This window comes from Chanos chanos, chromosome 12 (genome assembly GCF_902362185.1).
Source record: "Chanos chanos chromosome 12, fChaCha1.1, whole genome shotgun sequence".
Lineage (NCBI taxonomy): Eukaryota > Metazoa > Chordata > Actinopteri > Gonorynchiformes > Chanidae > Chanos > Chanos chanos.
In genome coordinates this window covers 8,664,822-8,806,124 of record NC_044506.1, presented here as the reverse complement: position 1 = coordinate 8,806,124, position 141,303 = coordinate 8,664,822, and the positions used below count along the sequence as shown (strand labels likewise).

General features: G+C 42.2%; 10 protein-coding genes, 2 non-coding genes and 1 pseudogene across 15 annotated transcripts in view; 4 read left to right on the top strand and 9 right to left on the bottom strand.

Annotated features, from left to right (window-relative positions):
• rnf19a (ring finger protein 19A, RBR E3 ubiquitin protein ligase) overlaps positions 1-25,108 on the bottom strand; it is a 26,141-nt gene extending 1,033 nt beyond the window's left edge. Inside the window, exons 1-10 of one of the 2 annotated variants that reach the window (XM_030788726.1) lie at positions 24,957-25,108; positions 11,252-12,080; positions 5,363-5,571; positions 5,004-5,148; positions 4,597-4,759; positions 3,771-3,885; positions 3,377-3,538; positions 1,523-1,736; positions 869-1,012; positions 1-614 (exon numbers count right to left, since the gene is read on the bottom strand). The exon at positions 1-614 is cut by the window's left edge and continues 1,033 nt beyond it. In XM_030788726.1, the coding sequence (XP_030644586.1) occupies positions 1-614; positions 869-1,012; positions 1,523-1,736; positions 3,377-3,538; positions 3,771-3,885; positions 4,597-4,759; positions 5,004-5,148; positions 5,363-5,571; positions 11,252-12,080; positions 24,957-24,987 (2,626 nt within the window). In that variant the 5' untranslated portion in view covers positions 24,988-25,108. The remainder of the gene's footprint in view (positions 615-868; positions 1,013-1,522; positions 1,737-3,376; positions 3,539-3,770; positions 3,886-4,596; positions 4,760-5,003; positions 5,149-5,362; positions 5,572-11,251; positions 12,081-24,956) is intronic. The other variant, XM_030788727.1, reaches the window with a different exon arrangement.
• Positions 25,109-34,228: 9,120 nt separating this feature from the next.
• On the bottom strand, positions 34,229-36,710 carry LOC115824708 (polyadenylate-binding protein 1-like; annotated as a pseudogene).
• Positions 35,650-35,788, bottom strand: LOC115825835 (small nucleolar RNA SNORA5). Its single transcript, XR_004025790.1, has one exon. It is a non-coding gene; the product is annotated as a small nucleolar RNA SNORA5 (small nucleolar RNA).
• A 1,620-nt stretch (positions 36,711-38,330) lies between the features above and the next one.
• On the bottom strand, positions 38,331-44,007 carry pabpc1b (poly A binding protein, cytoplasmic 1 b). The gene is made up of 15 exons (XM_030789117.1): positions 43,274-44,007; positions 42,154-42,347; positions 41,872-41,987; positions 41,463-41,602; positions 41,262-41,356; positions 41,030-41,167; positions 40,627-40,722; positions 40,255-40,527; positions 39,977-40,067; positions 39,748-39,858; positions 39,504-39,649; positions 39,314-39,398; positions 39,080-39,210; positions 38,876-38,974; positions 38,331-38,770 (listed from the first exon to the last, which is right to left on the bottom strand). The coding sequence occupies exons 1-14, from the start codon at positions 43,464-43,466 to the stop codon at positions 38,882-38,884; spliced, it is 1,902 nt and encodes a 633-aa protein (XP_030644977.1). The 5' UTR covers positions 43,467-44,007; the 3' UTR covers positions 38,331-38,770; positions 38,876-38,881.
• On the bottom strand, positions 40,828-40,963 carry LOC115825834 (small nucleolar RNA SNORA5). Its single transcript, XR_004025789.1, has one exon. It is a non-coding gene; the product is annotated as a small nucleolar RNA SNORA5 (small nucleolar RNA).
• A 3,907-nt stretch (positions 44,008-47,914) lies between the features above and the next one.
• ywhaz (tyrosine 3-monooxygenase/tryptophan 5-monooxygenase activation protein, zeta polypeptide) lies at positions 47,915-56,565 on the bottom strand. The gene is made up of 6 exons (XM_030788662.1): positions 56,504-56,565; positions 54,584-54,886; positions 51,755-51,878; positions 48,371-48,534; positions 48,178-48,273; positions 47,915-48,010 (listed from the first exon to the last, which is right to left on the bottom strand). The coding sequence occupies exons 2-6, from the start codon at positions 54,872-54,874 to the stop codon at positions 47,951-47,953; spliced, it is 735 nt and encodes a 244-aa protein (XP_030644522.1). The 5' UTR covers positions 54,875-54,886; positions 56,504-56,565; the 3' UTR covers positions 47,915-47,950.
• Positions 56,566-62,068: 5,503 nt separating this feature from the next.
• On the bottom strand, positions 62,069-64,579 carry znf706 (zinc finger protein 706). Its single transcript, XM_030788993.1, has 3 exons — positions 64,494-64,579; positions 63,305-63,460; positions 62,069-62,845 (listed from the first exon to the last, which is right to left on the bottom strand). The coding sequence occupies exons 2-3, from the start codon at positions 63,437-63,439 to the stop codon at positions 62,750-62,752; spliced, it is 231 nt and encodes a 76-aa protein (XP_030644853.1). The 5' UTR covers positions 63,440-63,460; positions 64,494-64,579; the 3' UTR covers positions 62,069-62,749.
• A 7,408-nt stretch (positions 64,580-71,987) lies between these two features.
• On the top strand, positions 71,988-85,103 carry grhl2b (grainyhead-like transcription factor 2b). The gene is made up of 17 exons (XM_030788465.1): positions 71,988-72,007; positions 73,713-73,715; positions 74,149-74,335; positions 74,957-75,024; positions 75,226-75,592; positions 75,730-75,785; positions 75,946-76,102; positions 76,499-76,610; positions 79,351-79,445; positions 82,270-82,428; positions 82,869-82,954; positions 83,068-83,233; positions 83,787-83,824; positions 84,111-84,202; positions 84,447-84,532; positions 84,775-84,839; positions 84,989-85,103. The coding sequence occupies exons 1-17, from the start codon at positions 71,988-71,990 to the stop codon at positions 85,101-85,103; spliced, it is 1,872 nt and encodes a 623-aa protein (XP_030644325.1).
• Positions 85,104-89,623: 4,520 nt separating this feature from the next.
• On the bottom strand, positions 89,624-102,754 carry ncaldb (neurocalcin delta b). The gene is made up of 4 exons (XM_030788733.1): positions 102,663-102,754; positions 91,597-91,994; positions 90,076-90,181; positions 89,624-89,718 (listed from the first exon to the last, which is right to left on the bottom strand). The coding sequence occupies exons 2-4, from the start codon at positions 91,972-91,974 to the stop codon at positions 89,624-89,626; spliced, it is 579 nt and encodes a 192-aa protein (XP_030644593.1). The 5' UTR covers positions 91,975-91,994; positions 102,663-102,754.
• A 9,148-nt stretch (positions 102,755-111,902) lies between these two features.
• Positions 111,903-114,732, top strand: LOC115825699 (glyoxylate/hydroxypyruvate reductase B-like). Its single transcript, XM_030789487.1, has 5 exons — positions 111,903-112,281; positions 112,651-112,822; positions 113,685-113,863; positions 114,169-114,265; positions 114,576-114,732. The coding sequence occupies exons 1-5, from the start codon at positions 111,903-111,905 to the stop codon at positions 114,730-114,732; spliced, it is 984 nt and encodes a 327-aa protein (XP_030645347.1).
• An 828-nt stretch (positions 114,733-115,560) lies between these two features.
• On the top strand, positions 115,561-118,222 carry psmg2 (proteasome (prosome, macropain) assembly chaperone 2). 3 transcript variants are annotated; one of them, XM_030789251.1, is made up of 7 exons: positions 115,561-115,685; positions 115,806-115,977; positions 116,092-116,150; positions 116,298-116,416; positions 116,554-116,727; positions 117,030-117,150; positions 117,864-118,222. In XM_030789251.1, exons 1-7 carry the CDS (start codon positions 115,629-115,631, stop codon positions 117,942-117,944), a joined length of 783 nt encoding a protein of 260 aa, XP_030645111.1. In that variant the 5' UTR covers positions 115,561-115,628; the 3' UTR covers positions 117,945-118,222. The 3 variants fall into 3 exon arrangements, with proteins under 3 accessions (XP_030645111.1, XP_030645113.1, XP_030645112.1); XM_030789253.1 differs by having other exon boundaries at positions 117,030-117,154; positions 117,877-118,222; XM_030789252.1 differs by having other exon boundaries at positions 117,030-117,154; positions 117,868-118,222.
• A 752-nt stretch (positions 118,223-118,974) lies between these two features.
• On the bottom strand, positions 118,975-128,142 carry ptpn2b (protein tyrosine phosphatase non-receptor type 2b). Its single transcript, XM_030789250.1, has 10 exons — positions 127,959-128,142; positions 126,890-126,980; positions 126,663-126,763; positions 125,562-125,660; positions 123,882-124,019; positions 123,327-123,536; positions 122,936-123,097; positions 122,371-122,576; positions 121,670-121,774; positions 118,975-119,535 (listed from the first exon to the last, which is right to left on the bottom strand). Exons 1-10 carry the CDS (start codon positions 128,013-128,015, stop codon positions 119,514-119,516), a joined length of 1,191 nt encoding a protein of 396 aa, XP_030645110.1. The 5' UTR covers positions 128,016-128,142; the 3' UTR covers positions 118,975-119,513.
• Positions 128,143-128,723: 581 nt separating this feature from the next.
• On the top strand, positions 128,724-133,894 carry seh1l (SEH1-like (S. cerevisiae)). Its single transcript, XM_030789058.1, is given in 10 exon segments — positions 128,724-128,945; positions 129,192-129,242; positions 129,386-129,532; positions 129,927-130,138; positions 130,642-130,740; positions 130,876-131,016; positions 131,344-131,501; positions 132,002-132,117; positions 132,119-132,159; positions 132,668-133,894. Coding segments are annotated over 10 exon segments (1,104 nt in total). The 5' UTR covers positions 128,724-128,834; the 3' UTR covers positions 132,696-133,894.
• Positions 133,895-141,303: the final 7,409 nt, after the last annotated feature.

Here is a 141,303-nt window from a genome sequence, read left to right as displayed (position 1 = left end):
CTGCCACGCCGCACACCAAGCCCACGCTCTCGTCGCCCACGTAGTGTAGCAAGCCTCTGCCTTCCGGCGTGAGCGGGGCCGCGGGGGGCCCGAGGGCCGGGCAGTTCTCCAGCCGGTCGTTCTCCACCTCCGGGAGGGGGCTGACGGCCGCGCCGCCGTTGTGGGGCCTGGGGTGACCGTCGTGGCCGCAGCAGATGGGTCTGCAGCCCTCCAGGTCGGAGCAGCTGAACTCGGAAAAGTGGCTGGAGTGGGAGTCGGCCACGGAGGGCAGGCTGCCGCTGAGGGAGGGCGAGTCGAACTCGCTGGAGTTGGTGCTGCGCTGCTCCAGGAGCTGAGCGTCCATGTCTTCCCGCGTCTCGTTGATTTTGGTGCCCCCGCCCTTCTTGCGCAGCTTGCCTTTGCTCTTCTTCCCCGAGGAAGAGGAGGAGGAGGAGGGCTCCTTGGCCCATCGGGACGAGCCGCACTTGCCCTCGTGGGGGCAGCCGGAGGGGCACGCGTTTCCCCCGCGCCCGCCCGTGCTTCCGTCATCCATGCTGCTGCTCCCGCTGTGATGGCGTAGCTTTCCCAGTTTGGACTCCACGTCAACCTGCACCTCCATACTGGCACCATCTCTGCTACACATGAACACAGAAAAGGCGTGAGGAGAGCAAAACGAGTTCACAGTTTGTACTCTTTTAAAAGGGATGCTTCGTTCAGATCAGTAGAGGTCTACCTTAAAAATCTGCCTTAGCATGCATGCTAACATGCTAGACCTTGACCAATCAATGGCCAAGTTCAGCATTTCGCACGTGACAGAGGCCAGAGTAAATCAAGATAGTAACATTCATCCGTTTGTCTTTACGTGGACCTCATAAGAGGCTTTACTCACCTGTCCAGAGGCATGTAGGCATTCAGAATGGATCCAGCCATTGCTTTGGTACTAGCGTTGTCACTGATTGTCCCCAGACTGACTGTGCCCGACTCCCCGCTCAGACTGCAGCGCTCCTTCTGCACATCTGCCTGGACCTCCAGCCTGGAGAGACACACAGACAGGTCAGCCACAGAGTCCAGTATACAGCCAGACAGAAACATGTACAAAGATACATGCGCATGCGCGTGCGCGTGCGCGCGCACACACACACACACACACACACACACACACACACACACACACACACACACACACACACACACACACACACACACACAGGGGCACACTAGATATACCCAGACATGCATGCACCAGTAAACCAGAGGGGCACACTAGATATACCCAGACATGCATGCACCAGTAAACCAGAGGGGACTGGCTTAGATATTAATAATATAAAGCTGCAGTGGATAAGAGCATTGGTAATATGAACCAGACTGCAAATTCGCTTCTTAGCCATAAGGTCATTCCACGTTACAAACAATGGAGAAAAAAAAAACCTACAGTGCGGCAAAAATGGCCTTCTGAGTGGCGTGTAGAACGCTGGCTCTGTGTGAACGACCTCAGAGAGAAGGGAAACCGCAGAGCCGGCTGCGGGTCGTGAACTCTGACCTGTTAAAGCAGTTGACCATGGCGCTTCCTGACAGGCTGCCCGTGATGCTGGCTCCGGCGAGCGCCATGGTGCTGGCGTTCTCACTCAGGTTGTCACGCATGGTGCCAATCCGCTCCATGTGGCTGCCACTGGCGCTCAGGCTCCCAGTCAGCCCACCCACACTCCCCTCACCAATACTGGGGTTATGTCGCGTCTCTGCCACCGAAGTGGTGTCTGTGGAGAGAGAGAGAGAGAGAGAGAGACAGAGAGAGAGAGAGAGAGAGAGACAGAGAGAGAGAGAGAGAGAGAGAGAGAGAGAGACAGAGAGAGAGACAGAGAGAGAGAGAGAGAGAGAGAGAGAGAGACAGAGAGAGAGACAGAGAGAGAGACAGAGACAGAGAGAGAGACAGAGACAGAGAGAGAGACAGAGAGAGAGAGAGAGAGAGAGAGAATGAGAGAGAGAGGGAGAGGGAGAGGGAGAGGGAGAGAGAGAGAGAGAGAGAGAGAGAGAATGAGAGAGAGAGAGAAACAGAGAGAGAGAGAGAGAGAGAGACAGAGAGAGAGAGAGAGAGAGAGACAGAGAGAGAGAGAGAGAGAATGAGAGAGAGACAGAGAGAGAGAGAGAGAGAGAGAGAGAGAGACAGAGAGAGACAGAGAGAGAGAGAGAGAGAGAGAGAGAGAATGAGAGAGAGAGAGAGACAGAGAGAGACAGAGAGAGAGAGAGAGAGAGAGGGAGACACTTACCATCAAAAAGAAGTTCAGCTTGTAACTGAAATATTCTTTTATTCTTTTTATTCAACAACACTAAATCTGAGGGGGAAAAATGCTCTGGCCCCCGATTACTAAACACAACCAGACGAGTGTCTGTTCACTGGGATAATAATGCAGGAGTTATCAGTCTCTAGACGTAATGGTACCTCTGGACTGGTTCCTGGAATCATTTATTTATTTATTTTCTCTCTAAGAACTGCCATTATTTGTTCCATCAATCAAAATTTATGATTGCTGTTAAAATGGGAGTTGGCGATATAAGAGCGAAACCCAATAACACATGGCAAGATAGGATAATCATGATTTTACTCTGTCCTACCACACATGTAGAGCCACAATTTAAAAACAGATTCAGGGTTAGGTTAACATGCTAAAATGCACCAGCAGTTCTACCGATGACAGCAGGGCTAGCTACACCAGCAGTCACTCACGCCTCTTCTTAACCCAGTCATTCATTTATCGCTGGAGTTATGGTAGAGATATACGATTTAAACACACTTGAGATAAACAGAGAGTGCATAGAGACCAACCCTGTTACTGTGGAACCCTGTGATAGCGCCAAACTGTTTATCTCACTATGACATTGCAACCAAGGGCCATTAACATCACAGGCTGATAGACCAAGGGCCCTGGTCACAGCACTTAGTGACAGAGAGAGACAGAACGAGAAAGGCAGACAGAGAAAGAGAGAGAGAGAGAGAGAGAAAGGCAGAGAGAGAAAGGCAGACAGAGAAAGAGAGAGAGACAGATAGAAAGACAGAGAGAGAGAGAGATTGAGAACAAGAACAGGAGACAGAGAAAGAGAGAGAGATGGATAGAAAGACAGAGAGAGAGAGATTGAGAACGAGAACAGGAGACAGAGAAAGAGAGAGAGACAGATAGAAAGACAGAGAGAGAGAGAGAGATTGAGAACGAGAACAGCAGACAGAGAAAGAGAGAGACATGGATAGAAAGACAGAGAGAGAGAGATTGAGAACGAGAACAGGATACAGAGAAAGAGAGAGAGACAAATAGAAAGACAGAGAGAGAGAGACAGAAAGAGAAAGAGAAAGAGAGACAGAGACAGAGAAAGAGAGTGCTTGATCTCAGTGAAGGTCACTCACCGGTGGCCGCTGCCCCGCTGCCCACGTTCATGTCGTTCTCGTCGTCAAACTCGATGCGGACGCCCTTCCCGTTTCCCGCTGAAACGCCGCACCCGCCGCTGCGGCACAGGGAGATGGGCACCACACCGTAAACGTAAGCCAGCATGATGGGCACGCCGATCCCTTTGGATAAAGACAACGTGTCAGCAGCGTTTGTGACTGTGGGCAACGTCAGAGACGACCCGAGATTGAAAGGAGAAGTAGAAACGCAGCCAGTAAAACAACCTGTGCAGCAGAGAGCCAGAGATAAAGCTGAACCGAGAGCACGTGGAAGCCCCCCCCCCCCCCCCCCCCCCCCCCCCACCAATTCACTAAAACACCCTGGGACTGTTCAGCACGCTTAGAGCATACTTACCAACAGTTACCGCGGCTACCACAGGAGACACGATCACAGACAAGGTCACACCGCCGGCAATAACCAGGTTCCTCTTGTGCTTCGATATGTCCTTTCCTTCATAGCGGTTGTGAATCTGACGAGTGGGAGGAATTTTTTTTTTTTTTAAATACCCTCATTTAGAAACAGAATACAAACTTGTTTGCCAACAGATTCTTGGTTTTGTTTTGGTTTGGTTTTGTCACTTCCCCTGACTCTACAGTTTTGCATTCTGCATTACGTGGATCACACTGGGCTGTTTCTCAGTCAATTCTCCCAAAGTAAATTTTGTGAAACAGAATTTAAGTTTGCGTTCCAACTCAACTCGCATAGTTCACTTTGAAGAATTCTAGTTTTCCTCCTCCAAAAAAAAAAAAAAGAGAACCCACAAAAAACAAAGTAACATCAACTGGATAGAATTCACTGTTTTGTTTTTGTTCTGGCCCCAACACACTGACATTTACTGAGCATGTATCTCTAGGTATGGAATCTAATCTCCAGGCACAGAATTACAAGGTCTTATCAATCTGACAATAGCACTCCTGCCTTCAGACCAGACCAGACCTGGAGGAGTTTTTAATGAGTCAGAGGTGTTATCTGGACTAACTGTCCTCGCACAATGCCTCATTATCCATCTGCCAAGAATGGGCCAGAAACGCTTGGGGATGGGCTGGTTCACAGAAAATCACTGAGCAGTGACCCGCGCAAAACCAAACCTTGAAAATCCCGTGTATAATGTAGAACAGAGTGTGACTTTTTTTTGTTTTTCTTTATCTGAAATTTCGGCTATTCGCGAGGCACCCCTTACCTTTCTCCCCACGTAGACGGGGATCCCGATGATCATGGCAGGGATGGCAATGCCGGCGACCAGCGCGATGCCCACTGGAGCACCGACCAGGGTGCCCAGCTGCCAAAGAATCTTCTTCTTACGACTCCATGGCTTCTTACCCCAGAAGGTGCATCCCGACGGGCTAGAGGTGGAGAGAGTGTCAAAGGTCAGCCTCTTTCGTTTTACGGAGGATCATCAATAACAACACGCATCCACGAAAAGCAAAGACATATGATCTAGTAAGTGATTTCAAAGTAACTTTTGTTATGTTCTTTAATATAGACAAACTGTTTTGTTGTGCAGGGTTAAGACTTGATGTTATGGGAGGGGGGGGGGGGGGTGTCCTTGATGATAAATGTGTGTATTTTCTGGTTGTCCAGACTGACCTTAAGTAATGCAGATCAGAGATCTCCTTCATACAAAGCCAGCAGAATTCACAGCCACATACAGCGCAGGTCATGTGATTACAGCTGCCGTCGTTCATCTTGATGATGTAAGCGGCACAGCGTGGACACGGCTTGATGTCATCGGCTGAAAGAGGAAGTAGTTCATTTTATAACGTTTTCTCTCTCTCTCTCTTGGCAGAAAGAAGGGGATGAGGAATTGGTCGGTTTTGCTGCAAGTGTCTTCCCCCACAAAACTGACCACTAAACCAATTTCAGAACATTATGTTACCATTTTCAGGAGGAAAAAAAAAAAAAAAAAAAAATACACAACTCGACCCAGACAGGAGGGACGTGGTTACCTGCGGCGCCGCTTTCCTGGCTGTAGCTGAGCGAGGAGGAGCGGAAAGGCCTCAGCCGGAGGCTCTGGGCCCTCTGTTGGCGGGCGGCGTCGCAGGTCTGGTTGGGATGCCACAGCTGTTTGCAGTGGTAACAGAACTCCGTCCCGCAGCCCTCTCTCCCACAGGTGATCTTTGGACAGCTGGCACAGCCAAAGGCAATGACTGCATACCTGCATCATTAAAACATCAAACCGCGCTATTAAACAAACACAGAATGAAATGTCATCTAAACAGACATTTAAGAGAGGAGCGTCAGGCCAGGACGGTGTCGTGTGGAATGCACCGACTCCTCGCCGCGGAGTCTCGGACAGAGTCATTAGGACTTCGTTTGTAAACTCCGAAATGAAGGATGAGGCCCCCGGCGTCTCGGCGCGGCCATCCGTCTTCGGGGGCGCGCGGCAGGTACTTCACGGGGAACGATCGTGATAAATGCCTCGACTAACTCTCCACGATGTGATCATTACTTACAGTGGGGAGAGAGGGCCGAGCCACCTAGCTCAGTAAACTCTGACAAAGGCATGTGCCCTCCCTCTGCAAGTCTTCCAATCTACAAGGCTAATCGAGGGCAGAGTGGAGTACTGAAGATGGATGGAGCAGTCAGAGAGCGCGTCCCTGTCAGTGGGGCGATACTGAGCAGCTTCATTTGCTTGTCTGCATAAACCTGAGCTCATCACGCCTGTGTGACAAATGGTATTGAAAGCAGAAGTGCTTCACACAACAGACCGAAACAACTACTACTGCCACTACAACTACTACAACTACCACTACAACTACTACTGCTACTACTATTACTACTACTACTACTAGTACTGCTACTACTATTGCCCTGTGATGCTGAACAATATGTCAGACTCGAGCTATGTTAACTAGCTGAGAAAACAGGGAGAGAGACTGATTTCCAAAGGAAAAGCTAGAGGTCGTGTGCTACCTCAGTGCTTCCCAGCAGCAAAGTTAATCAAACATATTAAATGAAATGAATAACATGGCATTATGAATCATTCAGTATGAATGAACATAAACAGAAACTGCTTCTTTGCACAACAAGGTACCATAAATCCTTTTAAGTGTTCATTGTTAAGGCATCTTAAACGGCGATTTTCAATCACTGACACATGTTCGTATGTAATGCGTTAGCAATATATATATACTGACATAGTTACATCACGATTAGTTCAACCAGAACTTGGTTTAAACTTGAGGTACAAATTTATCTAAAATGCTTGTTTGCAATACACAAAAGATTGAGAACATGAGGAAAAAGCACTGCAAAGATAGTTTTACAATTTGTAGTTTAACAAAGAAAGTTACAAACTGGAAGCTGAAAGTGTAATCGTTATGGTTGTTGTTGGGAGGAAGATGGTGGCTGGGACATATGGACAATACTGGAAACAGTAAAAAAAAGTGCAAGGCTTGTCATTTAAGTGTCATACGATTTCATTTGGTTGTAAGCGTTGAAGGTTGTCTTGTTCTAGCTCAAGAAATCTTGCTGGTGCAGAGACTTTATACAAGTGTGTTGCGTTTTGTTTTCGTTGTTCAGTCATCTTAAACAGCGTTTTCCAAAGAAGCACGTACGTAGGTAATGCATTATTTTGACACTGACAGTCACGTCACAATTACTTGAAATAAAGCTTAGTTTTTAAATGATGCATAAGATAACAAGATACAATAATTCCACTGTTGCTTTCATTGTTAAGGCATCTTAATCGGTGAGCACGCAACGCGATACCACATAACTCACTACACGACGTGTATTCAGGGGGAGGAATGTACTCGTTTATAAAATCCAAGCACATTAATTAAATAAGAGTCTCACTTGCAGACTGAAGTTGAGAGTCGTAGCCAAAGAAATTTTAATTTGTAGAGGTGGTCGGGTATTCTGCCATGTTTCGCTGTACACTTCTGGATGTTTGTCTGTTCCACACGGGGTATGGCATTCCTCGCGTGGCAGATTTCCAGTACTACAGTACTTTGATATCATGTTATACTGAATCTTTTCATGGACGGGGGCTTCGCCCCCCCCCATATCTGCAAACTTTGACAATCGCTTACACGAGGCATAAACCTACCAAATTTGGCATAGATAGCGGTTACCATTTTGGAGTTATAGCCGTGGAAACTGTACGAATATTATGATTTTATGGTACAGGTGAGCTTTTGTTCCAGGTAATTCCCAAATTATAGCAGATATCCATAAACCCCGTGCAATTTGATTAACAGACCCATTGCATGCTGGGGAACTAAACGAGCTCAGTGCATGTTTGATAAACGACTGCCGGGGCCTGGGGCATTCAGCCAGGTCAGAGAGAGTGCGGCTGATGAGAGACGGCGTCGTTTTCAGTAGTCTGGTTAGAAATGTGTGCTGTCTGCAGAGTGTGAAAGCACGGCTTGATCTGAGACGTGATGGAGGGCACGACAACGCAGAGGGAATGTCCTGTGGACTGAACCCAAGAGGACGAGGACAAGACGCTGACGGGTAAAACCACTGCGTCGTTGACTGCGTACAAAGCAGAAAGACGTGACCGGAATCACTACACTGTTGACACACGCTGAAACAAAATAGCAACTGGTACGCAAAAAGAAAAAAAAAATTTAATCAACACACACACACACACACACACACACGGAAACTAAATAGCAACTGGTACGCAAAAAGAGAAAAAAAATTTAATCAACACACACACACACACATACATACATACACACACACACACACACACACCAATGAATTTGTGTGAGCCAATAATTAAATTTGAAATATCAACATCCACATAACATCAGGCTATAGATATGTGAAGGCCTGGGGCAGGTCTCCGTGCCCTGAGAATACCTCGGGGAACAGAGTGCTGGATGAGTCTAATCAACTGAACTGTGCATCAAAACACTGCAGCTCTATTAGTTTACAGTCCCCATGATTCTAACTTGGCCTGCGTGTCTCGAGGGAGAGAGAGAGCGCGGATTCAGCTTGTGTTAATGCGGTCCCACCCAAAACAAACAGCTACCCCCATCACAAGTATGTGAGAGATGAGGCCCGGGATGGAAAGTACCGGAGTCACACTCGGGCTGGAAAAACGGGGTGGAGGCAACAACTGGATAATATGAACTGAGCACAAATCTTGAAAAACAGAGAGATTTGCCCTGCACTCTCTCAATACTCTTGAGAATGTCTGAGGCATTGAGTTAAACCTTAAGGATCATCTGTTCATATTAAACTTGAGTGGACAGCTATGTGACAAAGCCTAATAAGTTCATGTTACATTAAGTGTGCTTAATAAGTACATTAGGGTGTGACATCCTATAATATAAAACAGACACACGCAGTACGATGTCTTCATCGGTCAAAAAGTGTTCACGCACTGCTAGTCACCAGTCTGGGAACGCCTGGCTATCAGTCAACAGGAACAACGTTCACCTCCTTAAAAAAAAAAAAAACATATCAGTCTGAAGTTTTCAACCGAAGGCTGTTTAGTTCTTGCTATTTCACTTTTCAAAAAAAAAGAAAAAAAAGAAAAAAGCAACAACAAAACTGAAGGAAAAACGGTCAGAAGTCCTTCCCTGGATATAATGATATACCCCACCCACTTTAGACTCACGTCCTTATTCGTGCATTCATCGGTGGACCTTTGGTGTTCAAACCACTTCTGGAGCAAAGCACTTTCATTATGTGCTTTTAAAACTCTTAGTTGTTGGCTTGGTGTCCCCAAACTTTTGATGGGCAGTGCATGTGCTATCATTTAACTATGCCACATCCAGAGGAGCCTAACACAACCAAATTAAAATGAAATGAATTTAACTTAGTTCTTATATTAATCCACATACATACTGTAAACCGTTCCCTGTGACAACATGTAGTCACTCTGCTCTGTCATCTAAGTCTGAGTTTATACTTGATTATAAAATGGTTCTGCATGTGTGGTTATTTTATAATCACTAATCTTCCTTGATGAAAAGTATGATCATAATCAGTGTCTCTTCAGAACGTCAACAGGAGTTTGCTTTACCTTATACCTGGCCAGAGCATCTCATTACGTCAATAACAGCAATAACATTAATCTTCTCCCATAATCCTGCTTCGGGACATTTCTGAATGTCTGCTGCCAGTTGTGTGACGTGTGTAACCCTGCCTAAACAAACAGCACTGAAAGTGAGAACTAACTGGGCATTAACTGGTCACTAAGACAAAGAGCTCGGTCACATCCTCATGGCAGGATGGCGAGGAGAAGAGGAACTATTTGCCAAACGCATAAGGGGAAGAGAGGAGGCTGCCAAGCAGTTAGTTCAGAAAGAAAAAAGAAAGTGTGTGTGTGTGTGTGTGTGTGTGTGTGTGTATGTGTGAGGGGCCGGCAGAGACAGGCTGATGGCCTGATGAAAGAGACACTATTCAAGCTGACAGTGTCACTAGTGTCAGGCCTGAGAAACGCTGATGGAGGCACATTGGGCCTTTTTTGTTTTTATGGCTGGTTGCTTAGTCTGAATGTCAAGCTCAGCGTCATTCTCTTCAAAGTCGATATACGAAAATAAATAAATAAATAAATAATAATAATAATAAAAAATTATATATAGGCTTGCAGAACAAAGTAACATGTTTTAGGTGATTCAGCATGAACTCTTACACACATAGGGAGGAGCATAATTGGCTAAACCAGGGATGGGAAAAAAAAAAAAAAAGAGCATTAATGTGTGACGTAAGCCATTAGCTGACGGCAGGCGACTAAATAAAAAAACTGAAGATGCCCAAAGCCTGCTACTGAGTCACAGGCACTATAAACTCCGTTAGACACTCCCTCCTTCACAAGCTGCAGCTGTCCTTTTCCATCTCACTCATGCTTTCAGCACTGTTTAGAACATGTTTTCTGCTCTTCACATCTGATGTACAGGCCTATTTATAAACACAAAACACAAATACAGACAGGTGGCTAAAAACAATGCAGTCGCACTGCTAGTCTGTGTGGGGTCCTGTCACAAAGAACCCGGCACACTCCCCGTGGTGCACGTGCTACAGCAGGGGGTGAGGAGGGAGCTAGGAGGAAGCCCCAGCCCACTCTCTCTCACACACACACACACACACACGCACATACACACACACACAGACACACACACACACAGACACACACACACACATACAGATGGAGAGAGAGAGACAACAGCTGCACCAACACTCCTGAACCTAGCGGTACAGAGCCACACTCGCCACACTGAAAACAAACAATGAAAGAGCTCCTCGTGTGTAATGGAACACACTGTCTGCCCGCACGTTTCCGTGGTAACAGAAAGCTTCAGTTAACAGTAGAATTTCTTAGTTTCGTCACTGCCCGACATCAGTAGCTTTGGCAAATCTCATGCAGGGGCTTGGACAGAACTGTCAATAATCCTGCCACCATCACCACCCCCCCCCCAAAAAAAGAGAGAGATTCTTTTAACCTGACTAAGGAGACATTTTTTAACGAGATATGTCATATTCTCCCAGAGAACCACATTTTGGTCCAAAAATCACATTGAGATTAACAGGAAAGTGGGGGAATGTCACTGCGGTCTATATGTTTACAGGCGCGTTTTGTGTGTTTGAATGTAGGTCTTAAAGTGGGTCACATGCCTTGGAGCGTGTTCAGCAAAACATAACAATGTAGCAATTACTCTACATCTAAAAAAGAGCCAACCAATGCTAAGCCATGATGGCCCTCCGAAACACAGCGGGCTATGTATTTGTGGGGAGTGTTGAATATATGTTGGTCTCCCTAAAACATGGCATGTTGCTTGATGGTGCTACTGGCAAAAGAACCACGTTATGTTTCAGCACAAACACGGGGAAACATTTTCTCAATGTTGTGTGTGGGTTGGAGGCGTCTCTCTTACCCGCAGTCAGGGGCAGGGCACCAGCGGCAGTCGGGGTCGGCTACGAGCCAACGACGCAGCATAAACTCCTCGTACTTCTCCATGAGGGCGCGGTCTCCCAGGATCATGCGGATGTCATGGGGGTTGAAGCGTTCGGAGCACTCCGGGCAGCTGATGTTAACGCGGCTCTCCGAGATCTCGATGCGCAGGTACTGACGCAGGCAGTCTGCACAGGAGCGGTGGTGACACGTCATGATGTCGGGGAAACGCTCGCGGCTGTGCCGCAGCAGGCAGAGGGGGCACTCCAGCAGGTCGGCCGAGGAAGAGGTGGACGAGGAGGAGGAGGATGTGGAGGCCACGCCGGGGGCCGACAGGGCGGAGGAGCGCTCCTGCTGGCACATCTCCGAGTGCACGCTCTCCACGCTCGCGATGCCTTCCACGCCGCCCGTCAGCGTCCGGGACTTGCGCTTGGGGTCGCCGCGGCGACGGCGGAAGAGCGAGCGCAGGGAGAGCCGGCGCTTCTTGGGCGTCTTCCTGACGGAGGGCAGGCTGACGGAGGAGGCGGCGGAGTGGAGGTCGCGCTCCGAGCCGGCGTGAGACTGCTGGAGGCTCATCTCTCCGGTGGGGGCGTCACGGTGAGACTGGGGCACATCGACCGGATGGGAGGGGGAGGGGGAGGAGGAGGGTGAAGGGGAGGGAGGGGGCAAGGGGGTTTTCAAAGGAGAGGGCAGGGTGTTAAGACATGGCGTCGAGCCCTGCGGGAGCCGGTCACCCGAGCCGGTCTGCTCTGCTTGGGCCCCTGGCGACGGCGCAGAGTCTGCTGGTGGGGGCTGCTGGCAGTCACTGGGATCTGTGGGAGACACACACACACACACACACACTCATGAGTACTGGAAACACTGGTCACTGAGTCACAGACAAACCATTCATCATGCCCAGGTAGGCCAAGGAGGTGTGAAACAAGAGCACTTGAGTTTGTATGGTAAAATGTTTTATAACGTAATAAAAAAACTTCCAAAACCATCTAATGCTGCGAGCCATCGAGAGTCGGAACAAACAGAGCTTAGAAAAAAAAAGAAAAAAAAGAGGTGAAATAAACCGAGTTCATCAGAAAGTAACAGTCAGCACTGGAAAAAAAAAAAAAGGGACCGAAATGGGTAAATGTGAAGAAATTTAAAGTGAAAAACAGTTTGAAGTGACAATCTCAGTCTCAGAGGGTGTGGGAAACAGCGTCCTGTGTGTCTGTTTGCGTGCCTGTCAAAACCACAGAAACTGCAATCATAATTATGTAGTTGACAGCTGAGAGGCGTGTGACGGAGGGAGAGAAGAATGAAGAAATGATCAGGGTTTGGTTCTCTCTGGTTTCCAGGCATGCATCTTCAAACTAATTGAACACCGTGCCTGAAATGTCTCTTCCAAATTACCATGACAACCAAACTCTTCAGAAGACACAACATGGCCTCAAATGAGATCTTAAAGATAATGTACAAAACCAAGAACAGAAGTGCTTTAGGACAGGGCGGGTTTGGGATTATCTAGACACCTCCACTGGAGGAAACTGTCCGTGACAGGCCCTGTGACGGGAACAGTTTAAAAAAAAAAAGAAAGAAAGTAGATTGAAATTGACTCTTTCTACAACATGGAGGTCAATGCGTCCAAAGAGCAGACAGTGACGTGGGTTGCACTACAAACACTTCATTTGCACAGCTTATCTGTTGGGCACATGGGTCTGACACTGACAAACACACTGGATAGAGGAGCCCTTCGGTCCAGCAGCACACACAGCCCTGACCATGAGACACTCACTGTATACGAGTGCACAAAAAGTGGAGGTGAGGGGAGAAAGGGGGAGCGAGGCAGAGTGCAGTGAGTGTGTTCTGGTGAATATCAGGAGAACGGGCGATGCGAGATTCTTTCAAAGTGCTTAAAAAAAAAAAAAAACTTTACTGTGGCAGCGGTGTGGATGTCTGGAGCGGCTGATTCGTGTATCACCATTGCGGTTTTTTTTTTTGTCGTTGTTGTATTTTCATTTATCTGCCGTAGGCTCGACTCTCCCACGACCTCGCTGCGTTTGTCTGGCCCAGCTCCGGCGGCAGGCGAGATATCCGCGGACCGGAGGAACGGTTCTTGTGTTTACTCACGTACCCAAAAAACGACCGAGGAATCTCACACCGCGGTGCTCGCTACATCTCCGAAGGGGTGAGGCAAAGGTGGGGAAAGAATTCGGCTTGTTTGAGGGGCGGAGGGGTGGGAAGAGAGAGCAAGAATTCAGGAGCTCAAAAAAAAAAAAAAAAAAAAAAAAAAAGGAACAATCACGGAAGGCTTGAGAAAGATCTAAAGTCCAGAAAAAAAAAAAAAAGGATCTCTGGGAATCTAGAGTCATGACGTCGGTGCCAAAACTCAAGTAAAAGTGCATGTTTTCAGTTACATTGAGTATCTGTAGGGACATGATCCAGGAAAAATCCAACGACTGGGAACAGGCTGCCAGAAATTAACGCAATAACTCTTGCACTGAACACCCACAGACACGCACACAGACATACGCGCACACACCAGACATACACACAGCCAACTAAAAGACCAATAGCTGAAGAATATCAGACTTAACCAGGAGTGAAAAAAAGCGGGGGGGGCAAGGTCACACTGTACATTGTATTCATTATTCATGTATACATTGCAGTCCGACTTGCATTGGCTAAGTTGGGTAAAGGTGTGAGGCCTACCGAAGCAAATGTGAGACATGAGTATTTAAGAGTAATGGTATGTAATGGCGGTATTTCGCCTCAGAGGAGAGCTTGTGTGGCTCCTTTACGTTCATCCTCCTGTAATAAAAATATGCAGTGAACTGGAAAACACAGAGTCATACTCTTTTTCAGCCCACCTAAAGCCGCCAAGAGGAAACACTGTATACACTACTGCGAGAGGTGGGTTCCCTCATCACTGTCTCACTGCTGTATGCTTGCTAGCACACACACACACACAAACACACACAAACACACACTCCAGCTGAGTTTCTTCCACACATGCCAGACAAAACACACAGAGACATTTGCTCATTCAAACAACAGAAACAGACAACAAAGCCAAAGACCGAATTTCACTTGAAAATCGTCTGTTATGAGGTTTCTGGGAAATCTGGACTGTTGGTGGTGATGCACTTCCTTTTCACAGCACAAGCAAGACATTATTCAAATGAAATTCAGAACAGACGTGTGTAAACTCAATATGGCCAGAGATTATTAGGAACTGTTGAGTCTGGAAAAGCTCTTGAACAAAAGGCTGCGAGGAGCTATTAGCTTGAGGTTTCATTACACGCTGTGTTGCCCAGTTAAAAAACAGAAAGCAACTTGTTACCAGATTTGTTTTCAGTTTATCTGCATCAGTTTTTTGGGATAATCACGGACAGCAGTGACCGAGCGACCGTCAGCCATGTTTTCAAGTTTGTCTACAGGCAGTACTGCTGCTAGAGCACGGGACTCTTCTGGGGGGGGGGGTCCAGATAAAGACAGCAACGTGGGGGGGGGGGGGGGGGGGGGTCTGCAGATACAGCAGGTTTGGGAAAGGTAAAGAGTGATTAAACGAGGAGAAAGCGAGAAAAAGAGAACAAGATGGCTTGCGGGGAAGATATTGCGCAGATGTGCCTGAGATTCTGTAATCAGTCTGGATTGTTCCGGCATGTTTCCCATTGACTTCTTGACAGAGCCCGCAAAAAAAAAGGATGACTGATGAGAGAAGCCGTCTTGGCCTTCTTTAAAATCAACACTTGGACACTACAGCTGTGGAAACACATGACGTGGGGGTGGGGTGGAGGGGGGGGTGCCATGGCGGGAGTCAGACTGGACGCCGCAGATAAATCTGGAATCAGTCTAAAACAAGCACTAGATAATACATGAGGGCAATCAGGAGAACAAAAGCACAGTAAAATGCCAAGCCCTTGAAACAAATGCCAAAGAACTCAGATAGCATTGGAAAAGGTTAGCTCATGTTTCAAAACAGAGCTGAAGACAGTTCTACCATCATGTTTGACAACCTTGTAGCGAAGATATATGGCATATTCTCAAATAGCATTCCACACTGGTATTTGCTGGTATTCACAACGCAAACCCTCTAAAGCCCACTAGCACTGAAACCAGGAAATTAAGAGTCCACAGAAACTTACTGCTCCCTTCTGCTCTCCACAAGCCCAGATCAACGAGAGTTTGAAACAACCTACTGAAACCTCTCAAAGAGCTGCACAATCATCAGAGGAAGATGAGATTTCAGTAAATGTACCCTGTTTAGACTCCATTTTGGAGTAACAGGTCATTTGTATGTTGTAGTTAGGGGTGTGCGATACCTCGATATTTTCTGGGATTTTGTCGATAACAATACATAGACGATATTTTGCCTCCTTCGAAAATGTGTTTGTAAAAGTCTTATATTGTACTAGCTTGCTCTTGTTAATAGACTATTAATTGTTGCTTACTAATGATATTAATGCAAACAATATATTTAAGGAAAACGGGCCTGTGTTTACTTAAAACCGAAACATTCAAGTAAAAACAATACAAAAAACATTGAAATCACCAGTGCGGGTATTACTAAGATCAAACAGTTTGCAGACGGTGCAACAGGTTAGTTGTCAAGCTGTCTTTAATAGCAACCAATCTCCGACATAGCTTGCAGATTGCTGTCTTTTGAGCAACGTCCGTCTTTTCAAAGCCAAACCATCTCCATGTGAGGGAGGATGATCCACGTCTAGCAACTAAATCTAAAAACGTAGATTGTGAGGCTGGTGGTGTCTCTATTTTGTCTCCTGGCGCTGTTAAAAACAAGTGAACAAACTTCAGTCATGCATTTTTAGGCAGCTATGCTATCTTAAGTTGTGGTGCAGTGACCACGTACACCTGTACTCGCACACTGCATGCGCTTTCAATGCGTGCGCACAGTAGTCTATGCTACTATGCTAAATGACGCAGTGAGTCCGTGGACTCTCGAGGTGTGTTTTTGATTGGTTTTTGCAAAGTGAGTGACATACTCGATAAGGTCAGCTCGTACATCGTTAAAACAACAATTAAGATAACATCGCAGACCATACATATCGCACACCCCGAGTTGGTGCAAGGTGTTCACTAATCGTTTAGCACTCAACTTAAGGCTGTGAGAGCCGCCTTAAAAACAACAGCATTAGAGCAAAAACAAACAGAAGGAGCCAGATAAAAGATTCAGTCTGACAGGGGAAAAAAGGGCCTGGAGAGGCACCCATGGGTTTCACAGTTAAGTAGGGAATAGGTCTTAGTGAATCACCAGTAGAGGTTAATATCCACGCTGGTGCTATTTACAACCATACAAACCTCAACCAGCTTCATTTCATGGCAGTAAATGCTTTTACAGCAAACACACACACACACATACATGCACACACAAACTCCAGGGGAACAGAGGACAACAGGCAAACAGTACTAATGCAAACCCATGGGACTAAAAACAGGGACTCTGGATACAGGACCACTATCTACCTCTGCACATGCCTCCTAACACCTTTGAAATGAGCCCTTCAGATTCCCCTTTGGCCACTAAGCAAGGCCCCACAGCTAATAAATGACTAAAGAACAACTACAACCACCTTCCGTTCAAAACACAAACATGCGACAGTTCTTTAAGCTCTCCTGCAAAGCACCTCAATTACCTTTTTGTTCACAAACTCTGTGTTTGTTTGTGGTTTTTGTTTGTTGTTTAAGGTCAGTCATAGAGCTATTGATTTGTTAGGTGTCTTGGTTGTGCTGTCCTCAACCACAAAAAAAAAAAAAAAAAAAAAAGCCCGCCCTACACAAAGGCCACCTGTGGAAGACAATGAACTGAGAGAGTCAATATGTGAACAGTACACAGAGAAGGACATTTTACCTCTGAGTGCCTTCTTTGGTTACTGGGTTGTGGTTAAGAAAACAGCCTACGAGCTACATTTGCTGCCTTGCTGCCAGTGCATGCACGGCCTGTACACTCTGCTTCGTCACCGAGGAGAAACTATGATTATGCTAGTTAAATAAAAAGGGAAACCGCACAAGGTGGGTGAAGAGCAACTGAAACGATTGAACATGTTTCATTTATGCTCCTATTTAAGCTTTTATCTTTAAAAAGCCGTTCAACTGCACTTCTGCTGTAAGTTTGTAAAGACGGCAACCTCGATGCTGGAAACTAAGACTGACGCAACACACCCTGTTGTTGCATGTTCATTATTCCTGAGCATAAATCTGTCACCTGCTTGGAAGCCAGTGTATGGTGAGGATTCACAGTGTATGCAACAGAAAGAGTGGGAAAGGAACCATCCATTAACTCACTAAACATCTGCTGCTGTGTGTGTATACATATATATGTATGTATGAGCAAATACAAGACAAGAACAGTGTAAGAACTCAAAAGATGTAACACATAAATCCTGTATGCTGACATTCTCAATGGTAAAATCACAAAGCACCTTGGCATAAATTTTGATAAATGATTACCAGGAAAATTGTCGTGTAAACCACATTACTTCAAGAGAACACAGACAATTCCTGGCTATGTTTTGTGTAGTTTTATCCTGTGAGGGTTTAAGACAATCTGTTGCTTAGTAACAATTTTTGTTTCCATTGTACACACATGAAAGTGATTTACTATGACCAGCCCGAGATGAGAATTCATGAACATCCAATTGGAGCAACTGCTGCAATGTTTGTGCTGCATCTCTTTTAGGTACAACCATCTCCCTTAACTACTGGTGGCCTAAATGCTATATAAAACTACTGACATTCTGGCTTTCATAAACAGCTCACAAATATTACGTACAAAACTTCCGCTGAGTTAGGTGTCAAAATTCTGATGCCGCTTACCGTGAGAATATTGCTTGCAAGCACTTATGTGAAAGCAGAAAAATAGAAAGAAAAAACCCCATGAATGTCTAGCCTTCATTGCAACAGCAGCCTTTGCATCTTCATCTCATGCGATCTCACAAAGAAAATTATACCAGCTCTGTGTGGCCGTAATCACAGATGCGAAACATGTTATGGTTGTGGTTAAGTTTGGTGCTGGTAGCTAGACCTGATAAGAAAGCCCAAAATAGTAGCACAACCACAGCAGTCTTCTCATTCTAAAAAAAAAAAAATGAAGTACCTCTGTCTAACATGAACATTGTGCCAGATTCAGTGTGCATGTAGCTATAGTGCGTGAAGCAGTTGCAATTTTGTGCAGCGAGTTAGTTGCTATTGACTCCATCACATGCGGTGAGTTGAAAAGTCCTTATGTTTCCCATATGGAAACTGTTGCAGCTGGAAAGTAACACCACATAGCAGAAACATAAACAGCACTGGCTCTCCTCACGTGAGCGAGGGGAAACTTTTACAGGGTCTGGGGAGCCGTTTCCAACCGAGTAAAGCCATGCGAAAGTACAGTATGGGCTGTAATTAAACGAGAAAAACGGTGAGGTGAGGCCTGGCTTGGAAAGTGTGAGTGAATTTATGAGCATGTGGTCAGGGAAGCTGCACAACTAAGATGGGAACTAAAAAGACAGCGGGCGCTGTATTAGAGCCACAGAAGCGCAGATCACGCTTTGGGCAGCGAGCCCAGACTAATGCCAGTCTCGCACTTACTGAACAGGCACCGTGACACTGACGGCGCAGTACTCAAGGGCTTCTGGAAGACAACTGAGGCCCTCTTCCAAATTCCATACTCCACGCTCCGAAGGAGTCAGAATTCAAAGTCCATCCTGTAAGTTAAGTCAGTACTGAGCAAAGAGGAGCAGTGTCTCTAACCAGATATAGCAAAGTTCGTTTTGAAGTGTCGACCATAACTGCAGGTTTGTGACATGGAGTCAGGTTACAGTTTGAGTTGGGCTTTGAAATGCCCTCTTTTCATCAATGTCTGCTTATGAACCTGATGACTTAATTGGAGGGCAAGTGACCCAAACAGGTGCACAAACCCATTCATCATGTCAGTGGACACAGTTACTATCTCATACGCAGCAACGCAGACAAACTGCTAAAAGGAGCCTCAAGAATTTGAGGGTCGCATTTCATCTACGTGGACCAAGCAACAGGGCTAGTCCACGTGAGTGAAGCCAAAAAAAAAGCTGCATTGTGATGAGAACCAATGGGTAACCCAGACCACGGCAACTGAGGTAGGGTTACCAGCTCACTTCAGCTCTGTAACAGGCTCCGCCCACTCTCAGTCAGCTGAGCCAAGGAGGAAATGTCATCATCAGTCAGGCATCCAGCAGCTCCACGGTCATGTGTGTGGTGCACAGTACACAGTCTGAGCCCACTATGTAACTTCATTCAGGGATTGTAAATGCTTTGCCCAGTTAGTGGCATCCCTGATTGAGCTTGGGGTGAGGGCTTCCCTCTCTTGAGAACGCTGCCAGTGCAACCAGAGTTGACGAAACAATGGATACAAAGCAGCTGAGGCTAACATCTGGGCACAGCTCAAGAAAAACTGGCATATGTATGTGTATATATATATAACAGCAGGATTTGTGTAATGAGCTTAATAGTGGAATTTCCTGTGACATTCCTGCATAAGGACATACTTCCTCATCGTGACAATGCATATCTGCCCTTGCAGGACTGGAGTCCCCAGATTGGACACGGCATTCCCCACACAGGGCCAGCCACTCCCTGTTCCTGAGTACCTCAAGGCTCTTGCCCCTCTGGGGGTCATTGTTGATGTTTGTATTGTACAAGCATCTTTGACCTAACTTAACGTTGACTGCTTGAGCCAAATGGAAAATACAAACCGTTTCTAACTGGTCTACATCCATAACCCAAGTCCTGTCATCTCTACAACAAAATAACATGTTACCATACAAGTCCACAAACCAGCAAAGACTGCCACACAGTTGTAGACAGGGTCCAAAATCAACAACCGTCGAGCTCCAGATGTAGTTTAATTTTCCATTTGGAGAGTTAATCTTGCCGGGCCATGTGCCACGCTGGTGGGTAAATGTTTGGAACTCTGAACTACCACAAATAACCAACATAGCAGCTCGAGGGCTAAACCCTTTCAATCCAAAGAACAATTTGATTGTTTTACATAAAATCAAATTAGATAGCATCTTGATAGGCTGCCTTAACATGTCTACATGCATTCCATTCAGTTAATTTTCCTCAAAAACAATACTTTTGTGTAAAATTACTGTCAGTACTTGAAGATATCTAGTCAGAACTTGTTACAGAAACTTTTTGTTTGTTTGCTGATTTTACCCCAAAAGTTAGCAAGCTAGCATAAAGAATGCAGAGAGGAATCAAGAGACTAAAACAACCACTGAAAGGAGAACCCAGTAAGGAGGACGGGTATAAGTGAAGTAGTAGGAGGTACAGGAAAAAGCTTTGTGTTTTCACTCCAAAAGTGGTGTTTTGATGGAAAGAAAGACAGAAGAAACTGGATGGGGTATGATCTGGTGCAAGATTACGTCCTGCCATAATGGGACACATGCATGCCAGGAAAACACAGTTCATCCCAAAACAATTAGTAATTCATAATTCATGAATAATCCATAATTCAAAAGGATTCATTTGTAAAAAGAAAAGAGACAAAGAAGTTGGAAACCATATGTACATTCACTCCATGGTTCTACTATGATGACTCTTGGTTAGAATGTCTGCCGAATAATCTGTCTGGTGAGGTCATTTTTCCTGCTACCAGTGCTCCTTGCTAGAGTTGTGGGTATAGGTGAACTCTGGAACACAAAATCTGTTTTCTGTAGATGTATGCAGCCTATGTGGACTTTCTAACAACGATATGCTAAAAAGAAAAAAAAAAATACACACAACTCACGCGCAAATGGCACACCACTGGTAAACTGCCAAAGGGAATGAAATGTCTTCAGTGCGTACGTTTTGGAAACACGGAAATACTCTTTCACAAGTGTGACTGTTACAAAACGATTCTGTAGCTGGAAATAAAGACTTGACTAGTGCAATATGCGCCAGGCTCTCTGTGTTCTATCTTGCCAGACCTTAATCTCAGCAGAGATCCATTCACACGCCAAAATGTGGAGAGGATTAGAGCCTCCATGTGCCCAGTTGACCCAGACTGCCAGTTCACCTGGAATCTCAGGGCCACTCCGCATTTAGATTGAGCAGACAACCCTGGAGTTTCTATATGGAGTTTTTGTTTAATCTCAATCCAGGATGCGTGAAATGGAGGTTCACAAGAGAGATCGCAAACCGTTCTCTTTACTGTGGCGGTAGAACTTACATAATGTTTTGGTTTATCTCGTGAGTTATGAGTTACGATTTATGAGTTACTACGAGGTAAACATTAAGCGAAACCTTTGGAAGTCTTTGGAACGGAGTCATTTCCTGTTCCAAATAAACAAGAGTTACTGAATGATCGACAGTCAGATGCATATGACTTGCTTCAAGACGAATTCAGAAAAATTTCATTCAACAATCTCCATGATTAAAAGTCAGTTGCAAACTACTGCTCCTTTTCATTGCATGAGATGTCTGTTTAACCTCTAACTAAAATACAGGGGTTATAGTTCACCGATAGAAAGAAGTTCTTCCTTAGAAACACCAATATGCAAAGAGCAGAGCATGATTTCCTTTTACTGTTGTGTGCTTATACTTGTGTGTCTGGTTGGGCTTCCTGAACACTGTGTTTCATATACAGCTTTAATTGTATCAGAGTTTAACAGCAGGTTAATAACACCAGCCTCTATGGAAACAAAACTACTGAGTGCCTTTTAAAATGAACAGAACACTCCATTACGGTAATATAAGGAAGCCGCACTCCGGCTTCTGGGTGTATTTTGAGAAACTCCACACACTGCTGTTACAAATGAACCAATATCAAAAGAATAAAAAGAGAAAAATCAGTCTAATCAACTAAAACTTCACAAACACTTTGAATGGGTCGTGTTTTAGCATTCACCAGCCTACACTCCTTTTGAGCAGAGCTGTCTTTTTAAAAGACTGCCAAACATATAGCAGTCTACTCCGGAGTGACTGGGCTCTAACAGAAATAGAAGAGCCAGGCTGAGATTGGTTCAGGTTAAAGTGTAACCAGTCTTTAGATAAGTGGCCACACCACGGATCACTGCTAATGAACTCTTACAATGTTCTATTGAGAAGATTAGACTCACTGTGTGCATTTAAGCAGCACCCACACTAATGAGGACTTGACCCCAACACACAAGGTCTTATATCTGAGTCCCAAAGACGTCGCGCTGAATGTTTTCACCGCCGAAACAAACAACGTGTGAATTACATTATAGAAACAAGAATTGCATCAGAATTTGTTTCAAGAGTTGAACATGTGTTCCATTCGCTGTACTGGCTGCTAGTTGATTGCGACAATGACCTATACTGAATGACACCACTTGGCTACTATGACAGTTGGTCGGTAGTCAAGTTGAGTCCCCTGGGAAAATAGAAGACAACTGACCACGTAGCACACAGCTGCTGCTCACGCTCACCAAGATCCAGTACCAAAGGCAGGAGAGACAACACACACACACACTACTAGCTAGTACCGTTGTTTTAAGGATGGATGAAAGACTAAGGCACTACAGAGTCTGAAGACGGCTATAACTTTTATACAAGGTAACCATAATACCGTATAATAAACAATGAGATTCCATATATTTGAGTATAAAGTGGGATGAGGTTTACTGTCCCTGCAGACACAAGCAAACCTGTGATATTACAGAGCCTCTACAAAGGTGACTCCTGCATGAGAAAGGGGATGTGGGTAAACATCACCTCCAATATATGCATGAAGTCCCGAAAGTTTTTGGTCCACATGATTAGAAAAATCCAAGTCTTCAATTAAGGCCAAGAGCTAGACTGAATGTAGGAAAATAAACAGTGTAAATCCACAAGGCTCTTAGGCCTGTGGCTGGTTTACTCTGGTTCTGATACTAGACAGAACACTGAGTATTTACTTCAAAACAAAGCTACTCCAAGAGCACTCTGAGCTACCAAAAACAATTTTGTCAGCCAAAGATGACCTTCTAAACATCTTTATAAAACACGGAGATTCAGTCACACTCGAAAAGGTTTACTTTTACCTCGGCTAGCCCAAAATAAATAACATAAATAAAACGTTTCCAACTATTTAATCAACAGAAAGCTCAAGCTATCAAAACACACAGAGCCTAATCCAATGCTGACTTGAGCTCAGCTCCTCTTTGTGCCACAATAGCTTGCATATTTGAATCGTTAAATTGTGTGTGTCAGCTCCTGACACTGTATTCTCGGAGAGGGAAATGTCAGCAGCCACAGCTCACTGCTCACGCGCTCCGATCTGCTCACTGCCAGCCATTGAGAATAAGCCGCTTCCCAACTGGCCTTAGAACAAATGCTGATCCTCTCGTTTACCACCGTGTCAAAGTAGCGAGAAAATAGCATCAAGTCAACATGTTTGAGATCGCCCCGATTTAACAGCACAGAGACATTGTCAACTGTTACTAAAGACCGAACGAATTTCGCCAAGTTGTTGAGAAACAGTTTGGGTGGGTATAAAAATGTTAATTTTTTGGGCAAAAAATCTGTTTATGAAGACGTGCAACAAAGCTCAAACCTGAACTAACAATAACAAAAGTCCAATCCTTCCCACGTGCAAAAAAGTACCAAGGACTACTTTACATCAGCAAGTATGGATGGAAAAAGTCCAAGCTTGTTGCCTGGAACTGACGCATGCTTTCGATATTACAACACTAATCCCTGGAGGAAGTTGTGGACCAACTTTGACCGAACAAAACCCGTATGACACTCATGATCACACTCGAAAGGTTAAACAGCTGTGTTAAAAAACGTTTTTATGAAACGTTACGTTGTGTCCTCAGACAATCATATTCATTTCAGTTACCAAGAACTTGCCAGTTAATTGGTAACATGTGTGAACATGTAAATCTTGTTTGGCCAGCTTTTTTCCCCACAAGAACAGAGAGAATACCTAAACAGGTATAGTTGGTTGGCAGCATAAATAGACTTCAACGAGTTTGAGGCCGAAGAAATTGAGTATATCACTAGTACCATAATAGCATTCCTGTGCTGTGATGCATTTAGGCGTTTTAACTGGGTTATTTCTCTGTATAACAGCCAAATTAAACATATCCAATACAGTACTCTTACTTGAAGCTGAAAGGCACTGCTGTCAAGTTGTACCCAACTATTAGACTCCACTTCTTTGGTAAGAAAAGCTAGTTATGATCATCACTGCTAATTTAGCAAATGAAAGAAGACTTGAATCTGGCTTTGCTAACCGAGACCGGTGACTTAACGACAAGTCAACATTTGCTGAGTGATGACGACTGATTACACAAATCATTAGCAGACGTCGTATTTCAAGTCGGAACATAGCGAATTAAACTTAACAAAACGGCTGAACATCTAAATCGACATATGGTTATAAAACGATAGGTATCCAGCTTGTTCGCTCAACAGAGCCAGTACACCAGGCCTTCGACGCTATTTTGTTTTGTATGCACCGAGCAAGCAATATCATCTAGTACCTTAAGAAATATGGTCTGGCAGGTAAACGAAAAAAATGTGAGTAACATGAAAAAAAGAACATACAAGCTACGCATCGTCTGCGTTACTGCTAGTTAGTTAAAACGAGACACTTTTTGGATGGTGAGCTGGATAGTTCCGCTAGCTGTGTTTATGGTATGCTAAGCTATCTTTATAGTTAACCTACGATAGCATAAATACCCCCGAGTTGCTAGCATAGCAAGCTAATCCGAAACAAAAAAATAAAACACACTTACCTTTCAAGTCGTCCACGTAACAGCATTTCATTCCAAGTAAAAAAAGAAGAGCCACAAAGTCCGAAAGGCAAAGAACAAGGAAACAGTTTCACAGTTGTTTCTTTCTGTCGTAACTTCGGCCGTTTCGGCAACTCCCAGTTCTGGAGTCCGTTTGTTCTGACTCACTAGTATAGCCTCTCCTCTTCGATTCTCTATCACAAACTGGTTTCAAATTCTCTCGCGAGAGCAGCAGTTGGAAACAGTTGAGAATAACAAACTCTCGCGAAAGCGCAATGCCCTGAACTATTTGGGCTTTGGTTGCTAATTTATTAGCAAATGTTTTGCCTTTGCATTTCTTGCATATCGTTTCTTCTAAGTATATAAAACTGCTTGCCAACGAGAAAGGCTCAGTGTTAACGGAAAGAACAACTGAGATTTTCATCTTATCGGAGAAGTTCATCTAATTTTATGGATTATGGAAGTTACAAAAGTTTATATATATATATATATGTGTGTGTGTGTGTGTGTGTGAACTGAACAGTTACCAATTACGAGTATTTAAAACTTTGAATAATTATTTGTTTAATTTACAAGTATTTCATGTAGCTCTTCAAATGTTCCTGCTTTTCATAAATGCAAGCCACATTGGCAACTCATTCTGTTTTCATTACAGGAAAGACTGCTTTGGAAATCCTAGTCAGGTTTCCTGTAGTCCACTGAAGTATAATTATGATTTGTATCAGTCATTGTTTTTGTCATAAACCATCACTTTATAACAGAACTGAGTGACAGTCTCCTGAATGGAAAGCCATGGAGTATAATTAGCTTATTTTCAGCAGATGGCATCTGTGAATATTTTTCCTGTGTATTGATCTTTCTCATCCTCTGATCGCTGTGGTCAGGCAAAGTTCACACAATGTTAAACAATGATAGAATGCTAAATGTTTTTTCCACATGCGGCCTTCCTGGCCTTTGGTGTAAATCAATGAAATTTTCCAAATGGGTGACAAGGTGTGTGGGTGATTTCACCACACAAATGGCACAGAATAACACATTATGAAAAATCTGGGCAAATACTATGAAGCCTTTTTTGTTTTCTGTTTTGTTTTTTTTTTTTCTTCCCGGGACAGTCAGGTCATGCAATGAGTAACTTCCCTGATAATATCCTGGGAAACCTTATAAAGTCATTTTCAATAAGTTATGTGATTTATCTACAGGAATAATGATTACAGCCTCGCCTACAGAGTGAAGCTATTCTTCTTAATGCAGTCTATACTATCAGACCTACTCACTGTTCAGACACTACATGGTGTGGCATGTCTATGTTCACATGGTCCTTTTTTTTTTTTTACACCTTTTTAATCTTTAGCTCCATCATCCATTTTATGTTATCAGTTGTTACAGTGGAGCATTGGTGTTTCAACCAGTAGGTTGAAGAGTTTACTGTAAAATATGTGTTTGGTATTTGGCACATACACAAATACCAGTTAGAGACACCATGTCTTACTGTGTATAGTCCATAATAAAAGGGTTACAGCATAAGATCTAGAAAAGTATGTGAAAATACAGGGACTAGAAACAATACGTTTTGATATAATGACCATGATGTTCATCTTATTGTCTTTTTTTGGTACCATTTTGGTGAATTGCTCAGATTTTCACGTATTGGATCTTCCTTTATAATGCATGGCAAAAAATTTAGGGATTGTTCAGTCTCACATTTTAAGATTGTCACATGGATGCAAAATCGTCTCCTTATTTACAAAACTTTACAAATGCAAATACATATTTACGTGCACATACACATGCTATATCTACCTGGAGCTCTAGACATTCCACTCAGCTACAGAGAAAACAAGGCATACGACAGGCGCACAGTCATCTTTCTCACAGACAAAAAGACAACACAAGTAACATTTGCAATTCAATTCAGAGGAAAATACTAACTGAATGTACAGAATGTTACAACGATCTCACACCTCTCTTTCAGATGCAAAAGGACTGACTGGCAAAACAGGCTGCTCTCCATAACAGAAGGGCTACCTATGACGTGACATAACACACATGCCTCCCATAGTTGGACAGAGGACTGCTGGAGACATTGACGTCTTGAAAAATTCCACCAGCCAGGTCCAAAATCAGCATAGAATGCCCAGGCCTGCTTTTACAGGGCTCGAAAATAGACATGAATAATGTTGTGAAATCCTTCTATGTGATCCAGAGAGAAAACAAAATACAAACTAGAGGACAGTGTATTTTGGTAGGGCTTACAGAACATAGTACAGGACTGAATGGATGCTCTTTTTTTTATGGCATAGCCTCAAAATGGTTCATTTCCATAAGAGAAAGTGGACATTGTTGGTTGAGGCCATCTGGAGGAAAAGAAGATTCAGGGTGCGGGGCTTCAAGCAGCTGTGACTGAGCTGGGATTTGCATGAGTCAAATTCAGTCTGCCTGACCGGGGCCGTCCAGCTCCCTCATCTGGGAAAATAAAACTACAGGCTCTTCTCTAATTACCAGTTAACTCACAACCACACCAAATGAGATTTCAACCCCACGTGAGGAGCTGCATGTTCATCTCTCCACAAAGGACAAACAAACCAGTGCATGGTCAACAGTCTCCCATCCAGATGGAGCTGCTTTACACATAAGCAAAGACTATCTGATGTTTACAGTAATGTATACGGGCATTTTCCTTAAGCTTTGGAAGCAAATTATTGGAATATATATATTTTTTTAGTACAAACTGATCTCCTTTGGAACTGTTGTGCATATCAGTGTACATGGAAAGATATACAAACACAGGCTAAAGCAGCACAAATAAACAGTTAAGCATGATATTTTTTTTTTTTTAAGAATGAAGCTGTTTTCATTTGAAATTTGCAGAAATAGGAAGCAGTGCGACTTGACCTGCAATGAGGCACAACAACAGCACTCATGTCTCTTTGGAGAGCACGGCTGAATTAGTTTTATGGAGCTGATGTCGACTGAGAGTTAGAGTGTCTCTGTAGAGCCAGCTCAGAGGTTCATACATCACAAATTCATAATTTATTTAAATTTCCTAAATGACTTGTCTGGACTACTAAACACTGCAATCCTATTTAGCTAAAAACATATTTCAATGTAGTCCTCTCTTTTATTCTTTTTCTTAAAGTAAAGTGTTCCAAGCTGCTATAAGAGCGGCCAAAAGATTATTTTGTTTCCATGGGTCCATCTGGATACACTAAACAAGGATATATGGATGGGTTATTTGAGAATCATTGTCTTATCTGTTCTGTATCCTGCATGAGAAAAGCCAGTTGCCTCACAAATCAGGTCTGAGGGGGTCTGCTATCAACGTTATCTGGACATTTGACTAATCACACAACTGATAGGGACAATTACTCTGGAAGTATTTATACATAAGTGTATGTAATTAACTGTGTCAATGTTTTCTCTGTATTTATGCAAAAAAAGTTCTCTATTGCATTATTTTGTTTGGTTAGTTTATGTAATCCTTTAACAATAAAAGAGAGAGAGAGAGAGAGAGCACTGACAAATGCTTTATTCTGTCCGAACCTGCAGTCATTAAGTCAGCAAGTTTCAGTTATTTCTGTCTTGTTGTGCAACTCCCTGGGCAAGCACGGACTTACAGTCTATGAAACAGACAGCATTTCAGCACAAAAACAGAGGTTACTGCTTTCTTGGAATGTTTACCTCCTCAATTTGGTTGAGACACAAACATCAACCTGAGTTTAACATATAAATACTGGAGATTAGAAAGAAATGCTGGTCTTTCCATTGTAATAGCCATTTAGAAAGCACTGTGTACGGAATTCACTCAAAACCTTGAAGCGATAGTGAATGTGATCACACCAGTTTATGCCCTACCTCATTGTGTTTACATTCATGGGATTACACCATGACTGTCCTTGTGCCAGGCCTCCTCAGGCATGCCCAGTCATGTATGTGACTTTAACTGCTTCACTAACTCCCCTTGTTGCCGAGCTCCTTATTCCATAGCAACAAGGCTGAGAGTAGCTCAGTAGTATGGTGATGTAGTGTCGCTCCACTGAAGCCTGCTCCGGTAATACAAAGCCATCCATTGTTTCATGTTCTCCATGCATATCTGTGTCAGATGCATTGGAAACCAAGATGATGATGTGGCAAACATGAAACCGCTTCCCAAAGCTCTACTGCTGTAGGTACGCAGCCTGGGTATTGACGAGAGCCTCTGTGTATGACACAGCAACAGCAAAACCCTTTAGGACAATCACCTGTGAAAGCCATTTACACCATCTGATAGTGAAAACAGCGCTCATAGTTCCGTTGGCAGAGGGTTAAGCACCAAAGCATAATCACTGAGCAGTTCTGGCAATCAATAACCCACGAGTGTGAATTAGCAAGGACGTAACTGAACTGAGAGACAGACAGATGCTTTCGTAAAAATCACCGGATGAGTGGCAATTCTGACTTTGCAACGAGTATGGGGAAACATCTCCATCCTCCCCAAAGAAAAAATGAAGTAATTTCCTTTGTGATTATAGAGTAAGGCTATGTTACTGTGTAAAAATGCTTCAGTGTGGAACCCAAAAAGCAAATAATATTTTAGCAAATAATATAATGCAGTTTGTCATGTGATCTATATGAACTGTCATATAGTACGCACATTTCAAAGGTTTGTATCACAACGAGAACTATTTCACACCAAGTGTTTATGAGTTTGGTTCCTCTTGCCAAAATATACTGTTAATCACAGTCTCTCTTTGAGGTTCAGAAAAAAATGGACAAAAATGACAAAATGATATTAATAGAATCCCATTACTAGAGTAGTTTGAGATGGATGAAATTTTTTTGTGTGTGTGTGCATCGCTGATTCAGACGAAGGAATATTTCATAGAACTGGAAGCCCCAGTATTTTCTGAATTTACTTTATATACGTGTAATCAGGAGAGGGAACAACAGCAACAACAAAAATGTTCATGTTTTTTTTTTTGTTGTTTTTTTTTTCACATGGAGAAACATCATGAGCAGTCTCTCTGAAAATAACACATTACAAGCACAGGAAGGAACTGAAACATTACTGCACATTGTGTATTCCTCAGTGTCTGTGGCAGGTTGTGCGCTTTGAAAGTCTCAAGGGCCCTTTGTGTTTGAACAGTATATTCTTCACAGGAAATGGCGTAATGAAATAAAGTACAACTACTGGCAGCTTTTCAAAGGGAGTGTGCATATTTGGGATGTGTAAATAGGCATGTCAATTATTCAGTTTCAAAGGAAAGAAACTTTATGCTCTAAAATCCCCTGTGAAAGACTGATAAAATTCCAACTAGGTCATATAGAATATTTGTGGCCTGGCAAATCGGCTGAATCATCGACAATGGTATGAACTATTTAAACAAACAAACAAAAAAATGTATGTGATGTTTTGAGCATGGAGCATTCCCACCGATGATCGGGTCAAATTGCATTTCCAAATACATTAAGACAGTCTATTCACTGGTGCCTGAAGTGAGGATACTGAACATTTACTTGGTGAGTAATTGTCAGATATGACAGCGCTGCTCAGGTAATTAATTTGAGGTAATTCTGAAGTCATTTTAATTGTGTTGCGACAGCTGGTGAGTCACTGGGAGTTGGTGTGTGAAGAAATAGCTTACTCGAGCTTTAAAATTGATCTGGGAGGAATGATAAACTATGGCAAAACCTCCTAAATTATCTGCGACACACTAAGCAACCCCCAAAGAGAGGATGGGTTTGCACTAAGTAGCACAAATTATTCCTTTGGATTAATGCTTCGTCCAGTTTTTCTGTGTCACCAAATAAGCAATTTCCCACAAAACCCATTAGGCCTCATCTGGAGAAACAATCAACAGTAATTTCTCTTACTTTAGGGTGATTTTTTTAAAGGGACAACGAGTAACAGATGTTATTATGTGCTCATGAAAAAAATGACCTCATGTGTTCACAGAAATCTCCATGACAACCATCTCTATGTTGGGTTCTTCAGCCCAGATCACTTCAAGACTGAAGTCATACAAGCAAACATGAAAGTGCTAAACAAACAGCGAAGAAGAAACTGAAGCATGAAATATTTTCATCAATACCAATCCATTCAGTTCATTCTTCACAACCGAAATCACCAGGTTCCTCCATTGCTTTCTCCATTACGATTAGAGAAACCAAGCAACTGTGAAAGTTCCCAATTTTCTTTCTCATTTTTTTTTTTTCCTGTTTCACTGCCATTAAGAACTTCAATTCAGAAAGCCCAAAAGAGTGAGACACAGCAAGAGAAAGTATGAGGAGGAAACAATGGAGAGCATGACTCAGACATGTTAGCCACCTGTTTCCCATTACAGCAGAACAGGGGTTATGTGAACAAAGGGGTCTGCAGATGTGCTAGTGTTTTTCTCTGTCCTCCAGTTACTTCTAGCGCTGCACTATCATTCCGCTCAAGGCTGCTGTCCTTGGGACAAACAGGTCTGTGTCCCTGACCTGTCTTAAACCTACTCCCCGTTACCAAAAACTTTCAGCATATGTGTGTGTGTATGAGTGCGTGTGTGTGTGTGTGTGTGTGTGTGTGTGTACGCAGAACAAAAAACAAGACTGACTGCTTCAGTCTGACGGAATGTTCCCAAAAACTGTTCAAAACGTATTATCCGTTTTACAAGGCAGGCTCAGGGTTTTACACAGCAAGCGGTCTTCCTCATCCAGCACATATGAAACTCTGTTTGTTCAAGGGTGTTCAAGACTTTGACCAAGGATATTTGCTTCTATCAAAACTGGGATATTTGTATTCGCAGACAATATTTTTGTTTTTATAAAATATTACCCTCATAATCATTTGTTCCCATTTATTTACAGTGATAAACAGAAGAAACTGTTGCGCTACCAACCTGTCAAAAGTTTGATAACATGAGTTGGTGACCTTGGTGACAGGAGAACGCCGACAGCAAAACAAGCACAGTTGCTCTCCTGCAGTATCTCCGGGTGGCGTGGTTTCTAAGAACTCAACAGCGGGTGCAGAGAACAGCACTCTCATCTCCACACAAACGATTCAAGTTGATAATGGAAAACGAAAGCATTTCCGTTACAGAAAGATAAAGTAAAAACACTCCAAGCCCACACTTCGCGACAACAGTTGAAGAGACTTTTGGTTTCTGTTTAAGCTGGCATTTCGTGTCAGACTTAAAGCATTGAACTGAACGCTAATCTTCTTAAACTGATCCTAACAAAACTGTACGTTTTGCACTGCAGAGAAGAATGGGACCCATTGTTTTATCAATTTATTGAAATATTTTTATTATAGTGTTGTAACTACAGTTACAACCAAAATTTCTTCTTTTTCCCCCTCTGAGTTGTGTGACCAGTCATGAAATAATTGCATCATACTGGTTCACCAAATGTCTCAGACTATCACAGGTCGGTAATAACAATTAATGGCAACTGCTACATGAGTCATTTACGCCACTGTGGGAAATTTATCCGCTTAAAGAGAAGGGATGAAGAGGTTGCCGTTAGCAACCAAAAGCCAGGGTTTTTTGTTGTTGTTGTTCCCTCTATTATAATCATTACTGTGACTCTTGATAAAGAAAGGCCCCAGTGTTCTCCAGCCCCCTGGTCAGGTCATCGTGTCTTACGGCAAGTGTCGCATCTTATGTGTGTCGGTTTCTCTTTCTCACTGCATAGTCCTTGACACTCACACAGAATACGGAAAGTCACGTGGGAAGACCTTACGTCCCAGTGGTAAAAATTTTATGAACTGTAGTGACCCTTTCACTCGTCAGACTTCACAGCTCGTCTTCTCAAAGTTTAACTTTGCGTTACGTCCTGCATCTTCAAGTTAACCGTGAGAGGCCATCCTTCACCCAAAATGTAACAGTCATCTCATGCACACCCAGAATGTTTTTTGATGTACAAAAACAAGAAAGCTGCCCGTGCTTTTCTTAATTCTACCAGGGTCATCTTCATTAACCAGCTCTTTCAAGTACGGTGAAAAACCTTCGAATTATGTTTAAGTGTCTACTGAATACACTGAAAATTGGTTCGTATCTAAATGGAATCCGGTGCATATCTCTGTAGGTCTCAATCACAAGTAACAAAACATACATTTCAGAAACGCTAGTTTACTAGTTTATAAAGTAAAACTAAAAGTACATAGTCGTCATCGATAAAGAGAAACGCAACTAAACGTATCAAAACGAAACTAATTACAACTAGTTTTCGTTTTGGGTAACAAAACACTACTTAAAACAGTTTCTGTTGTTCAGAATAGGAAAAACCCTGATGTGCGTTGGCACACTTTCAGAATAAAGTTTTCTATTCTGAAAGAAGGAAGAACCCACATTTAATTTTTCGCATTTCCTGATTTGCATGTTGGCACCTTCGCGAGTTTCATAAAAGGTTTGACGGTAATTTATATTCTTAGCTGGTTGTTTTGTGCCCCCTATTGATGATTGCGCAACGCTGCATTTAAAATCATTATTGTAATGATTATATTGGAAGACGTTTTTAGGTAGCGGGTATACAGAAATTATGCTTCTTATGCTTCTCCGTGACTGTTAAAAAAAGTAAGCATCTTCGTGTTGTTTACTATCTGGTGCTCATTCAGACTACTCAAATGAGCGCATTAATGCGAAGAAAGCCATCAGTCCCATAACCTTGTTCAATTCCCAGCATACCAGTTGAGCAGGATCCAGGCGAGTTGTCGCTAATGGGTAAGAGTGTAAGTATCTCAGCCAGAGACACTGAGTACAGCACCACCACAGAATCAGTTATTTAAGCAGTAAGGGTTACATTCAGTTAGATTTTTTAAAATGTTTTTTTTTTTATTTGAGCAAGCAAATTTTCAATTCAAGATAAATTTCACAATCCCAAGTTCATCAGTCCTCAACCTCTACTCCACTAGGACATGTACCAGGCTTACACAAAAAGTAAAAGGAATAAAACAAGGAAGGAGGAAGGAATGCTTTAGGGTTATTTTCCCCTATTTTGTGGAACATTTTTTTTTAAAACCCCAGATTTTCCATTTTTTTAAATTTTCCATTTTTTAAATTGATTTTTAAAAATAGTTCTAGCATTTTCTACTCTGGACCGGGCAGCAACAAATGTCCTTTTTTGTGATGTTTTGTGTGTTTTCATTCATTTCTTTGCTTTGATTTTTTTCTTCCTCTGTGTAGCGAGTTTTTCAAGATTCCCCATCACTGCACAGGAAAAAATGACACTCATTATTGTCCCATAAAACCAGAATGAAACAGTCAAACTCAAGAGAACACTAAAACTGATGATGGGATTCAGAAAGAGACCTACCTTGGCTTAGACACTTGGCACACCAGCAGAGTTGGTCACAGTCTTCTGTGCTGCCTCTTTAGCCTAGTGAGCCTGGAGCACAGCAACAGCTTCATCAACCTGAAAACAGAAAAAACAACAATGGTTTCATACACGGTCCAACCTCCACACACACACTCTAAAACCTGCGGTGCTTGATGACCAATAAAAGATGACAGAACTGACCTTGGAGCGGAGGGACTCTGGAGATTCGAGCATATGCAGCAGCTCGGAGTTGTCGATCTCCAACAGCATTCCGGTGATCTTTCCTGCCAAGCTGGGATGCATATTCTGGATGAGTGGGAAGAGGCGCTCACCTGAAGACAGGAGGAGACATTTACGTTATTCAGAAGCTTCAGACAGGAGACAACTCAACATCTCTATTAAGAAACTACAGTGTTCCTTTACACAAGCACTCACCCAGCATCTGCTTCTGCTCCTGTGGAGGAGCTGCAGCCAGCATGGAGGCAGTCAGAGGGAAGTCTGTGGGAGGGTAAGCAAGAGATTTCGATATGGTTACGAGGCTACCCAGAATATGCTACATACAGGGAGATACTACAAGTTCAGACTACTGAGAGGTACCAGGTTTGTAAAGACTTACGCTGAGGCCTGACTCCCTGGGTAGCCCAACGGGGTCCAGGCTGGAGCTGAGCCAGCTGGCTGGTAGGATAGTACGCAGCCCTGTTCTGGGCCTAAAACATGAGAATATGACAATTCAACCCTCAAATTCCTTTTTACACATGGTGCGTAATACACACAAAACCGACATCATTTTAGTCCCACAATACACATGGCATTGAAGGAAAGATCAGACTAGCTGAAAGTCAGCTCACGGCTCTTGCAGACATCTGAACGCAACGGACTTGCTTATGGACAAACCTGAGGAATGGCAGCCATATAGAATCCAGAGGGGGGTGCTGGTTGGTAGGGGTTGATGACAGGATTTGGCACAACCCTGACACTGGCCATCCTCTGCATGTACTGGTTGATGAGTTGAGCCTGGCGTTCTTCCTTGCGTTGGGCCAGGGCTACATACAAGGGCTTAGTGGCCATGATGTGACCGTTCATTTCCGTCACTGCCTTGGTGGCCTCCTCCAGAGACGAAAAGCAAACAAAACCAAAGCCCTTGCTGCGACCGCCCTCCATCATAACCTACAAGAGGAAAAGAGAGAAGATTAAAAAGGTCTCAACTCCTTTGTTCCGACTGAAACTGCAGTATGTCATCTGGGTGTTCTAGACTGAGTCAAGATTTTACCTTAGCACTGGTGATGGTACCGAACGGGGAGAACTCCTTACGCAGCCGTTCGTCATCTATGCCATCATCCAGGTTCTTCACGTACAGATTGACACCCTATCAATACACACACAAAAACATGTAAAACAAGTTAAAACTGTATGGAGCAGAAGAAACCCTCTGTAATGACTCTTCTCATCCCCTGTGTCCACATACACAGGACGTGGGGCCCATGAACTACCTAGTCACTGTGGCAGCCATTTAGGCCAGTGCAGTCCACCAGGGAGGATGCACTGAATTTGACATGGCTGCAACGGCCAGATGATGTGTACCTGGTGATGAGCCACACGGGCTGTGAGAGACAAAGAAGTATGCTTACCTGGTAACGGGTCATGCGGTCCTGCTTCATCTGCTCAAACTTGCGTTTGAGCTCGGTCTGGCGCTCGACCTTCTTCTGCGCACGACCGACATAGATCAGCTTCCCATTCAGCGCTTTCCCATTCATCTCATCGACTGCCTAAAGGGAGGGGGAGACATTATCTCAGCTTTAGCCTGCCATTTAGATCATAGGACCAATGTACTAGTCTGCTAATATAGGATTCAAAGCTGACCTTTTGCGCATCTTCGTGCCTCTCAAAGCTGACAAAACCAAAGCCTCTGGATTTGCTGCTATGAACAGTCACCACACGGACTGTCCTAACATTTCCTGAAGAGACAGAACAAAGAGAAAAACATGGAATGCAAGAAAACTGGTAGATTCTCAGAACAGCGTTGACTTCAAATCAAATCTCGGCATAGCGTTACTTACCGTACGTGCTGAAGATCTCCCTGAGTTCCTCCTCATCCATATCCTCACCAAAGATTTTGATGAAGACATTTGTAAACTCACTGGCTTTGGTTCCATGCTTTGACTCACCTTTTTCATCCAATTGGAAGCAGTCAACACGACTGTCATCTCCACACAACTGATTCGATTTTTTAATTGAAATAGAAGACATCTCCAGAACAGAAAGATAAAATAAGCACACTCCCACAGCACACTCAGTGATAAAAGCTTGCACTGAATTTGACAAGGCTGCAACGGCCAGATGATGTGTACCTGGTGATGAGCCACACAGGCTGTGAAAGACAAGGAAGTATTTCTGTTATTAAAAATATCACTGTAGTTCTTGATAAAGAAAGGCTCCGGTGTTCTCCCGCACCTGGTCAGGTCACTGTGCCTTACCGGGAATCATCCTAGGTTTCTCGGTTTCTCTTTCCCACTGCCGAGCTCTTGACACTCAAACGAAACACACAGAGTCACGTGGGAGAACCCAACGTCTCGGTGGTATCGTTTACCAATAGTAAGAGGAATCTCATGTAAACCGTACATTTTTTTAATGCACGAAAAACACAGAAACCGCTGAAATTTCTTACAAAGCTAAAACAACTAGTCATTTCTTCACATCTTTGAACCAGTTCCTTGTAATTTCTGTGTCTAACACGGCTATCTTCATCAACCACCTGTTCCGGATACGGTGAAATACCTTCGGTTTACATTGAAGTGTCCTCTGGACACCTTGGAAATTGTCTCACATCTATGTATGAAATCCACTGGATATCTTTCTGTGTATAATTCACATGTAAGATAACACGCATTTCAGAAAGTTAATGTAATTACGTTGAGATCGTTTTATATCAGCCTAGGTGCATATACTTTCCGTAGAAATTGTTTCAATGTGGGAAAATGTGAGAGTTCTATTTGTACAATAAGCCTGTGTCAATAATGTTCATTCAAGAAACGATATTTCGTCTATGTTCCTTAGAAGTTTGAAATAAACCGCTCATGCCCTGCCCAAAGCAAAACATGTACACATTTCCAATTAAAGATACGTACTCATAATCGATTTAACACAAACGTGACTCAACTTATCAAAACGAAACAAATTACACCTAGTTCTCGTTTTCTGGCGACAAGACACCTCAAAAAGTTTCTGTTGTTCAGATTTGGAAAAACCATATTATGCTCTGCGCACATTTGTAGAACATAGTTTTCTAAACTATTTAATTTGATATTTTCGCAAATATTTACCCTTACGAGTTTCATATGAAACTTTATATTAAATTATGTCCCTTTTTGTGCCCCCTAGTGATCATTGTACAATACTGCTTTTCTGATCATTACTGCAATGTTTATATCGGAACAAGTTTCAAATAACCTGCGTTCTCATCTAATACCTCTTGAGAACCTTAAGAATAATTTCAAAGTATTTCATGATGAAATCTCACTGCTAACAGGGTAGACCAGATATGATCCTAAAAATGATATACTTCATGTTTACAACTAGGTGTGGAAAAAGTCGAGGTACTCTTGCTATAAAAAACAAACAAAAAGCACTATAAACAGAGTTAAACTGACCACTATTTGTGTACATTGTAAATGAGTGACTAAGTATTTTTCAGGAGGGAAACTTTCTCTCTACTTAGAGTACTTTTTTTTTCAAACCAAGAGTATTTCTTCGCCCGTTTACAACCCTGAACTACGTTCATGCTGCATCGTTGTTTAGCTTATTAAGATACACATTCAGACGACTCGAACAGAGCTCTTCTCAAAGCGAAGAAAGTCATCAGTCGTGGAGAAGAAGCCCTGTTCAATTCCAGTCATACCAGCTGAGTTGGATCAGGGTCAATCTTGGCTTATGAGTAAGAATGTAAGCATCTCAGCCATGTTATGACTGAGGCTCAGCCTACAACACTCTGAGGACAGCAGCTGAGTCTATTTAACCATGCAGCAGTAATATGCAGATGGGTATGGTGCTTCATGGCCAGCACCACCACACAACAGATCATGTAAGCAGTAAGGCATACATTCAGTATGGTGTTTTAATGAATTTTTTATTTGAGCAAGCAAGTTTTCAATTCAAGATAAATTTCACAATGCCGGTTTCATCGGTCCTCAACCTCTACTCCACTAGGACATGTACCAGGCTTACACAAAAAGTAAAAGGAATAAAACAAGGAAGGAGGAAGGAATGCTTTAGGGTTATTTTGCCCTATTTTGTGGAACATTTTTTTAAAACCCCAGATTTTCCATTTTTTATTTTTTTGTTTTCCTTTTTTTTTTTATTGATTTTTAAAAATAATTTGACTAGGCCTAGCATTTGCTTCTCTAGACCTGGCAGCAACAAGTTTCCTTTTCCTTTTTTTTTTTTAAATATTGTTTTAGATCTTTTTGCGATGTTTTGTGTGTTTTCATTTTTTCATTGTTTAGATTTTTTTTTCCTCGGTGAAGCAAGTTTTTCAAGGTTCCCCATCCCTGCACAAGAAAAATGACACTGATTATTGTCCCATAAAACCAGAATGAAACAGTCAAACTCAAGAGAACACTAAAACTGATGATGGGATTCAGAAAGCGACCTACCTTGGCTTAGACACTTGGCACACCAGCAGAGTTGGTCACAGTCTTCTGTGCTGCCTCTTTAGCCTGGTGAGCCTGGAGCACAGCAACAGCTTCATCAACCTGAAAACAGAAAAAACAACAATGGTTTCATACACGGTCCAACCTCCACACACACACTCTAAAACCTGCGGTGCTTGATGACCAATAAAAGATGACAGAACTGACCTTGGAGCGGAGGGACTCTGGAGATTCGAGCATATGCAGCAGCTCGGAGTTGTCGATCTCCAACAGCATTCCGGTGATCTTTCCTGCCAAGCTGGGATGCATATTCTGGATGAGTGGGAAGAGGCGCTCACCTGAAGACAGGAGGAGACATTTACGTTATTCAGAAGCTTCAGACAGGAGACAACTCAACATCTCTATTAAGAAACTACAGTGTTCCTTTACACAAGCACTCACCCAGCATCTGCTTCTGCTCCTGTGGAGGAGCTGCAGCCAGCATGGAGGCAGTCAGAGGTTCCTGGCCTTGTACATGCACAGCAGGCTGCAATACCAGCAATTGATTAGCAGAACATACCAAAATGACATTTTAGATCAGTTCCTTCATTACTATGGTTACCAGTCCACATGTAGAAGGTGGGGGGCATACCTGTTGCATGGTGACCTGTGGCTGTGTGTTCATGTGCTGCTGTGGATTGCGCACTCCAGCAGCGTACTTGTACTGGGGCACGCTGCGTACTGGAGCAGCCGCTGCAGCAGCCGCAGTGGTTGGACGAGGGCCCATGGTCTGTGCTGCTCAGGCAAAAGAGAAGACAGGGGTTGGTCTTACTATGAAGGTTTGGAGAACAGCAGTTAAGGAGGTCTGAGAGATACAGATGAGCAAAGTTACTCACGGACACGCTGGGTGGACATCACACGTGGCACCTGGGAAGTGGGTCTCATGGCACCGAAGGTCTGAGGTCTGGGAGCAGAAGCTCTCATGGTGCCCGGCATGTTCTGGAAGTCTGTGGGAGGGTAAGCAAGAGATTTCAATATGGTTACGAGGCTACCCAGAATATGCTACATACTGAGAGATACTACAAGTTCAGACTACTGAGAGGTACCAGATTTGTAAAGACTTACGCTGAGGCCTGACTCCCTGGGTAGCCCAACGGGGTCCAGGTCGGAGCTGAGCCAGCTGGCTGGTAGGATAGTACGCAGCCCTGTTCTGGGCCTAAAACATGAGAATATGACAATTCAAACCTCAAATTCCTTTTTACACATGGTGCGTAATACACACAAAACCGACGTCATTTTAGTCCCACAATACACATGGCATTGAAGGAAAGATCAGACTAGCTGAAAGTCAGCTCACGGCTCATGCAGACATCTGAACGCAACGGACTTGCTTATGGACAAACCTGAGGAATGGCAGCCATATAGAATCCAGAGGGGGGTGCTGGTTGGTAGGGGTTGATGACAGGATTTGGCACAGCCCTGACACTGGCCATCCTCTGCATGTACTGGTTGGTGAGGTGAGCCTGGCGTTCTTCCTTGCGTTGGGCCAGGGCTACATACAAGGGTTTAGTGGCCACGATGCGACCGTTCATCTCCGTCACTGCCTTGGTGGCCTCCTCCGGAGACGAAAAGCAAACAAAACCAAAGCCCTTGCTGCGACCGCCCTCCATCATAACCTACAAGAGGAAAAGAGAAGATTAAAAAGGTCTCAACTCCTTTGTTCCGACTGAAACTGGAGTGTCATCTGGGTGTTCTAGACTGAGTCAAGATTTTACCTTAGCACTGGTGATGGTACCGAACGGGGAGAACTCCTTACGCAGCCGTTCGTCATCTATGCCGTCATCCAGGTTCTTCACGTACAGATTGACACCCTATCAATACACACACAAAAAAATGTCAAAACAATTAACTCTGTGGAGCAGAAGAAACCATTTTTATTGACAGTCCCTGGAAAGCAGGCACTCAAGCTTCAGAGCAATTGTTTGTAACTCTTTTTATCCCCTGTGTCCACATACACAGGACGTGGGGCCCATGAACTACCTAGTCACTGTGGCAGCCATTTAGGCCAGTGCAGTCCACCAGGGAGGATGCACTGAATTTGACAAGGCTGCAACGGCCAGATGATGTGTACCTGGTGAGGAGCCACACAGGCTGTGAGAGACAAAGAAGTATGCTTACCTGGTAACGGGTCATGCGGTCCTGCTTCATCTGCTCAAACTTGCGTTTGAGCTCGGTCTGGCGCTCGACCTTCTTCTGCGCACGACCGACATAGATCAGCTTCCCATTCAGCTCTTTCCCATTCATCTCATCGACTGCCTAAAGGGAGGGGGAGACATCATCTCAGCTTTAGCCTGCCATTTAGATCGTAGGACCAATGTACTAGTCTGCTAATATAGGATTCAAAGCTGACCTTTTGGGCATCTTCGTGCCTCTCAAAGCTGACAAAACCAAAGCCTCTGGATTTGCCGCTATCATCAGTCATCACACGGATACTCATAGCATTGCCTGAGCAGAAAGATCACAAACAGAGAAAAACCATCAATCACCACAGCACTGACTGACTCAGTGTAAACTTCAAATCAAAACAAAATCTCTCCAGAGTCTAACTTACCATACTTGCTGAAGATCTCCTTCAGTTTCTCATCGTCCATATCCTCGCCAAAGTTCTTGATGTAGACGTTTGTGAACTCTTTGGCTCTGGCTCCAAGCTCTGCCTCGCGCTCTTTGCGAGACTTGAAGCGGCCCACAAACCTGTAAGAAATGCAGCAGGGGGCTCCAGTGTGAGAAAAATCAAGCCAAGCCTTTTTCCTCACCAGAGTTACTACATTACAAAATTAAAATTACAAAAAAAAAAAAGAGCTGGAAAAAAATTCATTCAGCACTCAACATCCCTCACACAAAATCCAGCACATGTCCAATGTCTGTTAGTCTTTTTAATAGACAAATCGGTTTGCAAGATAATTAGTAACTGTCTGAGCCTGCGACACAAAATGTAACATCTAAACAAAGAGCTCACTTACACTTTTCTGTCATTCAGCAACATGCCATTCATTTTCTCAATGGCCCTTTCTGCTGCTTCCTGGGTTTCAAAGTGCACAAAGCCGTAACCCTTTGAACCATTCTCATCACAAACCACCTTGGAGAGAGGACATTGGAAGCATAAGCAAATCACCTCAGGTAGCAAGAAGTCTGACAACATTTAATGGCATTCATGCAGAGTGCTCCCAACACTATGCAAGGTCACCTAACCGCCTCCACTATCAACCATCTACAAGCATGGGGTAGGCCAGATGTTTCGTTACCTTGCATGACAGGATGTTGCCAAAAGCAGAAAAGGTATCGTAAAGGGCCTTGTTGTCAATGGACTTGTCCAAGTTCTTGATGAAGATGTTGCCAACTCCGCTCTTCCTCAAGGATGGATCACGTTGAGACCACATAATGCGGACAGGTCTGCCCTTGATCACATCGAAGTTCATGGTGTCCAAAGCTCGCTCAGCTAAAGGAAATAAAAAAAAATTAAAAAAAAATTTTTTTTTAAAGGTATTCACAAGGCTGTCTAAATCTACCCATCATTTTACTCCCTTATATATGAACATGAAAATGAAAAATCTGAAAAATCGCCATATACAGCCCTTACTAGAAACAGGAGGTAGTTCATTTCCATGGCTTTTTAGAGGAAATGAACCACGAAGGGAAACTAACGAATCTTGGTCATTATCAGAACTACTGAGAATGTGTAACACTACCAACATACATGGCTTCTTAGTCAAAACTATTTCAAACATCATTTTAGAAGTGACTATCGTGTTCTCTGGGTCAAATGAAATTTCCCACTATCGACCGGCTGTTACAAACAAGAGGATTATCTTTTGCTGACAGTCACTCCACCCATGACGAATTATAAGAGTATGAAAAAACACATTAGCCTGCTACTGTTAGCGTGGTACACCATGCGGCATCCATGCGGTGAAAGCAGGTAGCAAGCTAACCCTGAAGCCACTACCAGATCAACACAGCATGTACTACATGTTGCTAGCTAAACGTGTCACGTTTCTGTCGGCTACAGAAAGGTCACGACAGACAAACAAACATATTACAACAAAATTCGTTCACTAATCATTGGTTTAAATATTCTATACGACTGTTATGTTAAACTGGCGACTATTACAGCCATTTAAGATAAATGCGTAGGAGTTGGCTAACACACAAATTAGCTTCCTCTAGGCCCCAACGAGGAAAAACTGCGACTTTTAGCTCGGCTAGCTAAAAAGCTTGCTAACAAGCTAAATGACTAGCTATGGGGCAAAGTCCATTTTGCTGTCGTACTTCACTCACATTATCAAACTAAGTTCTACATACAGCAAGTAGAGTTTTTAGAACCATTACAAGTTGGTTATTTCAGACATATAACTCCAAATTTACCGTCGGCCGGTTGTTGGAAGTTGACGTAGGCATAGCCGAGGGAGCGTCGAGTGATCATGTCCCTGCAGACACGGATAGACAGGATGGCTCCGGCGGGGCTGAATTTTTCATACAGCATGGCCTCGGTCACATCTTGATGAAGATCCCCGACGTACAGTGAGGCCATCGGGTAACTAGGAGCACTAGGATTCATTTTTTCTACTGGTCACAAGCGGAGGTCGTAAAGTTGACTGGTGTTACGCGAATTATCTCGCAGTTCTTAGCTAAATACTCTGGACTTTGCCGGGTTCTATTAGCCTCACGTTTAAGTGGACTAATTTTAAATTTGTCCGAAAAAAAATAAACGACGAAAATTTAAAATACTCGAATGTTTTAAAAATCCCCTAGGAAAGGACAGAGACGCTTTTCCGCATAAAATAGCAAAGTAAGACCCTACAATTTGTGTTTATTAAACGAGACGCAATCGAAAAACCAACAAATTAAGCTTGCTAACTTTAGGCCTCGCTCGTGAGCAATACGTCGGTTCAAAATGTCGTTAGTTTTCCTCCTGTGATGTACCGAGTCGAATCCGTCTGGTCGATCCTGCTTCACCGATTTTATTACAAAAAAAAGAAAAATGATTTTTTAGAGTTTTTAAGTTTTTTAAATTTTTTTTTGTTTTTTATATTTTTTATATAATGTGTGCCGAGGCAAGCTCAGGAGCACACACGCACTCACACAGCACTAACAGCCGGGGTTTTGGGGAGGGACGATATGCGAAGGCTGTGAAATATATACCCTCGTATACGTCATCAGGGCGGACGAAACCCGTTGAAGCGGTTGAAAAAAAATAATGTGGCAAAACGTTGATTCAACATTTTTAATGCTGATTGGATGTAAACCCCAAAGACTTTCCGATAATTCAATATTGTTGCAACGATGGAAGAAAGCTGAATTAAACAGATTTTTTTAATCTTGGAAAAAGTTGCAGTAGAAACAAACGAATAGGTGCCAACTGTGATATAGAAAAATTGTGCTTTGTTAAATTTTATTAAAGATTTTAGAATACTATGAATTCGATCAAGAATAATTATTTGTGCTCTTGAATAATTTTCAACAATTTGGCATGTGTGACAGCTATACAAGGCAGACATTGAAAATAATCCAGTTCAAATGATAATAAATTTTTGTTTATATACACTATCTATCTATCTATCTATCTATCTATCTATCTATCTATCTATCTATCTATCTATCTATCTATACACACACACACACACACACACATATATATATACTTGCATAACTCAGCAACATATACTGTGTTGAATGCGTCATCAACCAGATGATTGTTAACTGATCAGTGGAGAATATGACTTGAATTAAACTGAGTCTTACTTCTGATCAAAGGAAATAATACATCTGTGATACCAGTAAGAAGGATCAAAGTACGTCTTGGCCCCCTTATCTTGTCTGTACGCAAATTTAAGTTGGCAAACTGGATTTACTCAAAGTAACACATGATCCTGGCTAAGTGGTCTTCAGTCTGATGAATTCAAACACGACTGGGAAGATCTTGAGCTCACTACTCAATGAGTAATAGTGGTGTCTGGAAGTTCAGCCATTGTTTCCCAAAGCGAAATCCATTTGAGAACAAGATAAACGTGTTATTTAGGTTACGTGTTATCTTTCGTGAACTCAAGGTCATCTTTCATTCATTTTATATGACAAATGCTCTCCCGCCATTAGGGGGAGTCACAGACTTTACAATAATAGAAGGAGCATTAACAAACATGATGAACTCAATTATAGGTTCCATGTACAGACTCAAGGAAACCAGTTTTACTATGGATGGGGTCACTTTTTAATAGATATGCCATATATACTTGTGGTCCTTCTCTCGGTCCACGTTTTTTTTTTTTGCTTCACATAGTTACTGACCACGCGTTGAAAGCTGATTCTGAAAGTACACCACACAAGTGTCATGACTGTGCGAATCTTTTAATGAACAGACCGCACAGAATGTGTCAGACAACTTGTAGCCAAGCGGTTAAAAAACAAAAACAAAATGAAAAAAACAAAAAAACAAAAACAAAACACAGTAACAACCTCAAAACCAGTCTCACAGTCATTGTGGCTCCTGCTCATCTGAAGTTCCTGAAGACTGTGGGTACTGCGCTAACTGGCAGTTATCTGCTGAACCATGTATGTTATTGCTTTTGAGGTGTGTTGCTTAGGTCAAGAAAGTCAGATTAGTTGGCCTGCTTAACACACAAGTGAAGGAGGCCTGAGATCAGTTGATTACCTTTGTCTTGAACCCAAATAATTCATTAAGCGTTTGGACCCTGTCTAGATGATCATGTTTTAAATACAGGTTCAATGCTGGGACAACAAAGCATGATGTATGCACGTTTAGAATTGCAAGGGGTTCTGACTGGGGCATATTCGTGAACTGCCCTGTCCAGGTGTGTATTGTTATTCCTTTGTATAAAGACTCTCACTGTTCCTAAAGCTTTTGTGAGTGACTCCAGGTATCACAAAAGGTGTCTCTGCCCGTCTGACGACTCACCCCCCCCCCCCACATTAAAGCGTCCCTGGGTTGTTAGAAGTCATCTTGTCTCTATGGCAACCTATGACTGTTCCACGAATTGTCGTCAGGGGCTAAGGCACTTCACAGACACACTCGAACTCAGCAGGAGCGGTGTAATAGAACATTCCCGAGAGTTCCTGGCACACAGTGCTTTTGGATCAAGGTGCCAGGATTCAAGGGTGAAATGACTGAAAGTAGCACAGCAGGCCATAAAAAAAGGGAAAAGCTTGTTCAACTCAAGCTTATAATAAGTACTAGTGGTACTGCATGAGAAGGCTTGATCAATGTTGAGTCATTATCTTCATTGCGATTTCAAGGGACTTTTTTGTTAACCTCAAGTACAGAAGAGTACGCATATGACATACTGGCATGACATGAACTGAGAACACACGTCATTTACACATCGAGGTCTAGTGTAAACTCCGTATTTTACATACATTCCTGTTATTGTGCGACATGGTATCCCTAAATAAACCTACAGCTATTGTATCTACAAAAAAACAACAACAAAAAAAAGACAGCTATTGTAAAAAATGATAGCATCTAAAGTTACTAAAGGAACCACTATTACGTGAAGCACAAATTCTTTGTCTGAAGGAAAAACGCTTATACTTTGGTATCTAGTACATGGTCTTAAGCGTCTGCACATGCTCAATAAATGACTGCAGTTTTTTCTCCCTCTGAGATTAAATGACCCATTTCCTGCTCTGCTTGTTAAATCGGAGAGAGATACCGACATTCAGCAAACACTAGGAATACCACCACACCTGACTGAGGCCGTGGCCATTCCCAGCTCCACGCTCATACTGGTTGAGGGCACATACCTACAGGACCCGAACGTGTCAAATAAAAATAAGATGAAAATCAAAGACAAGACAATGATCATTATTATTATTATTATTATTATCATTTTAATTCCAATTACATGAAATTATACCATCCCTCCCCCCCACCCACCCCATAACAATTACGTAACAAGTATGCTGGGTGTTCTGTATGAAAATTCCAAAGGCATGAAGTCTATCCAGCCCAAATAGCAACATCCATCTCCCTTTGCTATCTATTTTAGCCACATGCAATTTTTTAGGCAAATATCAAAAAGAGAAAACAAACAGGAAAAAAAAATCCATAAAATAAAAACCCTAATAAGAAACAGTACTAACTAGATAAGCTTATGGAAAAGTATTACAGGTCAAAAGAGTTTCTTTTTTTTATCAAAGTATTACAGTATAAGCCATATGTCAAGTCTTTGATTTGTTCTTAGGTTTTCTATACCTCGTACAATATGGTCAACAGAGATGAAATTGGCGAACATCATCCACTGTGAAAAATGAACTTAAGCAGATGACAATGCAAAATGGAATGTAATTCTCTGTCACACTGTGATTTGGTTTATTATTCCATGATTCTTCCGGAAAGTTCTAGGCCCCTGAAATCCTCACCCAATATGTATATTAATGCATACACAGTCCCACACACTCTCTCATTCGCTTACACACACACACACACACACACATACACTCTCTCATTCATACACACAAAGATTCATGACAGTTTTATGTTGGCTTCTTGGTGAACCCCAGACATGTAAAATAAGATTCCAAAAGACTCACTGATGTTTCATATATGTTTAAACGGTCACACAGTAAATAACTGATGTACTCAAAGTCATGATTCTCCCATCCTCCTTTCAGTTGTGCTTGATGATGAAGTCCAAGGTCAGCAGAAACTATCCCTCCCTGGCCATGATTTTCGTCCATCCCAAACTGAGCCGTGCGCGTGTGTGCATACACACACACACACACACACACACACACACACACACTAACACACACACTCACATACAATCACAATCTCTCTCTCTCTCTCTCTCTCTCTCTTCTGTGCACATACACACAAGTATATACACAAAGACAGAATCAAACACTCAAAGCACTTGAACACGCATACACACATAACGTGACAGAGGCTGGTGAGAGAAGTAAAAGAGAAAGAATCTGGAACCACAATGGTTTCAGTGTTGTTGTTTTTTGTTTGTTTTTTTCTTTCTTTTTTTTTTTTGTTTTTTTTTATCTTGATGGATCGACTGGAACGAGTGATTGACGAGTTCAGTTTTCTCGACCCTCCTCCGTGTCCTCGCCGTCACCTTGATTGTCTGAGGTCCACAGCTACAGGGAATCATAGGATAAAGAGTCACAAGCTGGTCTCTCACAAGATTAACTCACTCAAAAGCAAACTCCCCCCCCCCCCCAAAAAAAAATTAGATAAGAGATTTTGAATAGTTCGAATCCTGAGCTAAAACCGTAACCCCTTTGAAACATGGAATCAAACTCACTGTCAAATTGTCTCTCAGCAGCTGCATGATCAGAGTGCTGTCTTTGTAAGAGTCTTCGTTTAGCGAGTCCAATTCGGCGATTGCCTCGTCGAAAGCCTGGAAACCATGAGACAACAAAATAGGACGGATCATTTAAGAACTATTTAATGAAATCGTCCATCCAACCATTTGTGTGTGTGTGTGTGAACTTTACCGTCTTGGCCAGTTTGCAGGCCTGCTCAGGAGAGTTGAGGATCTCGTAGTAGAAGACAGAGAAATTCAGGGCTAAGCCCAGGCGGATGGGATGAGTGGGTTGCATGTCATTTTTGCTGATTTCAAAGGCCGCCTGGTATGCTTCCTGCGATTGCTTGATGGTGGCTTTGGAAGGCAGAGAGAGAGAGAGAGAGAGAGACAGAGAGAGAGAGAGAGAGAGAGAGAGAGAGAGAGAGAGAGAGAGAGAGAGAGAGAGAGATAAGTACCTGAACATTCAAGTGAATTTTCCCTCCTTTACTACCATCAGTCGAATCAATGCCATTTTTCGACGCGACCCAGAGCTTGGTTTGGGCTTTTTAGGCTGCGCCTCTGTCTGTTTTCACACATATTGTGAGTCAGTGGAATGCAGCAGCTTGTGCTGATCCCAGCTTAGGCAGAAACACATGAATGTTTCAAAAGGCCGGGGGCGTGGGGGCATGCTGAGGGAGGGCCCTTTTCTGTAAAGACCATTTCACACTTAGCGTCTGAAGAGGGCTACGCCTGGAATTTCTGATGAACGAGCACCATTGTTTCAGTCGGTCGCCCGGGATGAAAGTGATGACCAGTGAATATGACTCATTTGTGCGGCTGGCTTCAAGCTCGTATCCTTGCAAAGAAACCGTAATGCCTCCGACCGGCGCGCCGCGCATGCTAGTTGTCCCCTCTCAGCCCTCATCCTACTCGTGCTGGCGTTTCCATGACGACAATTCGAAGGACTATCTCCCTCTCTGACAGTAGTAGGTCACCGGCCGGACTGAGTCAACTACGCCATTGGAAATCCAGACCACTTGCTCAATGGGGAGGATTTGAGGGAAGCGATACGCTTGGGTACCAGAGCCTTGGGTTATTATCTCACAGATCAGCCCCGCGTATGCGCGTATGTCGCCATGGAAACGTAGCGGGGGGGTTAAATCCTTCGAGCCCCGTAGGGTGCATCTCAGCCCAAGTGGATGAGGCGGCTGATAACCCAAAGCATCCATTAGGACTTGCGGGTAACAGCTTTTACAGATGGACTCAGGTCGACCTACAAAGAGCTCCGCGCAATGAAGCTAAACTGGGATGAAACTTATCTCTCCCGCTAAAGCGATGAGCTCAGATGTATCAATAAAAGCATGGATATTAAATATCACTCTTTAAACTCTTTATTACCCTATCTACTATTCCCAGCCTCAATCACTTCTCAGCCCTACGCACATTCTCCTCAGACTGCTCCAGTGTGTACGGTGAAGTCTTTCTAGTTTAGCTCCAAAGAAACACATCTACTCTGCTATGTTCAGTACTACGATAATTTGTATTTTTCATAAGAAGACCTAAACAGGCAGGGACCGTTTGAAAAGAGGTACAAAAAATCCGAGAACACAATTACATTTTCCCACATTGGGAGTGACATAAGGCTGTGTATACTGTTCCGATACAGTAGTAGCAGAGAGACAAACATAGGGCCAGCTGATTAATACAGTGGTTAGTTTGTCATATTAATCTCCACAGCAATCAGCTTAGCAGGCTCTTCGCTACAGAAGTAGGTCAGAGTCCGGGGTTACAGAATCACCCCTTCTCCTACAAGCCCCCCGGCTTCCTTGCATTCGAAGCAGGAATCTCCCCAAGGTAAAAATTCATATGATATAGCTTACATACAATATTCACATATGCTTATAATGACCCGTTAGTACTAACCCAAGAGCATAATCTGGTTTAGTGATTCAAGAAAAAAAATACAAGACAAGCACTTCGACTTGGGACATTGAAACCTTGCCATTAGAAACTTATCAGGTGACCTCAGTTAAAAAAAAAAAAAATCTAATAAGTTAATCATGTTGTTCGCTGGAAAGGGCTATGTATCTGGTAGGATGGTAAACAGCCATGAGAACATAGACTGTCTATCCTTACAAAAGACATTGTGAAGTGCTGGCTCCCTAAGAAGAGTGCATGCAATCACATCAATAATAATTGTTTACGGTTAACCAAAAATAAACAATAATTTTTTTTGTACTGAGATTCTCGTTTTTTTTGGTATCATCACTATAGTGTGTGTGTGTGTGGTCTGACGAAAAAAAAAAAAAGAAAAAAACTCTGCCTGTTGCCAGGTCACTGATGTACACTATTATTGAGAAGATGTGACTATGGGAAGCCTCATAATTACAATCAGGTCTGTTTAGCAGACACTCAAATCCAGAGGCCCTCACAGGAACTGGAACGTATTCATGAGTTTATCTACCAAAAACAACATTAACATTTTACAACTTTAACATTCACAAAACACAAATCCCACCTTTTGTCTTGAACCTTTCTTTGCCTGATATTTCAAAAAAAAAAAAAAAGACATGCAAATTCCCGCCCTGTCCCATTCATACATTCATCAGCGGGTGGGGAGAGCACATGCTAGGACCTGTCTCCCTGACTCTGTCGGAAGCACGCGACTCTCGGTTTTGAGGGGAGTGTGACTGTGCGTGCGTGTGTGTGTGTGTGTTTCTATACGTGTGTGTGTCATGGTCAGCAGCGTAGACAGAGGGAAGCTGCGCCTTTACTCTCAGTTTCACAGCATGCTTAAAGTGACAAACCACAAGCTGGCCTACGACGAGGAGAGCTGCTATTTTAAGTGACAAAGCCAGAGGTTGTTGGTGCTCTTGTTCACATGCTACTGAGCATAACGTAACATGTACCGTGGCGACCACGGCAGACGTTAAGGTAGTGTGTGTGCGCAGTTATAGAAAGCATTATGAGAATGTGGCGACCATGGCAGATATTAAGGTAGTGTGTGTGCGCAGTTATAGAAAGCATTATGAGAATGCGGCGACCATGGCAGATATTAAGGTAGTGTGTGTGTGTGTAGTGATAGAAAGCATTATGAGAACGGAGCCATTTTTGTTTTGCTTTGTCCTGTCAACCGTTCATCTGTTTTGTAATTAATAATCAGTACATTCCGACACTCTAACAGAATGGGACTGGTCATACTTCATAAGCCAGGGCAAAACTTCTCTGCTGTGCATGAGCAGAAGCTAAGTGGCAAGCTCAGACAGCAGAACGAAACTTGCCTGACATAATAGTTTCATATGCAATGCTCCAAGGGCAAAAAAAACCCCCCAAAAAAACGCTGCACTGCTTATGCACCCTCTCAAACCTGGAACCGTCTCAGTCGAGTATAAAAAAAAAAAAAAAAAATTTAGAGCATTGCATCCTTCTGTTTGCGTGCACTCTTACATACTGCGTGCCTAACCGCATGCGAGAGATGCGTGTTTGTAGCGTTAAGGTGGCTAATAAAACAGGGTTTATGGAACTAAGAATGGGAGTCCTGGGGTGCGTTTACTTGGTGCTGAGAGGGGGGGGGGGGGTGGACTGGAGTTCTTACCGGTTTTGTCGTCTCCTGTGGCCACTTCTGCCAGGTAACGGTAATAATCTCCTTTCATTTTCAGATAGAACACCTTGCTCTCAGCAGGAGTGGAACTAGGGATGAGATATTTGTCTAGGAGACCCTGTAGACCAAAAAAAAAAAAAAAAACCCAAAACAAAACAAACAAAAAAGGACAATCACAGATATTTAGTTCGAGGTCCTCTCACAGACTCACAAAATAAAACTTGCCAAATGTTCCTCAAAAAAATCTCCGTTTTATGTAAAACTGCACGACCTCCGCTCAGAGGAAAGAAGATGCAGTAGTGCAAGTTCAACTTTAAGTTAAGTTCAAGTTTATTTAGAGCCCAATATCACTGTTTAAAGTCTCAAAGGGCTTTACGTGCCCAGAACAAACAGAACAGGACGGCATCCCCTGACTTAATCCATACAGCGGGTAATATGCGTAGTAGCTGTCTGTTCCATACACTCAAAGCTTACTGACAGCATAAAAGGGTACTGTTTTGCAGTAGTTTGTACACACACACACACACACACACAGAAATGGAGGCAAGCAGAGGCATAATCTCACGTTGACTCCATCACAGACATGGACGGTATAGTACATCAGATAAACTGATCAGCTCATCTGTGGCAAAAAGAGAGCCTACAGTCTTCTCTCAATTTGCTTCCTTCTCCTGTCACACAGATGATGTAACTGTCTTCCACTGGAAACAGCGTATAACACAGGCTGGGGGTTCTGTTTCCATTTCCATAAACTAAACAATGAAGGCCTCACATATTCAAATAAGATATCAGGACATCTCTAGGCCAGAGATAAAAGTTATAACAATGTCAAATCGCACACTCTTGACCAGAACCAACGCGCCCCTCTAAATGTGTGAGTGTGTGTGTGTGTGTGTATGTTTAGGGAAGGATGAATGTATTAACTGTCACCACGAAATGAAAAGTTCATTATTTGTTGGGTTCTGGGGCCTCTTGTCAATTGCAGAACTAAAATAAAGTCGGTCAATGAAGCTGGGGACGTTTGTTTAGAAGGAAAAGCAAAAGTCACCGTACAACATCTGCCCTTTGTCCTTAGTTGATCTGCATTTGAATACTTATGTAATGGCAAAACTGAGGGCTGACATAAAGTGCAGGGGAAGCTCTAGTCAAAAGGCCATGCCAGCAGCTAAACCGACTGCCTTGTGACTCTCCCACCCCAACAAGACTTCTCTCTAATGTTCTGGAACTCCTAATCAGCTGGGGCAAGCACCTTCTCACACTTTCGTACACTCTTTAATAAGAAGATGGCTAACGGTATCTTTTGGCACGGCACCAACAGGCGTGAAAAAATATCGGTGGGAAAAAAAAAAAAAAAGGGGGGGCAGGCATCCTATGTCTTGGCATGGCTAGCCTGGGCATGGCTGGGCACAGGAACATGCCAAGTATGCTGCCCCACAACTCCTTCCAATATTGTTTAATGGCACTCGCAACAGCCTCTACCTGTTCGGGCTCCATCGTCATCGTCATGAGCGCCATGCAAATGACCGGTGTCCAAAATGGGACATGATGTGTTTATGTGCACTTTGTTAGGGGGAAGCGGCAGAGTAGGCCTGCTCGCAAAGAAAGCAGGAAGAGGAGGGGGCCCCGGTTCAACAGAGCATGGGCGGTGAGAATGGAGTGACCTCCGCTAACACAGCGAATGACCTTTAGCTCTACTGCAGGGTTTCTGAAGGTCAGAGGCCCAGAACAGTGGCTCAGCCTGGAGGACTAAAGGATTAGAGCTTGGGTGACTCACTCTAGCAGATAATAAACCTGCACCTCTCTCCTCATTAAAGCCATTTAACACTACGTACAGATATGATACCTGAACAGAGGCATTTGTAAGACGAATCATTTTCAGACTGTACAGAAAATGGTTGAGGCTGAAGATGAAATAGATGTGCTTGATTTTGTGTTTCTGGATGAAACATCCTTTGATTGGCAATGAAAATTAAATACTGCATGGGTTAGAGAAGAAACCATTTTTGACAGTGTATTTATTCCAACTTCTATGACTTATTACTAAGACTACATAGTCTTACTAATTACATAATGAAGAGGCACAGTCAAGATCCTGGGATGAAAAACACACATGCCACATCTCCATTAGACCATGTCCTACACAGGCAAAATTAAAAAAAAAAACCCTCAGGAGAGGAGAGGGATCTGTGTTCTGAACTACACTCTGACAAGGGGGGGGGGGGGGGGGGGGGGGGGTGTCACTTTTCAATTTCTGTTTCGGAACGAACCCACTTGACCCACTGCTGTGTCTCTCTAAGTCCAATCAGATCAACAAGGGGAGAGCCACACTGGCAGCTCAGCTCATCAATGGGCCCTTTTGTTGACTGGCTTTGGCACCAGGGATGTGACCGTAGATGATGGCAAACGCCTTGAGATACCAACAAACAACTTCAGACAAATAAAGAGCATAATATCTTCTATACAAATAAGAGAAAAATATGCTCCGTTGGCACCTTCTCTTAACCATCCCTAAATTGCAAACCCTAAACGATCGGCTACAGAAAATGTGAATCATCGGTAAGCTTTCTATTGTAGGAGGCCTAGGGAAGTAATCATAAACTGACACCTTGGAGGAATTTCACAAACTCAACGAGAATCGGTAAGATCCTAGTATCTCCACATTTCCATGTCTGGCTGGTCTCACGGTGAGTCCACCATGTATTTAACCCTACGTCAACTCATTACAATCTCTTCCACCTTTATTTTCCACATTGTCTGAAGTCTAAATCTGAACTGGGCCACAATGACTATGAAAGCATAGCGAACGATCCCTTCAGACCTTACCAGCACATCGTTGCAAATCTCTTTCAGTTCTTTCTCAATCTTTTCCCGGTACTCCTTGGCCATCTGTTGCTTGTCGCTCCCTTCGGTTTTCTGCTCGATACTGGAGACGACCCTCCAGGAAGAACGCCGGGCGCCCACCACGTTCTTGTAGGCGACAGACAGGAGGTTACGTTCCTCATTGGACAACTCCTCTCCCAGCTCTGTCACGGCCTTCATGGACGCCGCCATATCATCATACCGCTCAGCCTGCTCTGCGAGCTTGGCCTTCTGCACCATCTCACTCTTATCCATTGTTGCTCAAATCTGAAAGCGCAACAAAAGATCAGACGGCGATAGTCACATTTAAAATAACATTTCCGTTCTGAATTGTATGAAGCCTTTGAGTGTGAATTTTGAGAAGTTCTATTTAATGGTGCTTAATTTTCAAACCGGGCGTGACACACCCTGTGGGTAGTTCTGACATGTCAGCATCATCCGTCAGAGCAGTTGTGGGAGAGCTCAAACCGGGTAATGCTGTCAACCAAAAGGGTGAAACAGAAAACTAGCCTACGTCCGCTCCAGAGGAAAATCAATACTCTGGACCCAACTTAGAGAAACCCATGGGCTTTGTCACCTTCTCGCACATAGAATCAATAGCTGTTTTTCCACGGTTTGCTGGCAAGAGCTATAAACAATTTCAAAGAGACTTCAATCAACGAGACACAGATGATTGTCCTTAATAAGCAACTTTTAATACATTTACTCATTGGTAGAAGGGGGGTAAAATCGGTGTTGGTTTGCAAACGATGATCTGGGAATGCGGCTCAGTTGTAGCGTTCAAATGAAATATGCGGATATGACTAGTCTACCACACCCTACCTCCACCTGCGTGTGCACCATGCGATTCGTCTGGTATGCTACGACTTGCACCTGAAGTTTTATGATTAACGGTTACGTCTAACCAAGCACAATCTTTGTAAAAGACGGCAAACCAGGGAAATTAAAGGCTTTAACTATTCTAACAAATGTAATTTGTCACGTTAATTCGGTTCTGTTGCTGTACTCCTCGTGACTTGCAGCGCGGGTGCTACTTGGCAGGTACTAGTCTACTGACCAGCGAACCGTGTCGTTTATAATCCCGGGCACCATGGTCCTTATATCACCCTTATTGTTAAAGTCAGCAAGCAGACAGGGAAAACGAACAAAACCTTCGGCAAGAGCCAACCAACTCGTATTTATTGATCGCGCTTCTGAACGTAGTAAACGGTAACTTGGTATCCACCGTTGTCGCTAGGTTACAACAGTGCACGCCCTAATTTTTGATCAATTAAAAAAGTATTGTGTAGTTTGTGTAATATTCAAGAGGAGAATACACAATGCGGGAAAAAGTATTCAAAACCGCGTTTCATTCAAAGACAAATGTTTCTCATTCAGAAAGTATTTCATACTCGAAAAGATCTGACTTTTCCGGAAAAGGGACATTCCGTCAATTTACCACTGGTGGTATGGGTGAAGCTAACCATCTTATCGACTATTGTCTCATACAATAACCAAAGGTGACTGCCAAGTTGCAGTTGAAAGATGTTAACTAACATCATACAAAATAAAGTATTCATCATGACAAAAATGACTGAGAGAACAACCCATTCAAAAAATATTCCGGACATGACGTGCAGTAACAGACTCCGTTTGTCAGTCGGTTTCAACTAATTTCAGTTTGCTTGATTGTGTTACACTGTCTTGTTTGCTGTCTACACACACAAAAGCCCAGAAGCATCACACACATGCAGAACAGAAATGGATACTGTCCAAGTGTATATCAAAGCAATTAATGTAAAATTATATTAATTTCTGATGACAGAGAAAAACTCGACAGTTTTGCTGACTAACGAATTACCATGTCGACGGTTGTTAAAATTAATATAATTTTAACTGACCAACCTGAGTCTGGAATTTGAGTTCTTGCGCCTGCACAGCTGACTTTCACACTGCCTGTTTCACTGAGATCGACGGGGTTTCCCCCCCGCTCACAGGCTCATGGAGCAGGGACTGGGTTGGGAGCCATGACGTAAAATGCTACCAAGGCAACCAGTGATTGACGTACTCTGTGATTGCTCGAAAAATGACCTGCGGCGCCCTTCTCTTCTTGGCAACCCAGTTCTGTATCATGAAAGATGCTGTCCTTCACGCCTCTCGGTAGCTACTGTACTCTTCTAGTCGTGTGTTGTTTAAATAATTTAAATAAATAACTTCATTTAAATAAGACAACGGTCTGTGGGCTCATAACTCCTCCAGAACTGTTCCTCTCCTACTTCAAATACTTGACTTATTCATGCCGTAAAAACAGCCATTGCTTCCCATTCTCTTTGTGTGTGTGTGTGTGTGTGTGTGTGTGTGTGTGTGAGAGAGAGAGAGAGAGAGAGAGAGAGATTTGATACACAACAGCTGGACAGTAAGTGAAAAATTAAGAATGAAAAATACAAATGTACAAACACTGAGAGGAAATATGAGAGAGAGAGAGAGAGAGAGAGAGAGAGAGAGAGAGAACAAATGATCTTATTGTAACAAATACAACGGAATTAGCGTTTTCTTTCAGCTGAGTGGGCTGCAGGAAGGAAGCAGTAGGATTGTGTTGTGTGTGGAAGAGACAGACAGAAGACAAATAACACAGTGTCTGATTCATCACCTGTGACACACAGGGTCTCTTTTGTTTTCTGCAGAAGGGGATGTACACACTCTGCACATCTGAATGTACACAAAGCCATATCCTAAAAATATCAAAGATTGTTTTTGCTTTCAAAATATCAGAACCAACAAGGCCCGTGTCTTAGACATGCCCCTTTTCTAGTTGTACTTTTGAGTCATCTTGGTCAACAAAAGGGTCGAGTAGAACAACTGCTGAAAAGCATGGAAATTCAAAAGGCAGAAAAGCAGATGGTGTAATTCATGGTGGCTATGCCGCCAAATACAGGTGTGAAACATTGCCATACTCTTGTGTGGAAAAAATCTGATTCTGAAATCATGTGTGTGTGTGTGTGTGTGTGTATAGTCACACAGTCATATATAGCCATATATCTGAATGTCAAATTAGTAGGGAATTATTTCCCTCAAGCAAATGCCCCCGATGAAACAAAGTTGGTTATTTATTGTTCATTCTACTGTTTTTACTATACACATTTTTATGGCTAGCCAGAGAGTCCCAGCTTTCCAGAAAATCTACTGTTTTGATTAGGTTTGGCCTGCTGGCTGCTTCTGTTCACAGCCGGTAGACTCTCTAAAGCAGTCACATGGGAAGACTGAAATCATTGGAATGGACAATGAACATAATTACTATACACATCATCATAATAACTACAACATTATCATATTATATCATACCTCTTTCTGCATTACCTCTGGGATACCAACACATAATGACACTGAAAACACTCACGCAGTTTCTCTACATGTACACCATCGATTTGCAGTATTTCAAGTCACATCTAATTACCAAAATGAGGAAAGGGAGAGGAGTAATTCTTCATTAGGATTCCAAGGTGGATTGTGGTGCTGTGATCACGTAAGGCAAGCAGCGCGAGCAAACTGGAGCATAGGACACGGAGACTGTCTAATAAAAGCACTATTTCTATTATCTTTCCCGCAATTTCCATGGGGAAAAAAGTGCTCTATTTTTCACGTGGTCACATGTTCTCTCCTTGGACCATGGTGTTAATGTGATATAACCCATTTCACATAGATGACGCTAGAAATGCCATTTATAATTTTATCCTTATGAGATCGAGTGTAAATTTTGCCTCAGAAATGTTTTGCTTTACTTAAAATGCACAGACAGCAGCACATCCATTAGAAACTACTGAACCCTGAAACACGCAACCTTTCTTCTCGGGTAAGAGATATGACTCACAAAGGTGTTTTTTGTCAAGAGACACACCCAGTGACACTTTGAGCAGTGGTGAGGCGTCAATGAGAGTAAATGTCAAAAGACTTAAAATATTGTTGAAATGCACTTTCTTGAGTCTTTTCCGATTGTGAAATTTACAGTCTCGCCCGAAAGCCAATTTTCCTGATAGAGGGAGAAACCCATACATGTTTAACACTTAAAACTTGGCTAGACTTGCCTTGGTCATGTCATGCATGAGTATGATAGACATTACATAATTTCATCACCTCTTAATCTTTATCAGAGTACATATAATTATTTGTGCTACTATAGCTACCAAAAGGATCAACCAAACTAAATCCAACTTAGAAAAGTGTGGAGCAGCAGTATAATTAAATACACAAATACCTCAACCATAGAGGCCACTGACTTTTGTTAAGTGTTAACGAACACACATATACTGAATTCACTTTGACAAGTGTTAATGAACACACAGACACTAAAGTCACTGGTCTTTTCACCAGTGACTAAAAAAAAAAGACACAGATCTTTCATTCATAAATAGTTTAGTTTCACTTGTGTTTAGCGTTATCTCTGGGCTCTTCATGCTCTCATCCCTGCCTGACAGGTCTTTCCACACCCAGATCCTTTCAGGGCGTGGCAGCCTGACTAGTCAACCAGTCTCGTCTTAACCTGTGAGATGTCTCAACTCAGCTCGGCGTCACTTATGAATCATTGTCCACATGTACTCCTCAGGGAAAGTACTGAGTCATAAGACATGTAGATTCTGGTATTGTTATACTTCTGCATAAGTCTATCCATAGAAAAATATGTGTTGAGTATTGGTTGTCTAGCAAAAAAATTACTAGTGGTGATGCTATTTGTGTTGAAATTTTTCACCTTGAAATGTTGATGTGTCAGTAATGGCCTGCCATGATGCAAGCATGTCTGTTCCTGTCTTCCTTTCCTTTTTCCTTTTTTGCTTTCTTTCTTTTTTTTCTTTTTAATAGAACCCATAGATAGTCCACTTATAAACAAGGCTTTGAACCGGTTCAAGGAACGAAAACGAAAAGCAAAAACAAGCGATATTTCGCTAGGAACACAAACGAAATCAGAAATTTAAGATTTTTTTAATCTTCTGGACAGAAACATTTATTTGAAATAATGGAAACCGGTTAATAGCGTTAATTTCTCGTTAAAATATTTTCTGCATACAATAACTTTGGTGCTACTCGCAACTAGAGGAGGTAAATATTATGCTATGCACCGTATAAAATGTTGGTCTCAGACATCAACTTCATCAATGTTTGACAGGTAGGCTACCATGTAAAGAGAACTAATGTTGGAAATAGCTAGCTAGCTCCAGTTAGGCTAAACATAATGTGCCCCACGTAGCCACGGTGGATTTCCGACTGAGGACAGATTAGACTACAGCGCTCCTAGTTAGTGATGCATTGCGTTTTGTAATGTTTTATGACATTAGCGATAGACACCATAGGTTAAAAGATCCATCAATAGACATTTTTATACTGTCCGAAAGGTACATATTGTCAGGCCACACAGTGCTACATGGAACGTTATCAACCGGTAATTCATTCGGCTCTAACCGGTTCGGGAACGATAATTTTAAGGCGAACGCAAAACCGGAAGCATTAAAATACCACCTCTGCTTGAAACGAACCTATTCCAAAAAAAAAAAAAAAACCTGGTTTGAAGGCCTGCTCATAATATTATGAGTATTTACAGATCATTGTAAATGTTAACCGTATTAGGAGTGGTTAACACAAGGGTTTGTTTGTTTATTGGTTATGGTTACTTTACTGACCCTTAAAAAAAAGGAAATACAGATTGTCATTTTGGTCAGGGCACTGACCAACAAGGCATAAACATACAGATATACTGTAGTGTAATGTGATTATATGGACAAAAAAATAAATAAATAAAATAAAAACAAAACAAAACAAAAACATAAACTATACATGTAATATATATTGGACTATTGCTTCAGTTTTCCTCTCAACTTAAAAACATCAGTTTATTCATTAACCAGGACCACCACATCCATCTACTCTGCCGTTTTTAAGTGAAAGACGGTTATGATGGAAGAATAACTTGGAATTCAGCGTTTGGATCGTTCAGCTGTATTTCTTTGTAATGCGGGTAAACAGTGAAAAAGTACTTTACATGGAACTTGTAATATCAATAGAGATTACCATACAAGGAAATGTACCCTGAGCAACCTAATGTGGGGGAATTTCTGAGTCAAACCTATTTACTGTACACTCAAGGATCTAAGGACTGTCTGTCAGTCTCTCTCTCTTTCTCTCTCTCTCTCTCTCGCTCTCTCTCTTTCTCTCTGTCTTGGGAATTTGAATTTGTGAAATTACTCCAGAATATTTGTGATTTTGACTGTGCAAACAATTGAAATTGATGGCTGAACATGAAAGGCAGAATGTTGAATATGATCAAATTATTTTAAATAGACAAACCGTGTATACGCTGAACGGGAATAAACCTGAATGTCTTCCGTTTTCAGGTCTTCTTCACCTCCTCTTGACTCTGATATGTGATAGTTTCTCTTTTCCTTCCTGGCACAGTCCCTTCTTTTCAGCTATCAATGCTGCCCCCCGATGGGTCAAAAAATTACAGCTTGTCAATGCAACTATGAATAAGAGTCCAAAAATTTAATTCTAGAAGCTAGAGCTTCTAGAGTTAAGACCCCAGAATCAAACCTCACGTGTTGCAACGGTTTATTTGGGGGGACCACTTTACTTAACGGTTTGGAGGACACTTGCCTCTTACTGATATGCATAAAAAGGAGCTTCTTTAACTGGTGGCCCTTAAGAAATCAATGAGGAAAATGACAATTTTTGGCAGTGATGTCATAAAAGGATTAGCAGGAGAAGGAACTGTTTCAATTCATTTCACCCAAATGGGGCTTTGGTTTCCTTTGAAGTGGTTACCTACCTGAGGACTGTAGAACCTCGAACAGTCTTTTCTCCATGTTTCGTACGACTAGTGAACAGATTGCTTGTGAAACTGAGACGCTCTAACATTTTAAAAGGAAATTACAACTGCGGTCATATCCACAACTTGTATTGTTTTCAGAGAAGCATTTCATTGGCCAAAACATAAGGTTTCACCGTTTCCTACGACACTATTGTTCTCCCTCTCTCTCTTAGATTACTCTAGCAGGGCCCTCCTGCACAGCAACTAGGCCATGCTAGAGCAAGCCAAGGATTTGAAGTCCTCAGATGAGAACACTGGCGTGTTAGAGTGATACCAGAGTAATGAGGCATGAAAACACTGCCCTAGAAACACAACTACATCCTGCCTCCCTTTCCCTCCCTCACAATATGTGCCACCTTCTGTTGTTCTGCTACACTTAGAACAGGTCACACCTACTGCATCTGTAAAGATGACATGAAACAAATGCTGACAGACCCTCTAGGCGTCTTCCCTCCCCAGCACAAATGTTACAGTCCTCAAAACACAGATAAACAGGACTCCTCAATACATAAATGCCTAACTGGCTTAAGAGTTAGAATTTCTTTTTTTCAGTGTAACAGATGAAAAGGAATAACCGCTTGAGCGACTGATACGACCAAGGCACGCAAGACAACAAATTAAACAAAGCTAAACTTTATTAAAATGTTATATTACATTGATGTTCATATCAGGTCAAGCAGGAGCATTTTATGCAATGAGATGTTTCACATTTCAATTAATTTTCTTTAAGCGAAATTAAGAGAAACTGAAGACTACATTCACTTAAATCCAGTGAGCCCAAAGAAATACATGAAAATATCCAATTTTTTTCTCATCTAACAACAGATTAATAAAATAAAATCCACAGGAGACTCTTAACATATCTTTCACAAGTACATCATTCAAATTTTTTTATAGAAAATTTCAATTCTCCCCATGATTGCTTATTTTAGCTACCTTCAGAATAAACATGTGCTCAATCATAATTCAGTGATTGTATATTCGTTTAATGGATTCTGCTTGAACTGCTCCTATTTCTTAATTAGTAATACCAGAGAGCTCATGATCACATAAAGACAGCATGTGAGTGTAGATTGAGGTAAAAACATTTTGCTGATTTTCATCAAGGCCGTGGGTTTGTCCTGAACCAAAACAGTGTGTGTGTGTGTGTGTGTGAGAGAGAGAGAGAGAGAGGGAGAGAGAGGGAGAGAGAGAGAGAGAGAGAGAGAGAGAGAGAGAGAGAGGCATGTCCAGTGTTTACAGTCTTTTATCCAAGGGCAGCTTGGTCGTCGTGCTGGTATCGGGTCTGGTGGTCTTCCTCACGCCTCCACCCCTTCCAGCTCTGGGGGAAGGGGAGACTTAGGGTGTTTGCTCTCAAAATGTTGCTTAAAGGTTTTCGGATCGGGCATTTGCGACTGTAAAGAGATGTCAGACAAGAGATCCGGTTACTACGTTGTGAAACTACTGAAGACTGATTCTGAAAACCTCACAATCAGTCTGGATTCTAAGAACCTCATTTTTATTACCATTACAATACCACCATTTTCATAGCCAAATGTGAGAAGTAAAAGATGAAGGGTTCTGACAGTGTGATTTAAGACTTGGAATTCATTACGTGCTTTATGAGCATGTTCATGCATGAATCCAGATATTCTGAGATTCTTTTTATCCTGATGTAACCCATTTGGGCTAGTGTTGGTTAGTGTTTAAAGTGTGATTTTGAAGCCTGTTTTCTATATAAGGCTTTATTCTATCTGATTATATTTTTTTAGAAAGTTACATCTCCCAACATGAATCAATATCCAAGCTGGTAGCCTCAACTGACTCTTCCAGGCAGGATAAAAAATAAATACGACTCTATATTTGGAACTGACCCTGCATACGCCACAGGTGAACACTAGTGCTGCCTTTGCTGCCGTCTTTTGATCGTGTCCCTTCGACTTTTTGAGTTCAGCTTGTTTCTTGGCATTTTTTTGCTGGGACTGGATCTTCTGGTGTCCACGGGCCATACTGTTTGTCAGACCGGGCACCTACGAGGAGAAGAGTTTGGATTTGAGTTAAACATCCCTTCTGGTCACCTTCGCAGGTTTAAGAAATCTCCATAAGACAGTTTATTTCCATATCGATAAGAGAACACACATTGAACGCGATAAGATATTTAAAAAAAAAAAAAAAACAGAACTGTTCAAACTTTGACTTCTTTTGGTGTCGCCACAAGAGTGCGGTTTTCCATATGGCACCTCACGCACGCCGCCGTATTGCGCCTTATCTTAGCAAACACTCTTTGTCTGCGTAATAGCGAAACACAAACAATCTAGTAAAACAACCATTTCTTGGCTGGTTTGACCGTACAACGCGTCTGCTCTTCCTGTCACACCACTATTTCGGCTCAGAGACAGATAGTATGCCCATATACATGAGAGCATTTGGCTGGCCGCCGGACCGTGGTTTGATAGAGCATTCGCAACAGTCTCCATGTTGCTTCAACATAGCATTTGCGTAACAGTTCCTTAGCAAAAAAGCAGGATTTGAAGGTACAGTAACACTTTAGGATATGAAAATGGAACGTGAAAATAGCTTTACTTTAGACTGGCGAATAGCACTGCATGGTGAACAAGACGCCCACATGCCAAGTCGATTAGCTTTCGCTTCAAACCAGCTACGTTACACTGCCTCCCAAGCTGTCAAAATCACACCAACAACCATGGAGGGAACGAGCTAGCCATGTCTAAGAAGCAAACACATGTTGACGCGTATTACACTTAATACTTAAAAATTTGGAATAAATTCCAGGAGTTCAAGGCAGGAATCATACGCCGATATTAGTTAGTTAGGTTGTTATCTTAGAAAGCTGAACGAAACAAACTTAAGTTGTAAAGCCAGTTAAATGTTAGCTTGTTAACCCAGAACACCATATGGTTAACGTTAGCTAATGCCTACTGGATGTCTGATTAGTTTTACTCTGTATTAAATCAGGCTACACATGTCGTTCGCTCTTTGCAGTATATCATGTAAACGGCGAAAATACAGGAAAATTAAAACTTCTACTGCATCTGTACGTACTTGACGGCAGGAAGAGCAAAAATATTTAGCTCGAAAGCTTCAGACTTGAAGTCCTCAACCTCTTGGACGAATATGACAGCTGCGTGGAACGGTCCTCTGTAGTTCTCTTCAAACCATAGGTGGCGGTATTCTGCGCCCACACTCATGATTGCTCTTGGTAGGAAAAGAAATCTCAGTCCAAATAAAGTGTACAGTGCATTCACTTATAACAGTCGTGTATTTATTTTTACTTGCCAAGTAAATAATATAAGTATATAAAAACATATAAGTATATACAAACGCATCCATTGTGTAATAACTATACTGCCATATTTTGCCTTATGCCAATTCAGCTGTCACCTGCTGAGAAGAAAAGTCATTGTAGTTCTCAATTTTCAAAGTCTTAAATATATTTAAGTGCAGTGATAATGTTCCCCAAATATCCAACCAGTACATCACCGAATTGTAACTGCACGGAGTACTCGCATTCTGTGTATGCTCAAGGCACAACATAAAAACTGCTTTGACACTGCCTAGAGACATGTGCACACATGAATTCATTAAAACAGTTTTTCCAACATGCATCCGTGTGCCTGCACATGTAAGCACAACGTACCGTGGTTGAGAACGTGCCTTGAAATGAGGACTGCCTTTTGTCAAGTTAGAATTACCTGTCGGTTTGTCATTCGATTAGGTATTACCATTGATTGAAAGAATTACTTAGAACACCCAAAGAAACAGTGAACTTTAAACTCGTGTGACCAAAACCAAGCTTTTGTTATTCTTCAAGAGAGGTATTTCAAAATGACTGCATCCCACGTTTTGTTGTTTTGTTGTTTTCATAAATTCACAAGTTTACGCTAACTCTCAAAATTTCCAGCAGAGGGCAATGAAACTAAATAAATCTTTTCGTCCGGTCTCATATATGAAAGGCCGAAGAAGAAGTAACTGTAAAGGATGTGCATGTTGAGTGCTGTTTTTTCAATTCGCCACAGAGGGGCGCCATTACGTCAGATTAAAACAATTTTTCTCAGCTGCCGCGATCAGTTTTCAAAACAGTTCATGCACCACGCTAAACAATCAGTATAAACACTTCTGAGGTGGACAAAACCTTTTATTTCAAGCTTAGCTCATTTATCTTGAAAATCATCATGAATGGACCAATACCAAAATATTAGAGGAGTATTGTTTTAGTATATGAAATAAAACATGTTTCATTGTTATTTCATCGCTCAGCCAATCTTGACATTAAAGCATATAGTTTATATTTTTTAAAAATATGTAAATATTTGAAAATCTTACTGACTGGAAGTAAGTACATTTGTTCTTATCAGAACAAGTTTACAGTTATATATTATGTCATCGTGTGTGAGTGTTTAATACAAATCGATCAGGGAAATAAGACACCTGTTTTTAAAATATTCTGGAAAGAGATGAAATCATTGGCACTGCTCAAAACAAGTCAGCCAGGCCGTATCTGCAAACAAAGATGACGGTACGTTTAAGGAAATGCTTTTGCTGTATGCTTTTTCTTCATAGCAACATCAAGGACACATAACATGTGAGTTCACAAGGAAAGTTTTTTAGGTTTACATTTGTGAGAAGCCATTAAGATCCTGTTTGACAGGTAATGTTTATGTGGTTGGCCTAGCGTAGCCTGGGGCATTTTTCAGTGTTACGCTCTGTGAAGATTAACAGTTTGAGATATTGAAATACTTTCTTTTATTTAATTTTGCTCCAAATAGCTCTGTGTGTGTGTGTGTGTGTGTTTATGTATTAGGAGGTTTGGAGTGGTAGCTTAGGCTATATGGCTGTTCACAAATACTCAGCCAATCATGATTTACAGGAAGGAAAAAATTCTTAACATTTTTAATAGTGTTAATAAAAATTGCTAATATCAATATATGTACAGACACCTATACACTATTTATATTTTATATTGTTCACAGTTTCATCAGGCCATACAATACTGATGTTCAGTTTGACAGGTAATGTTTATGTGGTTGGACTAGCGTAGCCTGGGGCATTTTTCAGTGTTACGCTCTGTGAAGATTAACAGTTTGAGATATTGAAATACTTTCTTTTATTTAATTAATTTTGTTCCAAATAGCTGTGTGTGTGTGTGTTTATGTATTAGGAGCATTGGCATGATTTACAAGAAGGAAAAAATTTAACATTCTTAATAATATTAATAAAAATGATTAGTATCAATATATGTACAGACACCTATACACTATTTATATTGTTCACACTTTCATCAGGCCATACAATACTGAGATTCTTTATTTCATTGTAAGATTTGATAAAATCATGACATATATTTATTAAGCTGTATATGGAATGAAACACACTGTTTACGGCAATTAGATTTGGTAGAGGATAGAAATATCATGAAAGAGGGTCTGACTTGTCATTTCGATTGAGAGGCACGTCATATGTTTGTGTGTGTGTGAGTGTGAGTGTGAGTGTGTGTGTGTGTGTGTTGAGGGATAGTGATCTGAGCAGTAACCCAGCAGGAAATGATTCCTCCTCTCCATGTTGTGACACGCCTCTGCATGCAAACACACCCTCAGCTCAACTGTCTCCACACACCATGCACAGACTCTGCCTGTGTAATATGGAGTATCAGCAGGCAATGTCTACAAACCAATGTGTTAATTAAGAAGCACGGTGATACAGAATTAAGGGGAAATTGCATAAATTCTAATGCATCGTTTCCAGTAACACTTTACCTATTTCTTTATTACCACAGTATATGTTCAGGCAAGACAGGCAAGCACTGGTTTTGGAGCCTAATTTAAATTTTACTTGGGAATGAGTCATTTTGATGACGTGGTGTTACATGTTTAAAATCAACATCATAATTTTTGCCAGATATATGCATGTATGTATTTTATGTAATTTATTTTATTTAAATTTATTTTAGTTTATCAGTACGTTACTTGATAAATAAATAAATAAATAAATCTTCCAAATTGCAAAGCCAAAAATGTACTCGGATAACCCCAGCCACCCTGCAGTCACATCATGTAAGAAGGGTATCTGTAGTTTAAGCTAATGTTGTAGTCTTTCACTGAAGGAAATTTTATCATTGTGAGAAAAGTTCTTTACCAGTGTCTGGTGTTATATTTCCATTCTATTCACATCATAAGAAAGAAAAAGAATCCTTACAATCCATTGTGTGAGGGGTTCATTTCTCTCAAGAGAAAAGGAGTCTTGATTGTCTAGTGGAGAAGAAGAGAGGAAAAAAAAACACTTCCTCACTGAAGGGATTCTCTCATAACCTCAATACATTAAAAAAAACATCTTCAGTGTATTGAACAGACTGAAAGATGTTTTTTTTTTAATATGCATGCTGAATTACCCATCTCTGAAATGTACTATGACATCAGCTATAGTCATTTTTTTGAATTTGTACAACAGGTTAGAAATGAGAGTTTCATCACCTGCTTGGGTGGAGATGCCCTGCCCCAGGGTCTGAGAAAGGAAATCTGTCCAGGTGTCAGCCACTCAATAAAGGGCTGTGAATTTTACCTCACTGTCTATTGTCCCTTTAAAAAGTGGGATTTGGCTAAAACAGCCAGAGATTTTCCTATTTGGGATATGTGGTGGTCTTCTTAATGTGCCCTGATTAATGTGCACTTTCACTTAACTCACTTTTCACATTTTTTAACTGGCATTAGAACCTCTTCAATTCTAAAGAACTTCTTCAGCAAAAGTAATTAAGAAGAATGATTTCAAAATAAGAATGGATAACGATAAAATTGAAAAAAAGGTCATTAAATAAAAAGAAGGCTACCATCTCGTTCTGAATTTCAGTGATGAAACATTTCGATTTTGTTTCGGTCTCTGTTACGATGCGCAATTATTTTAGCTTTCATGGCTGAACTTACAACGGAGCTCAAAAGTTTTCAGACAAACGAAAACAGGTCGCAAGCACAAAATGTACCGGATCCTGATATCACAAGGAAGTTGCTCTGATCTTCCTGGTCTTTCTCTTCCTCTGTTTGCACAGATTCCGACTCTTAATAAGCAAAATAAAACTTCTCGCCGTGCTAGTTCCTAGTACAGCCCGGTTCCCCGTATTCCAACAACATAAACCTCATGTTGTCAAACCTGTTTGCTAATCTAAACTGTCAAGCAGAAGCAGTGTGGTAATAATAATTATTTTGCAGTTATCTGGCAACCTTAAGAGAGACGCACACGGACAGACAGGGCATTACCAACTGATAATGCAAATATGAGACAGGGCTCTGCTATGGAGATGGAGAGATTCACCGCTGACAGCAGAAATACAGAGACACATTGATGTTGCTGATGCAAACAGACACTCGTCCTTTCACCTAACCCGTTCTGCAGCTCCTGCCATTCTGAAAATGCTTCTTTCTGTGGCAAAGAGATGTCTGGTGAGTGTGTAGTCAGAGGCGTACATATAGGTCGCTGTTCCTTTAAGAGGGGCTGGAATGTGCTCAACCCCCCCCACCCCTGTCTGACTCCCCAACCCTTTCCCAAAACCCCACCTTCAATCAAGTCTTGTTCTGAGTCCCACACCTGTACAGGGGCCAGGCTCAGCTCCGTCTCTCCAGAGGGCCTCTAAGCCGCATTCCTCCCCACTGTTCTCCCTTAGCTTAAACGCTGAGACTTACCTGCCAAACAGGTACAGAGAAGCAAGCCAGACAGGTCTGGACAGGCATCCCTTTCCCAGCTAAGACATCCCAGGCATGCGCTGCACACCCTTCCCCTTTTCCCACGTCGTTAGAAAGGAATTTCTGCAAGACAAGGAGGGAAAACCGTGACCGGGCCTCGCGCCTTCATGCCCGTGCCTGCCCGTTACCTGTCACACCGCGGCCGCTGCTGTCACAAGCCCTTTAGAACGAATTCCAGACAGAAAGACGACTGAGTTCTCAGCTGAGAGGGACGCGAGGAACAATAGCCGCCGAGGAACTCGACTTGTGCCTTCTCGTTTTGGCACGCAAAAAAAAAATAGATTTACTCCCTCCCAACTGACAACACTGCAAAATTCCACTCAGATGGTAACATCTAAGGGAATTAGAGGCAGCAGGATCTGGTTGCAAGTGTGCATGACTTCATCACCAAAAACCCCCAAAATGCACCCTGCCCATTTTCCTTTGGCCAGTCAGGCCCTTAGTCAAAGAGACTCTTTCTCAATGTTTGGGGTTTGGTCACATTAACTATAATCCTCCAGGAAGGACTGAGTGAATGCTATACCGACACATAGCTCCCAGACCCCACCTCTATTTATCTAGCCGCCTCGTTTACACACAGGTCTGAATAGAACAGGTGCTCAGTCCAGGATCATTAGAAAATGGGGGAGAGTAATCATTACCACAATACAAACACACATGCCAACACAAAAGGGAGACTTGGCTATTGTGGCCCAGACATTACAGAGTAATATTTGTCAGGTTTTATTTATTTATTCGGTTATTTATTTATTTATTTATTTATGTGCAGAGAGCATGTGGACAGCGTCTCTTCCACAACTCCACTAAATTAATTTCCTTATTTCTCATAGCTTCCTTTAAGTCTGTGCATGTGCTTATGATGTTGATGAAAGTTAAAAAAAAAAAAAAAAAACCTCAAGGAAGAATATTCTCTGTGTTCTAGAGCTGCTCCCAAAATCTTCTAGAACCCTGATCTTTTACCGGTCATTCTGAGAAAGACAAGGATCCCTAAGTCAATAAAGATGAGGTCAGCGCGCTGGTCACTTTAAATACAGACAGACTATGGAGATTTTATCAGGCTACGCTGGCCCAGATGCTCCGCTAACCCTTTACTATCTGACCCTCTCTCCTCAAAGCAGGGGGGGCATTGTCTCTGACCTGAGTTTTTTTTTTTTTTGTATTGCAGCTCCTGAATGGCTGTGCTATGTGTGAACACAAAGGCTTGTGTTTGCTTGCCCAGGGTGTCAGTCGCCAAAGTCACTTACAATAGACTCACTGTGTTTATACCCTAATGAAGTAGTATCACAGAGGAGCCAGGGATTGGTTTGTTTTAAAAGACAGGTAATCACAAACAGTGAATTCCCATACAAAGCATTCATTAAGACAACAATGCCACTGTGTAAACAAGCTGTTAAAACTGCTGCCTTTTCTGTTCTAACTTCAGAAAAAATACTGTAATAAATATGAATTTACTTCTCAGGACTAATTCAGTTGGCTGACTTAAAAATAACACTCCCAAAAAAGTTTTCCCAGCATTTCCTTAATAATGCTTCATTCAATTTGATATAATAATAATAAAAAAAGCAAAATTGCTTCTGAACCTCACTACTGATCAAAGCATATGATTAAGACCATTCAGATTTCATCAAATAGACCTCAGTTGCACATGTTTTTGTAAAGTTTCTTTCTTTCTTTCTTTCTTTCTTTCTTTCTTTCTTTCTTTCTTTCTTTCTTTCTATCTTTCTTTCTTTCTTTCTTTCTTAAATGACTTGAGAGAGGCCCATACTATACATGCCCACGCTTGACACTTGGAACAAATGAAAAGTTCTCACAATTTGGGATCATGGGAGGATGACATTCATTTGAATTTGTCACTCAGCACGCTTCATTGACATGTCTGGGAACTAATATTGACAGTTTACTGTTTAATTTGAGGGCATGTTATAGCTTGATCAAGTCAGTGCCTAAGCACATAAAAAATAACCAAACGTGTAATGTGCTGTAAATGGTGTTGCACAATGATGTAAGTGAAACTGGCCAGAGTTTATTCTCTCTTTCTCTCTTTTTTGTGTACCATGAAGTTTAAACATTACACTAATACCTTGGCATAACTTGTGCATTTCATAGAGGGCACTGAGCCTTTGATGTCTGTTATTTGTAGGCCAGTGTGAGAACATTTAAATAGCTGTGCAACTATGCAGTTCCGCTCAAACAATTAACCCCTCCCCACTCTTTAGTGTGGCTCCAGTTACAGATTACTACATGTACCGCTAAGCAATATGAATTTTCACGTGTTAATGAAGAAAAATGAAAAAAAGTTGTTTCAATGGCAACAAAACACAGCACCTCTGCCTGCCCGCGATTTCAGCGTATGCCCACAGGTAAGGTGGGTCTTACCTGTTTTTCCGACGCGACAACCTATCGCTTGGGTGAGCCTTCGTACTTCAGCCAATCAGAGCCTTGGCTCGTCCCTCCTTAAACCCAAATACTTTACACTGAAAAAATTCCATCAAAGTTTACGTACAACGCTTACGAAAGCGGTGCATATTCAGACAACTACTTAAAACTTTTATCATATTTCTGTTTACATTTTTTATTCATCTGCCAGAGAATACTGAAATACAGACTTACAGAGATTCAAGGTGGGCTACACGGGCTGAGGTGTTGCCTACCTGCCAGGTTTATCGGGGCTGTGGAAGAAGCAGGGCAAAAAAAGCAGATTTACCTGTAGCCCGGGTTTTGGCATCTCTCTCTCTCCGTTGAGTCTTCTATTACCTGCACCGACTTGAAAGTCCAGTTTCACAAGGAAGAATCGTGGAGGAGGCTAAATATGTCACAGGAGTCAGACAAGTAAGTGATTATAGCAGTGCAACGTATCTTCGAATACATGAACGCACATCGGAATTTTATTGTTTGCGCGTTCTATTTTTATTTGGCAGATGTGAAGTTTTTTTTAATTAAGCAGGGCTCTTGATTTTTTATTACATGTGGATTTTTTTTTTTTAAAAAACTGTGGTAATACCATATGGCAGTGGTTGATATTTCAGGTGACTTGTAACGAGCTGTTTAAATCAAAGGGAAGGTCTGAGTCCGCTGAGTCACTTTGTTGAAATCGCCATTTTCGATGAAGGAGAAATTGGATCACAGTTTTGAAATCACTTCTGTAGAAGTATTTGTTTTGTTTTGCTTTCGTAGAGTACAGAATCTGACGTTGTTGCAGAATATTTGTAATGTGGTTTCAATAGAACTTTTGATACAATTTTGTTCAACGAAAATGTTTACTTTTTTTTTTTTTAAATAACGCTTGATTGTAATTATGCAAACAACACCTGAGTGAAATGCTTGTCCTAACCCATTTTGTTGAGGGTAAATAGTGCTCGTGCATGCTCTACCACTCGTGTAAACGAAAAGTACAGTACTGAAGTGTTTTCCATTGTAACCGAAAACTGGGTGCAAGAAATATTATTTGTGGTTTTCTTTTAAATTAATTTGTGTGTGTGTGAATTAATGTAAAGAAAATAATCATTAAAGAATAATTATTTGAAATTTACTTTTAGTTTTCTAAACTGAAATTTTGAAGCATAATCAGTTTCTCTCCTTTTTTACTGTCACAAGGGCAAAAACACAGCACATAACAAAATACTGCTTAATATGCCAAAAAAAAGAAATATGCTGAAATGGTTTATTTTTTTAAAAATAATAATAATTTTTTTCATTGCAACTACAGCTTTTTTTTAATGTAAATGATGCACTCACATGATCCCCAGTGTGGACTTGTATGCTGATAGTGCTTTGGGCTAAAGCCTACAGTAACTGCTTGTCTGGATATCGTATGTGTTATTTTTTGTGAGCAAATGATGTGGAAATAGAGGGAGTGCAGAGAGGATTAAAGAGAAAGTAAAAATTGTTTGTGGCATTAGTGATCAAAAAAGAAGTTTGTTTTACCTCATTGTCAGTTATAACAACATCTATAAGAGATGATTTTTTTTTTTTTAATTTTATTTATTTATTTTTTTTAGGTCTGGTTACCCCTTAAAATGAATTTGTTCTCAACAGACCTTACCCCTTTTCAAACAACCTGCTGGATTCATAAATAGAACTTGGGGGATTACTGAAATAAAGGAGATCTGACACATGGGCGCTGTATAGCGTTCTTCCAGAGTGACACAAAAATAGGAAGCAGTTAGCAGTAGTTGTTGTCATTGTTCAAGACCCCTGAATCAAAACACTTGAAACAAAGTCATGAACAGCATCCTCTTTTGTAACTGCTGGATTCCAGAATTCAACTACTCACAGTGGGTTCCATCTTTGTGTTCCAGAACTTTCCCTACGACCTTCTTAAGCATGAAACACACATATGTTTTTGCCATGACAACTGAAGTGCTGTCAGAGTAGTATGTGGTGTGTGTCAGAAAAAAAGACAACGACAACATTCTAGCGTTCAGTCTGTTGCTTTACGTACCTGCATATATTTTCACTCAGGTATTTGATCAGTTGAAATCCAAACCACAACATGCTGCCATTTAGATAAGATGAAGTTAAATGAGATGTCAAGCAAGTTTGTGCTGGCATTAATAGATCAGACTTCTCGCCTGCAGCGATAACTGTGGCAGTTTCTTTTCAATAGTGTACCGACGAGTCAATTTACATAATTTTTATCACATATTTGAACTGTAGCTCATTTGTGTGTGAGAGAATGGGTTTGCCTAACCATATAAGTGGGGCCCAGAAGGTCAATTGAAGGTCCCCGTAAGAATAGCACAATTAGACAAATTCTTTACTTTTGAGGTCTGGCCACTGGGTCCACAAAAGTTTGGGACTTCTTAATAAAATATAATATACAAGTTCGTATCTGGGTTCGTTTCTTGTTCTATACTTTTGGTAAAATGGAAGTCAAGGGTCTGTCCCCAGTTTTAGAGGAAGACAAGTGTGTGTGTGTGTGTGTGTTTGTTGGTGCATCCATACATTTATCTGTGTTTGTGTGTTTCCAGTAAACGACTGGTGGTAGTGGTACCCAATGAAACCTCGTTTCACTCTCGGCGGGCTTACACCAGTGAAGATGAAGCGTGGAGGTCATACCTGGAGAACCCCCTCACAGCTGCCACCAAAGCCATGATGAGCATCAATGGTGATGAGGACAGTGCTGCGGCGCTGGGCTTGCTTTATGAATACTACAAGGTCAGTCACAGCGTTTTCTACATTCTCACAGATACTCACAGTTTTCGCCACTCACAGATCCTCATATCCCACGCGCTTACCTCTTACTAAAGTCATTCAAATATCTGTGTGAGTGATTCAAATGTTAAGGAAAAGCCTTTATTTCTGTCTGTTACACCCCAAAACAAAAAACAAACAAAACAAAAACAAAACAAAAACCTACACTAAACAAACAAACAAACAAACAAACAAAGACCCAAGCAAACAAACCGAACCATAAAGCAGTGGATGATGGGAGGCGAAGTAGGTGGAGGGGATACATTTTGGGAATTTTTTTTCTTCATCACAGTCCTCTCTTCCCCATTCGTACTTCCTTTACAGGACCTCTCCCACACAGAACCTAAATGTCACTACAATATACAAAATAAAGAATCAGTCAGGACAGAGAAATACACACCACAGTATTCAAAACCAGGGGGAAACGGCAGGCTCTGTGGTTTGTTATACTCTCTGAGTACTTGCTGTTTATAACTATGTTATTCTCTGTTAGAGTTGTAGGTGATAGTCTGTGTATTAAATCCCCTCAGACATGCCAATGCCTGTAGTATGGTTCTTAGCCTGTTCTGTTCTTCTCAATTTCAGGTTCCCAAAGACAAACGCGTCCTTCCTATCACCAAAGTGGTTGAAATTTCAGAGGAGCAAGAAAAGAGGTCAGTTTATTCATTTCCGTGTGAATTACTTACTTATGTTACTATGTAATATTTGTTAGAAATGCTCTGACAGCGTTTTAAACAAACCAAGTCGATACTTGCAGTTGTTAAGTGTTTTATCTTATCACACAGATCTTGCGAATGGATTCTTCCCAAATAAAATGAAATAATATAGTGTGTCTTTGTCCATGTGTTCTCCAGGAATGCTCTAGTTGGCAGTAGCAGTAGCAGTAGCCAGACGGAGACAGAAGCCGTCGATAACCGTGTCCAGGTCCTGAAGTCGGTGCCGGTCAACCTGTCAATCAACACAGAACACCAGGAAACTAAACGAGACCAGTACGTTACAGGGGAGCCAGCACCTGTTGCCATGGTGAAGGCAGAAGTGTACGCACCTGTTTTCATGAGCTCCGGTGTTCACTACAAGTCGGAAGGGGAGGAGCCTCCACGTGTCATCTTCGAGCAAGGTCACCTATACGACAGCTCAGCCATCAATCATAGCAGCTATGTTAAAGATGACCAGCGTAGCAGTCCAGACAGCACCTACGAAGAGGAGACCAGTGCGGTGAGAGCCCTGTGGTTACTTTAAACTTAACAAGTCATTTTTAATCATATATTTAAATGTAGCAAAGCTGTAGTTATGTTGTAATAGGTAGCTTGAGCAGTCCATAATTGTGATTGGCTGATGCTATTCTCTCTTTAAAACAGAAGTACCGCCCACAATCTTTGGAAGCTGATGAATACGTCTTTGACCAGACAAACATGTAAGGCTGCTTCCACCGCTCATACTGTAAACGATGGATAATTCAGACTGTTGATGCATAATTTGTATTCTACACACTATAGCAAAACAAAACCATGACAAAATACGGTGACATCAAACACTCCACGTATCTTAATGATGATAGTGATTTTCCTCCACAGTGACACATTCCAGTACACACTTGAAGCCACAAGGTCGTTGCGTCAGAAGCAAGGTGAGGGGCCCATGACCTACCTGAATAAGGGCCAGTACTACGCCGTGACCTTGAACGAAACAGGAGCCAATAAACGCCTCAGGCACCCTATCAGCAAAGTGAGGGTGAGTGGAACATCACCGCAGCAAAATGACAAATCAGGCTGGCTGGAAACTTTGGCATCAAAGTTCTGCTTTCTTTCATTATCTAACCAGATCTAGCTCATACGTGGTCTATAAATCTGGCTTATTTTCCTGAAACACTGACCATTAGCTGTGCATCACAAAAAGCATGGTCATCATACTATTAAGGAGTCTTTAGACGGAGGTGACCACAGAGTACACCTCTGAGCTGAGAACAAGTTTAAATACACTTGTACAGTAGCGGGCCATCACTTCTCCGCAGGTGGTGTTCAACACCTCCACTACACTCCTCTCCACTACCAAATAATTGAACAAAGTAGTGACCCCCGGAGGAACCACCCCTCTCTCTCACTTCACTTCTCTTTTCCATGTACCCAGAGCGTTATTATGGTGGTGTTCAGCGAAGACAAGAACCGGGACGAGCAGCTCAAGTACTGGAGGTACTGGCACTCTCGCCAGCACACCGCAAAACAAAGGGTCCTGGACATTGGTAAGAACAACAAGCTTCATAAAACCATAAAGCATGAAGGTCAGGTCCTTTACTAGTAGCATCACTGGGCACACCAATGTCCTTCCCCTTTTGTTCAAACATGGCTGCTCTGTAATTAGTCGGCGATGGAGTGATGGTTCCTCCCGGGCCTCTCTGACCCTTCCCCAATGGCCTGAAGCCCCTCAGGCTGTCGAGGAGATTGGTTCCTTGTGGTTTCCTTCTCAGTCTTTGAAGAGGGTGCAGAGATTGGATAAATTACTGTGTTGTTCAGATTGGATGCACACAAGTTAACTCCTGACAATTTCCTTTGAACGCTGCTTTGGAAGAACGGCATTCTAAAAGACCGAATCTGATGAAAAAGGTCGAAACCGATACCGTTCATCCGTCGCTGAGTCATTTCTCCTGAAGTATAGATATTTGTACCGTTGTTTGAATGTTTTTTTTTTTTCCTTATCTACACTTCAAGTCAAAGGATAACGTTTCGGATATATTGATTTGTATAGCAGTGCGAATGTATGCGATGAGAATGAACTGGGTTTTATCATAATAATAATATATTTTTTGTGTAGGCGATGGGAAAAACACCTTATGTTGAATTTTTGTTGTCTTTGAATGAGGCATTGAAATGTGTTGTATGGCAAGCTGTAACCTGTGAGAGTAATACAGCAGTGATAGTGGTATGTGGGAGATGGTTTGAATGGTAAAAATGTTCATGACTTGTTCGGACAGAGACAGGAATGTCTCAGGGTTCCTTGTCATTTCTCTGGCCACTGGGCAATTGAAGGACCCAAGAGACTAGTTAGAACTAAAGTACTGGCCAACTGGACAGTTATATTTGCTAGAATGCTGTCTCACTGATAGTTTCTTCATAGGCATACTATTTACTAAGGGCTGTTCAAATGATAAAAGCAAAAATGAATGGCCAAACCACAGTCAAAATACTCAATTACTGCGCAAGAACAAAAACAACTATATAAATGCCCCACCAAAACAATCAATTTACACTACTCCTGGAATGTTGTTCCACTTAAGCTGTGTTCATTAGAATCAAGGGTATCCTCTGATGGGTTAGGTATGTAACAAACTTGCAACATAAATTCTTAACAAGTTTGAACACAAAGCTGTTAGTATTTTTTATTTTTAAAACAAATTGCCCTGCTTTTTCTTCTGTTGTCTGTGTCCGCGTGGTTGCATAGCTTATTTCCTTAATGGTGATGACTTGTCATAAAACAAAGCAGAAAGGAAAATGACCACGATTGACAACAGGATTGGCTTTGTCCTTATGGATGATGAGACTACACGACATGACAATGCATTGAATCTTACATTCTTTATGAGAGATACTCATAACATGTCAGTTCACACATCAGGAAGTAAACTGTTTATTTTTCACTGAGACTGTGGTTTCATTTGCCAGTATAATGAGACAGGGGTAGAATTGTGCAGAGTTGAGTCTACTTTAAAAAGGGTAATGTACACAATTGGTTTTGTGACATCTCTCTATCTTTTCAACTCCTAGTAATCTATCGTATTCCTGTCTTTGACATATTTATTCTTAGTCTTCATAGGTTTTTGGCACTGGTGCTATTTGTCAAGCCTGGGTCACAGAACATTTAAGTTGTGGGAACCCCTTCAAGGGGTCTTTGCTGGATGGTTGCCATCTTTATCCTAATCCTACAGATGGTGGCGGTTTTGGGGGGCAATATGGCCACCACGAAAGGGTGTGGAGATAAATGAGTGCTGAAGGTGCGTTTCCATGACGGTGACCAGCTTGGGCATATGGCGAAGAGCAAAACCTGTAGCATTTGGATGGCCGAGGCAGACAGTCGGTGCAACCTGACACCTGTGCTGGGATTTGAATAGCAGTTGAGGTGGGATTGTTCTCCCGGCCTGAGGCCGTGTCACAGGATCTGGGGTTTGAATGGGCTATTGAACAGGAGAGGTCTAACGGACATAGATTGAGCCAACGCGTGTTTGCTTTATGAAACCAGCTGCTGCCTGTGATTTCAAGCAGTGAAACTGACCACTCACTCCTGTGCTGAAACTGTAGAATTAGCATTGCCTGTAGGTTAGTCAAGTTTCAGCAGGGAGGTTAAACTTGTTAAACTAGGTGTTAACCGTAAGCCAAAAAAGCTAAGTCGGTCCCGATGGGAAAACTCCAGTGTTTCGGTGTTAGCAAACAAACTACTAAGCTAAGTTAAGGTAAAGAAGGGACATCTGTGTTTTGGTGCTAGCATGAGGTAAAAAGCTAACTTGACCCAATAGAAGCAGATCCACCTCGTTAGCACATCCATAAAGAAAGAAACAAAAAGTTGTCCCAGTCACAGTCTTGTTTGTTTACTGCAAATAAATATGAGATAGCCTTTGTCTTCCCCCAGCGCTAGCTTTGAAGGGAAAGTGTTTGTTTGCCAAACGAGATAAGCTTTATCAGGAATGGAAGTGTGCTGTTTTAATGTATGAGATCTCTTATCTTACCTGGGCAATCGTTTTCTACAATAGCAAACAATTTCAGACCTTCTGAGGTGGTGATAGTGGTTTTTGAGGAGACAGTTTATCAGAGATGATTTAGACTAGCACAAGTAAATACCTTGAGCTTTCTTGACTGAATTTACTTCATTAGAAATGGTGTGCACGCTGTATAACAATGGGTATCTCACATATCAATTCTCAGTTGTCAGTTTAGAGTATTTATGCATCCTACCAAAACAAAACTAATGAATCTTATTTTGTCTCTGAACAGCTGATTACAAAGAGAGCTTCAACACGATTGGGAACATTGAGGAAATAGCCTACAACGCCGTGTCTTTTACATGGGACGTGAATGAAGAAGCCAAGGTAATTATGTCTGTCTATCCATATCCCCTGGTCTTTTTGTCCTGTGACTCAAGGGAGCAGCTTAGCAAACCACATGTCTCCTCAAATGTGTATTTTGGATTTGTGGACATCCTGCTCTTACCAATACACACCTTCCCTTGCAAGAGCAAACAGTATTTCATAGAATTTATGGTCCACATACCATGTGAATTCTGCCCTTATTATTACCATAAAAATCAGTAAGTCTCACACATCATCGTGGTGCACACATCATAAACATCACATGATTGTTTGCTAATTTGCATGAAAATGGACCTTTTTTTTTTTCCTTTTTAGCCGCCATTATTGTCTGTGTAGTCAAAAAGTTATTAATGCCTAAGCTGTTGCGAGATTTGACGTGCATGTTTTTCCTTGGTTTATTTCCTCTCTCTCTCTCTCTCTCTCTCTCTCTCTCTCCCTCCCCCCCCCCCCCCCCAACACGTGTCTGTTTATGGACACTCCTTCACTCCCTCCCTATGTAAAGTATGACGTTGCAGACACAATGCCTCTATCTTCCCCACCCATATGTGTTTGCTCAGTGCTGTTCTTTTCCTTAGCCGCTCTATGCAGGGGTCAGGTTGCACCTGCGTGTCACACACTATGGGAAACGGACCGGGTCTGTGTAAACGGGGCCCCGGGCCCACATAAATGAAACGGCCCCACCCATGCGGGCAGGGTCCTGTCCACCCATTGTGGTTCTTATTTGGCTCCTCAGTTACAATAAAGCTCATAACAAACAGTCCATTCTCTGGAGTATATTAAGCTCCCAACTCTCTGGGTAAATATTTGCCGCTCATAGGTTCTCCTCCATACCTTTTCACGGTCAACCCCGTTAGCGCATTGCCTGTCATCGGATCCCCTTGCGTAGGCCAGGCACGTATGGCCACGCTGATTTTGAATGAATGCACTTTCTGAGCGTTTGAAGCCTATGTCAGCTCGTGGCTCCCGCTAGATTTTTTTTGTACATGGTGTTTTAGTGCAGGAGAGGTACGTTATTTTTTCATCTTCGTGTGTGATGAGAGGTGTGTCTTCAAAGCCTCAATTCATTCATCCACTGTTGTTTTTTTTTCCCCCGTGGTTTTTTAATTGACGGCGTCAGGAGTCAGAGTGAGGGGGTGTGTAAGAATGCTCTTGCCATCACGGATCTGAAGAGCTGGCCTAAACTCTCTGGCATGCTGTGGTGCTTTTTAGTTAGAGGGCTGTAGGTTCTTTAATGTTGACTTTCATTAATGAACGTATAACAAAGCTCTACCTACATTTGTCATAGAATATGCGAACGCACAACTTTTAATGCTGATCTGGGATCCTCGTCTGTTTGTCATGAATCATACGTATCCTTCAGTGCGTGATTTGATCCAATATTGTGCTAAGTAGAGATTGTCATTCATTTTGTGTGTGTGTGTGTGTGTGTGTGTGTGTGTGTGTGTGTGTAAAATGAGATCTCATAGTGTCTGAGCCTCACAAGGGCTGCTTTCCCCTCCTATGGGTTCTGTAATGGTTATGTATAAAAGGGACTTAGTGACCAACCAAATACAAACAAATTCCTTTAGCTGTATGGTGGAGATGACGTCACTTTGTAACGACACCCTACTTGGTCTGCACCATTTTTAAATGAGCAGCAACTTTACAAAGCTAAAAACAAAGTCCTTTATCGGTTTGCAACAACACCTCATTTTTGGAGGGGGGGAAGATGAAGAATTTGTACCATAAGAAAAGAACACGAATCAGTGAAGTTGCAGGTGCTTATTTTCTGTCTTTCTTTTTTCATATTTATTTGTTACATTCATGATTTTGTCCTTGTTTTTTTTTTATTCAGTTGATGCATAGGAAAGTCCTCTCTTTCTTTCTTTCTTTCTTTCTTTCTTTCTTTCTTTCTTTCTTTCTTTCTTTCTTTCTTCACACCCAAAAGAATACAGTACAACTCCATTCATTTTCTTGCATCGCCATTCTCACACACCCCCATATTATCTGCAGATAAAGTCGTTTAGATGAAAAATGTTCAGATCTGTTTTAATGACTTCTGGTCCAGTCTTTTGTAAAAAAATCTGTGAATATGAATGTTGCTCTTGCTTAGCAGCCCAGTCCGTGGGGAAGTGACCCAGACCTTACAGAGTTTCGCACTAAGAGAACACTGTAAACAAACTTTGCATATGTGTTGCTGCTGTTTCCCCCCCTGGGCAGAGTGATGGTGGAGAAAGCAAGACATGGACGTGTCAGGGCAGGCACCTGCTTTGCCTTTTTTTTTCAGCGCTCGCTGAGAGGAAAAACAAGAAGCTCTCTCTCTCTCTCTCTCTCAACTGCCAAGCAAAAGAAACGATAAATCGGACGAACCTCGTAAGAAAAAGCTGTGGATATCGCTCTTTCTTACGTAACAGGCTTTAATGTGCAAAAAGCCGTTCCCACGCTCGCGGCGAATGAAACCTGTCCGGCAGGCTTTTTGCCCGCTGTGCGTTCTGTTCTTCTACATCCAAATCCATAGATTTTTTTTTTTTAATCCACCAGATTACAGACTGCTGGATTTCCATCTGTTTTAATGCTCCCCCGCCCCCCCTTCCTGATTTTGTAAATAAAGTTGTATATCTGCCAGCGATGGATTGGCGACATGTCCAGGGTTTTTACCCGCCTTTCGCCCAATGAGTGCTGGGATAGGCTCCAGCACCCCCAGCGACCCTAATTAGGACAAGCAGTTTAGAAAATGAATGAATGAATGAATGAAAAGTTGTATATCTGGCCATGTTTTTGATTGGTCAATAAGACGATCTATTTTTTGTCTTTCTCTTTCCGTCTCTCTCTCTCTGTTTGGTAGATTTTCATCACGGTAAACTGTCTGAGCACGGACTTCTCCTCTCAGAAAGGGGTGAAAGGACTGCCTCTCATGATCCAGATCGACACCTACAGCTACAACAACCGCAGTAACAAGCCCCTCCACCGAGCTTACTGCCAGATCAAAGTCTTCTGTGATAAGGTGATCCTCATGACCCCCCTTACCTTTGACCTGGATGAACCCTAAGGTCACAGTGAGAACCTTTTTGTCTGTCTCCATTGCGTTATTTTCCCTTTTCATCAGCTCCTGCCAAGATGACTTCATTATTTCACGCTCTCTTCTGTAACCACAACATGACTACGCTTACCCAGCTTACAGCACTCTCCCTGAAACGGTTCCTTAAAATTTAGCGCCTGAATGGAAGGAACTTAAGAGAAAGGAGTATTGTTTTTGTTGCACTGGGGACAGAGCCAAAGGACTTTTCTGTTGGCTGCCGTATGCTGTCTGAGCTCTGCTGTTTGTTACAGCTCCTAGTGGTCGCGTTAAGAACTGTCAGCGTTCGTGACGTCTCTGTCCAGCAGGTGGCGTAATTGTCACGAGCGTTCTCAAGCGGTCTCACAATCTCTCGCTATCTTTTTCAGGGAGCGGAACGGAAGATTAGAGATGAAGAAAGGAAACAAAACCGTAAGAAGTCAAAGGGTGAGATACTGAAACCCGTCAGCAACAGGCTGCTGCAGAAATAACTCGATTACTGCAGTGGAACAGCATTTCTAAATGACTGTGCTCTCATATCTTTCTTACTGTTATTAGTTTATGGTGTGCTGGTATTAGTTTGTATAGCAACAGTATTGTTATGGATATAACAGGAAAGGATGGGGGTGCAGGGCTTGTAAACCTGCCGAAAAAGAGCGACACCACCTTCTTCAAAACAATGTCCGACCTGGATGCACAACCAGTGCTCTTTATACCAGATGTGCACTTTGGCAATCTGCAGAGAGCTGGACAGGTGAGCTTTCCCTTGAAAACACAGACACACACACACAGAGAGAGAGAGACAGACACACACACACACACACAGAGAGAGAGAGACACACACACACACACACACACATATTGATGAAATGAGTTTGTCCATTTTTATCTATGACCTCACTGGCATTAACAGAGACCACATCCCAATCAGTGACATCAGTCACTGTGTTTCACTGGATTCTTTGAGGTGCTTTTAGGACCCTATTTGGGCCCTGTCAATGGAGACCTTAGCAATGCATTGTGGGACTGATGGAAACAGGGCTTGTTAGAAGATAACTGACCTTTTCAGGCCTAATGGTAAATGTCACTGTCCGGTGTCTGATATTGAAAATGGAGTTTGTGTCATATGGTCAGACAGGAGACTCGTGGTCATTAGGAGATCGGTCAGCTGTATAAGGACACATTGCAAAGGGCTTACGTTGCCTAAGGAACTAGCTCAGTAATGTATGAGAATGACTTAGACAAGACTAAAAAGCTTGTATGAAAAGTTAACTCTGATTTAATCCAGTGTTAAACATTATCTGCAGGTATATACCTTCAATGCAGAAGAGATTGAAAGAGAAGGGTAAGCACACACACGTACACACACACACACTCACGGACGCACACACACACACAAACACAAACCCAGAAACACACACATGTGCACAAACACCCATACACACACACATATGTGAACACAAACGTGCACATGCACACATGCAACAGAACTACATGTATCATGCTTTGGTGCTGAAAACTAAACTTAAATCAGTATCAGAAAACTCGGATTGAGCACACGGCTGACGATCGTCTTGGGTTTGACGACGTTTCGCCCGTGATTGACAGATGCTATTTTGCTGTTCTCTCAGGAGCGTGCTGGTGAAAAGGATGTTCAGGTCATCTGACGATGACTTTTGCCCTCCCCCTCACAAACAGATCAAAGAGGAGACACAGAGAAAAGGTTCCAGTCACGTCATGTACTCATCATCTCCCAAGAAGCATCAAATACACTTTCTTAATAGACTAGAACATAGCAGTCCGCTCAGCTCAAGCTATTTGAATCACATTTCAGCTCTGATATAGTTGAGGAAAAAGAGATATGATTAAGTTTAATACATGTTCAGTCGCCCGTCACAAAAAGTTTAGACGTGACCAGGAATACACTGGGGGTTTGACCTCATACCTCTGCGAATGTCTCCTTGCAGTGTTGCTGTACGTGAGGAAGGAGTCGGACGAGGTGTTTGACGCTTTGATGCTCAGGTCTCCAACCCTGAGGGGTTTAATGGACGCTGTGAGTACTCACCCGCTTTAAGGGCAGCATTGCATCTTGGGAACAGTAGTTTAATTCGTTTGTTTTTAGTTTACCAGAACCATTACAGTGAATGATTGGCTGCTGTACCTCTTGCATCCTGATGCATTTGAGCATGTGGTTACTGAACTTCCATAAAGCTACTGAGATCATACTGAGTATTGATTGGATGTTTTATACAGAGTTCTGTCAGATATCTGTACTGACTGTCATATTTTCTTCAGATTTCAGAGAAATACTGCGTTCCTATCGAGCGAATGGCAAAGATCTACAAGAAAAGCAAAAAAGGGTGAGTGAAAGGGTGACAGAAAGAGAGAGAGAGAGAGAGAGAGAGAGAGAGAGAGATTGACTAGGTGTGTTTATAAACATAACTACTGTTGGCTGGATAACAGCAATTTAAAGTGCTGTTTTATGTTTTGGTTTTTTTTTAACCCTCAGGATTCTAGTGAATATGGATGACAACATCATTGAGCACTACTCTAATGAGGACACGTTTATCCTGGTCATTGAGCCCTATGCCGACGCCTACAAGATCACACTTATGGAGATTTGAATGACGACAGCCAGCCAGGTTAAGACTCATCCACATTTCACCGACATTCTCAGAGTTGGACAAATACACTTGGTCCAGGTGCAAGTTCTCATCTTTTGTCTAACAGCAGAGACTCTGCTGATTATGGAACCCGACTACTTTTTACACATTACCTTTTCCTGGAATTTTTCCCACTTTTTTTTTTAATTATTATTCTTGAACTAAACTACACAACTCTGTGGAAGACTCTGAACTGGGCAGTAAGATTGTGTGTGTTTTTTTTGTTCTTTTTTTTTTTTTTTTATGGTATGTGACTGGTTCGAGTCGGCACTTCATCTAAGCGTTTCCTGGCCAAGCCTTTCAAGATTTTTTTATTCTCTAAGCAGGAAGCTTTTCCAGTTTTTTTTGTTGGGTTTTTTTTTTCGGAAAAAGAGGAGGTTCAGAGTATGTAAATAGATACTGTAAATAGATAACCTCATAAACGTCTCAGTAAAATAAAGATGTAGTACACTTATAGATAATATATACACTTAGACCTCCTTCATCTTGCATTGTACTGTGAACTGTGAGGAGGACGTCCTACACTGTTACAGCTTGAGCTGATGTATAGATTCAGTTTTGATGATGTCATCAACCATCCTGCTAACCAACCTCATTTCATTTTGTTTTGTTTTTTTTACCAGAAGTTTTCACTGTCTCTTCAAATATGATATATGGTAATTCATGTGTCATACATTTCTATTTGTTTATTTCAAAAGGTCATAAACATATCAGTAGGGTGAAAAGAGCCAAATTTCTAATGAATATTGCGTGTCCTTTGTACAGTTCGCATGTGTTCAGCTAAAGGGGCAAAATGGATCTGAACACTCCTCCATATGTGTATGTATATACGTACATCTCTCTCTGTCTCTCTCTCTCTCTCTCTCTCTCTCTCTCTCTGTATATATATGCTCACACACGCATGCACATATATATATATACACACACACACACGTATATATATATATTCACCCACCATTCAAAGGACCCAAGACACAGGGTGTTTTGGTAAATGTACTTCTGACACACTGCAATAGAGAAATGTGAACCCCTTTTATATTAGTGTTGCACTCTGATGTTTATGTGAAACAGTATGCAAAAGGTCCATTGTTTTCAAATGTGATTGTGGGTCATTCTAATAGCTGGGGAGCTTCACAGTGAGTATGAGTGAAGCATAAGTGTGTAAGATTAAACCGGCTGTGAAGAGAGTCCATCTCCTCAAATGGATACACTGAGATCAGTCAGAGCGGAGACCAATGTGTCTTACCATGGAAATGAAATTGAAATGTAAATCTCCTGCCATAGACCTCACGGCATAAATGTGTTTTATTTGTTTTTGACTTTTTGTTTGTTTGTTTGTTTGTTTTAACTGTCAGGAGTCTCCAGTGTGACGTGAACTTATATATACAATCGCCATTTTGTGTGCAAAGTCATTTTGCCCTGTATGGTAGCTATCTTTCAAATGTCTGTAATTTTTGTGTCTTGCAAAGTTGGGCACTTGTTACAGTTGGTTGTTTTAATTAAATGCTTTATTTTGTGTAAATATATATTTTTTTTTTCAACTAAAGTTTTATAAAGAATATTCCTAAACATATGACTCAGTGTTCGTTTTGTGAAACACAAAGGGAGAAAACACAAGAATCATTTAGATGCAAGATGTTCCTTTTTTGAGACTTTTAATTTTTATAATATAATCAAAACAGATGCCTGTGTTTATAAACTAGACTGACACAAAATACAATTTACCATACAAAATCTACAAAATGGAAATGACAAACATTTTGTTCGACAGATAGTAGTTTGTACAGTATAAATTGATACAATACTGTTTTATCGAATATACTGTATTTGGCACTCGACCACATGTTGCTATCATAGGAGATACAGTCATGAAATGCCAGGTGCTGTGTTTGAAGACAATGAAATCCCAGATGGAAAAGATACTCAAGATTAAAATAAAAATCTTTAAAAGTCGTGTATCCTCAGGATAAAACCCATTAACCCTCGTCTCCCTCCGACGAACCAGCAGAGGATTTTAATGTCTGTGAGAAAGCCAATGTTGATTGTTGTGCCTGTAAAATACCACACTTCTAAGCCTCCTACAGGGGTCTCACCTGATGTCTCCTCTGTGTGCGCGTGAGTGTGTGTGTGTGTGTGTGTGTGTGTATGTGTGCATGCACGTCCAATTTTGTTTTACATGTGTGCATATTCACTGAAATGAGCAGGTGCGAGTTGAAGTGCTCTGCTCTTAGGCATTCACCCCCCCCCCCCCCCTCCAGAACATTGTGCGCTTGTTTAAAGAGTGTGTGTGTGTGTGTGTGTGCGTGTGTGTGTGTGTGTGAGAGAGTTGATACAAATTGGTTCAAAGCCACAACAATGAACACAGCTCTTTGTCTCTCATCTAAAAGGTTGCATTCAAACCTGAGAGTTGACCACATAGCCACTGATGTCTGAGCTATAACTACAGAATTTTCACAGCTTACGCACAACGGACACATACCGCACGCACACGCAAAGCGTCTTAAAACAAAGCAGAACCGGCAAATACGTGACCGACTGAGAGCGTCTGGTTTGATCTGTCAATTCAAACATGTGCAAAAACGGGTAACGCTTCTCATGTCTCTGTGTGAATAAAGGAGGCTTATCAAGCTCAAATATTGTTTCCACCCCCCCACCCCCCATCAATGACCAGCAACAACAACATAGATTAAATGAATCTAGGCCTTCACAGAACAGAACATCAAAAGTACGCGGACACATACTTCACCACGTGAGGGATTCAGCCATTTACAGTATACACATTATTCACACGTAATGTAAAGACCCGTCGGGTTTTGGAGTTAAACTTCTGAGTGAAATGACAGTTTTTTTCTTGATGTGAATATCTGAGTGTTTTTTCTTTTTTATATTCTGTTTGTGAAAATGAGAGTTTCAGAGCTAAAGATGGTGAGAGCCTACAAAAGCATATGCATAGCAAAACCTGTGGTCCTTGCGTTTTTTTATCTTTTTTTCTTTTGGTCCTCAAAGTCCTACATAAATATGAACATACTGTACATATGAATATAATGTTTGCATTGAAATGAAGCAAGAAATATCAAGAATTACATTTTTTTTTGTCTTTAAACCTTACAGTAAATCTCTTGAAATGTGACAAAAAAACACTTTTGTGTTACTGCCACGTAGAAGAAAATACACGATCTATATTTTATTTCATAGCGTTTCACGCTCCGTTCTCGAGGGACTCGACTGGATTTCACTTGAAACGTGACAGTTTTGAAGGTTACAGGATCCTTTTACGGAAACTCAAGTAAATGCGGTGACGAGACCTTTCGTTTGGACTTCGTTTAAGATTTTTTCCAAACACGTGCTTTCGTCACTCTGTATATCACTATGGTATGTCATTTGCATAGTATGGGGAGGACATGCTAAAACTGTATCAGTGCAGTTGTTGTATAATGTTCTGTGACTGGTATTTTAGTTCTTATTTCATTGGTTCTCCATGAGGGAACACTGAATAATTGACCAATCACAACGAGTCTCTTAAAGTACAGTAGTAGCTAGCACAGGCTCTGTCGTAACATTGTATAATCAATGAAGTTCAAGTAAAAAAAAAAAAAAACTTAACATTTTTAGTCAAGGGCATCTCTGCTCACTCTCTATTCGTAACAGTTCTGGGGAACTTTTTTTTAAAGGAGAGTGGACAGGGCTGCCATCATTTCTTCAAGAGAACTTATACAGATTGAAAATATTTCTAAAATCTGCACCAGAACTGGGTGCTTCAGTAGCATATGTAGCCCAGGAGGTGAACAGAAGCTGAATAATTTCACATTCTCCCTTTCTTTCCCATACTCTCTGTGACTCAGAAAAAAATGCACCTCTTTTCTGAGCCTCCCTGGTGCAGAGTCTAAAAACTCAGTCAGTGAGGAGACCAATCTCTCCTTCCTCCCCTCTGCTCCATCCTGGACCTCTCACCTCCTTAATCTCTGCTTATCTTTTTTGACTGTTTCACATATTCACAGGTCTACAATGGAGCTGGGGTTTTTTGATAGTTCAAGAAGAGGAGCAGGCAGAGGGAGACATATACAAAAAAATAGGCATATCTGTTTGAGCAGGTTGTGTGTGAGTGTGTGTGTGTGTGTGTGTGTGTGTGTGTGTGTATGAGTGTGTGTGAGAGAGAGAGGGAGAGAGAGAGAGAGAGAGTGTGTGTGTGTGTATGTTGCAGAGGAAGCTACTGGGTTTTAAAATTTGAATGTGTGTTACACCTAATGGTTCCTAATGGACATAACACCCATGTGTCAGTGTGTGTATGTTTGACTGTGAGTGTGTGTATAAAGTACATGTCTCCCTCAGCACAGAGATTCGTCTCTGGTCTAGACTGAGAGCCCACAGTCCCCTGCTGTTTGCCTGTCTAATGGGAATCAGGGGTGGGTTATGTAGAGGAGCATGTTTAGTGGAGGACCTGCATAAATAAAGGTGGGACAGTGGGGACAGCAGCCTGGCCTTTACTGCCCTGCGCTGCTGGGGTCACACTGCAAGAGCCGCACGATGGACGGGTCATTCTTCGCTCCCTCCACAAACTCCTCCAGAGACAATTTACCTACGGAGGGAGGTGCAGAGGTCAGACCAGAGTGTAGGAGAAGAGACAGACAGATACAGACAAATAGACAGACAGACAGACAGACACAGACAAATAGACAGACAGACACACAGACACAAACAAACAGACCGACAGACACAGACAGACAAACAGACAGACAGACAAACAAATAGATAGATAGATAGATAGATAGATAGATAGATAGATAGATAGATAGATAGATAGATAGATAGATAGACAGACACAGACAGACAGACAGACAGACAGGTAGATAGATGGACAGACAGATGGAGAGATAGACAGACTGATGGAAACAGAGAGAGATGGGTGTGTTATTTTGAAAGTAGCAGGACATACCATCACGATTTGTGTCCATCTGACGGAAGATCTTATCTGTGCGTTTCTCGGGTGTGGACTCATCCTCTGGCATCTTCATCACCGAAGAAACCATTTTATAGATGGCCTGTGAATTATGGAGAACAGGACAGCGTGGGGGAGAGAGAAAGAGAGAGAGAGAGAGAGAGAGAGAGAGAGAGGGAGTAGAGGTAGAGTTAGAGAGTGAGAAAATGAACTAAGTCTGACTTGATATGGAAGATAATACACTCATGGAATTAGAATAATGTATTCTGGATGACTCATACTAGTTCATCTTCAAGGGAATTTTTTTTTTTTTTTTTAGTAACTTGGCTGCCATCATTGATGTCATGCTTTCAGACTTAGAGGGAAAAACGTAAGCATGCTTCTGATTCTAAAAAGACTAATGGAACAGAGTGGTTCAAAAAGGACTTTACTATTACTGCAGTGGTCATTGCAGCGGTAGAGATATTACTTCTGGTGAAGTGAATTATATGTTGCTTCTTGAAGGATAAATTACAGGTTGTTTTTTTTTTAAGTCTCTTCAAGTTACTGTAATCAGAAAGCATGCAGAGGAAGTGAGGCTGAGTGTCAACCATCGCATTCTTCACAATGTACTTCAGACGCTAACATGCAGCCAACAGGAACGCCTTCTTCTTAAGAGTGTAAAATCAAACATTAGAACAGTGTTAAAAAAAGACTGCATTATGAAACGACTCAGTTACACCTAGTCTTCAAAAAAACACGTAATAATAATCATTTCCTTCTGCAAAACCATCAGAAAGAGCAGTGACCTAACAGGATGGGACTGAAAAACTCAGGGTTTTCTGTAAGTTTATTTTAAGCCGTGCGATGCAGTGATTCCTCTGTGAGATAGTGAAGATGTATGTCTTTTGTATGTCAGATACAGGACCACAGCACAAAAATCAAGTCCGATAAAATTGTATTCATCAGAAAGACTGGTTACTTTAAACATATGATTGGACATGACAATGTTTTTTTGTCATTTAGAGAGGGAAAAAGGAGAAGAAAGAGAGAAAGAAAAAAAAACTGTATTGATTTAAATCAGATTTTTTTTTTTTGTCATAAATGAAGTGACTGCATGGTAGAAGGTTTGGGTCGGAGCTCTGAAGGCCTCTTTAAATGGCTCTGAGACAACGCGTCCGGCTGAGTGGGGAGGTTATTAAGGACCTATTAAACAAAAAAAAAGAAAGAAAACAGAAAAGTGGAACAGCCCACCAGCGCAGCGTGCGCTAAAAGCTAACAGACGGATGTGCCGCTTCTGCTCTCCTCTCTGCCTGCAGCTCTTTTTTACAGTTACACATTTCCTGTGCTCTGAAGCCCTGCACAGTGAGAGAGGATACACACACACACACACGCACACGCACACGCACGCACGCGCCCTCTCTCTCCCTCAGACACACCAGGCACACACACACATTTACGGGCACGCGTTCATTCACGTCCGCACGCTCGAACAGATATAAAAAAACGTAAACAAACACAAGCTTCATTTACACACACCTGAACGATCTCCAGCATCTCCGCTTTGCTGATGTAGCCATTTCCGTCCAGGTCGTACATGCTAAAGGCCCATTTCAGCTTCTGGTCCAGCCTGCCGCGCGATGTGACGCTAAGAGCGATGATGAACTCTCTAAAGTCTATTGTCCCGTCGCCGTTGGCGTCAAAGGTACGGAAGACGTGTTCGGCGAATTTGGAAGCGTCGCCGTACGGGAAGAAGTTTCCGTAGATCTTCTTAAACTCTTCCATGGTGAGAGCTCCGCTGGGACAGTCTCGGAGAAACCCCTTATACCATTCCTGGATCTCGTGTTCGGTAAACTCTGTGCTCTCCAACAGGTCCTGCATCACCTCAGGCCGGAGCTTGCTGTTCTGCTTCCCCATGTCGGCAGTTTAGTTTTCAGCTGGTGGGGATGGAGAGAGAGAGAGAGAGAGAGAGAGAGATGGGAAGGGAAAAGAGAGAGAGAGAGAGGATATTTTGAGCTGCAACCTTTTAATTTAACCTTTGAACTGTATCATGTTTAAATGTCTCATGTCTGGGGATCCAAAGTCCCAATGTCATTGCAGACTAAATGAAAAAAAAAAAAAAAGTGTTAGCTTGTGTGCAGGTATATATCAGAGAAGGAAAGAGAGAGACAGAGAAAATCAGGTTCTTTTAGTCATAAATAACCATAGTTTTGCACAAAAGCAGATGCGACCCCAGAGATCTGATTATAAGGTCAAGTGACAGAGGACCCACATAGGCCTTTTCAGCTCTATTTTGTAAACGACAGTGCCCCCCCCCCCCCACACACACACGCACACACACACACACACACACACACAGAAGAGTTCTACAACCAACTGAACTTTCCATTGGTCGACCACAGGTGTGTGTGTGTGTGTGTCTGTGCGTGTTTGTGTGTATATGAGAAAGTATGCAACTGCACCGGCATCATTTCCTGATGTGAATCTCGCAGAGGCCTCTGTCTCTTTACAATGAACTCGCATTAGACACAGACATTTTGTACCGACTGCGAACCATACACAACATTTTTTGCGCTGGTAAACACAGCGGTAAGTTAACAAACTTGTTCCAGTCCCAAGCACTTAAAAAAAAAAATGGTGACCCTTTGCTTTCTTGACCACAGTCATCAACACTAGATGGGTGGGACAGGTTTCATTGTGAATGGTTCAGTCTAAAACAGTGCAGCGCAGGGTTCCTTTCTACAGTGTAGTTTTAGAGACAGAGAGAGAGAGAGTGAGAGAGCGAGAGCGAGAGTGAGAGAGAGAGAGATGCTTTTTTATAGCTTTGGAAATAGCATAACCCGAACTTTCATGCATATAAACCCTTCATGATTTAAGCCTAAATTCCTTTAAATGATCTGAGGTGAACACATCAGAACCGGGCCAAACGACACCAGACTGAAATAAACAGACGTGACCTGAACAGGGCCGAATAATGAGACAGTGTTCCAGAGGAATGTACAGCGGTTGCCGGGGTAACAGAGGGTAGACATCCAAGGTCTGATTCCTGTAAACAGGAAGTACTTCATCAGTCTGCCCCCCCCCCACCCCCAATTCTACTTAACATATACACATGCACATGCACATGCCCCATTAAAAGACTTTTCTCCAAGACACACTGCACAGCCTTAGAAACTGTCACATCTAAAACAGATGGTTAAAATAGAAACTTTGTTTTGGCAGATCCCAGGGGATAATTTTTCCCATTCACTGACTGTTATGACTTCATAACCATAGTATATGGTCTAGTTTCCAATATATTTGCCACATGAATTTAAGGGAGAAAAACACAACAACAACAACAACAACTGAGCAGTCTTTATCAGAATAAAGATGTATAAATGAGGGGTTAGAAATGTAGAAAGTTCGGTTTTGCACCTTGTGTTTGTCTTTTAGTTCTTTTACATGGCAATACTTTCCATGCCTTCTCACTGTTTATAACACTCTGTCTGTGTCCCCACTTCACATTAGCAAACAGAAACACGCACACACACACACACACACACACACACACAGTGTTGTTCTACATGAGCAATGGGATCAAATTAAGAGAGAATAATTCACTCCATTAAATAGAGGCACCGCTGTCACTGTGGACTGTTTGATGTCAAATTCATTTTGCCAACGGATCCTTAAGAGCCACTTCTAACACAGAGCGGCCTGTTCTGATTTTAAGACCAGGTTAAAAACCCTATCAGACGGAGATGGAAGGCCCAAGCACTGCATAATGACAATATCCAGACCTTGTCATTAATGACCTTGAACAGGGAGGAGGGTAAAGTTGTCCCATTGGAGGAGGACATGATGTAAAGTTACCAAGAAGAGGCAGCTCTGTGGCTTGTTACATTTATTTACATACAGGGTCAACAGGACATACACAACGCATGTTCTAATATGGTGAGATACACCGTGAAAACCACAGAAAACAATAACCTTTTTACGTTTTAAAATATTTAAACTGTATGTGTTCGTTACAGCCAAGACTGCGAGAAAAAAAAAAAACAATAGCTTGGAATCTTTTGATATTTACAGTGATGAAAGTGATAAACAGACTTTAGAGCAAATTTCTAGAGGGCGTATTTCTACTCTTCACACACACACACACACAATCATTCATTTCAGTTTAACAGAGCAGCTGGTGTGTGTAAGGTTGACTGGGTCTGGCGCTCTAGCCCCAAAGGCACTTGGTCTTACTAGATTCCTTTAAGACTTTGTTGGAGTGTCCAAACATACTACCTTTTTTATTCTCTCTCTCTCATATCAAACAAACATTTCCTTTCTCTGTCTGACAGACGTAGCAATTTCAGTTTCACGTGCATACCTTTTGGTTTCTGTGTGGTGCCCATGGGTTTGTGGAACCTGCCCCCTCCCCCTCCTTTCCTCTTTCACTTATTTCTGATCTTTAAAACGCTGTTCAGCTCAGTTCACTGAGAACAGACAAGCTTATTGGTGGTGCTCTCTCTCCCTCTCTCTTTCTCTCTCTCTCCCTCTCTCTCTCTTCAAATGACTCACTCCTCCACAAAGAACAGCAGCAGTATTAGTCAGAAAGGAACTGGAGGACAAATTCAATAGGCCAATTAGTCCTGAGGCACCTCTATTGTCCAAACACTGCAGAACACTGTGGAGCAACAGCCGCATCTCCATCCATCAGTGTTTTAATTGCTTAATGGATTTCCAGCATCTGCATAATGTCACACCAGGTTGTCATAGTGACAGACGGCCTAATCCACCCCTTACTGCAGCACGGCCTGAGATGGATTCATTTTCTCTCGTTGCAGCTTCCATGAGAGAAACTAGACAAACTTATCAGTCAATGTGTTATTAATTAACGAGAGGTATGTGTGTACATGAACAAGGCCCTGAGACAAGCTGAAAACACTGGTAGCACATCAATTCATTAACCATACAGGAGTTGTTATCATGGAGCCTTTTTTTAACGTTTTGGATCAAACTCTGCGAGTTATGAGCGCCGGACAATCTAAATAAAAGCATGAAATTGCTCACGTCATTAAGTCGATGGGTCAGTGAACTGTGATGTTAAAAACTCCCTGGAGAACAATGTCTCCGTGCTGTGAAAACATCACTTTTTACCAGACCTTCTTCTCTGCTCTGAGAAGAGATGACTGAGACACAGCTGGAGCCCTTAAAGCGTTTAGCGCGTCCATACCTCTTTTCTTATTCTCTCCGTCTTTCTCTTCCTTTCTTTCTCCTTTTCTTAAACAAAATCCAGTGTTTGGAAGCGCCTAGATGATCACCTTGTCCCAGAATGCTCCGGGCCTTAAGCAATTGTCCGTGCTTTCCTGGTCAATGACATCACAGCTGATCCGTCCTTGGGCCCCAGGCTTGGTTCCCGATAAACTCGTCTTAGCTCGTATTTATAAAACATTAGTGAGGGACAGGAGGATCAAACGCCGGTGAGGGCTCTATTTGTGAGGTCACCAGCTTGGAGATCACTCCCCTAAATTAACCCCTAAGGCTCTTACCTCTCACTACCAGCACAACAGTGACGTTTGCCTTACGCAACACAGCGGACAGCTAGGTCTTGTGGTCTTGCAGGTGAACGGCATCCTCACTACCATAGTGAGGGACAGGTGACCGTAGCACTTGGGAACATTCTCCTCACCCCTTTCCGAGACAGGTTTACTACATCTGGTAAAACTTAACCGAGCTATTACTAGAAACAAGCCTAAAATACAACCTTAATGCCATTAAGGCAATACTATAGCACTAACATGGAAGTGTGTGAACAAAACATGAACACACCAATTAAGCCCCAATGCGTATGTAGAAGAGGAAAGCAGTGTGGTGAATGCTGATAACACAGTGCAGCTGACACATTTATCACATCGCTGGCTCATAACTGAAAGGGACAAAATAGAGCAATTTAATATGGCAAAATAAAAAAAAAAAGAAGAAAAAAAAAAAGATGTAGTTGCTAATGCAGTGTGTTAATATAAATGCAAATATCATTCTCTGGAAACAGAAAAAAGAGCAGTAATTCAAGCATGGACAAAGAAATGACGGTGTGTGTGTGTGTGTGTGTGTGTTGTTTAGTCATGTTGTTTGGCTCTCACTGCAAAAATGACACAGGCTGTGCCTGTCTAGGGCCATTGAATCTGTAATGAGCCATAATTCCAGAGATCTCTCTTTCATACACACACATGCTTGACTAATTCATACCATCACACAACCATTATCAACCATCAATTTCCCTTTTCAAAAATGGTACAGCACAGTCTGGTCTCAAACACCAGGTCAGGACAGACCAAGAACATCAAAAACGAGATGTAGAAAAGCCACTGATGTTGACCCGGAGACTGGCGCTCTCTGAAATCAAACCATCCAGGCTTATTATGGAGATTAGCTGGTTTGGGTATATTGTACTTTGTGAAATTAACGATACATCTGTGTAGGAAGGTGGTACTCCATATATTAGGCAAGCATATAGTGTATCAGTGCACCTTGGCCTCTTTAGTTTAAAATCATACGCACACGCACGCACACACACACACACACACATAACCCTCAGACACCGCTTAGTGGAGGAATCCATGATGAAGTAGAAATATAGCGTCTGCTTGGAATTGCCTCACCTAATATTCTGTATTCTACCAATATAGATGATTGTATCAGAACATGCCTGACATGCCTCATCATATCTAGTTGCATGGATACAGCAGGAAATGATGTTCAAGCGTCAACAGCATTCAATAGTTAAGTCTTGTTGTTAAGGGGGGGGGGGGGGGGGGGGGGGGGGGGGGGGGGGGGGGGGGGGGGGGGGGGGGCTGTTTTCTCCCTAACGTTAAAGCGTCTCTTCACTGAAAGTACATATACTGATGATGGAGGATATTTTAATGGAATGGATTCAGAACCAGCATTAAAACATTATCTGGTGGTTGGCAAGACACAGATTAAGTTTGGTCATGGACTAAATTTCACCATTAATGGGTATTCTCAATTGAAAATCCTTTTTAATCCTAGACCAGGTTTAATGCGTGTCCGGAAAACTGCTCCAGTGGTTTGCTGGGTAGATTTCATTCAGAATTCCCTTGATGGCCTGATATAGCCATTGCTTACATATCTCTTCTAGTCACTGTCATGGAACTCATCCCAGTAGCGCTACTATATTGCTGTCCCTCATTGATATGTAGAGAGATGCCTGGATTGCGCAGACACATTTCCAATTTAACATTTTGTTTCTGGGCTCCAGCTGGCTGGATCACCTTTGTGATCTGATATTACAGAAAACATTGCTATCAGTTTACACTTCTCAGTTGCAGTGATGGCAATTTGGCAACTTAAAGAAATGATGTTACCAAACCATATAGCGTGATTAACGTTAGCTACATTTAGCAACAAATACCATGACGTTATTACCCAATCTGCTACTGGTAAATATTGCCTTACTGTTGTGTACTTAGTTGAAATGAATGCTACTTTGAAGTTAGTCACATTTTCAGACCAGCTTCTCTGACGGCATCATGCATAGTTTGGCAGTCTCAGTCATTCACCCTAATCCCATGTTTTCCCACATGTGTTTTCACACATAGCTGCTAATTCTCAGGCTAATGTCTCATCATTTGTGCTAGCTGTCTCTTAGCCAGCTGCACATGCCTCAGCTGTTCATTACGGCCCAATACTGACAGACTGGCACTCAGACTACTTTTTATCGTCATAGAAACCACTGCCAAGCTTAATAAACACGTACCAGTTTGTGATTTTGGAGTTACTATTGGGCGAGACAGCAGCATCTGGCATCGCAACTTCGCCCAGTGATTTTAACTGTCCTTTCAATACAGGGAAATAAGTAGTATTTCATTTGTCTCACATAACTCGACTTGCCACTCTGTAGATTCAGCAATATGGCTAAGAGATGCTGATACATTTTGTAGTAGTTTGGCACAAAAACATGATACCTCTTGGTTATGTTTTTTATGAGTGCTAAGGTGGCCGTCTCTTGGCTGACTGACAATTCATCCGTCTCTGAACAAAGGTGCTATTTTCCCCATTGTGCAGGCCCATGATAAGTCACATGCACACTGTCATCTCATGCTGTCAGAAACAGAAAAGCGACTAATTACAGGAGACAGGTCTGAAAATTACATTCTTGAGGACTAGCCATTCATAAAAAGACAGATTCATTTAAGTCACGTATGAGTTGTGAGGCTCCGTTCTAATCAGAAAGTATTCACTGAGAATTCTCAAACCAGGTAATTACTAATTTTCCCCCTCTCAATTTGAGAAAAAACCCCAAAAAAACCAAACAACACAGACCCCCCCCCCCCCCCCCCCCCCCCCCCCCCCTTCCCTCAGGTTTCTGAAATAGCGCTTTGGGAGTAAACAGAGTTTGAACAGACTGTTTGAACAAAACACAAGCGTTTAAAAGCCTATACGTGTCTGCTACGTGGTTTTTATCTCCACTTCTTGGTACATGGCATCTTATGCACCTCTTACATAACAGCCACAAGCCCTTATTTTTATCCTATTGCCAGAGCTTAGCCTCAGAATGCCTTGTGCTAATCCAACAGGCTGGAGAAGATGGACAGAGATAACGCCCTTTGAGTGCAGTAAGCTTTAATTCAGCACAGCGTGAGAAAATATATTGCCCCGTATATGCTTGAGTGAGGTCGCTTTTGATTTAGCATGTTTCATATACGTTTGGCTCTCCTGAACCGCATTCCTATAATCTTCATGATTACACAGACACTGATAACCTATCTGACCACTATCCTGAAAATCCTGTTTAAGTCCCTTTAGTTTGGATGCACGTCTACATACAAGACACAAAAGCTGAGAGCTGTAAGTGCACCGCGCAAGCTTATGAAATGAATACAACTTAATGAGATTGCATTTATCATGAAGCTTTCCCCTCCCTCTCCGTACCTTTGTAAAACTACACATCATTCACTCTCCTCTCTAAAAAGGCATTATCTCGCTCACATTTGCATTATCAGTCCCTTATGTCCACCACTGTAATATGAAAATGCAGAACGATGACCATCTGTAAACAAATCAGCGTGCTCTGCTTTCATAATGTCATGGCCTGTCACGAAAGATCTTTGACAGATAGTCAGTGTCAGTTTTTGTCATCTGTCCTCTTATGAAAAGCACAGACCAAAATACCAAACATGAAAAGTTACCAAACACACAATCTGCCACCTCATATAAACAAAAAAAAAGTTTATCTATTATTGAAATTAAAGAGGTAATGCAAGGTTTTCTCTCCACAGTGGAACCCTGGGCCTCAAAGAAAGATGACTAACTGGTTTTTTAGTCCTGTCACTGTCTGTATGTCACTGGTTGAGAAAAGAGTGAGAACACATTTTTCCCTGGCTGGCATCGATACTGAACCAAAGGTCAAGGGCAAAACCTACAGGTCCAAGAGACATCTGCAGCATGAGAAGAATAAACAGGGAATGGACGTTTTAAGAGTGGACCCAGTGATTACAGAGGCTCAGAGAAAGGGTCGTCATGATCTCTCAGACAGGATCTTTTCATGACCTTCAAACCTCTTCATGACCTCTGTAGACGAAATCAACCAACAATCTCGCCAAATGGTCAAGCCCCAGATACTAATATAACTAATATAAAAACTTTGAAGCACTCAAGATGGAATCAGGAAACATCTCATGAAGGCTGGCAATAGGACTTTCTTCTTATTAGAAAAATGAAAACTACTCAGTGATAAAACGTGAAACCTTTTTTTTTCTTATAATTTAAATCAGCCGCAAAAAGAAGGGAGCATCAGGATCACAGTACTGTTTGTGGAGTTTGAAATATTCTAGTTGTGACAATCGTTTTTTTTTTTTTTTTTCTAAGTTTGCATGTCTTATGTTTAACAAAGTTAAAGTCTTGATTTCATCTATTCTTCAGTCTTGCAGAAAAAAAAAAAAATGTGACATTCACATGTTAAGAAACAGACACGCAGAGCCGAGACATTTTGTCCTATTCGCATTTTAATCCAGCAGTACAATCCCAACCATTAATCAAACTCTAAAATTAGCTTGAACTCTACGTAAACTATCCTTGGTTAACCCTCATTCAATCTGATGTCATTCTTTAGGTTTCCACCATCTGCAAAACCCTGATTGAACAGCATAGCAGAACTTCACACGTGACGACTAAATTCCAACACAGTCTATTGGGAACAGGAGCAAATATTTGTTGCTACTCCTATTTTTAGAACAGAGCTTGGAAAAAAGTGTATTTCAACATTCGGTCACTTTCCATAGTCAAAGCGGCAAGTTTATGATACAGAGTTAGAGCCGCCTTTTTCACGTCACGTCAAACACAAAGAACAAAATTGTTTGCTCTGCCGCCATCTGAAATTTCAAATAGCGCTGAAAAGTGAACCCAACCATGAAATGATCACCAATTAAAGCCACGCGGGCTAATTATCTTGTCCGCTGTGTACCGTCGGCTTCCTTTTGGCTGCTGTCGTTAAAGTGAACATAACGGCTTTTGGGATAATCAGAGCGATAGGATGTGCCCTTGCTGGATAATGCGCTCACCTTCATTAAAAATACATAGCCATCGCGGCTCTCTGAAGACGGACACGCAGCATCACAATGCTGATCACATCTTTCACTACTTCATGGCTTCATGCGTCAGCAAGATTCATAGACAGCTCTGACAACAACAACAACAAACCAAAAACCATCTCTCATGCAGGTGAACCAAGAAAAATTTCCAGAAATACACCAAACAGCAAGCCTTTAATAGACGTTTTTTTCGTGGAATGCAAAATAAAAACCAAATAGGTTTTTTTTTTTTAATGAAGATGGACCAGTAACAAATGAGATTCCAATTTAAAGGACTCTTCCCTGTCAAGCCCTGATTAATGGCTAATAGTGAAGCATTGTTTGTCTGTATGCTTTAGTTCCCTACAGGTGTGTGACAAAAACCAGGGTAATAAAGGACAATGGCACCCCTGACATGCTAATCCAAAACTAAACAAACTACTGTTTGACTATCATCTGTTTCTTCTCTCTCTCTCTCTTTCTCTCCACCTGTCTCTCTTGCTCTGCCTAGCTCTCTCGCTCTCTCTCTCTCTCTCTCTCTGTCTTTTTCGTTCCCGAAGCAAAGACATCTCCTTTTGATGACGCAAAGCGAAAACCCAAGAAAACAAGTATTTCATGCTCTCTGGGACCACACACCTGAGGAGTTCATTTTCATCTGTGTGCCTTTAGACTTTAAAACTTTAAAAAGTTTTCTGAACACAGGCGCTCTTTTCCCTCCCCTCTCTCTCTCTCTCTCTCTCTCTCTCTCTCTGTGTCCCCCACTCATAGTCTCTTTTCATTGTCCAACACGTGTGGAGAATTCTCTGGTTGCTGTATGAACAGGAGAAACAGCAGGTCCAGGCTAAATCATCTCTCTCTCTTTTTCCCTCTCTCTCTCTCTCTCTCTCTCAGAAATATACACCGATGGAGGTCTCTCTTCTGAGAAGCAAAGCCGACCAAAACTGCCTCCACCCACAGAAGGGCACCTGATGGGGTTCTTCACTCAGCTGCTCTGTCATATCACTACAGTGACACAGTTTATTTATGTCACCCTACAGAGCTACAACCCACAATAAGCAGGAAAAAAAAGAGAGAGACACAGCTACTTCCTGCAACCTGATCTGTTCTGTTCTGTGCACTCAAAAGTACCTCTGCTACAGCACAACAGATTTAACTACACAAGATCAAGTGGCTGTAGACCCCCTTGTGTGAAGTGACTGTCACACAAAGACAGTGAACTAGAAAGAAAGCCACAGGGTATTTTATTGGAAAGTGTTAGCAAAACAGTGTATATCACTGGAATGCTCTGGTAGAAAATAAATTAAAAAAAAAGAGCTTTGCAAGAAATCAAGCTGAACATTGTAGATTTCACACTTAGGTAATGCTCTCTCTCATGTATTTGTTTAACCCCCATCCAAACATCCTCTCGCGCTTCCATGCGATTCCCATCCGAGAGCTTGATCCAGGGCTAATATCCACTCCCCAAGGTTCAATTTGCATGTTTCCCAGCACAGTGCCGCTTGTAAAGTATAATTTCTCTCACTTCCTGTCATGTCTCTGAGAAAGGAAGGGAGAGAAAGAAAAGCAGAGAGAGAGAGAGAGAGAGCATTGCAGCAAGGAAAGAGAAGGCTTCGCTGTCCGTCTCGGGTGATCCGGTACAACGTTGCGTAAAAAAAAAAAGAAAAGAAAAAAAAGCATCCTTATCTTATTAGAATGATTTAAAAGCTTCATTCTCTTCACCTGCACGGCATCCGCGGACACTGCCTCCAATGACTCAGAGAGCAGGCAGTTACGTAGGAACGCTTATGCCTTATTCAGTCCGCCTTTGGCATAAAAAGTTTTCATGGAGGAGCATCCCTTCTTATCATCCCTTTACACTCTCTTTATCTTCATTCGACCGTTTTTTTTCCCCCTCAGTGCTTGCAAAGCACAGATCAGCTCATGTGCAACCACACACACAGATAAGATCTGCAAAGAGGGGGGGTGGGGGGTGTGTGTGTGGGGGGGGGAGAGAGAAACTGCACTGCAGTAAAAGACAGTAAAACAAGGAAGGGGAATATAACTCACCTCTTTTTTGACTGCTGCTGCTGCTGTTGTATCTGGTGGATATTGCAGAAGGTGTTTTAGATGTTGCCCATAACCTGACGGAGGTGCCTGGTGGAGAGAAAGGCAGCCTCAGGCGCTTAGGTGAGCTTTGAGGAGTTGGAGCAGCTGCAACAGGTAGGCAGGAGTTGAAGGAAGCACTCTCGGACGAACCGGCAGCTACAACTCAAAACTCCACAAGACTCTCTGCAAGCCCTCAGCCCTCAGCTTAGCCTCTCTCAGCACCCAGCTGCCTCCCCCAATGACGTCAAACCTCTCGGTCACATGATCCCAGTGAACAGCGTATGAGAGCCGCCGTTGCCTTGGCAACAAGAACTCAGCATTCACAGTGTACTTTCAATGGGCTGACTGTCACTCTTTGCTTAGTTCTCAATTAAGGAAAAACAAATAGAGTGAAAACACCTGAAAAATAAGCAAATTTGGAAATAATCTGGGGAATGTTAATACATTACTTCATAATAACAATTGGGCTTGTAATGTTTTTCTTTTTGCAAGTAGAAATGCAAGTTATTTTCTATTGCAGAAGTGGCTCATGTTTCAAACTTGATTAGGCACGGTATTAAGAATGTTTGTCGTTTTTAATTGTTCACAGTCGTGTTGTTTTTCATCTCCTTATTGAATTGTGATGCACATGAATACTAACATATAGGGGATGCGTCACTGGTTAGCTGGGAACAGATGTAACCCCTCACATTGGAAGCCATGCTTTACTTAAAGGGATTAGGCAAATCAGAGCCTGTCTCCATTATCCTTAAATCACCGCCACCTTTTTCTTAATGGCTTTTCTTAAAGTTCCTTGCTAAGTCAGTTTGGCACAGGACCTAGATTCAGTCCAGAAACCATAGGTTGAAATCCTACAGTAACTGTAACATATGGAAGTGAATGAAATTTAAGGTATCAAAACCTGTGCACATATTCTTTTTCTTTTTTCTTTTTTGCATGTTTAGTCGCAGTGCAGATCTCTGAGTGGCTCAGTTAACATTGTGCTTGCAACTGTATGCAAAATAAATAAACATTGTTGTTGTGAGAAAAATCATATTCCCCCCCCCCCATTCCAACAGTATGTGCACTACTTGCCTGAGTGTCAGCCTGGAAATGCTTGCAGTGTCATTCTGTTCAAATTTCTTGCATTTTGTACAACTTTAGTCACCTGCTTGAAATCACTGCAGGCGTTTTTCAGGTCTTTTTTTCTCCACAACTTGCATGTTTTCTTTGGTTTTTGGAATACTGGGGCTCTTTTTATAGGTATGAAAAGACTTTTGAATGAGGTTGTATGGTGCAACAGGTAAAATGATCTTGGAACATTATGTCACAGAGGGTCCTCAGAAGCTCTTCATCAATTCCAGTGCAGTTCTCGTTTTCCCACAAGGCCCAGCAGTCACTGGAATAATATATCATCTGAATATTATCCATGCTTTGATCTCTTTCACATTCATCTGCCAGTATAGTTAGTGTGTCTAAGAAATGGGAATCCCATGTGTTTATGGTTCCCGTGTGTGTGTGTGGGCCCATGAATATATAAACATATGTTAAATAGCAGGGTCATTAACCAGTCCTCACTTCAAAAAAAAAAAAAAAAAAAAAAAAAAAGCAAACACCGATATTGGCAAAATTCAAACTCTCAGTTGGTTACGACCAGAGTTATGGTTAGATTCGTCAATCTTTAGTGACAGCCAAAAGAGAAGGTGATGGATTTTGCCCATCAGAGTACAGAGTCAAAGCTCTATCCATGTTCATCAGTGACTTTCTAAGACATCAGTTAGCCTATTACCTTTGCATGTGTTGCTGTCCATCACTTATCCCTCTTTTTGTGAATCATTAAAAAAAAAAAAAAAAAAAACCCCAAAGCTCTCCTCACCTGTCTAATGTGAATCTCCCGCTGTGGAGGACTCAATAGGCTTTGAGCTGGGCGCTAAATTAGCCTCTCCATGCTTCGCCACGGGCTTCTATCATTAGGTAATAGAAGCTTTAGCATGGCTAATTAGCACTGTATTGGGAGGCAAGGCTGAGACGGCTAACAGGGTTCTCTCTGATTATCTCTTACCTAACCGCCCCTGCCCGTGCAATCCAGGCGTGATGTGTGGGGCTATTTCAGTCAGGGGTGAGTGGCCACCCAGGACACTTAGGTGCCGAAGCATAGAATGCTTGCTGTGTGAGTGTGTGTGTGTGTGTGTGTGTGTGTGTGTGTGTGTGTGTGTGTGCGTGCGCACACGCGCTTGTGGTGTGTGTGGTTATCAACTGCGGTCCACAGAAAAGACTCAAGATTTATCTTGAGTTTAATCTACAGGTGGGGGATATCCTTTGATGCCCAGTTGGACAACGCATCAGTCGTGAAAACTCAAAATAAAGGAGAGAAGTTTGTGTAAGGAGAGAAATGACCTGTTTTATGCCGACTGACTGACTAGATGTGGACTCAGACCATGCAGGCCTGTGGCAACTAACCTACACTCACATATCAATATTATAATAATTATTTTGAGGTCCTGGTGTATTGTGTTTCACTCAGCACTTCTGCTGTACTCGTGTGAACTACATAATGGATATGCCCTGCTCACCTGCTGTTGCAAGGTAAACAAATGACCCCAAAATTTTCATAACCATATAGGCTCTTACAACTTTTTTTTTTCCATGCATAATGTGAATTCAGGAGCTCTTTTGCATCTGTCTTTTTTCTGATATGCATATAATATATCAGCTTCAAATTATGCGCAGACAGCAGCTCTAATAAAAGTCAATTGCTCTGTCTCTCCCTGACAGATATAAAACGGTTCCCTGGAACCAGGGTGATGCAAATGTTATTTCATTGAAATTCACATCATATTTCTCAACATTCAGTTACTAAAAAAGGCTTCTGAAATGACCAAGGGAAGCAGAATTGGTGAAACTTGAGGAACTGAGAAAGAGAGAGAGAGAGAGAGAGAGGAGCAATATGCCAATTCCTCAATGCGAGTGCAGCTACGGTTTGACCTGTAGAGAAATGCGTCACTAACTTGAGACTCTCAGTGAAGCTTACTGGATTAGCCAATGAAATCTGACTGTGTATTTTCAATGTGTGTCTATGTGTGTGCGCTTGTGTGTCTGCCTGTGAGTGTATGCCCGTGTGTGTGTGTGTGTGTGTGTGTGTAAGGATGAAAGAGGGGGCTGTACTAACAGGTGGAGCTATTCAGAAGCAGAACATTACAGGAACCTCTGAGCCCTTTAAAGAAGCGCGTTTGCCGTGTGATGTCCGTGCAGTGCTGGGTGAACACTGATAAGGACATCCTGCACACTTCAGCCTGGCGCAGGGAACCCACCCCCACCCCACTGCATTCCCCTGCATGCACGCACATCATGAATCTTCTGTAGTGGAGGTCGTCTTGTGTTGCGTTCCACTCTGCACCGCCACTGTGTTTGCATAAACTACACGATGCTGCAGTGTAAAGCGATGATCGGCTGCTGCCCTCAGTCGTGGAGAAAAGTCTCCAATGCTGAAACCAATTCGCAGAGAGAAAAACAGAACCCCCTGCGATGGACTGGCGATCTGCCCTGGGTGTTTCTCCACCTTTCGCCCAATGAGCGCTGGGATAGGCTCCAGCACCCCACGACCCTAATTATGATAAGAGGCTTGGAAAATGAATGAATGAATGAATGAATTATAAGATAAAATAAAACTCCCATGTTAAATCGGTTTCAGTTTAGGGTTTTCCTCATTACAGACATTTTTCCCCTTTTATGGGTCTTTGTCGTTGTCAAGACAAATTGGCCCCCTGAGAGTTAATTGTACTCAGAAAACGGTTTGGTCTGGTCATTGTGTGTGTGTGTGTATTAATGCGTGTGTGTCCTTCTCTTAAGTACAGTAAATAAGAAAAATAGACTGAGTCATTTGGGGTAACTGTTAGAAATGCAGCTCTGACGTCTTTCGGCCTAAGGACAAATTATTATGAGCAGAAAAATAGTCTTTGGCTGACTATGGACTGATGAATGGACCAATGAGGAGTAATAAACCACTCCCTCATGTAATAACTTTTTCCCGAGATGTGCTGAGAAGCGTATAAATAGACACGTAAATTACGAGGATTCAAAGCAGTATGGATGGGGAGTGCTTTTCTCAGAGATCTCTGTGCAGTAATCAAGCTCCATTATGGCTGGACTCCGAGATAATTGTATTTCTATCACCGAACTGAATGCTCCCTATTACGATTGTTTTGCTGATTTAGATAATCCAATTTGACAGACAGCATTAGGATTAGTTATGACCGTCTGATTTTGCCCGAGTGCATGGGTGAGTCTGAAGTCTGCTAAGAGTTATGAGAGAGTTGAGATAGACTCATTATCAGTGTCGCCGTGAGTCATCTGAGAAATATTTGACTGACCTAGAAATTGCAAATAAATAAAATGTTTGTGTTTGAAGTTTGAAGACCTGTGTGTTTAAGAACATCAACACACCGGTCAAGAGTCAAGTTTCGCTGACAAATTTTGGTACAGAAAAGACTGCGGGTTCTGGTGTTAAAGCAGATTTCGAGAAAAACCGAGAAAAGTACATTTAAAATAACCGCGTCGTAACGTTCCGCTTTGATCTTTTAAATGTTGTAGTCTTCAAGGAAAACAAACAATGCTATGATTGCATCAACAGTAAATGCATACCTAATCCAGCTGTTCTTTCGCTTGGTTTGTTTGATGTCTGTGACATTTCCTTCTTGGACATGGATGCGACGTGGATGTCATTAACTCAAATGACGTCACGGAGATACCAAAAGTTGAAATATTAGCTTTAATTTATACGTAGAGTTCACACAGTCAGCACATGACACGATTCACAGTTGTTCTAGAGGACGACGGTTAGGTTGACACGGGCCATCCGTATCTGCTAACAAAACAATTCGTTCTCACCTTTGAACTTGTAATCAGTTCCTCTGTTTCAAGGAAGGGTAGTTTAACGTTAAGATGAAGTGATCTAGTCGTTATCTGAAAACATTACGTGATAAAATGTGTCTTAACAATGACTGTTACCTAAGTCTTTGGTCAGGAATAAGGAGGAAAAACAAGAGAGAAGAGAGGAGAAGAGTACAAGGGGGAAAATAAAGGATATTAACTCATCCCTCATCTGTCGTTTCGCTCTATCGTACTGGGCTGGGATAAAAGAAAGCCTCTTCTCTCTGAGTAAGGTACAACAACGGGCATTCACCCTACTTCTGAGGTTAGCTGTCTGGTGAAGGTCATGTGTTTATTTTCATCCAGCAGTTAACAACCTTCCCAAAAGTCCCCCTGACCCCTGCAGACCTGAGTTTTCTTTCCTTACGGTCGCCACAGACAAAGCAGTTATTGTGAAAACCTACCACAGCGTTTCTCAAAATAGTGCGTACCACAGGCAGGGAAGCAAGATGAAAATCAATAGGCCCATACAGTTTTGTCATTGAAAATCCGCGTTGTGCTACAATTTCCCGTTAATGGTCAGTGTTCTTTTTAAAATCGATTTTCTGCGGAGTATCATATCAAGTCAAGTGTAGACGAGCACAAACAAGTGGTGTCTGGCCCGCTGGCGTGCATGTCAGATATGTACAGGTTAATGTTATACATGCTCTTTTCGTGAGAAGGGGTAGGGCCAAGGAGCCTGTTGCATCACAAACCCTGAAAGACATGTAGGTTAAAATCAGATGCTTCATTGGTTATCCCAGGGAGAAGACAGGAACATAAAGAAGGAGTGAGAGAAAGGAGAGAGAGAGAGAGAGAGAGAGAGAGAGTTCATAAGCTCAGATGTGAAGAACGTTCTGTTGGTATGGTGTAAGAACACCCCCCCCTCCCGTGTGGTAATCCACTAATCTCCAGCTACAGTTTGCACATGGTCACCCAACGCTGTCCATTCCACAGACTGAAATATACTCATGATCTTCAACATCTCATTACCAGGGAACCAAAATCATATCTCTGCCACACCGTCAATGGCACAGCAGCTAGCTTAATAGCATCTTGTAATTTCAGGCAATATTTGTTATGGCCCTGAAGTCGCTCCTTTATAGAGTAGATAAAATTACCATTTTTCTTCTTGGCAGCCGTACAACTGTGGCGTTCTGTAAGAATGTCATTACACCTGATTAAGACTGTTGATCTCAGTACAAATAAAAGTATATTGCTTTGTTTCAAATCCAGTACCCACAGGCAGCAAAAAAGAAAGAGAAAGAGAGAGAGAGAGAGAGAGAGAGAGAGAGAAAGAAAGAGAGAGCAAGCTGATGAAAAGACTTTCCTCTCTACACAAACATGTTCTCTCTGAATGGCAACAGATCAAGCAAGAAAGAAATTAAGCAAATGCCACGGTATCTAGACCCCCATACACCTTGACATTTCAATTCTGAAAGTAAAAATGTTTAATACTACCAAAGGTCTCTGGGAATAGGACTTAGATATCCAGCATTGCTCAAGCATTTCACGAGCAGAGATTTCAACGGAACAGAACCCTCCAGAAAACACAATTTCTTCCGCTGCTCTCACATACATCAGCCAATGGCTGTTAATAATTTCTTAACTTCTTGACCACTCCACTTTGTATGTACAGAAAAAATAAAAACAAAGGGTAAAAAAAAGAGCAAAAGACAGAACGCTATTGAAAAAATACAGTAGGATGATTAATTTTTGTCTCATTTTGTTTTGTTTTTTTCTTCTTTTCCTGTTTTGCTGCACCATTACAGAGCGAACAGATGACTCTGTGTTTACTGATCAAATTAGTGTAAAAAGCAGTTTGAACAGTTAAGGCTTTGATTTTGCCAAGTATTGTTCTGCATTGTTCTCCACATTTGAGAAGCTTATCAAAACGACAAAGCTTAAAACAAAAAAAAAAGCTTTAAAAAAAAAAAACCCCCCAAAAAAACCCCCGAACCACAAACACCCACCCCTCCCCTCCAACAAAACACAAAGGCAAAAAGAAAAAGCAGCATAAGTCTGTGCGTTTTATAGCCTGATCTCAAGTTATTTTAGGCTGTTTTATTCTTAAAGGGTCACGCACTATCTCTGTCAGAGAAAAGAGAGTACAGACAAGGTCTTGGAGCTGTGAAACACCATCATTTAGACAGAGTTTTAGACTAATGATCTGATAAGAGCTCCAATAACATCAGAAAATAATGAACTTAACACACAGGAAATAAAAGAGGCTCTAGATCTAGAGCAGCAGGCAGAAAATATGTGTTTACCAAGTGTAGTTCATCTTGTGTGTGTGTGTGTGTGTGTGTGTGTAGGTGTGTGTGTGTGTGTGTGTTCATTTGCACACAAGAAGGACGCTTTGGTGAGTTGGTGAAATACGACTTTTTATTTCTTTTCCCAACTCTAGCCATCAAAACCCAAACAGTCTTCCTCTTTCTTCATGTATTAAAGAGCCTGACTTTTCAGTTTAAGTGAGTAAAACAAAAACAAACAAACAAACAACAACAAGAACAAAGAACAAGAAATGATTTAATGATGTATTATTTGATTGTTATGTCTCTGATCCTTCATTGCCTAATCACGTTGTGCCAACTGGGAAATCTGTATTATAATGAATTTCTAATTGCATTTGCTGTGTTTGGCTTTTAAAATTGTGCCACTGAATGAACAAGTGAACAAATAAATAATAAAAAAAAACCTAATGAGCTAACCATCAGAAAGCCTAACATACAAACTAAATGAAAAGGCAGACTAATTAACCATCTAACTAGCCTACTCGTTTAATTAGCTGACTAACAAATTAGTTCATTCAGAGATCTGTGGAGAGGTTTTAGATTTTCAGAGGCTGAACATGACTAATATCTTCATATAAAGAAACAAATAATACAGACAGAGTAATAACAAAGTGAAATGTCACGTTAATATATATTTTTCCACAGTTAAATGGTGATTAAACAAAGTACACTGTAGAAAGACAGAGGACAACTGTTGCTGAGCAAGGCCAACTTCCCATAGGTAAGTACTATCGCCATCTAGTGGTTGTGCCTGTAACTGTAAGACTGAACTTTGGAAATGGCATCACATTCCAGAAGACCCTTTCTCAGTATAACGACCCTGTTCAATGAAAATCTTGAATGTGTTTGACCAGAGAAACTGACAGTCATATAAACAGGACTAAAGTCAGTAACAGATGATGAAGAAATTAATGTTTAATTCCAGTCCAAGGCCTCGGTCTCAAGTAATGAAAACGGAGTAACAAATTATGAAAAAGGCTGAGTCTGGAATGTAACTGTCCCTTTAAGGAGTGCCAACAGACAAAACAGGCCATCTCCCCCCTCTCCACAGAGCTGTGCCCCTGCTTCTCTCTCCTTTCTCTCTGTATTCCCTACTGCGGTGTTGTCGTGGGAACCTCCTTTCCCAGTGTGGTGAAGACCCTAGTTCTTTTCTGGACCTCTGAATGTACAAAGGTAAGTCCCTCATTAGAGAGAGAGAGAGAGGCGTAAAATCAACTGTCAGTCCACTTCAAAGCCCATTTCCTGTCATACACCTGTCCAAACATTCTTAGAGCTCTCACTAACTTTTCAAACAAACTGTGACACTCAGCCACATTCATTAACTCAGCAATACTGACTTTGCACTTCTATTTCTTTTCAAACAATTCAAAGGGCTATTTTTCTCCTGTTTTGCTTGCTGAGTTGTTTGTCTGGAGTGTAATAACTCTGAATGTCAAGTGGTCCTTCGCAGTTGGTGTGCTAAGGCTGGAAAGCCGTCTACAGAGGCATTGGTGTGAAATAACAAGGACATACAGACAGGCTGAGTCAAGACTAAGAAAGAGACAGGTAGGTTTGCTGATCAGTCTATAATAAAAGAGATTCAAAGTCCTGAAATTACTGACATGTCTAATGGAAGAGTGATTACATCTGCGTGATTTCACTCGCTGTATTATTTTCTTTGTTTTTGCTGTCTCTTTCTTTTTCTTTTTCAGTTGCTGACATTTTTCTAAGAATATTCTATAGAGTGTAACTATCATCTTTGCAATATTTTGTCACTGATCATATCATTTTCATATCAGAAAAACACAGGTGGCACTTGCTGGATAAAGAGTATGATTTACACTGGCCAGAACAACATACATAACTTTCCAAAAAAACATTAACTCAATCAATGAGTGGTCAAGGCAGTTGCTAGGTAACAGTCATTTACCTTGGTAATGATTTGTTCTCCCACCCCTACTTGCACAATTAGGCCTAAATGAAAGATTTAACCAGAAAGGTATAGGTTTTTAACTGCAGCTTTATTCTCCTCCAGCTGGCGATGGAGGTCGAGAAGCCATTCGCACTCATCTCACAGGTAGGGGGGGAACATGGTTACCAGCCGGAGTTGGCTGACCTGATTAAGCAACACTTCTGCACCATCACCTACCGTGACTTCATGGAAAACCAGGAACGCTACGCTGGGAAGATCAAAGTGCTGTTCAGTTGGAAATTCAGGCCTTATCCAGAACCTTCCTTGCTCAGGAGGCTGCCGGCTTTAAAGGCGATCGCCATCGGAGGCGTCGGGGTGGATCATTTGGACCTGCCCTTCATCGCTGGACTGGGCATTAAAGTGTCCAACACACCCCATGTCGTTAGTGATGCTACGGCCGACATGGCCATGGCGCTGCTGCTGGCCTCCGCCCGCAAGATATTCGAGGGTAAGACACGGATTACTGACGGAACGCGGGAAAGGGTTATTCTGCTGCTGAACACAGTGAGATCTAATGCCCTCATCACAATAAATATCTGTTTTGGGTTTTTTTTCAGAAAGAGTTAAAGATTCACATTTTTTTTTTAAGATACAAAGCGATAACCTCAGAGATTTACATGAAACAGGAGTAGAACTTTGATTATTCTCCAAACCCCCTGGTTCTTCTTCTCTCACACAGTGCTTTGTGGTGCAAATGTAGGTCTCTGAGTAAATACCTACAAGTACAATTTTAATACTAAGAAAGAGATCAAAGGAAGCATCAGTTTCATTTGGTTTTGATGAAGTTGGTTTTCAAAACAACATTTGCATTATGAAGGTCACAGGATAGCTGTTGCTCCTGAGACTACTCAGATACCTCAGGACCTGATGGGAATTGAAGTCACGGGTTCGACTCTTGGCATTGTCGGGATGGGAGATGTTGGATACAAGATTGCGGAAAGGAGTCGGGGATTCAACATGAAAGTGTTGTACCACAACCGAACGAGAAGGTAATAACAGTAAAAAACTATGAATAAAAAATGATAAGAAGTCAACCAGAGTTCAAATTATAATTAATTTAACAGTTTAATAAAGAATGAAGAGTTACTCTATAATCCAAATATAAGAATAAACATGCCATCAGAGAAGACAGTAAAGGAGAAATAGCAGTGCTGATAGTGAGATGATTAGAAGAACTATTAATATATAGGACAAATAGTCACATAATGTGGATTAAAAAAAAAATGACACACCACACACAAGATCCATTGTTAAGGATGGGGTGATAAAGGTCAAGTGGCACATGAGGTCACAAGGTAACAGAGGGTTTTGGCTTTTAACTCCAAGTGTGATGATTCATTCTTGCCCCCGAACAAAGGGTGTTAACCCTATGGATGCTGAGGTGGTGCGTGACATAGAAAGTGTAAGTTGCTCTGAATATGTGTGTCAGCTATTATAAAAAAAAAAGAAGTTGATGAAGAAAGAGGTGGGTGTGTGCTCTGAGACAAGGCAGTAATATGCAGTCTTTTGTATCCTGAGACCAGTAATTTTGAAACATTACCACGCGTGATAATGAATCATGACATTTTGCAGACTTTGAAACTTCCTCTATTGTACTGTATTACTTCCTCTTCATCAATGCATGAAACTGAAAATGTACAATAACGTTCTAAGCAAAAAAAAAAAAAAACCCCACAAAAAACCTGGAGACAGAGACCAGCAAATACGTTTTGTTTTCTTTTATTAATCTTGAGGTGGACGTTTTTTACATTAGAGGACAAACATTTACTTAGATTTACACAAAAACGTGGTAAATCTAGGGCGGCTTTTGTCTGTGTGCTGTTGTGTTATTATTGTGTTATTCACACACAGATCAGCCGAGGATGAAAGCGCAGTGGGAGCTCATTACTGTGAGCGTTTGGATGATCTGCTGAGACAGTCAGACTTTTTAATGTTGGCTGTGCCTCTGACTCCGCAGACCAGCGGGCTGATCGGCCAGAGAGAACTAGCCCTAATGAAACCCACCGCCACTCTCATCAACATCAGCAGAGGTCAGTGATAAACAGTCTAAAACACTGCACCTGGACTCTAAGGAAACAGAGTCTACACGCATAGTAGTCATGTCCCTTTACAAGATCATTGATCGCTACCGTAGTTAACTAACGTCTAATTCATTTAAACAAAACTGCAGCCTAGCACTAATATGACTTTTACTGTGTAATGCTGTACAACTGTTCAAAGACTGGCAGCGGACAATGACCACAGCTAGTGTTGTAGACAGAGAAAATGACCCTTTTTGGGGGGGGCTTTTTGCTTTTTGCTAATACTCATTAAAGCTTAAGTACCTGTCGCTCAGGTCTTGTAGTGGACCAGGATGCACTGCTGGAGGCTCTAAGGAAAGGAGTGATTCATGCTGCTGCCATGGACGTGACATATCCAGAACCCCTGCCCAGGTATGCACCTCAGTTTAATGGTACCTATGATGAGATCATTTAGACAGATAGACAGGTCAATAGGCAAACAGACACACAGACTGATGGACAGACAGACAGACAGATAGACAGATAGATAGATAGATAGATAGATAGATAGATAGATAGATAGATAGATAGATAGATAGATAGATAGATGGTTGGATGGACATGCAGTCTAAATATATCCACACGTCGAAAACAACTGACACACAGTAAATGACGTCTGTTTTCCAAACGCAGTGCCTTTGTCTCACCCCCTCTTATTGTCTTTCCGTGCTGTGTCGTGCAGAGACCATCCTCTCCTCAGCCTGGCCAACGTAATCATCACTCCTCATATCGGCATAAACACCCTGCAGACTACACACAAAATGGTGCAGACGATGGTGGGAAACGCCCTGGCTGCCCTGAATGGTGATGCCATGCCTGATGAAGTGAAGCCGAAGTAACAAGAAGCTTATTAACAACAACAACAACAACAACAACAACAACAACAGCAGCAGCAGCAGCAGCAGCAGCAACATGCAAATCATAGGGCAATCTCTGTTGGACAGACACTGTGTGAAAGGGCATACAATGCATTTTATGGGAAATGTGATTTTTCAAAAATATAATCTCAGTTTATTATTACATAAATTTTTAAATACGAGTGTGATTTCTTACACTCTTTTGGTTTAACTCCATTTTTCGAAGTTACATTTCCTTGACCTCAATGTAGGATCCAAAGTTACAAGCTGTGAGAATCTGTCATCACATAAATGTTGTTTGGGAACGGTATAAAGTACATAATGTGTAAAACGATAAAATATCGTATACAAATAACGTACTTTTGTCTGTTTATCATAGTTTGTCCTCTCAAGAGAATCCCCAAACACAACAGTCATATTCTAGTCTCGTGTAATTTGTCTTGATGGATTAACTGAATATTCCCCTCTCATGCCTCTAGATGTCACCCTCACTCTGATACAAGGAGGTAGTGAGCCACAAGGCAGTTGAACATCTTTTACAATATAGTAGTCTTTGTCGATACAGTTTGTTTAAGTAAACGCATTTATATAGATATCCAAATTGGCTTGACAGATATAAATAAAAATATGTGAATGAATATTTTAGGTTCTGTGTAGATTTCGATACAAAATAATAATAATAACGATAAACATCCTGAAAATAAATTTAATCAGGCAGTTGTAAGGCACTACCCAATACGATTACGTACAGCACACGGCGCCACTGCGGAAGGCCCGTTTGAAAGTTTTGAGGTGAATGTGAAACTGAAATCACGCCACGAGTTTAAGCAAAAAAGGTACTTTTTGTTAATTTTCAAGTGTATATTATATTAGAAATAATGTTCATCGCGACCGAAGACACGCCACCTTCTTTTAAAGGTTACACCTTAATAATGGTAAGTGAATAGTAATTACTGCTTTATCATTCATGTTGATGGTTAGTATTCCTCACGGGCCCTATAAATGGAGCAGTCAGGTGTATTTTTTGTTTCCACTCTGTTTCCACTTTTGCACAGCCTGCTGTATCGGTCGGAAATGTCGGCCAGCTCGCTGCGGACCTTATTATTTCCACGCTCAACATGCCACGCGTGGGGCATTTCCACACGGACTGTTTAATCCCTATGGTAGGGAACAATCCATACGCTACCTCCTCTGAAGACGCTGCTGAACTGAGCACCAATGCAGAAGGTCGGTTTTCCACACATATACCTGAGCTACAAGTATAAAATGCAGCCTCACACAATTGCAGGCTCTGTCGTTTGTTTTAATGTTAATTTTGCGTTTATTTCTCTCTTTGTGCAGTGTATGCTCTAAATGACATTAAATTAGCAGTGCTGCAAATCAGAGCGCCCATCATTCAGGTCAGTAACGGTGTCCTGTGCTTGAAGATACTGAAGATACTGCTAATAATGCTAAAAACGTTACCTAAAGTTTGTGCGTCATAGATGTAGTCTCTCCATTGTTTTGTGTCGAAAGAGATTTTGATTATTGCCCTTTATGTGATGTAGACCAGAGTCCGATCATTTCGCAAGCTCATAGTGGCTTGGATCAAAACTAGCGGCTTTTCAAGAACTGTGGTTTTGTCAAGCAGTCACGCCTATCAGAGGGACGACCGACAGCTCCTTGGGTAACTTCAAAACTTTACGTTAGCGTAACGGTTACTTCACAGGCGGTAGTACAGGTCTCACAGGCCAGTCCTGCTGCTACAAATATGGCAGCGTATTAGACAAATGTTCTGAAACATTTGTTTGTGTTGTTGTTTAGCACTTCTCTACGTTATCTACTGACACCAGCCCTGCAGAAGGAGGCAGAAGAGAGCGTTAAAGAGCTAGATTGGAGAGAGTTAGAGCGAGTCAGCGCTTTTCCCGGCATAGCCGAATCAGAGCAGCGCCTGTATATCCCAGGAGGAGGCATCACCAAGGGACTCTACACTGACTGGTAGTGTTACCGGGGGGGGCGGCATGATTTTGGGAAATGATGTTGTGTTCTTCTTGTAGTTGTGTGTTGCAATCCTTGTACACACAGAAGAGTTTGATTGGAAATACAACAATACTAATAGAAACCATTTTGGAGGGAGAGTTGACATTATTCATATGTCCGATGAAACATTTCATTTTTATTTTCTGTATTTTCAAAAGAACCACATGACTGTGTCCGTACTAAAAAAAAAAAATTATTTTAAATTTATTTACAAATGCCATAAATATCTCATCATTCTCTCTGCATGTTTTTCTTTGTAGTTGCTCGGAAAACATCGCCATGGCAGTGTTGCTCACATTCTGTTCGGAGGGAGACAATGTCCCAGATGCTTTTGCTCTCGTCAGCTACCTAAATGACTGGCACCGTCTGGTAGAAAAACAGGTTAGTGAATGAGTCATCGTTGATGGTGTTGCCGCACTCCCCAAGTCTTTCCTTTGCACCCCAAATTTAGCCAGTCAGCTATCAAGTGTGAAACTAGATGTGATCGCGATGGTGAGCGATAAAATCACTTGGCCGCCACTCAGATTGACTACCAGTGGGGTCTGGGAGTGTTGGGTAGAGTGATGCTGATTGTAATCTCGATACCGTGTTCCCACAGAAGAGAAGTTGGACGGGATTAAAACGAAAAGTTGATTGCAATGTGTGTTTTTTTGGGGGGGGGTTTTTTGGGAACTCGGGATGTATTTTTAGTAATGATCTTTGCATAATGCAAACTGGGTCAGCACATGGTAATGTTTTCTGGAACCGATAAACTGTATTGGTTGAGAGGAAGTGGTTGATAGTAAAGAGGCAATGCAAGGATAAAAATAACTCCAGCAAAGCAAACAGAAGCCACAAAAAGCGCAAAGTCAAAACTAGCGACACGCCGAAAATGTCCAAAAACTCGCCACCATTCCGGTTTCTACATGAACAGTAGGTTTTGGAAAAAAAAATAAAATAAAATCAGTCATTAGATCTGAAAACCTACAGGGAAAAACAACTCTCATATTTTCCAAACTTCTCAGTATCTCATCAGAGACAGCAGAGCATTAAAGTCTAGGAAATGTCTAGAAAGCTTCTCTCTCATTCTCTCTCTCTCTCTCTGGCTCTCTCAGACAGGGGGATCAGCACAGTGGAGAGTCCCTCCGTCCTGGAGTTTGCTTTTTGGCAGTGGAATCCCGCCTGCAATCTTCTAAAGCTGAACCAGAGCACTTAAAAAAAAAAAAAATCTTTTTCTTTTTTTTTTACCATCCACTTTCCTCCATGTGCATTGCATCTGCACCACTGCAAGTCTGCTCCTGTCATCTCAGGCCAGAATGCTCCTATGGGCATCGCCTTCTCGACTTTTAAACGTTATCCGTTCACGATGTGAACAGAAAACTATAATTTACTCTAAGCGAAAGGCCTAAAGCCTTTAGACAGCTGATGGCAGATGCATTGTTTGAAATATGTTTTTTCCACTTACACACACACACATATATATATATAAAAAGGGCCCTGAATGTAATGTGTCTGGTCTGTTTTTGTTTTGTTGGGTGATTTGAATGTGGTTTTGCTCTGTTGTGCGGAGGTGCGAAATAGATCACCGTCACCTCTCTCCCCCACCCACTACCGTATAACTGAAAGCGTCTGGCCGCTTGTCATGTCACTTTCCCAGCAGCCCTGCCCAGCGCCCTGCTGTCACACAAAGCACTCCCTGACTTGCTGCGACAAGTTTTGGGTTTTTTTTTTTCTTTTTCTTTTTTGATTGGAGTCATTGTTAGGTGCAGAAAATAAGATACTGGCGCTGCTTTTGTGTACACAAACACTATTCTCTCACAGTTAGTGTTTCACACTTGAGGAGGTGTGGGAATGGGAATGCTGTTTTGGCAAGAAAATGAATTGAATGATATCTTGCCAGATTTCCAAAGCAGCCAGACTTGTCTGTAGAAGGTGTACAATGCTGTGTGTGTGTGTGTGTGTGTGTGTGTTGGTAGTGTAGGAAGCAGAGCTCAGATTCACCCCAGAGATAAAGAAACTAAATGATACCAGTTTTATTCATTTATCATAGTTTTGGATAAGGAAACTTAAGACTCTCAAAACTCCACTGATAGGACAAATGGTCACAGACACAAAAAGGTGTTTGTTTTGGTTTTTTTTGTTTGTTTTTTTCTGTTTTTGGTTGACCAAATACAATGTGTGTTTCCATTAAATTGGACAATCAAAAAATATGGTTGTTTTCCTCTCTACACATTTTAAAAAGAACACTATGTACACAATGGCTCCACTCTGCATAAGACATGTCTTTTAACAAACTCAAGAGTGGGTTTTTTTTTTGTTTTGTTTTTCTTTTTGGAGCACACTGCTTGCAGACACAATAGGAAAACTTTTCAAGTAATTTCTTATATAAAAAATAAAGCATTTCACTTTGCCTCTGAAAAAAGTTGTCTAAAAATACATGTACGAAGAGCATTACAAATTGGCAATGCATAGGCCTAGTTCCAGATCCTGCTGTCGTTTCCATATACACGAGGGACGACCAAAAAAAAAAATAAAAAGGGTGAGGGTCGGGGCAAATCAAACCAATCCAAACCACGGCGATGCACTCCATTCCTCTGACAACTCCACCAAGCAGCAGCTCCAACAACGTCATGCTGGTGAGTTTTGCGTCCAGATGCTTTTTGGCTCTAGAAAATGTCCAAGTTTACGCTGTAAACATTTTAGGATGCAGGGTGGGGGAAGGAGGGGGTGGAGGGTTTGGGGTCCCTGCTGCCGTCGCCGTGGCGTTAGTCGTCGCCAGTTCTCGGCCTGTCACGAACACACAACACCGGAAACAAACAAACAAAAATAAGGAGAGTTCTGTATCAGAACCTGTCATTCAATTATAAGGCTTTGTCACTCTGAATTTTTATACTGAACTAATACTAAATCCATTAAGCACTTCTGACACGTCTGAAATGTCTTCCGTCATAAACAGCAAAGCCTCTTACTGTCACTTCGCCTACATAACAGAAAAAAAAAAAAAAAACAGCCTTCAGCATGTGAGTCTTGTAAAACATTCTGGGTCAAATTTGATGACTCATTTAAAAAAAAAAAACACACACACACAAGTCTTTTGTTCCCCTCTTTTCAATGTACCATTTAAACCTATGTTTTGGATGGTTTCTGACTTCAGTGAAGTTCATTTTGGTATAGAAACCATGGCCAGGAGATAGATATATATATATATATATATATATATATATATATATATATATATATAAGAAAGGCGTATGTAGACCTGCTGATTTAGCTGTTTGTGACTCAGACACATTTGGAGAAGTGACTACGAGGTTTGAGGTTCAGGAGGAAGGACAAGCCACACTGACACAGAGTAAAAGCTCCAAACAGCAGTGTAAAATATGCACTCCTGGCACACACACACGTTTGGGCTCTCTGACACACTGCTGCCCAGAGCCGTTTTCTGAGGTATTCCCAGTCATACCACACGGCCCATCCACTCCCCGGTTCAGTCACCGCGCACTGGGTGAAGAGAGAGGGAGAGCTTTCTCAAGAGGGTTGTCTGTGGGACGCATGCAGGTTGGGACATGGCAATGGGTTCCGTGCTAAACTGACCATTGTCTCGGAACAAAGACATGGAATGTCGGGAGGGAGGCGTGTGGTATGGGCCGGGAGGCACTGGTGTTACCGGCAAATCAAACTACACACGTCACTGCAATGTTAGCCATCATTAACACACACACACACACACACACACACACTTCCTCTGTGAAATAAAGTGGAAGGAAAAAAATGATCTGAGAAATCCAGCCTCGGTAGAGATCAGAAGTGTAATGTTTTCTCATTCATTAAACTGTGCAGGCAAAACAGAGGCGACTGGGATCGCTTTATCTGTAATCAATGACAACAGGTTGTCTTTAGCCTGGTTTTTTTTGCTGTTTCTTGACCAAACAGTATGATAAAATCCGGGTAGATCTGGTTAGGAGTAGTAATTAAATGAGTAATAAAAATTCAAACATTTAGGAGTCATAGCCATGTCCTCTCCATGCACTAACTTGCTCTCGCTCTTTACAAAAACCACTTGACAAAATCCAAAAATCACATCATGCTAGAAGCACACTCCTGACAATAAACACACACACACACACACAAACAAACTAACCGACCAAAAACCCTCCAGCAGCCAGAAGAAGCAAGCTCCAAACCAGGCACACTAAACACTTCTCTGTCTCCCTTTTTCTCTCACGTACAGCTCAGGGCATCTGTGCAAGGGCGTGGAAGAGCTTGTCTTTAAAAAAAACAAAAAAAAAAACAAAAAACAAAAAAAAAAAAACCTTCGCGGCCAGTGCTGCCTCATTGGGCGACCACCCCAAAAAGACAGCACTCAATCTGTCACGTACAGCAAATGCAGCCCAAACTGTTGGAAGGGAAAGACAACAGAGACCAGACGTTTAAGGACAGCTGTCTGAGAGAGAGAGAGACGTGACACGCAGTGAAAGGCACATATGAAACTTCACCACATGAGAAAAAAAAAAAAAAAAAAAAAAAAAAAAACGAAACGAAAAAAAAAAAAATTGCCACTGACAGGAATCCGTGCTTTGCAAAGCAACGCGTGTCAATTTAATGCTGATGTACCATAATGAAAGAGAGCGTGGTGTATGTAACCAGCCTCACGTTTAAGGGTTAAAAAGTTCTGTCAGTGACTAACCAAAAAAAAAAAAATACAAAAAAAAATACGCTTCCATCTCAGAAATCTGAACGTAGTCAAGTTTAAAGTTCTCACGCTCATTAGGCAAGTGGGAGGGAGGATAAACGGCAATGATGCGTCTGTGGGTGGTACTGTATTACAAACACTGGAACAGATCGCATTAAGACTCCGTCATCAGGGAAAAGATCCATGAGAAAAGAAATGATGTCTAAAAAGCGCTGTCGCAAGTTTCACCTTTTCCTTTTCTTTTCAGAGTCGTTCATCCTGGGCTTTGTCTGTTTCTGCGGTGTCTTCTGTACTGAGTTGGACATCTTCTCTTCTCGCTGTCTCTTGCGAGCACTGAAAACGTATGGTTAACGTGTTAAAAAGGCGGCGACATGTCAAGGCATTTAAATGTACTGCGTAGCTCTTACGTCTAAACACGCAAAACAATAACAAACAGACAAACAGTATTACTGCAGTCCTGTCTAGACTTGCTGTTTTAGACCTCCCTCTACAGTACCATGGTGCTTTGATCCTGTCTGCAGTAAACAGGCCTTGAGTTCTAACCTGTGTCTATTCCCTATGCTAGCTGTATGTCCTCTAGTCTAAAGCACTGCTGTAGACTTTATCGACTGGAATTTGCTGACCTTGACCTGTTCCCAGGACTGTCGTAAGCGGGAAACTTAAAAACTTAACAGTTACTCATCTCACACTTTCTGATCTTTGCGCTGAACTAGCGACACCATTCTAAAAATTGAAAAAAAATTCCAGTTGTTGTCATACAGGTAAGTGCTGATCTTACTCAACGGTATGAATGCAGCTGTTTATGAATACAAATCTGTGTTGTGAGGCTGAAACAGGCTTTTTCACTGAGGGCTAAGCGCGTGTCTGGTGCAGTGTGTGACGAGCGGAGTGGAGAGTCTAGTGGAGGACCGCTCGTGGCGTGGACATACTTCGCCGTGCCCGTGTCCCCGTCCTGTTCTTTACCGGGCACCTCGCACCCCGTTTTCTTTCCCGCCTCCGTCTCTCCGTCCTCCTCCAGGCGGGACACCTTACTGCCGTTGTAGCGGTCTGTGGAGGGGCATTTCTGGTGGTGAGGAGGAGGTGGGGACTCCGACACGGGGTCTTGGTCTTCCTTCGAGAGCTCCCGCCACTGTTTCTGCGCAACGGAAAAAACCCCCCCCAAAAAACGAAATGACGAAAAAACTTAAGTTCTGAAGTCAGCAACACTGGAAAGTCTTAGCTTTCCTAAACATATCAATGTAATTTATGAGTTCAGAGCAGTGGGACTTATCCCAACAATTTTATGACGTCTGTGAGATAAGATAAACGGCGTTAAAGTAAATAGTCTGAGTGGCTTTCCCCCGCCCGTTTTTAACCTCTGTGGAAAATTTCCGGGCTAATAAACATTCCCTGCTATTCCGAATAACTTTCTGTTCACATGCTATATCTGTAAAAGCAACTGGTCTCCCTTTTGCTGGGCTCCAAACTAAAGCCAAGGAGCGCGGCTACCCTTACCTGCACTGACGAGTCTCCCAGGATGCACTTGGCTCCCTCCAGTACAGCCATGTAGGAGAAGCGTAACTGATCGGGGGTTTGAATCAGGCCCATGCGATATTTCCTCATGTCCAACAAGATCTTCTTAATGTCTACAGATGATGGGTCTTTCCTCTTCTCCATCTGACAGACAGAACAACAAAAAGACCAGAGTGTGGGAGTACCTCAGTGTTCTAGTGAATTCCGTACCGTTTTGGAAACCACTTCTGCTCATACTGGTAAACAACGTAAGAATTCCAAACAACATAAATAAATAAACAGCAGTGATGTAAAAAGCAACCTCTGAACAAAAAAAATCAGTGTGCGGCACAGATCTTTACATCTAAAGACAACAACAAGCTGCATGACTTACCAGAAGAAGACAGGTATCCACCAGGGAGAAGGTTCCGGAGCGTCCGATCCCTGCGCTGCAGTGAACCACAGCGGGTCCGTTATCCGATCCCAGTGAGCCAGACTCTCGCACTTTGAACAAGAAGTTGAGGAAAGACGCCGGGGATTCTGGGACGCCGAAGTCAGGCCATGTGGTGTAATGAAAGTGATAGATGTTTCTCGTCTCTCCTGTCTGAACACAGAGTAACGGGATGAGCGAACGAAAGAGAGGCGATCGTCTGTGTGCCGCCAGTCATTTCCACTTTACTGTAAAATCTCACTATCACTTCCACTTCAGTTTCTCCAAATCAACGACAAACTGAAACGTCAAAGCACTCGTTCATCATTCCTTTCAAACCAAACCTGAACTTGAGCACGCCCCGTTTTTCCCGATTCGGGTAACACGGTAACGATGCGTGGGAATTCGAACGGTGAGCTAAGCAGAGCGTTTGTTTGTTTGTTTGTTTGTTTTAGTGCTGAGCAGAAGAGTAGCCTGAGAGCGGCCTATAAACACGATTCGTAAGGGCGAACGGCTCACACTGTCGTTCCGTAGCTGCAGCAGTCGGGTGGTGTAATAGGACTTTACGTCCTCCGACATCAGCGTCACCACAAAACGAGTGTCGCGGAAAGACTTCTCCTGCTCCTCCTGCGTCGGCCAGTACTGCGCGCACTTCTCCTGTTCGGTCAAAAAAAAAAAAAAAAAAAAAAAAAAAAAAAAAAAAGAAAAAGAGGAGGTTAAAAGGTGTTCATGAAAAGATATCATCTCAAATAGTAAAAGACACACTAATCCTGGGCCACTGTCAGCTCTTTTTTTTTTTTTTTTTTTGATGAAGGCAGTCAGTAAAAAGGTCACGATAATAAACATGACCTTATGAAACCTTTTCATTACTTGATGCGTTTGAACTCAGAGAAAATCTTCAGTTCCCTGTGACTGAGTCATTTTTTTTCTTCTTTTGGTTAGTAATTCTTCTGAGGGATGGGCCATTTGAGTCACAGGACACCCTTGTTCACTGCCGGTGCGTCATATCCTTTCCCCCCGCGAGGGCAAAACTCGTGATCACGACTGCAGATGCCAACACTAGCACTTTCTCCGCCCCCCCCCCCCCCCCCCCCCCCCCCGTTTTAGTTTTGAGGTCAGTGGTAAATGCCAGCAGAGAGCCGTGCGTGGCTTATCTAGAACCACTCTGTTTGTTAAACTTATGTTCCCTCCTCAGACAGATCGATTTTGTCTGAGACTGGCTTGGCTCCGCCCATCGAACAGCACGGGCAGGAATGCAGATGCACCAGTGTGACGCGGGCACACAAAGAGACCACTATAACGCAATTATGTCTGTGCTTAACCCCCCCCCCGCAAAACTAATCCTAATGGTCGGCGGTCTGAAACAGAGTTCAGTCAGAAGTTTCTGCTCAACACAACACTGAGTTGAGTCTGATCCTCTCATAGTCTCCCACCTCAGGCCTGGCCATACAGAGGCCTTTGAAAACACTTTTCATGGCTTATCTTGTTGTTTGTAATGTCCGTGTACCTGGAAGGCTTTTGGCAGTCGGTGGAAAAAAAAAACCCTGAAATTACCAGGCATAGATCTATAGCACATATCCTTCAGTCATTCTGGTTGGTTTCTAAAGGCACCCACAGCCTCAGTATGGCTAATGGTCTGTTAGCTATTTTAAAATACTGCACTCCCACTCAAAAGCCCAAACACATCTGCTTTGAATCCATGATGTCTTCAGGTCCATGATAAGAATCACTGTTACAGGTCGCGCCCACGTACATCTGCTTTCCATCTCTCTTGTCTGTTAAGAAATTGTTTACTTAATAGTAATGTTGCTTGCCTAATACGTGCAAACACTGCAAACACTGAAGTGCAGCAAGGAGTCATTCAGCCAAATCAGAACACAATAAAGGCTCTCTCTCTCTCTCTCTCTTTCACTTTCAGTTTAGATAAAAACCAGCGTCATAGCCTTCTGTTTGTTTTCTGTCCTTTCCTGATAAAAATGAAATGCATCTGAGACATTCTACTCCTACAGTATCATCAGGTTCAGTAATAACGCAGGGATTCCCCCCCCCCTCTACTTCTGTTTGTTTTTTTTTTTTCTTTTTCCAGAAAGTGACACGCGAGAAAACAGGATCTGAAAGTTGTACGGATAGCGTCTCCACAGGCAAGACTTCCCATGATGGCTGTGATAAGGAGAAAAGGTTTATCCCGGCGCTACTTACTGATCCTTTCTCTATCACCCTGTTCAGCATGATGACAGCTTTGGTGTTCTGCTCCCAGATCATGAGCCAGAAATGACCACACGTATTCCTCAGAGGACCCTGATGTGACGGGACAGGGAGAGAGAGAGAGAGAGAAAGAGAGAGAGATAGACAGAAAAATTAGAAAAATTCCACTGTGGAGAGTGTCCAAAGAATATCGTCACAAATCTAGGGCAGACGTACCTAAATTTACCCGCTCCCGTCTCAAATCTGCTATCAGTTAAGTGAAATGAAAAACTTATGCTCCTTATGTAAATGTAAGATCTTAGCGGTCAGCGGATAGCTGGAAATGAATGCTACATCAGCAAACGTCCTCCTCTTTCCTCAGCAGTCTTATCTTTATTAAAATCTTACTCTACTATCATGAGGCATGCTGTTATGTTAAACAGACTTAGAGGAAAGACTTAAAGAACTTTTACACTTTTTGAATTTTCATTATTTCATTTCAAGGAAATTTAATTTGCTTTGTTGTGAAAAGGTAAAAAAAAAAAAAAAAAAAAAAAAGGAAACTGCACACACGCATAATTTGAAACACATCAAAAAGCTTATCTTCTTATCTTTGTCTTGTATCACTCAAAACTGTGTTTCATACGAAAGAATCTGACTTTTAGTGTGACGTATTCATTTGTTAGTCAGCAAATTACAGGAATGCAAGACACGCACAAATTATTCCCAGCGTGCGTGTCCGAACCACATTCGCACTTTATTCGCCTGCACAGATATCTTCCTCATCCTACACATTAACACAGAAAATGTTGGGATACTAGATAGCTAAATTAGGTGTATAAGAATAGACACTGGCAACTACATTTCTTGCACTACATTTCTGCTGTTTACAGAGCAGGTTCTACAGGTGATCTACCACCGCAGCGCGCTTAGTTTTAATGAAAGAAAATCACGGTAAAAAAGCAGCACCCCGTGAACTGAAATCTCACATGCCTCGTTAAGGTATCTCAGGGGTACATTTACTGGGGAAACAGTAAATAACTAGGTTCCTAAAATGTATGGAAATCAATGTACATCAGTAAAAAAGGTTTGAGGGAACAGTGGAACAGAACTCACCTGAGTTAATATGTAACTTCTCTGGGCTTCATCCATCACAACCAAACTTGCATTGATATAGTCATTCTCTGTGTTTTCTAATTTAACTCGACTGTGGTCAACTGATAAAAGAAAAACAAGAGTCAATATCCAGTGTTCTATGCCAGTAAGAGAAAGTATTCATCTCATACTGAAGTAGTATCTAAGACGCAGAAACGGCTTGGTGATAATGAACTGAGGTCACTTACAAGGACTGACGTCCCTGTACCTGTTGCGGTTACGATTCTCTGGATATTTTGCCACTTTGAAAGGACATTCATGAGACTGATTGCGGATTTCCTGAGGACAAAACAATTCGTTTCAATCACTAAAATATTTCATTTACAAAAATAACGCTATTAGCAACAATTTCAAACACGGAGCTGAGCTACATCATTTTAAGTAAACTTATCAATTGCCTACTTACCTTACATATGAATAGCCTATATTCATATTTGTCTATAACTGAACAAGAATGAACAACTTAGGAAATAATTATGCTTGTTGACAGCTGACAGCTAATGCAAAAGCAAGCTCACAAGAACAGTTTCCCAAAATAGCCTCTTACTGAAAACCCAGGCTGGCAAGCAAAGCCTATCGTTATTTCGGTGGACAAATAACTTTTACAGTTTATAAACAAAACAACACGAGAGCTTCCTGTTTTATTACTACTGGTGGTTAACAACTGAAGAACCACACTTGGCGAGAAATTCACAATTCGTAAACTGAAAAAGGGACAAATATAAAACGGCAGTTTGACAACATATCCGATCATGTCTGCTGGCAAAACTTTTTTTTTCGGTTGAGGGCAAGTTTATCTGTGTAACAGTCTTCCACGCAAATGCGTAGACTAAACATCTTTTTCCACTGAATTTTAAGGCCGATTCTAGAGAAATAATTTTAACTAACAAAGAAACGTTAGGCACGTGCGTGTCTCACGTCAATTCAAATGTTGACCGTACTTTTCACACCCGTGTTTGCCTCACTAAACTGCGCGGAGCCATAAATTTAGATAGCGGTAGCTAATACCAGTTAGCTATATGCTTAGCCAGGTTAGCCACTGCCTCAACTTATTTACTCCGTTATAAACTCAGAGCCCGTGTTGGCAATTTCGGGACTCACTCGAGGTTGCTACAAATGATTCTGACTCTAAAACACAATTAAAGAAAAAAGTCCAGACGTACAGAACAACTTGACAATTAAAAAAACAGCCACCTAACCCAGTTAGCATAGGTGCTGGGCTAATTAGCCAACGCATAAGCTAGCTAGCTAACTTACCAGGTACAGGTTCTGCCATTGGCCCTCTGAATCTAGGTCTTTAAACTCCTGGTCCATTTCTTTGTGGATTGTCCCAGTCCTTCGTGTGTTGAAAAATATTGTAAGAGAAGAATCAACTCATTTCTAATGCCAAAATCGCATCATTAAACAAAAACACTGGACTAGCAATTCGCCCGTGTAGTTGACATCTATACCAAGAGCTCAGCAATAATACACGCATGCGTAGTAAGAGGAGCTTTCCTTACGAGTTGAAGCTGTGATAGGTCAAAGGCATTGCGACGTATGGGAAGACACCCAACTCCCTCACTTTCGTTTGATGAAGCTCTCAAGTTTCTGAAATGCAACAACACTTCACACTCAAAAATTATTAGTAATTTGTAAGCATTCACAGTCGAAGGATATTTTCTCCTATAAACTTGTATGTCGCTTTCCTGTTCTTCTTCATATGAAAACGTCCTCTTTCTGACAAACTTTGATATTAGGTTGCAATTAAATATTTGAGGAGTAGTAAAAAACTGCTGTGATGATACATAGAAGGGATTACACCGCTAAATTTGAACGAATAAGCTAGTTATTGAGTACTTATAAATTTGCTCAATAAATTGTCAGTGGACTGGCTCTAGAGATTGCAAGCCCGGATATTGTATGTTTGCCGCCAGTACAATAGGTGGCAGTAGTCAGAATGTTTATTATATCGTTGTAACCATGCATTTGTCGGGGAAAAACGAGAGAAACAGAAAAGAAATGGCGCCGGTGCAAATTTCAAACGTTTAATCCGCTATCACGTTTTGTGTTGAGTTGCTGATTTTGAAAGCTATCGAACACATAGGTTTGTATATGTACTTTTTATATGGTCGTTAGAGTTTGTTTGCAAAAATGTTTGTCGCAAAAAGTATTGCAGCAGACCACAAGGACCTTATTCACGATGTGTCTTACGACTTTCATGGCCGGAGAATGGCGACTTGTTCCAGTGATCAAAGTGTCAAGGTACGATAAAAACCTTTTGTGGTCATCAAATAATATGCAAGTGCCTAATGAAGTCGAGTCCAATTTGGGAATATTACGTCTAGTAGTGTTGTTTTGCTGCTCAATTTTAAGAGGCGCGCCCGCACAAAAGTGACCAATTTTCTAATCTTGTTTGATGATTGGGGTGTACGTTTTTACTAAGTAAACGTGAAGTACTGCACAGGTTTTGTGGCTCTTGTGACACTTTAAGTCATCCTTGTTTTTTAGGTATGGGACAAGACCGATGACGGAGAGTGGCACTGCACTGCAAGCTGGAAAGTATGCATGGTTTGATCTGTTGCCCTCACGTAACCTTTGTCAGTAAAATAAACTTTCTTGTGTTGTGACTTATATGTAAGTATTATAATGACCATTAATACTACTGTCATTCCTTTGGTGGCTTTTAATCTGTATCTGACTAGACTCACAGCGGCTCAGTGTGGCGGGTTACATGGGCACATCCGGAGTTTGGTCAGGTGCTGGCTTCTTGCTCGTTTGATCGTACTGCAGCTGTCTGGGAAGAGATAGTTGGTGAATCCAACGATAAACAGCGAGGACAAAGTCACTGGGTAGGAGAGAGGATATGAGAATCATAGCTGTCACTGTTTCAGTGTACTTACTGAAAGTACTACTTAAGTACTTCCACTGTACTTACTTGTTGATTTATCTAACGCTATTCGTGCCCTTTGTCAAAAAGTTGTCGTGCCTTTTCTGTCAGGCTCTGAGGGGTTATTGATGTTGTTATTTAGGGATCAGCTGGTCTGGACCATTGAAAGACCAGAGGGGTGTCTCACAAAGTTTACCAAATAACTAGTGTAACTTGTGAAAACCGCCCTACAGGAAAGCAGCTAGGGAACATTCCTATAAGGCAGTCTGTACTTTCAGTTTTCTTTATCCAGCACCACTTGTAAAATTCCTTCCTCTTAAACTGCCTCTGGCTTTTGTTTTTCTTTTTTTTTTAAGATAAAGAGAACCACGCTGGTTGACAGCAGAACCTCAGTGACTGATGTGAAGTTTGCGCCCAAACACATGGGTCTGATGTTGACCACCTGCTCGGCAGATGGGGTAGTGAGGATCTACGAGGCTCCTGATGTGATGAACCTCAGTCAGTGGTCTCTGCAGCATGAGATCTCCTGCAAGCTCAGCTGCTCCTGCATCTCCTGGAACCCCTCCAGGTCTGAGTCCCCACACACACTTACTCACTCACACACGCACACACTTGCACACACCCAGATACACTAAATCAACTCAAAAAGAAAAAAGAAAAAACATTTCAAGATCCCTGCATGCATATGTTCACAAACATACACACAAGACATTCATCTTCTTTACTGAATCCTCTCCATGTCTGTCTTCAATGAAACCCCTTTGCTTTTGGTGTTCAGTTGATGTCGCTAAATAGTGTTGCTACTGTACCCATACATTATGTGAGTCAGACCGAATGTGATGACGTTTTGAACGGCAGTGGACTCTGCGTGACTGTGGTTATGAGTCATTCTCACCAGCAGAGGGAGCACTGCATCACTCTTTTTCTCAGACCATAGTAACATCACCGACTGCCTGCAGAACTGAATGATACGACTGTTGTGCTGCAGACTGAATTTAAACAGTTGTATGTTTTTCATTATGACGTTTGAGTTGCTTTGAATAAATTTGTGGTACGTGTGGTATTATTTAGCTCCCGCGCACATCCTCCAATGATTGCGGTGGGCAGTGACGACAGCAACGTGACATATACTGGAAAAGTCCAGATTTACGAGTACAATGAAAACACGAGGTGAGTCAGTGGTCTCTCTCTTCTTTGATATTGGACCATTTTCATTCTGTGTTACGTTAGTCATTAAATCGTTTGAAAAGAACGGATGAGACTGTGAATCGCCACTGAGCGATCGTTTGTCCGTTTTTCTCACAGGAAGTATGCCAAGGCTGAAACACTGATGACAGTCACTGATCCCGTCCACGATATTGCATTCGCACCTAATTTGGGAAGGTCTTTCCACGTGCTGGCCGTAGCCACGAAAGACGTCCGAATTTTCAAATTAATACCTCTCCGGTGAGTTGACTGACTTTTTGCCCTCGGCAATGAAGAGGCGGGTTGTGTGTAGGGATGCTTTTTTTCTTCTGACTGATTAAAAAAAAAAGAAAAAGGAAAGATATAGTCAGAAAAATTCTTGCATTGTATGTCTGCGTAACTGGAGGATCAGTAAACCTTCTAACCAGTTCGATAACCCCGTTTATGACGGTCACATGCATCATCTTATTCGATGGTTCAGGACGGCGATCTTTTTGTGACGGATGATTAAAACTGAGAGCGTATAAGAGACGCTCGACTCTTAAGCGAATGAGGCTTAAGCCGTATTTTGCCCCGTGTGACTGACAGGAAGGAGAGCGCCACCTCGTCTGGACCCACCAAATTTGAGGTGCAGGTGATGGCCCAGTTCGACAGCCATAACTCGCAAGTGTGGCGCGTGAGCTGGAATATCACTAGCACTCTGCTGGCCTCCTCCGGCGACGACGGCTGCGTCCGGCTATGGAAAGGTCAGACGTCAAACCAGCCCCGGGCCAAACAGCCCGTGGTTTTTGCCAAAGCCCTGAGTGGAGAAACAGTGCTGGACGAACAATGCTGTCTGTTTTTTTTTTTTTCTTTTCTTTTCTTTTCTTTTCTTTTCTTTTTTTTTATTTTATAAACACGGCCTAAAAAATACTGTTCACATAGCCCCTTGTGTTTTCATATCACTTCACATCCTCTTATTGTTTTTTTTTTTTAAAAAAACAAGACAGTTTAATGAGTCTGATCTATTTAATTCAAGGCTTCTGGTTCTTTTTTTTGTTTTTTTTGTTTCTTTTAATGATGTGCATAGTTATTTTTTCGTTACTGTTTGTCTTTGATGTTATTTTGTTGACAGATTCTTGCACTCTCTCTCTCTCTCTGGAGGTCCTAAAATACATAATGATGAGTCATACTTGGGTTGTGCAGTTCCTAGCCGTGTGTCTGTCGTCTTTCCCTGCCTCCTTAAACGTTTGCCTCTCCTCCCCAGCCAACTACATGGATAACTGGAAATGCACTGGCATCTTGAGGGGAGATGGGAGTCCAGTAAACGGCTCTTCTGGTCAGACTGGTTCTTTCGGTAACGCGGGGGGGGTCGGGGGCCCAGGCCTCCCAGAACAGCGTGGTCGGGGCGGCGTCGGCTGGCAGGTAGGCCTGACGCTGCGGCAAAACTATTCACACCCACTGTCTCGGATTTATTGTTAGTCAGTGTTCGTTCCCCTTTAATCGTTAATGTTCTGTGACTAAAATCGTGGAAAAGATTACTGTCCTTAATGGAGTTGGATACGTGGTGTAAAATGTGTGCCGCTAACCGTTATGTTGTTTGTCCAGTCACTGCAAACCTTTGTTGTTGAAACTTTTTTTCTTTTTTCTTTTTTAAACTCTGCTTCTGCACCACCACCCCCCTCTCTCTCTCTCTCTCTCTCTCTCTCTCTCTCTTTCTCTCTCTCTCTTTCTCTCTCTCATAAAAAACATTAAATTTCCACTAAAAAAAATGTATGATTTTGAAGGTAGTTTTCCTCTATAGATTATTATTTGCATCATTATTACTCATGACAAGGGTTTGCCGGTGTTGGACATATATGTATTGCCTCACTGAATGTGTTGCAGTGTTGTGTTTTAAACCTTCCATGCCTGTCTTATGTCCTCTTAACAGAAAAAAGGCTCAGCTGATGCCCGGCTAATGGAGTAATGTGCTGATTGGCTGCTTGCTGCATGCACACACAGGATTGGACAGAATTCCTTTGCACCTCCCCAACACTGAGTGACATCATAAACACACCAGAACCCTACAAATTACTAATATTTAGCACTCACTCAAACTAAGTCTTAACAGTTACGTTTTGGTGTAATACTGAAAGAATTGATTGTGTGTGTGCCGTTGTGTTTCATTACCTGATATTGATAAGTCAGCTAAATTGATGATTTTTTTTAAACATATATATTTTGGACAGAAATTATGAATATATTTTTCTAAAATGAGTGAGTTTGGGCATTTGACATTCAAAGCATAAGTCTTATCAGAAGATTTCAAATGAAAAGAAGGGGCTTCACAGTACATAAAACAATTAAAAAAGTCACATTTCTGAGAATGTGCCAAATACACTTAGAACCTCAACACTTAATGCTCGCAAGAAAACAATTGTCGCAACAGAATTTCTTTACCTCAGTTAACATTTTGCATCTATAATAAGCTGTATCTAAATTAGGTGACAGACTTCTTAATGAGACAGCTTTGCCTTTCAGATTAACTTCATTAAGTTGTACTGAAAGCATTTTTAGGTCAAACATTGAATTTTTTTTTTTGCCTTTTCAGTACCAAGTTGGTTGGGATTTTAGAGGTCACTTTGTATTGCTGACCTTGTGTTTTCTCATGGGTGTGCTATAGAGGGCAACATTTGAGTTCAGGATGTTTTTCTCTCTGGGAACACTTCGTAGGTTGTGTAGGGGCCAATCTTAAATTTTTAGTTTTTGACCAATCAGTTTGGAAATTCTGTGCCATTCTTTAAAAAAAAAAACCCCAAACCAAAACAAAAAAAAACCCTTGGAATTTCACCAGTCTCTAAAAATCTTGTGTAAAAAGCAACATATTTCATTCAAAGAAAGAAGAAGAAGAAGCAAAAGGTTTTGCAGCACCGAATTTTTGTCAATATGAGAGAGATTTGTGACTCAGTGTTTTGAACGTGGGAAGTCTCTCAGCCTCATAATCACATGCAATGCCCCCCAGTTCTTCACATAATTACGAAAGCTGTTTATGACGAGAGCTCTGACCGGAATGTGCATGGAGTGAAAAGACAAGAAAATGAGGAAAAACAAGGACAGTAAACTAACTAATTGCAACATGACGAAGGATGTCTGGAGGAAACCATTGTAAACGTTAAGTGTTTGGGGTGGGGGTGGGGGGGGGTGGGGTGAAGATGTATGAACACTGGTGAAAGGGAGCTCACCCTAAGATTAACATTTTTTTGTTTGTGTGTCTTGAAGAATTTTGTAGATTTGAATGTAAAGTGTCATCTCAAGACAACTTTTGTTTAAACAATAAAGTTTGTTGTTCAGCACTGCATGTGTTTACTGAGTGTCATGCATGTTGTGACTGTGACTGTCTGATGTCCTTATGGTTAACGATTTTTATTCTTTTTTTTTTTTTTATCCTTTAAAACTGAACTATGATACTCTAATGCTGAATTGTTTTTCTCAAGGTCTTCTTTTCCGAGAGGTGGAGTGTCTAGACGTGCGTGTTTATGTCGTTCTTTTTGATTTCGGAAGCAGCGTTCTGTTTCGTAGCCCCCGTTCTGATATTTTCATATTCATCTCTATCTGTCGTTTGTTTTGTTCATCTCTGTGTTTTCAACATCTCGTCTGCTGTCTCGCTCGTCTCTTTTTTATCTTTTCTTTTCTTTTTTTTTTTTGAATTAACGACCCCTTTTTTTTCCCGTCTCTTTCTCGCCGTCTTTATTGTTTTTCATTACTTTGTGTTCCTGTCCTCCATTTTCTAGGTATTTCTTTCCTCATTTGGACCCCCCCAGGGCTAGCTCCAGACTCGCACACCTCCTCCCTCCTCCGTCTCTCATCGAACAAACGTGTGACTCTGACTCCAACACGCCCCAGCCCCCACAGCCACTCCGCCGACACACAACAAACGCCTCAAACCTATCTGCAGAGCATGACTGAAAGCAAATGGAACATCTACGTTTAGTACTGTAGCGCTTTGATGCGTACAGTAGATCTGTGTAAAAAAAAAAAAAAAGTTTGTAATATGCCTTTGACAGTTTTTTTTTGTTTTTTTTTTCCTTTTCTGTATGAAATTGGGTCTTCTGTGGTGCAACAGTTTCTTAACAGAAGTTTGTTAAGAGGCAGTAATATATCTTTCATCTGGCAAAATCCATATCTGTGTTGTGTGTTTTTGGTTTGGTATTTTCACAACACAAAACTGCGTTGTTCATTCTTGCTGTGTGTCATTTCGGCTGCTCTGTGCTGCGTTTGAATTTGTCTCGTCGAGACCGAATAGATCATGATTCTGTCTCTCTCTCTCTCTCTCTCTCTCTCTCTCTCTCTCTCTCTCTCTCTCTCTCTCACTCTCTCTGTCTGTCTGTCTCTCTCTCTCTCTCTCTCTCTGTCTGTCTGTCTCTCTCTGTCTGTCTCTCTCTCTCAGACTGGTTAGGGCCTTGCCCCCCAGGCCTCTGTGCACAGTTTGTCAGGGAGCTGTAGAGTATGGTGCCCTGATTACACACCTGGCAAGCCTGTGGCCATGTCTTCATTGGCCAGACCCTAGGCACACAAACCTGGCCTCACTGCATTGCCCATCCCTTTTTTTTTTTTTAAATCCAGCCACAAGGAGAGGAGGGGGCGACCACACCCCCCACCTCCCTTTCTCTAAATGAACCTTTTAGAAGGGTAAATGATGCAAGGCCCTGTCTGTGGCCTTAGCTCTCCCGCCCCCGCCTCCTCCTCCTCCTCCAGCCCCTCCCCAACTGTCTCATCCCTTTCAGACAGACAGACACACACTGGCAACAAGCCTAGGTCCCCTGGGGGAGAGGATTCATTCAATTAAACTCACACCAGGGGGTGATGTCTGGGACTCACTCCTCACACACACACACACACACACGTATGCACGGACACAAACACACAATAGTCTATGTCTGATAATTTCAGACAACAAATGTCTTTTCTCCTATGGTTGTATGTACACTGTTGGCAGCAAGCTCATAAAGAGATGATATGAATATGACTGCCTCTTGCTGTTCTAGAACAATGCTTCTGAAAACCATTTATGTTTGATGTGTAATGGTATGATATTTTGTGATGCTAAATACACAGACTCCAAACTGTTTATTTTTCAACACCAACGTTCTCGCATGATTTTGAGAAAGAAGCCAGCTAAATTATTTTCATTGATTGGTTTTGCACGGATTATGACAGGTAGCTATTTGCTGACAACGAAAAAGTCAATGAATGACGGCTCACTAAATGTGACTTCATTCGCCTTAATCCAAAAAGTGTTGGCTCTGACAGTTCGACCTGTTTACTCCGAACATCTCTATTTTTGTACAGCCAGCTCATTACGAAACAGAATGACAAAGTAATCGCTGTTGGTTTGAGCGCGAGTTAAAATAATTAAACTGTTACGCGACGAGGACACGTCGTTAAACGAAATTTTTTGTCTTAACTACAGTTTCATTAGTACTCCTACTCTGCAGATGTCGCTACAGCGTTTTCTAAATTATTCAGATAGAGCAGGGAGAGGACTAGACTCGAATACAACGGAGTTTGAGCTCTGTCGAGTTTGGCAATGAGTGAGAACGTCTAGACGCACTTGACACCCTCGGGTAGGGAACGCCGTCTGGCAGCGACACTTTGCGCTCTGCGGGTTTGTCGGGAACGCATCGAAGAGCTCGCTAAACGTAAGCCACATTTCAATCCATTTTAAAGTTATTTTGGATAGCGTGGATTACTCCGAGGGGGTCGACCACAGGGTTAAGGGAGTGCTGCAGTTCTGCAAGAAAAGCAATGGAAGTTGTTGCAGACAGCGCAGTCGAAAAGAAAACAGCCTTACATTTTAGGGCTCAAGTTCTTAAAGGGAGCGTTAGCAATTAAGGATGTGTAAACAGTTATGTTTTTTCTGCAGTTACACTTCGGCTAAAATGAAATGGATAGAAATTACGATGCATGCATTAACAATTTATAGAAAATGGTTTAATTTACCATTTGTTTAACATACTGCTGACTTAAAGTCCCGGGAGGCAGAAGGACACAGAAAACGCCTTGTTTCTTAACTATCTAGCAAGTTTCTTTGATGATACTTGGAGAACTTGAAACTAGATCAGCAGACCGAACTCTTGCTTTAATGTGTTCAGTAACATTCATGAACGTACTCGGTGAATATGCATACGTTTCTGATGCATTTTATGCATCCTTTCTCAGCCTGCATCCAGTACACAACGTTATATTCTCTGGCTTCTTGAGCCATGGTTGAGAAAACTCGGTGTACTACTCATTGTCCAAACTGAAAATTCGTAATTTTTGTGCTCTTATCATCTAATACGTGGATATTTTATGGTCTGTTTTATTTATCGTGTTTTATATGTTATTGGCCATGTAGTTTAAGTTTTGATCAACTCATTGTTTCGCGATGAAATATGTTATGTTTTTGATGGTTTTAATAGGCTACAACTGTGTAATCTGCTCCGTTATATATTTAATTTGATATTGGCATTTTTCAATACACGTCTCCCATATCTCTTCTATTATGTGATTATTATCTGCCAGAAGTATGCTAGCCTTTAGAGCAAAAACCCAAATACGCCACCACATCCGAATAATGAGAACAGTTCTTAGTTTCTGTAGGACAGTGTAGCAGCATCGTTCGAGTATGTCTGTGTCGTGGAATAGGCGCTGTGGGGTTGGTTTCTGCTGTGCATGCCGTGCCGTGGCAGATTCAGCTGCACTGTCGGGTGGAAGCATCCTGATCTGCGGGAGGTGAATCAGAGTTCGACCGTGGGTACTCCACCCCCACACTGCCGGTACCTTAGACGTGGCTCTGCGGCAAATCTTAAACCAACAGCTCCCTTTTCCCTTCCCGGGGACATTTCACACGGCTGCAGTAACAGCCAGTGACATTCCACAGAACTCCCCCTCTGTCCTTCCCTCTCACTGTCTCCCCCCCTGCTCTCCCCCCCAAACCCCCACCCCAAGTGACTCACAGCGTCCAGGACTATGTCCCCATTTCCCCAATGTTGCCAAGTAATACTGCCTTCTGCTGACCATTCTCCCTCCCCCCCCCCCCCCCTCTCTCTCTCTCTCTCTCTCTGTCTCTCTCTCTCACTCACACACACACACACACACACACTTCCTTTCCCATTCTTTCCACTCAAAAAAAAAAAGTGAGTCATAAGACAAGCTAGGGGCCAGAGGGAGGGCCAGATCAAACGTGTCCCATCTGAGTTCTTCAAAAAGTGCACCATGTGAATTCGAGACCGTGGCTGATGCTGGGTCTGTCAAGCTTCTCCTCCTCTCAGTTTGTCCTAAGAGGCCCCTCTGACTAGCACAAGCAGAGCAGGAGCGCTAGAGGGAAAAGCAGTCTCTGAGAACATCTTTGCTCTTGTTTTTTTGGTTTTGTGTTTTTTTTTTGCAATGATTCAGGTGAGCAAGCACCCACAGAGCAGCCAGAAAAAAAAAAAAATCACTTCTGCGGTTTAGAGGGGATTGGCTGAGTGAAGTTTGTTGCTGTAAAGACCCGTTGTTGCACTGGCTGGCACCTAGGATATTTTGGTTTTTGGCTTTTCCAGTTTTTTTTTTTGTTTTTTGTTTTTTTTGTATTATGCCAGTAAAGTTGTAGTCACGTAGTGGATGTCTGCTTAGGAAGAATTCTTATAAAAATGAAGCGTTGTTTCAGTCACCTGGTTATGAGCCATCCCATTTGTATCTTCTGCATTCCATCCTTGCCTGCAGCTACAGCAGTACACAGCCGTAATTATGTGACTCACACTTATAGTGTACATGGCATGCAAACGTGTTAAAAGGTGATTCTTTTAAAAGGGATACTGAAGGTACCTTTTACTCTGCCGGCACGTCTAAGCAGACATATTTAGCTCCCTGTCGTAGACTGTACAAAGCCCAGAGGTGGGGAGTCAGAGTCAGCAGTCAGTGTCTTAGCTAATGCTATGACTCAGACTCCCTTTTAATTGTGTATCACAGCATGAAAGGAGCGTGATGCGCGTTTACGGTTGAGCGCGGTGACAGACGATATGTCATACATGGAACGTTCTTTTCTGACGCCTTCTTTCTTTCTTTCTTTCTTTCTTTCTTTCTTACAAACTGCGGAAAGAGCAGGAGAGGTTGCTTAGGGCCATTGACATGCACAAAAATGTACTGAGGCCAGACTGCTGATGAGGGCTGAACAGACCGCACTCGTTTTTTCTCTCTCCCTCTCTCTCTCTCTCCCTCTCCGGCTCTCCCGCTCTCCCGCTCTCTCGCTCTCTCGCTCTCTCGCTCTCTCGCTCTCTCGCTCTCTCGCTCTCTTGCTCTCTCTCTCTCTCTCTCTCTCTCTCGCTCTCTCTCTCTCTCTCTCTCTCTCTCCCTCTCTCTTTATTTTTAGCCATTTCAGGCACCCTTCCCAGTTCTCCTTGGGAGTCTCACTGTTCCCATTAACTCAGGATAAGGCTGGCGATTCTAGGGGTTTTAGCACCAATGTCTGCTTGGTGAGGGAGTTTAAAAAAAAAAAAAAAAAAAAGCGCCTCTGTCTTTCTCCAGGTTTTTCTTAACTCCCTTTGAAGCAGCTCAGTTGTATTCATGTATGCCCCATAAATATTGATCAAAATCCTGGCTCTACGCCCCTCTTTGCTTTGAAGCCACATTGATGGATTAGTTTCCACACACCCTTCAAAACTGCAGGAATAATGCATTTGTCGGGAAGCGGGGAGAGAGACGGACGAGGCAGGGTCTTTGAGCCGTGAGCCTAGGCCCGAACAAAGGCAGGAGACCCTGTGAAGATGCAGAAACCAGGAACAATACTCAGGGTTTTTTTTTTTTTTTTCTGCCTTGACCTCAAGGCCTCGCGCTACTCGTAGAAATGCAACGGCCTAGTTACTGCTGTTTGGCCTTAAACTGTGTGAAGAGACGGTCTGATCTCTGCTTGGCCCGCTGTGTTACGTAGATATACGGCTTCTATTTCTTCTTCTGCAGTTTTGAACTGTACCTACAATTATCAGAATCTAAAAGATCTCCAGACTCATTGATCAAAGGAGCAGGAAAAAAAAAAAAAAAAAAAATTGTCTCGCAAAAATTAGATTGCGGTGTCGGTACGAGGTATATGTAGCTCTCTTGCTTGCAAACAAATCTGGGGTTGGAGATTAAATCAGATATTGTAAAAGAAACGAGATGCTCTGCTCTTCCCACCAGCTGCAACAGAAAGCACCGTCTAATCCTCCACCGTGTCTCTGATGTCGTCGAACTCGAGAGCTTTTTAACCCTGAGTTATTAAATGGATGATTGCGGGCGTAGCCCCGTCGTACTCCCGTCCAATCCCCACAGGAGAGGCCTGGAAACCTGATGTTCTAGAATCACGCCAGCTGCTGTCATAGCTATAGAATTACACGTCGGAGAGACATCGAATCCCATCTGACTTTGAACCGTGATCTCACACTCGCACACGTACACACACACACACACACACACACACCCACACACACCACATACACACACTCTCTCTCTCACACACACACACAGACACACACACACACACAGACACTGTACTGTTCAATATGTCTGGCAAGACAGAGAGTGAGCCAGACAAATCCAGTAATTCTACAGATGTGTAGGATGAGTGTGAGTGACTTGAGTAATCTCTAGAGGCGTCTGCAGGCCCACCTGTGGCTGCAGAACTACTGTAACGGGTGTGAAAACGTACTAAACAAACAGCACCAAACCATCCTCGCTGGCTCTCTGTGTAGAAGTCTTTGCTTTTGAGGTGTTAGTTTGTTCAGAGATGAAGAAAACAACAGTGCCAATGCACTTCCACCGGTTGACGTTTGCCGGTTTGCTGAACACGGACAAACAAGAGGAAGGTCTAACAACTTCATAAGAGCATTGACAGGGACGGTTTGTAGCACCCGATGACACAGGCTCATCCGCGGGAATATGTGGCAGTCAGAATGTGTCAGTTGGTATGTTTTGAGTGGAGGTTGCCATGGTTAGTTTCGCTGGTATCGGCCCTGCGTATGGTCTCTGCTCTAATGGTGGTGCCGTGCACATGTCCATAAGTGGAAGCGGCAGACACAGATTCACTTGTGCGGGCCAGCTGGAGTCACTCTCCTGTCCCTCTCCGCGCTGGCACGAGAAGAGGACCTTGTTGAAGACCGCATTCCTCCGGCATAGCAGGGAAGCCTCCTGACGCACGGATGGGAGAGTTTGACGTGGGACGAGCTGCAGGCTACCACCACGACCTGGTCAGCTGCTTCCACCGCCGCACTCAGACAGCAGCTCAGTTTCTGTGTGCGTGCGTATGGGTGTGTGTGTGTGTGTGTGTGTGTGTGTCTATGCGTCAGTTTGTGTCTATGAGACACTTCCTAAATGGGAGAGGTCCCAGTGTTCAGTCAGTGACATCGTCTGTGAAGATGGATGACTCTCTTTCCTCCCCGCTGTGGGATCCAGATGCTTGATGACTAGAGGTGACAGCGTCCGGTGGGCTTCAGCCGTGTCTGCGGCTATGTGACTGTTCCCGGATCAGCTCTGTTGGCTCTTGGTCTAGTGCTTGGCTTAAAAGGTGTGTTAAGCTGGGCTCGAGCCAGATTT

What these genes read in the sequence shown, in the direction of transcription:
- ywhaz (XM_030788662.1), bottom strand. Translation starts at nt 54,874, where the DNA reads ATGGATAAGAGTGAGATGGTGCAGAAGGCCAAGCTCGCAGAGCAGGCT. An exon ending in CACAGGAGACGACAAAACCG is followed by an intron (nt 48,535 to 51,754) that starts GTAAGAACTCCA and finishes TGCCTTCCAAAG; the next exon opens with CCACCATCAAGCAATCGCAG. An exon ending in CCTGCAAACTGGCCAAGACG is followed by an intron (nt 48,274 to 48,370) that starts GTAAAGTTCACA and finishes CATGGTTTCCAG; the next exon opens with GCTTTCGACGAGGCAATCGC.
- ncaldb (XM_030788733.1), bottom strand. Translation starts at nt 91,974, where the DNA reads ATGGGGAAGCAGAACAGCAAGCTCCGGCCTGAGGTGATGCAGGACCTG. An exon ending in AGATGCTGGAGATCGTTCAG is followed by an intron (nt 90,182 to 91,596) that starts GTGTGTGTAAAT and finishes CATAATTCACAG; the next exon opens with GCCATCTATAAAATGGTTTC. An exon ending in GATGGACACAAATCGTGATG is followed by an intron (nt 89,719 to 90,075) that starts GTATGTCCTGCT and finishes CTCCCTCCGTAG; the next exon opens with GTAAATTGTCTCTGGAGGAG.
- ptpn2b (XM_030789250.1), bottom strand. Translation starts at nt 128,015, where the DNA reads ATGGACCAGGAGTTTAAAGACCTAGATTCAGAGGGCCAATGGCAGAAC. An exon ending in GTACAGGGACGTCAGTCCTT is followed by an intron (nt 126,764 to 126,889) that starts GTAAGTGACCTC and finishes TTCTTTTATCAG; the next exon opens with TTGACCACAGTCGAGTTAAA. An exon ending in TGGATACCTGTCTTCTTCTG is followed by an intron (nt 123,098 to 123,326) that starts GTAAGTCATGCA and finishes TCTGTCTGTCAG; the next exon opens with ATGGAGAAGAGGAAAGACCC.
- pabpc1b (XM_030789117.1), bottom strand. Translation starts at nt 43,466, where the DNA reads ATGAATCCTAGTGCTCCTAGTTACCCGATGGCCTCACTGTACGTCGGG. An exon ending in GTACCATCACCAGTGCTAAG is followed by an intron (nt 40,528 to 40,626) that starts GTAAAATCTTGA and finishes TTCCTCTTGTAG; the next exon opens with GTTATGATGGAGGGCGGTCG. An exon ending in CACAGGTCACCATGCAACAG is followed by an intron (nt 39,399 to 39,503) that starts GTATGCCCCCCA and finishes CTGGTATTGCAG; the next exon opens with CCTGCTGTGCATGTACAAGG.
- znf706 (XM_030788993.1), bottom strand. Translation starts at nt 63,439, where the DNA reads ATGGCCCGTGGACACCAGAAGATCCAGTCCCAGCAAAAAAATGCCAAG. An exon ending in TCACCTGTGGCGTATGCAGG is followed by an intron (nt 62,846 to 63,304) that starts GTCAGTTCCAAA and finishes ATCTCTTTACAG; the next exon opens with TCGCAAATGCCCGATCCGAA.
- grhl2b (XM_030788465.1), top strand. Translation starts at nt 71,988, where the DNA reads ATGTCACAGGAGTCAGACAA. An exon ending in TCAGAGGAGCAAGAAAAGAG is followed by an intron (nt 75,025 to 75,225) that starts GTCAGTTTATTC and finishes TGTGTTCTCCAG; the next exon opens with GAATGCTCTAGTTGGCAGTA. An exon ending in AGAGGAGACACAGAGAAAAG is followed by an intron (nt 84,203 to 84,446) that starts GTTCCAGTCACG and finishes GTCTCCTTGCAG; the next exon opens with TGTTGCTGTACGTGAGGAAG.
- LOC115825699 (XM_030789487.1), top strand. Translation starts at nt 111,903, where the DNA reads ATGGAGGTCGAGAAGCCATTCGCACTCATCTCACAGGTAGGGGGGGAA. An exon ending in CGCCCGCAAGATATTCGAGG is followed by an intron (nt 112,282 to 112,650) that starts GTAAGACACGGA and finishes TGCATTATGAAG; the next exon opens with GTCACAGGATAGCTGTTGCT. An exon ending in TCTCATCAACATCAGCAGAG is followed by an intron (nt 113,864 to 114,168) that starts GTCAGTGATAAA and finishes CCTGTCGCTCAG; the next exon opens with GTCTTGTAGTGGACCAGGAT.
- psmg2 (XM_030789251.1), top strand. Translation starts at nt 115,629, where the DNA reads ATGTTCATCGCGACCGAAGACACGCCACCTTCTTTTAAAGGTTACACC. An exon ending in TCAGAGCGCCCATCATTCAG is followed by an intron (nt 116,151 to 116,297) that starts GTCAGTAACGGT and finishes TATGTGATGTAG; the next exon opens with ACCAGAGTCCGATCATTTCG. An exon ending in GACGACCGACAGCTCCTTGG is followed by an intron (nt 116,417 to 116,553) that starts GTAACTTCAAAA and finishes GTTGTTGTTTAG; the next exon opens with CACTTCTCTACGTTATCTAC.